Source organism: Atractosteus spatula, chromosome 7, assembly GCF_055471065.1.
Source record: "Atractosteus spatula isolate fAtrSpa1 chromosome 7, fAtrSpa1.hap1, whole genome shotgun sequence".
Classification (NCBI taxonomy): domain Eukaryota; kingdom Metazoa; phylum Chordata; class Actinopteri; order Semionotiformes; family Lepisosteidae; genus Atractosteus; species Atractosteus spatula.
The window spans coordinates 39,090,963-39,208,630 of record NC_142712.1 but is presented as its reverse complement, the minus strand read 5'-3'; the positions used below and the strand labels follow the sequence as shown (position 1 = coordinate 39,208,630).

General features: G+C 43.7%; 6 protein-coding genes across 11 annotated transcripts; 3 read left to right on the top strand and 3 right to left on the bottom strand.

Moving 5' to 3' along the window:
* Positions 1-3,767: 3,767 nt before the first annotated feature.
* cry3b (cryptochrome circadian regulator 3b) lies at positions 3,768-49,050 on the bottom strand. 4 transcript variants are annotated; one of them, XM_088921102.1, is made up of 16 exons: positions 48,566-48,615; positions 45,212-45,268; positions 43,989-44,152; positions 23,835-23,943; positions 23,151-23,293; positions 22,620-22,804; positions 22,131-22,219; positions 21,499-21,639; positions 20,318-20,629; positions 18,661-18,812; positions 12,077-12,279; positions 11,618-11,719; positions 11,074-11,175; positions 10,681-10,776; positions 9,890-10,023; positions 3,768-8,792 (listed from the first exon to the last, which is right to left on the bottom strand). In XM_088921102.1, the coding sequence occupies exons 2-16, from the start codon at positions 45,212-45,214 to the stop codon at positions 8,751-8,753; spliced, it is 1,977 nt and encodes a 658-aa protein (XP_088777228.1). In that variant the 5' UTR covers positions 45,215-45,268; positions 48,566-48,615; the 3' UTR covers positions 3,768-8,750. The 4 variants fall into 4 exon arrangements, with proteins under 4 accessions (XP_088777228.1, XP_088777230.1, XP_088777229.1 ...); XM_088921104.1 differs by having other exon boundaries at positions 9,911-10,023; XM_088921103.1 differs by lacking the exon at positions 45,212-45,268 and having other exon boundaries at positions 48,566-49,050.
* Positions 49,051-51,059: 2,009 nt separating this feature from the next.
* LOC148830932 (ras-related protein Rab-29-like) lies at positions 51,060-59,262 on the bottom strand. The gene is made up of 5 exons (XM_088921624.1): positions 57,963-59,262; positions 57,183-57,254; positions 55,762-55,943; positions 54,784-54,905; positions 51,060-52,524 (listed from the first exon to the last, which is right to left on the bottom strand). The coding sequence occupies exons 1-5, from the start codon at positions 58,123-58,125 to the stop codon at positions 52,416-52,418; spliced, it is 648 nt and encodes a 215-aa protein (XP_088777750.1). The 5' UTR covers positions 58,126-59,262; the 3' UTR covers positions 51,060-52,415.
* A 216-nt stretch (positions 59,263-59,478) lies between these two features.
* On the top strand, positions 59,479-72,708 carry rbbp5 (retinoblastoma binding protein 5). 3 transcript variants are annotated; one of them, XM_088921101.1, is made up of 14 exons: positions 59,479-59,635; positions 60,119-60,144; positions 60,678-60,850; positions 61,509-61,649; positions 62,318-62,480; positions 62,999-63,108; positions 63,443-63,562; positions 63,915-64,068; positions 64,737-64,808; positions 65,224-65,341; positions 65,807-65,876; positions 66,192-66,436; positions 69,009-69,086; positions 71,920-72,708. In XM_088921101.1, exons 1-14 carry the CDS (start codon positions 59,617-59,619, stop codon positions 71,970-71,972), a joined length of 1,542 nt encoding a protein of 513 aa, XP_088777227.1. In that variant the 5' UTR covers positions 59,479-59,616; the 3' UTR covers positions 71,973-72,708. The 3 variants fall into 3 exon arrangements, with proteins under 3 accessions (XP_088777227.1, XP_088777225.1, XP_088777226.1); XM_088921099.1 differs by having other exon boundaries at positions 69,009-69,200; XM_088921100.1 differs by having other exon boundaries at positions 69,009-69,200; positions 72,125-72,286.
* Positions 72,709-74,675: 1,967 nt separating this feature from the next.
* On the top strand, positions 74,676-75,512 carry tmem81 (transmembrane protein 81). Its single transcript, XM_088919996.1, has one exon. The coding sequence runs from the start codon at positions 74,676-74,678 to the stop codon at positions 75,510-75,512; it is 837 nt and encodes a 278-aa protein (XP_088776122.1).
* A 1,803-nt stretch (positions 75,513-77,315) lies between these two features.
* On the bottom strand, positions 77,316-85,791 carry LOC148830929 (uncharacterized). The gene is made up of 5 exons (XM_088921677.1): positions 85,731-85,791; positions 82,707-82,927; positions 82,106-82,211; positions 80,559-80,654; positions 77,316-80,086 (listed from the first exon to the last, which is right to left on the bottom strand). The coding sequence occupies exons 1-5, from the start codon at positions 85,773-85,775 to the stop codon at positions 78,581-78,583; spliced, it is 1,974 nt and encodes a 657-aa protein (XP_088777803.1). The 5' UTR covers positions 85,776-85,791; the 3' UTR covers positions 77,316-78,580.
* A 19,229-nt stretch (positions 85,792-105,020) lies between these two features.
* On the top strand, positions 105,021-107,979 carry btg2 (BTG anti-proliferation factor 2). The gene is made up of 2 exons (XM_088921448.1): positions 105,021-105,537; positions 106,055-107,979. The coding sequence occupies exons 1-2, from the start codon at positions 105,390-105,392 to the stop codon at positions 106,432-106,434; spliced, it is 528 nt and encodes a 175-aa protein (XP_088777574.1). The 5' UTR covers positions 105,021-105,389; the 3' UTR covers positions 106,435-107,979.
* The last annotated feature ends 9,689 nt before the right edge of the window (positions 107,980-117,668 follow it).

Here is a 117,668-nt window from a genome sequence, read left to right as displayed (position 1 = left end):
TGGACCCTGCAGGTCTAAGCAACTGTTATCTAATCTGGGGCTGTGAGATCTTGGTCCCAGAGAACTGATGTGTCTGCAGGTCATTTTAATTAGTTTAATTGAGCTAATAATGAAAAGATGTTGGCATTAAGGATATTTATTGGAAAAGAATAAATGCATTGGAATGAATAGCTACAGCCACAATGACCACCCAGTAATGCTAATATAATTCTAACCTGCCCCCCAAGAGTACATTAAAACTGAGAATTTCATTTAAGCATTGTTGGGCAAACAATATTTTTGTAGTGCTCCAGTGAAAAAGGTTAAACACCCTTATCTTAACAGCTGTCACATCTCAATTCAGAACCCTTAAATGAAGAGAGGATTAGAAAATTCAGACATCAATAATTGGAAACAGAATATGGACACTAGACATCACAACAAACCATGAAAAAATTCACAGGAATAAACTGACTTGATACATTTATCAACATCTTTATAAGACATGCTTGATTGTGACTCTAGAGTCACAATTTACTTTCCCTGCTTTTAGTGTTGCCCATTAACATAGTGGAAGGACAAGCCATGCAGTCTAATAAGGGCTGGTTAAGAATCTTCAGCTGCAGCAGTGCACCTCAGAATGCGCTGTTGTAAGCTGGCACAGTGTCTCGCACCAGGTCTGGCACGCGGCGGTGGAAAGACTGTGATTAATCCCCAGAGCAGGAGTGATGACAGAGCAAGACAACTGGCCACAAAAGAGCGAGCGTTTGTACGGGAGGGTGTCCTGCAGTCTCATTCCAGCTGCCTGATAAAAGTATAACGTCGTGCTTCTGCAGGGGTTGGCATTGCTGGCGCAGACAAGGAGAAATAATTTCCAACCATGTGGAAAAAGAATCTAAATCATGAGCTCAGTCTAGGATTCTAGTGCAGTGCCCTTAACACAGGCTTCACTGCAGGCTCCCTTTAAAGCTTTAATGGTAAGTGAGAAAAATACAACTGTATCTAAGGCACAGAAACTAGGAGATGACCCTGCTGTAACTCGATCTATGCAATTCACTTTAAAATAAGTCAGACTATATTTCAAAAACGATCCATGCTTATTACACAGTGCAATTTCCCCTTCTACAGGCATTTTAACTAGGACTGTTTTCCCCTCTGACTTAACTATGAAGTGCACAGCCTCAGGAACATATACTGTACACACACTGCTGTGTTTTATGTTGGTATTTGAAATGCGTGCAGATTCATCCCTGTGAGCAGCCATCCTTCTTTCTCAGCCTCGCTGACACAGCACTTTTGTAGAGCCAGAGGAATCATTTCATTTTAAAAGAAATCAATAGCTTTCTAAGCAAAAAGCTACCTTTGAGCTACTGTTGCCTCACACAGCTGTAAATATTGCTTTAAGAAGAGAGCACTTAAAAAAACCCAGAAGGATACATACCTAGATGCTCACTCTGCAGCTCCTCATCCCAAGGCTCTTTCTTTTTTGGGGGGGTGAATACCTGTTTGGCGTGGAGTTATAAATGCTGTTTTGTGCAGAGAAGCACTCTGGGAGTTGTAGTTCTGAAGAGGGTTTCTCTAAATGAACATCCTGCATCCAGTGGCTGAAAAAGACTACATTGCCCACAATTCTGTTCAGCAACACAAACTGGGGACTGAACTAAAAACTAAACTTGGTGGGTTCTCAGAATTTGGTACCCTGCTGCATGCAACAGTGCCTCCAACAGGAATGTGGAAGGATTGCAAGTGTAGTAAACATTTTTAAAGACTTTTTGTAGATTTCACACTGCATAAGAGTGACAAGTGCTTGCCATCATTTTTATCTGTTCTTAATCTGTACGTGAATAGCAACTGGTATCAGTTCTGTGCCAATTCCAATAATTCTGAACTCCTCCTTAAACAAGACATAGCTGAAATATATAGGAATTACACAAAACACTAATTGTGGGAGTGTTTAATGCATGTCATTCACAGCTTTCTTTCTGACAAGCTGGTCGATCACCTACTAAGAGCCTTTAAGTTTAAAAGAAAGGAGATTTTTTTTAGCTGATGTTTTCGGCAGTAATGTACTTTATAGTGAGGGTATTTTTGAAAAAAAAAGTCTGAATAAACAACCATATAATTTACAGGCATACATTAGCACTGGTGATTAAGGACCCATTTTAAATGAAAATCAGCTGACATAAGGCTCCCTTAGGATCAGGACTGAGATTCACTGCTGTAGAAGGTGTCACTTTGAACCTCAGATGAGACTTTGTACTGAGTCTCATTCAGTCACAACTTCTGGGCGTGTACAATCTAATCTCCCTAAAGGTCCCCCATAATTCATTTTGTGAAGCAATTTCTCATTTCTCTACCTGCTGGGTAATGGGGCAGGTGGTTCACTAATCTGTCGCAGGTCACCGAGGTAGGTGCTATGCTTTAGTCACAAAGTCGTGAAGTGGGCCCCCTCCTATAAGTACTTTAAAATGAAAAGTGAAAAGATGAAAAGTGCTATAGAAATACAATAAATTATAATAATAATCTTCAGTCTGTGCTTTGTGTGCTTTTTAAGAGTAGCCATTCAGTAACCCCATCACTGACAATATGTTATGCTCAAAGGTGTCACAAGGGGGCACTGTTGTGCACCAAGACACAGGTCTACTCAAACTAGCCCAACTCGTGGCTGTGGTCGCAGTCGGCTAATTAGACAGGATAGATTAAGAGTTATCTCTGGATTACTTGGTCTAAAAGCCATTTCAACCATGCAGCCAGGAACCCAAGTTTTTGAGAAACGATAAAGGTTATAATTTTTACACTGTAACTTTGTTTTTGCACACGAAAAGTGCAGAGAAAAAACAGCTCCATAAACAAAACAATTTATACGACCTTGTAACCACCTCTCAGCATCTGAGCAATGTTGGACCTAGCCAGTACTGACATGGAAGACGCCTGAAATCAAATCCACAGATTACGATGTGTGTGCGTTTTGCTAACATAGCGTTTCTATGCATCTGCTAACCTACAGTGGTTACGCCAGGACTATTCAGTTCTGCTGCCTATTGCACAAATAACAAGATACCAAATATCTTTACGGTTTCGTTCACTTTTATCATTAATAGAGCAATGATTCTATCAAAATCTAGTACAAAAACCCAAATACACAGACAACAAATTACTGGTTTTAATTAAATTATTCTACTATTATTGTATTAGTTCACGTGGGTAGTAATACTATTGTATTACTATCAGTTTATTAAATACAATACCCTCGCTGTGCACTGACTGCAGATGAAATGATATTGCAGATCTTGCTTTCTGTAATGTCTTTTTATGAAGAGCCCTAGCCGTCACAGTAATGTTTTTAAGTTGTTTATCTTTGATTCTCGAACTTGACCTTTCAGCCAACACATCCTGACAGGTGATGTGACAAACCTCATTAGTTGTTTGGCCGATAACGTCTTTAATTGGTCATCCAATTCACACAGGCTAATGACGGTGCAGGGAAGCTAGAGACAGTTGAGTAGTCTCGCACCCTGACAAGCATCGTATAATTTATCTGAAGGGTGGAGTAGTATAATGAGAAAATATCCACACTGAATTAAAAATGCATTTTTACTCTTTACCAGGTTGCAGCCAGAAAAGGTGTCGATTGACCAGTAATTCTTTAACAGAAATTACTGATGCCCCCATATTATTTTAAGTGATGAAAGTTTGGACTTCACAGAATATATGAACAGGTCTTGTTATAATCTACAAGTAAAATTGGGCACCTAATGAATTAAAAAATAAAGGAATAAGACAAATCAGCTGTTACAACAATTTTATTTTGGTGTCATCAACCTGATTAAGCAATAGTATGACAAGAGTACAATCTAGGGCAGAGAATCATGTCTTATTTACACAGTAGAATAATTTCTTGTTTTTATTGTGCTTCTTCTGGAAATGGAAGAAGTGGAAATAAAATCAAGAAAAAAAGCTAAGATTTTTGTTTTCTGGAAACGAGAAAGAAACATCTACATTAATGAGGTACAGTCTCAATAACACAAGCAGACGTATATACAGTATCTCTACGAAGTACGACACAGAAACATTCTACCGTGACTGTCTACCCTGCATGTCTCACTTGTTACACACCATCCTGTCCTAAATCTCCCCACGTACATACAGTTGAAGATGAAGAATAGCACACTCTTCCCTCCTCACAATGCAGAATTTGCCTTGCGGTAAATTTTGAACTCCGTTATCAGTGCTTGTATTTCCACCAACATGACCACCCCTTAGGACACGAAAGTATGCCTGCCCAAAGCAAGAAATGTCTTCTCAAGCTCAGTCCTTTCCAGCCGTCTGAAGAAATACTGTTTAAATTAAATCTTAAAAACAAAACACAAAACAGAATCATTATGCCACCTTTGACCTGATGACAACTATTGTTATCTTTACTAAGGGCTATACTCTGAAAACAAAATTTCATCAGAAAATCAGAATATCTTTTCTCAGAAGCTGTGATTTAAACTTTTGAAATAATAAACATTATTTCAAACACTGATCAGATGTTCATGCATACTTGATCTGTACATGTTCATATCGTCCAAGAGGTGGCTTTGGAGAAGATCAAAGCAAAAGGAGAAGTATGCAGATTTCACGTTCACACCTGTATGTCTGGCTGGCTTATACAGTGTCTTGTATGAACTATATACTCTTAAAACTAAAAATTAAAGATAACTTCATGCAAATTTCATTTTTCTCACTAATGTTCTAGATGAATAATTAATTAAAGGAGAAATTAAGGAACCTTACTTTTTCACTGCATGGAATAAAGCTGATATGCTAATTTTTATTTTAAAAACTTTTCAGAGCTGGACCACATCTGCGAACTTGGACCATAGTGCAAGCCAGACTTTATACTCAAATTTATGTTGCATCATGGAACAAAAAGTAAATACTTGTATAAGAATGCAGTGTTTTAGAAGCCCGGGGAATTTTTTTTAGAAATAAACCCTCATAAGTCCAACTCATCCAGGAAGTTCAGGTAGGCTAAAAAAGACTGGATCTTCATTATCAACACCATGCTAGGTCACCAATATTATACCACCACAGTAACAACTGGCAATAAAAAAAAATAAAATAAGGTATGATGACATACATCAACACCGGGCGGAGCGGTGGCACTGTGGCTAAGGATCTGCACCTGTGGCTGGAAGGTTGCCGGTCGGTTCGAATCTCGCGGCCGGCAGAGGAATCCTACTCCGTTGGGCCCCTGAGCAAGGCCCTTAACCCCACTGCTCCAGGGGCACTGTATAAATGGCTGACCCCAGGCTCCTCTCTCCCTGTCTGTGTGCCTGTGTCTCTCATGGAGAGCAAGCTGGGGTATGCGAAGAGACAAATTTCTAATAATTGTATATGGCTAATAAAGTGATCTCTCTTATATAATGTACAGACTGTATAAAAGACTGAATGTTGCTCAATAATACCACTTGTGAGCAAAAAAAATGGGGAGCATTTCAAATTAGAGAAATTTTTGTTGTCAAGGGCAACAAAAACAGAGCACCATGCTTGTGCTATGAAAGCGACTTATTTTTTTAAAATAAGTCAGATTGGACAGTTTTTGTTGTTTTTACATAGTTTTTTTCTTAGTTGCTGAAAACATTTTTGGTACTTTTATTTTTATTATAAAATAATTCACTTTAATTTCCTAGTTTTTAAATAATGTGTTACAGTGACACTGGTGCAAGTTAACTTTCATTTCAATTTCTTGTTGTTCTTCTTGTTGCTTATAAAAAGCTGTTTTTATCTCTCTGGAAACAAAAGGTGAAAAGTGACTACCTTCACAACATGAAATGTTTTTCTTAAAATAGAACACACAGACTAATTTGTTAAATCATACTGTAATCTACTGTCCAGACAGTAAGACAATTTAAGACATACAACATAATGACATTTCTATACAGAGCTTTTACCAACTTGAATATGGTTCTCACATTTACCAATTTCCCATTTTCTCTGCATCAGTGTCCTTCTGGCTGTGTTTTTTCATGGCTTTGCTGTGCTAACAGAATTTTTACTTTTGCCATGATCCCTTGATCATACAGCTTTGTATCAATTTGTTTTTTTTCTTTATTACATAGCTCTTTTAAGGTCATTTATAGTCTAAATCTCTTGGTATTTTCTTTGTCGTCAATTTTTCATCCTACAACAGTGAAGAAAGATATTCTTCAAAAGTTCTCTACGATAAAAAAGCTGCAGAAAAGAACAAGGGCCCAGCAACACCTTCAACACAGGGAAAACAAAAAATGTTCAAATTACACTACTCCATGTGGGAAGACGTCTTAAAAGAACCCTGAAATTACTTCTTTATCCACTGCAAAAGGGCAGAAGATAAAGCAGTTAGTTATGTAAATAGTTGCACTGGGTGTCGTGGAAAAATCGGGGAGCTTATAAATCAGTAATGTTCCTGTGAGACAAATGTTTGATCAGAGCCTCACATCTTTCTTTCAGTCTCTGGCAGAGCTCCTGTGGGGACATCTGTACTCCGTAGAGAGGCATCTTCAGAGTAAACTAATCCTACAAAAAGCCTATACTTGATAACCTAAAAAAATAAAGATTACTGCATATGTATTTACACAACTGTGTATTCATGACCTTTTGACAAAATTTAAAAATAGAAAATGACCCCTTAGGGGCAGTCACATTCTCCATCTTATTTTAAAAAATGTCAGAAGACATACAGTACAATATTCCAAGAATCTCTTAAATTCTTAATCTGCTTCAAGTCCATAGCTCAGTTTGCAATGCAAACTACTTCTGTTTTCATACAAATGGGGGGACATCAGCAATAAACCTCCCCAGTTCAGTTTCTGGTTAATACAGCTATCCCACTAGCTGACTGCAGAAAACAAAATGCATCTCTGCATTTTCTTGTGCCCTTTCCTCCCTCCTCCCCAATACCCTATAGAAATGAACTGCCTCCTGGAACAGCAATTGTGGGACCAATTTAGGTTATTGCCTAAATTTTAGTTTGTTTGTACAGCATGTTTTGTGAAGAAAATCATGTCAGGCTATTCCCATTGAACAAGCTCCTACAGGTTTCTACCTTTAATTGACTCAGCTTTCCTGCTCTCTATACATATGGGTGCAGCAATATAGAATTTTCTTTCAATACCTCAAACTAGCTTGTTCAGACCCCCTGCAATAAGCAGGCCACATAGACAAGTTTTGCTGGTGCTTGAAGATTTGCCTTTCAGCTGCTCTGTTCTGCTTTGACGATTAAGAACACTGATGAAGAAGCCTTGACAATAACACCGGAAAGCCACTTCATCCTTCATCTGGCATGTACCCCTGCAAACGTGCTGCTGAATTTTGAATTTTGGTGCAAGCACTTGCCTCCTGATTCCGAGTCCCAGCATGTAAATCACAGCTATGGTAATAGTAACAGCAGGTCCTGGGTGGGTTTTTGGTGGCTGAACACAACTCAAGCAACCCAAATCCCATTGTACGAACAAAAAATAAATTAAAAAACAAACAACAAACCTTACATTAACTAACTTGCTCATACAGTACAGAAGAGCCTTAATCAAGTAGTAAGACAGTAACAAACCAAGCTCCTGCAAGATAGTCACATGCACCAGGCCTCAGCCAAACAAAATCACAGCTGGATGGCAGCACCAGCATAGCAAACCAACTGCCTTTCAACTTCTGCATGACCACTCTACCTGTAGATTTTTCTACTTTGACTGTTACCACCATCCTACAGTTTTAATGCCAGCAATGAAAGCATATTCTTCTTACACAACCTTTTTATTCATTTGATTGTTATTGTATGGAGCTTCAATGGTTAGGAACGCAACAGTTTTCTAAAGGAAAGACGCCAATACGGCTGTTCAGAAGCGCAATGTCTCGTACGAACAGGGGCTTACTGTAATCATGTGATATACGATGGCTTGTATACAGTTTCTGGCGAGGAAAAACTGCCTGCGGTTATAATTTGATCAATCTCCCCTTTCAAGATCCCCTAAAACTTCACTGAATTGAAGGACCATCTCACAAAAGTATCCATCACATTAAAGTCCATTTCCTGGTCAAAAAAATATTTAACGCCGAGGTGGTCATTTCAGGCCTCTAGCTGCTGGCCTGTTGGCTTTAGCACCTCCTCTGGTTTCAGCCTGAGGGTCTTCTCACTATTTCGAACCCCGTCCTACTCATTATCGCAATGCACACTCCCCTCTGACGCCCAAACTATAAACTTTAAATCTCAGCTGGTCAATTATGAAATCATGCTCATACCACTGTGTAAGAACTGTCTTAAAAAATGCAATTCAAAATAGACGCAAGTGAAAGAAGGGCGCACGCATGTTCTGCATGTTTGTCATTGGATTCCCTTGAAAACTCTTGATTCCTGCTTCACCCCCGCTAAAAAAATAACACACAGGACTTCACAGTTCTACTCTGTCTAGGGCCAGTCTACTGAGGTCTCATTAACTGCTGGCACCACTTCACAAGAAACTTATTCTATTTTGTAAAAAAAAAATAGAATCAATGAAGAGCTAAGTCACAGCTTTTCACCTTTGAATCCATGGGTTTCCAAAACAACCAAAACAAAAGTGTTTCCTGACCTGAGAGGTCTCTGACAGCAAGATTTTTACAGAGAAATAAAACGATTTGTTTTGTTACAAAAGTGTACTGAATATTAAATACTATCTGCGACATTCTTTTTTTTCTTGAAAAATAAGACAAATGTACAAAAGTTTTTTTTTTCTATTTTTTTCCAGGTTTAGCTGATCAGGGGATGAAACTCAGTAAGATGCCATGTTCACATCCTGCAGATCTTCACTCTTCTGAAAGACAAAAAACAGACTTGTAAGAAAACCGATAACCACCACCAGCGTTTCTGTTATTTTAGGTTTGTACTTCATATGTCTCCCCAATTCACAACCCACACCTCAATCTAATTGTACACAGAATGCAATGTAATCTACAAAGCACTTGATGATAAAATCTTCAGCATGTAAAAGGTGCTCTTGACATGTCTATTCACAGTTTTTCCAGCAAAGACAGATTAACAGGAAACTTGCCACTTCCTGGCAAGAAATGGATACTTGGTGCATGTTTTTCTGACAAGTATTTTTTTTGTGTACAGATTTCCTAAGTGGTGCCAGTGTGATTTTGCCCTTTTTGGGGTTTTTCCCCCCCACTATCAACAACATGACACCAAGAAACTTGAGATATTTTTGAACGGTTTAAATGTAACGCAAAGAAAAGCCCACTAATTTTGAACAACTTTTTTTCTTCTGAGCATTTGCCTTTACAATGAAGAAATTAATAGCCTCAAAGAAGCATTTTGTACCTTGTACCTTAATATGGTCTCCATACTCAAGACAAACTTTCAGCTTCTTTCAATTCATTCATGATTGTTAACGGCGTTTGACACAAGGACTCTGCCTTCCAAGAACATAAAGATTACAAGATGGGAGGAGACCATTCCACCCACGTGACCCGTTTGGTAAACAAGAGCTGTCAGCAGGTCAGTAGGGTAGCCTTCTTCTTAAGCAATTACACTCACCACACCGTGCTTTAGCTTTTTGCCCTACTGCCTCATTTCTTTAACATTACACAGCTGGGACTTCTACCTGCTGCCTTCCTCCCTTCAGTTTTGAAATTCTGAGGCGAAAGTGAAATTTTACACATCATTGCCACGCTCTTCCTTGGAAACAGGAGGCTACAGTATCTGGATGCCAACAAAGGAGGCAGCTGAAGCGAAGGCTGTTTTTTTTGGAGGCCTGTACAGGTGAGGCACCCTGAGGGGGCAGCAATGCAAAGCAGGGAGCTCCCTCCTCCCCCAGCCCCCCCACCTCGCCAACCCCGCGCCCCGCGCTCTGCCCGGTACGGAGCGGGCGGCTCCTGTCCCGCGGTGGGGGGGGGCGGGCGGACTGACCTTGTTACACTGGCGCTGTACCTTGAGCGCGGAGGAGCGGGTCTCCTCGTCACCCGCCGCGTCGCGCTCCGTCTCTCGCTCCCGCTTGCCCGGTGCACTGCTCCCACCGCCGGCGCCGCCGTGTGCCCAGCGACCTGCTCGCCAAACCATGCAAGTGTCAGAGAGGGGACGGCCCTTGCCTTATGCCAACAAACTGGCGCCGAAGCACCCAGCCGCTAGAAGGCCACGCTCAGGGAATAAACCCCGGCCACAGAGGTTGTTCCCCCAAATTTATTTCAGGTTTGTATGCTTTTCCCCCTGTATGCAGTTGCCACACTCTTAACTATTGAACACCTCAATTCTAGATGTCCCCCACACCCACTTACAACACAATATCCAAAATACAATAACCCAAAAATAAAGCAAAATGAAAGGCGTCTTAGCAGGAGCTCCTGTTGCCAGAGAAGCAAAGGAACGTCTGCTTGATATCAGAGATGTGCACGTCTACAATGCTATATTCAAGGCACAAGTTTCAAACCCTTGTGCTCCAGAGTCAGCTTTGCTCCCCTTTTCCCACAAGCTAGTGCAGTCTATGTATGCCATCCTTACTCTTTTCCAAATGAGCCACTCCCTTCCTCAAACCCTGGGATCTCTTCCAGGGATCAAACCCTGGAAGGGACAAGCACCCTGTCCATAGAGCCAGTGGGGCATCTACCTCAGTTATCAGTAATCAACCCAAGGAGCCTGGAGCTGGGGGGAAGCCAACCTGAAACAGAATTTGAAGTTTCCTTCGGGCAAGCAGAAGGTCATACCTGGGTGCTGGGGCACAGCAAACTCATGGGACCCGCTGGACTGGTACAAGCGGTGACTGGTACTGCCCTGGCCAGGCTCAGAAACTGTGTGGTAGCCTATATAAAAAAAAAGCCAAACTGTGAGTCCCACTGGAAAGAGCTGCATAGCTCTGCTGCCCTCAGCTTCAGCACCTGATCCTGGGTTTACACTTCCAGTCAACAGCTGCAGCATAAACTCTGTACTGCAGTATGTCCACTCTGTATCGTAAGTAACTTCCTTCACTACCGCCTGTTTCAATAAACCCAATAGAGGCAGCATGAGAAATTCCATTTAACAAACTTCATTCGTTTGACGTTAATTCAAACAGAAAAGCAGCGCGCTCGCGAGGGTATGACTGTATGCTGCGCCCTCACCATGATGCACTCCACTTGGTCCGGGCTGCTCTTCGCCGTCGAAGTTCAAGAGAATACTGCTGCTCCCATTCCCATTTGCTACAGAACTGCCTGGTGCCACCCCTGTGGAGAGAGCAAGGTGGGGCAGAGCTCGTCAGGGCAACCTGGGCACCACCAAAGCCTGGAGCAATTCTCCATCTGTGTACTTATGCATTTAATGCAAATATGTTTTTTTTTCTGAGCTTTTAAAGACTAGCGTTGCTTGTGCCTTCTACACAGTACCCTGCATAATTCATCTGCACCCTTGCTTTTTCTTACAAGGACCTACCATAAAAGGACACAGTGTGAAGGGAAATTAATGTAAAACGCAAGAGTAAAATAACACTGCGGTGAACCACAAGCTTGCACAAACATGCAATCCTGCACATGCCATGCCTTTTCTTACAAGCCAGAACAGGGCTGACATTTTCATCGACGGGCATCTTCAGCCTCTATTGAGCGGACAGCTCCTCAGAGCTCCTCTCCCTGCAACGGGGGGGGGGGGAGGGGGGAGAGGGACACTCACCGTACGCGGTGCCGTGGGCAGGCTGCTGCTCCCCGGGAGAGTATGCCATCATCCCCCCGTTCCCATTGCCATTGTGGTTGGAAGGCACTGAGGCGAGCAGGCCTGCCGAGGGAGGGAGAGACAAAGTCAACAGGTGCCCAGCGTCAGATCAGTGTGGCCAGCATCGTGTCCCACAAGCCTCCGGCACGAGGTGCTAGCCTTGGATTTCACACAAGCTACCGAGTACCTCGAAACAGACGCGGTGCCATTTAAACCACATGAACAAAGTGCTTTAATATAAAAGGGTGAAAAAAGTGCAAACCCGTCAAAAATGACTTGAGCTCTAGAGAGAAAGTCGTTGGAAATCAGCAAACAACTGAGGTTCTCCTTGCACTTGCGGAGACGAGAGCGTCTCAATGAGGAGAAGCCACTCAAGAGGAGGGGGTGAGGCAAGGGCAGGCATGTGGCGGAGGTTCTCACCAAGCCCGCGGTACCGAGACAGCTGCTGGTAGATCTGCTTCATCCTCTCGATGTTCAGGCGGCTGGCTTCTGCGTGGTTCACCATGGGCTTCGGGTAATGGACGCCGATGACGCACTTGGCTGCGTTCTGCACCGAGTCCGGGGCGTTCCAGGGGTCGTAGATGTACTTGGCAGGGAAACCTCGGAGAACAGGTAAATATCGTCTGCAAGCATAGGGAGAGATTAAACCGCAGAGTCTCATCATAAATACCACAGATGCTCAGAACTCTGGGGGAGGGCGTTTATCGGGCCGTGTCCAGTCCGGCTGGGCTACTCCGCTTCGTGTGTGGGCTGAACAGAAAGACACCCAGGGCTGGGTCATGGTGCTGCAGGGACGAATAAAAGATACTGGGCACTGGGCAAAGAAATCTTACAGGAAAGGGTCTCCCAGACTTATTCCTGGTGCAGCAGAAGTGCTTCCAACAGGAAGCTCATGATGAGGTGGACCAGTATGGCTACCAACCGCTCCTTAGCTGCAGTTCCAGGAAGGATGTGACGTAGCTAGGGGCCTCACAGCTCAAAACCCAAGGTCTAAATCATGATGTACGCCAATATGAATACAGAAAAATTCCCTCAGCACTGGTATGAAACTCCTGTAACTCATACACAGCTTAATGGGGAAGGGGGCAGAGACTGCCTGAGTTGAGCTCTGGCCTCCTGAGTCTGGCAATACTAGGATCTGAAGTTTGCAACTAGTAAACCTGTACCACACTCCAACAACTCTGTGCAAAAAAAGTAACTTCTGCCCTCAGTTTTAAATGCTCTTCTCCAAAGCCAAAGGGACAGGCAGCACAGCAGACCAGTTGTAGCTGTTGCTGGATTGGTAGCAGATTACACAAGGACATGGAAACCTCCTGTCCACTGTAAAGGCAATCCTTAGTTGGGCTGGGGGGTGATGGGGGACACTTTATCCCTCTCTGCTACACCACCCACACCCCTATCCAAGTACCTTGCCACCAGCGTGCAGCCTAATATTCCAGCAAGTCAGAGACCATTATTGATGTAAACAAAAACAGGAAAAATGTACCAAAAAAACAAATTTCTACAAGAGAAAAAGACAGATAAGTGAATGGTCTTCAAGTAAGTTGTTCATCAGGAAAGCCCAGAACCATACTAAATATCAATGCAGAGAGAATCACTGTGGTCAGACATTATTAAAGCAATACAAGAGGACTGCAATCATTTAAGCATGACACCTAATATTCTCTCCACTGTGGGGAAGGCATTCAACAGAAAGAAGCCATTTCATTAAGAACAAAGTTAAGGAAAAAAATCCACAAAGTTCCCACAAATTCTTCCTCCTACACAAGATAAGAATAAAGTTGGCACAGACGCAACAAACATTTCACGTCATCATAACCAACGCTGCAAACCTGCAACAAGGCTTTTAAGCCTTCAGACGTCTGCTTTCTAATTAAGCCACCAACTCTCTCCTCAGCCTCCGTCTGATTAATGGAAATATTGTAACAGTGACTGAGAACCCAGCGTAGGCAGACCCATCTGCTCTGTGATCTGGGGAGGCTACGTGTTCCACTTTTGTGTCGAAGCAGAGCCCTTGGATCATCAGGCAAATCAGCTGCACTCAGACACAATAATAATCACACTCGTCCCCATAACCGCCTCTCAGGGCTAAGGTCAACAGGCTCGTCATTTCACACAGGATGTTATTTTGCCTGTGGGGGGATTTTAAGTAGTGTTTTCATGTCTCCTGTAATTGCTGCAGAGCTGATTGGTCTACAATGAAGAACTTCAGGCCATTTAAAAAAAAAGTTTTTTCTCCCAAGTTTGCGGCTCAAGTCAGGTCAGGACATCGGCACCTTGTTTACCAGGTTTTGGAGCTTAGCAACCGACAACCCATTTAAATGAAGAATGGCGAGAGACATGAAATTTCGAATTTTCAGGACAAGAGCCTTGAAAACTGTTACAAGAATAGAGGAAAATGATATAGACCTTCAGCTCATTAATTTATCAGAGCGCGAGGAACCATTGGCAAACCGACAGCCATCCTACTGCTGTCATTACAGAGGACTGACAGCAGTACCGCAACCAAAATCGCTATTCAAGACTATGATCCTCAGTCTGGGCATTGTCAATAGACCTAGACCTTGCCGAACAGATGGGCATAATTCATATTTTTCTATCCTAACATTCATGCATCTGAAAGCTACTTGTTCCTACCAAGGGTCAGGGCAATTCTTACCTACATATCTGAACCTACAGATAAGTCCCTTTTCACTAAGTATTTTAGCATGCCTGTTCTGGAAGTATGAGGGGACACAATCTAACCAAACCTAATGGGCAATTAAGGAAAATGAAGATCCTTCCCACAACTGGGACCAACAGGCAAATCAATGCCTGTGAAGCTTTCCGTCATTGCCTTCTCCAGGGGTAAACTGCTCCACCTGGGACTATCTGATTGGATTTGGATAGGCACAAGAGGAGAGATGTACAGCACGCTGTGAGGATTAGTGGACAGGTTTGAAAAGGAAGTCTGGACAAGCACAACTTCACAGCAATTGGGGGAGCAGGAGAACACTACCACAAATCCAGAGACCAGAGGCACACACACATTTGTGTGAATCCGGGCCCATGTGCTGAAAAAGTCATTGTCCGCTTTGAGATTTTTTTTTTTAAAGTGCAATGTAAGGGTGAAATCAGCATTACATAACATTTGAAATTCAGCAAACCATGGAGGAAGCTATTCTGGACAGCCCAGTTCAGCAGTACTACTGCATTAGTGAAGGCCCTCGCACACCGGATCCATTCAGTCGCTGCTCTCTTGATCGCAGTCAACGTTGCCTGCAAGATACTCTTTCTGTGCTCAAAAGTTTCAAGTTGCTGTATTTTTAGTCCTGCATCTATGCAAGGAAGAGATTCCATTATTTTACAGCAGGTATTTGCAAAATTGACTTGAGGTTTTGCTCCAGTTTTTTCCATCCAACTAGTGTGCAGTATACATACTGTGAATGCAGAACATTACATCACAGCCTTACTGCCATCTGACTGACTGGTTTGACACACTATGGCAAGAACTCTCCAGTTTGGACCTATGGAAGTGAAATGGTCAGAAGGATCCTGTGTGTGACAGCTTTTAGGAGCAGGGCACTCAGCTTTGGGCGTGAGGTCACATCAAGGTCGGTTTTGGAATTCTGAACAGGGAAAGTCACCTACCTACTTGTCCACCTACCAGAACCCCAACTGTGGCTGTGTGGTGACGCGGAGCGGCGAAAGGCGAGGTTTAAACTCGAAGTCCTGTCTGCTTTGAGGGCTACGGAGATCCTACTAACAACGTGTTACAAGGCAGAGAGGAAGTGAACCCCCCCAGCCCGTCCCCCCACCCCCACCCCAACCCAATCCAAACTCAGGGCTGAGTAAGAGGTTCAGGTTTGCTCCAAGCCCTTAAAACTGTCATTGATCACTTCTGAGACGACGGCGATCCACAAACGCAAGCACAGAAACCTGCTAACCGCGAAACCAGTCGAGCGCTTTTGCCGTGTAATGCAATCGTCTGCTTTTGCGGCTGGATAGCCTCTTGTTTGATCGAAAGGGACCGGAACCCTTTTGCTGGGAATATTCCAAACCCGCCAACTCGAACTCGGCTAAGAGGCAACATTATTCGTAAATCACCATATATCCCTAAAATAGTAAAGCCACAATTCAGCAAAATGATATACACACGGCTAGTTTTACATAAACCTTTATGATCGTTTAAAAAGGCAGTCCAGACACACAAAAAGAAGCAGTGCAGTGTTGTTCGTGCCAGGCTCATTTGTCCCACCTCAGCCCCCTGTGTTCTCTCTCGAGAAGGCAGGTTTTTCACTTCCTCACCAAGCAGTTAAAATCCCTTTCGATAAATCAAGAAACCACTATACCTCAAGAACAGACCACCGCATTGTGCAGTGAAAACGCTTAAACCTGCTTCACGGCTGACAGGCTTCCATAAGCTTCAGTCCTGAATAGCTCTCGTCCTAAAAGCAACCAATTACAATTTAACAGGAGACGGGAAAAGCCGAACGTTTCACTCATTCCCAGAACCCCACATTATGAACAGCAGAAATGAGCTGTCAGTACAGTGGTGTAGTAGATTACCTTTATCAAGTCCCTCAGGGACCCAAATTCTAAAGCTACTTGCTGCAACTAATATGGTTTCTCAGGTGACCATCACAGGGAAAACCAAATAGATTACAGAGTTTTGATACAATGAAATCAACTCTTAAATGATGATAATTCTAAAATAAAGCTTTTAGATTTAACCCTAACAGCTCTTATAAATACATACTTCTGTTAATTTTTATTTGGAATAATCAGTTTTATTTCTACACTACCCCAAATTTGAATCTGCAATCGTTTGAAGACATGGCTCTCTGGTATCGACTCCCGCTGTCTGCACAAGAGAGAACAAGACACTCCTCCGACATGCCCACCTGCAGATCTATTCACTGCATGATGAACCGCGAAGCTCGCCAGCGCCCAACTGGAGGGACACCCTTCCCCAGGCTGCAGGTGACTTGCAGGTCGCAGGAGGTCTCGCGCAGAGATCTGTGAGAAGTCTGCCTGACCGATATCCATCTTTGCTAAATGGCCCTCAGCCCAACTGCTTTGGGAATCCTGGTCAGTCAGCTAGTGATGTGACCCAGGATCCAACCTGTGGCATCTGAACCCCAAGAACTCAACCTGCATTTCCAGGTGAGCACCTTTACTGGCTGGGCTACAGAAGCCATCCAAAATGGAAATACAAATCGGTCCTTATATGCCAATTATCCAAACTGTTCTTTGAAAATGAGTAAGTGTTGTCAATTAGCTTGGGCAGTTAACCTTTAAGCCTTCGTGGGCAAGAGGTCTATTGGGAAAGTTCTCCCAATAGAAAAAGTATGATTTCTGAAATCCTACAATTTACACAATAACAAGAATTCAGGCCATAAAGGGTTAAGGCTCCAAGTCAGCTCCTTAGATGCTTGAGATCCGATAATTCAGAAGCCTTGCCTACAGTCCTATTTTAAGTAATGTTTGCTACCTGAATAAAATCAAGGTTTAACAAGAAAAAAAAGTGTAAAGAGAAAAAGATGGTGATTTGACTAAGCCTGGCACCAGAGATTTCAGCTTGATTTGTGCTTCTTCACTCACTGAACAGTGGACTTGAGCTTTTTCTGTGGGTTCCTTTACGCAACACCACCGACTCTGTGTTTTGGTGTGTAGTTTCCGTGTGGTTGCACAGACTTCACACACACTTGTAAGACACACTGAGCTGCACTTACCTTGGTGCGACCTCCACTTACACTGTCCTCTCAGGCTCACAGGGGTTTGCGACATTCCCAGTGGCTCTGGCATGTTGCTCTTCCATGCCGAAGGAACAAGCCGCCGTTTCTCCGCTCTCAAAGCCAGAGTCTCGGGAAATGTCCTCCTAAAACCTGCTTAGAAATGCCCCTACTCCCTCACTGGAGCCGAAGGTCCTACTGCACCACAGCCACGACAGACTGCACTCGTATCATAAGTGACTCTGTAACGTGATCCAATGACGAAAACGATTCGTATGTTAGGAAACCTGGTGATCCCATACTGTTAACAAGAGTTCCCCAAACGAGTTTAAAGCCCGTGTCCGATTTGTAATGTAAACGAAATGACCCCCAACTTTTCTTAGTATGCAAGTGTTTCATATACAGAACTGACATTTAAGAGCATTAATCCTCACATTCCTCTGCTCAGAATAACCCCCTTCCTTAGAACTTTCTCCTCCAATACAAGCAACTTTCAGTGCACCGAACAACCTCTGTAGCTGCCACACGTTCACAAATATTTACAGCTACACGATTCGAAAATCTGTAGTCGTAACGCTCAGCTGCGTCCCGTACGATTAAATTCAGGTGGAACGCTACAAGACTTGCACCAGAAAAATGTGACAAATGAGTTTGTGTTACTAGTCTTTCCTGTTTTTCCCTCACAGCAGCTTGGACAAACACCTCTAGCCTAAATACACGGACAATGTGCTTCCACAAAAGCATGTCTTGGAAGATAAAGCAAATAGCGGACTAGCCCATTTTATTCAAACTGCAAACTGTTGCAAGCCGAGGAACTGGAAATGCTTGGAGCGTTCTAAAAAAATAAATTTCAAAAGACCCACACTGTGTCACCTATTACATCAAACAGGAAAAAATCTTGCAACTGAAACTGCCAGGAAGAGCACCTGTCCTTCACAGCCCTGAGGTAAAACGATCCCTTTTCTGAACCGGACACACACAGGACAGCTTAGCTGTTCAGCATGTCAGCACGTCGTTTACGGTAATTAAAACGGCTCGGTTCTCAGATGCAGGTAAGCGGAGTAGATTTTGTGTTTCTAGCGCAGGCTTGCGTGGTGCTTGTCGAGCTGCAGGAGCGTGTACAGTTGCCAACGTGTGGGTGGTCGGGTGGTGGTTTTTGGCGGTGGCGGTGGGGGGCTGGAGGTGCTGTTTGGATGCCCGAAGCCGAGTCCCGCGGCGGGTGGCGAGCAGCAGCAGTGCAGGTACAAGCAGGCGGGTGGACTCTGTATGTCTGAAGGGAAAGCAACCCACCTGATGTAGTCGCCGTTGGGGTCTGTCCTGCGCCCGAAGCCCACGGGACAGTAGCAGTGGAAAAACTGCTGGAAAAAGGAGCTGCACGACAGCCACATCCAGCTCCCAGCATTCACGCTCCAGTCTGCGTCCAGCAGCAACTCTTCGAACACCTGGGGGGGGGGGGGCAACATGGAGGAAACAGGGCTCACACAGAGGTCCCCAATACTGGAGCTACTGCCACAGCATGGGAGATGGGGTACCCTCGCCCTTCCATCACTCTCCTTCGCAAAGATCATCCATCTCTGGGCAGCATGGCCAGTAAAACACATTTCTCTCAAGGAGCTGCAGTCATGAAAGGGACACAGGTGACTTACTACAGTACTGGTATAAAGACTGTTGTTTTCCCAAACTAGGTGCATAAAACATGTGGCCCCAGCCTAATCCTGGGGTCTGCTATTCAAGGTCTAAATCACTCCTAAAAAGCTTCAGATGGATTGGAAAACCCTACATGCGCCTATCCACCTGCCCATCTTCTAACTGTTTCTTTCAATACAGGGTTGTGCCAGAGTTGGGGTCTATCCCAGCAAGCAATGGGCACAAGGCGGGGTACAACCTGGATGGGATGCCAGTCCATCACAGGTTAAACATGCAGGCACAGACACACAAACACAATCACATTAGGACCAATTTTCCCAGCAGCTAATTAGCCTACCAGTATGTTCTGGACTGAGGGAGTAAACCAGAGCACCCGGACGTCTCTCAACAGGGAGAATATACAAACTCCACACAGATAGCACCCTAGGTCTGGAATTGAACCTAGGGCCCAAGTGCCAAGAGGCAACAATTCTAACCACTGCACCACTGTGCCACCCCTACATGTGTCCAATTCAGGGTAAATTGGACTGAAAGTCCTTCTCCAGAGTTCTTGAGCTGGTAATTATTTTATAGAAATCATTCACTGTTTGCTGCCTAAAAAGGACTTTTACTTGTTGCACAGAAATATTCTAAGCGATGTATAACTTACTTCATCACCTGTACCTCAGGCTAAGGCAGTAGTGGACACAGACACAGCATAAGCTTTTTAATGTGAAAATGAAAGGTTTCCTCTCGATTTGAGCCTCGATTGAGGTTTCTATGAGACTTCTGAATGCTTAAGGTTTATGCAGGTCCTGACTGTATACCTTCTACGTATGAAACTAAGGAAACTTCACTGAGTGGAAATGAAGTTATTCGATTTTCATTATATACCCACTATATACTTATACCCACTTGGTTTAGAAACAGACGATTCTCGTACATTTCACTTGACAGCAGCGATTAATATGCAGTATGAGATAGACTTCACCCAGCCCACACATTGCACTCTGCAAAACCCAAAGTGCCTTACAGGTGTGTTCTTAAAAATGTGAGGAGCGGCACATACCTCCCTGACATCACCGCAAGCCTGCAGGTGCCTCAGTTGCAGGAGATGCCAAGATCGAAGGCCAAATGATGCCAATCAGAGCCCTAGCAGCGCACAGACACGTGTGCTGCCACGTGATGAAGTGGTCATGGTTGCCTTACTGGTCAAACTTTAAAAGAGACCTACAAAGCCTTGTGCCCCCCCCAAAGATCAGGACTAAGGTACCATACTGGTACCCCTATTTCCCATAACCCTCTGCAGTCCAGCCAGTACCTTCATGCCCTCCTCCCAGCTGATCCACAGGTCCCCCCGGGTCAGGAAGCAGGCCACCGCGTGCCGGGCCAGGTGGTGGATCCAGCCCTCCTGCCTGAGCTGGGTCATGATGGCGTCAATCCAGGGGAAACCGGTCTTGGCCTCGGCCCACTTGGCTAAAGCTTCGGGGTTGCGGTCCCAGGGGATGCGCACGCAGATGGGGTTGCCCTCCATCTTGTCGAAGCGCGGGTTGGTGGTAGCTGCCGTATAGAAGAACTCCCGCCACAGGAGCTGCCCGTACAGAGAGAGGGGTGGAGAGCTGTTCTTTTTCACCTGAGGGAGACAAGGGGAAAATGCGTAACCCATCCTTCTCTTCATTTTTAAAAATTAGGACAGTTCTTTTTAACTCTCAGGTCACCGTACCGACTCCTGCATCCCTGCAGGAAGAGCAAGGTAGGGCAGAGAAGCTCCTTTGACCTGCTCAGCCATCAAATCAGCTTATCAGCTTGCAACTTATAAGAAGGGCAGCACGGCATTCGCCAAGGTTGCCAGCAGGGGTCACTGTTTCAGTGGTAATACCGGTCAGCTAATTCCATGCCAACCTGTGTCTGCTCTTGAGCAACTCCGAATACAATCGCCCCAAAACCGACCACCCAGTAACGTGGCCTGCCAAACTAGTGATGCCCTGGTTACAGGTGTCTGACAGCAATTGGGGTGAGCATCTCTATTAGATGTCCAACACAGGGTGACCTCTCCCTTTCGATTTCTAATGTGGGTTGGGATTAACTAACCCAACCCACAAAACCTCAACGCCAAGTTCAGGCTGAATTGATCCAATGTGTTCACACTAAGATCAGCACAGCGTAAGCTTGAGCTGCTCTTCTTCTTGTTAAATTCTCTTGGCATCAATTACCTCTTTTGTTTAGAAAACGCACAGACGCCTAGAACCTATTTAAAAAGAGCAGTCCTACTACACAGCTTCTCTGTAGTTTGGCTTCTAGAAGATGCAAGTAGGCACAAGTATCTGAGAGTGTCAGAATCACGATCGCCTCCACGTAGCCACTCACTCAGGCCCTTCACATGCAGAAATGTTTCCATTTTACAGGACCAGGTGCATTAACAGACCAAACGCTCATCCCTTATTGACCACATCGCTCAAGAACAAGTCCTCCCTCACAATGACCACCTGGCCTCCCCCTTACCTTTCTATAGAGGTCTGTGAGTTTGAAGTAAAAGAGGCGGCAGGAGAGGCAGCCGAAACGCAGGTAAGGGCTGAGGCCGGTAGGGCTGGCCAGCAGGGAGTTGGCATTCATTCTCGGTCTTTCGAAGTTGGCAACCCAGGCCTGAAAGAGACAGCGGGAAGAGAGAAATGAATGTTATCACCGTGGGACACTTCCAGTGCAGATGTGAGACTCACGCTGAAAGAGCCAGAATGATAAAAAGAGAGCAAAAACATTGGGACTTGGCTAGATAAATGCCAATTCTTATAAAAAGGGTAGCATTGAGGTGTGGCTAGAGCTCTGGACACTGCTGCTGTAACCCTGAGCAAGGGACTTCACCCAGTACGATACCCAGCTCTACATATGGGTGCAAAATGAGTGGATGAAAGCATCACATTTTTCTGAAGATCCAGGGGAATCTTCTTCACTACCTAAACTGGCGCTCACATAGGAAATGGAGCTGAATGAACACTACGTCATTTTCCAGTTGTCTGCTAAATGTGTTTTGTGTCACAGTACTGATGTTTAACCACCAATCTCAGAAGTGCGCCTCCTGACAGTTCCCAAAAGAATGGACACTGTTTCGACAGGTCTCGGATTTGACCGACACTTACTTTCCTCTCCAGGTGTCTCTCTATCCGGGTCAAGGCCTCGGTCTCTCCTCCAGGCCACACGGCTGATGGCAGGCCTTCTGTGTCGAACCCTGAAGCACAAGACAATCAGAGAACCCCCCTGAAGCACCATACTCGCATAACCGAAAACTGTTCTCTATCCTTGTTAAGGAGAACAATCACACAGAAGGAAAAGAGTTCCCAAAGAAATCTAGCAAGCCAGATTTTCCACCTTGAAACAGATATTACACAGTACATGGACGTGCATGTTTTTCTACTGACTGTACCCAAGCCCATGAATGAGACCACTCTCTTACTGTAAGACAGGTTACATTCAATGATTTAAAAACTGTGTAATTATACATATAATTTACACGTTCACCCTCTTTAAAAGCAAACCTAAATAGTTCTAAGATCTAGCCAATATTTCAATAAATCAGTCCTTAAATGTTCAAGAGGGCTGTGTGAGTACCTTATTGGTTGACCCCTCACCTAGCTCCTCTAGCGAAGGCACCCCATATTTGTCTCCATGGTCGTCTGAGACTGGGGTGACGCACTTCCCCATGAAGACCTCTGAAAGGGGATCCACAGGCAGTTCGGGGGGGTCCATGCGGCTGATCAGGGTCTGGAAACGCTTGTACGTCAGTGGGGGCTGCCCCCCATTCAGCTCGATGATTCTGGAATGCAGAGTTAGATGGGCTGAATGCACAAGTATAGCACAACACAGCACAGAGGCCAAGCCAGACACAGCAGGCGTACAGCACGGTGCATCGGCCAAGCCAAGTTTACAGTCCCAAAAGTCAAGAAATAAATTAATAATAAATGAGTAATTAAGAACTATTGCTTGGGCAGGATCACCAGCTCAGCACTGACTTGACAACCTTCTCAACATTACAACTCTACCTCATTGTATGTTAACACTAACTGAAGCCTGGAACAGCACACTATCAGGAAAAAAGGATCCCAGCTATGGGGTTTGTGAACCCATCATCAACATAGACCTAGTCTGTGGGAGCATCTCACCTGTCCAGGTCGTACAGCGTGTGGGAGATCTTCACGATCACCTCCACCCCCGCCTCTGTCGCCAGCTTCTTAATGGCAGCATCACGCTCCTTGCCGAAGGGCTCAGAGTCGTACTCAAAGGTCAAGCGGGAGATTTTCCATTCCTGTCCATGAGGGAGAGGGCAGACAGGGATGTCAAGTCAGTCAATCCCAAAGTTGCCTTCAAACATTTGAGTCCGAACGATGGCTCCTAAGTAGCATCCCACTCATGAGCAAAACAAGTCTGGCAGCCTAGCAAATGAAGGGACTGCAGTAACAACCAACCTCCCACTAGAGGCCACCAAAATGCTTTTGACCATTGTAAATAGGCACACTGGGTGTTAATTTGTGAATTACTGGTAAAGTGTTTATTGGACATTCTCATTGGTTTAATTCATGATGTGCTGAGTATATAAAGGGCAATAGGATTTGATATTCCTCATTTCTCAGTTATAATTCTGTAAAAAAAAAGGGCTCAAACCATACCTTGAAATATTTTTAAAAAACTCAAAAGAATGAGGTTTTCTTTACTATCTTAGGGATGCTTGTAAAGCTCATGTCTGTGAAGCTTGCTGGCCCGTAACTGGAAGCAGAAAGCCTCCCTTTAACCAGACGCTCTTGGGCTGCTCCTTGCCCTGACATTGCTCGAGGGGCTGGGGACCTTGCCTTGAAGAGCCGGGGGAACACGTTGGCAGGCTGTCCCCGAATGACGAAGAGGCGCGAGTTGAGTTTTCGAAGGTTGGCATCAAGGTCTTCCAGGCACTGTAAGAGGAACCTGAAACGATAGCAGAAAAATGGCTTTAAATTACTTCACTTCCCCTTTGCTCTGTCCATTTCTGTGTCAAACACTTCCACCGGCTCACCACTGTGTTCACAGGATGCGACAGCTTTTACAAACGACACAGAAAGGCAATCTGGACGAGTTCACATGTAGAATAATAAATAAAGTTTACCAAATGCAGCCATCTGTACTAGGCACTGGCTTATTAACGAACCTGCCCTTCGTATAACATGAGATGGACTGAAGGGCCACGCAATGGGAGTCTTTGGTAAAAGCAGCAGCAGATAATTGGTCGAGGGTCCTCAGTATTGAGACAAGGGAACTCCTGAGTTTGCTTCCCGAGACAACAGCACAGACATCACTTGCTGAAGTGAGGAAAGTGAGTGCAAGGCTGATGTGAGAAAAGCAGCCTTTCTGGAAATACAATTTGGTCAGTTCTGTGGAACAGGAGCAGTATTAAAGAAACTAGGGAAAAAAAAATCTAATGAATTGTCAAATTCTCAGGTGGTGCAACAGTTGATGATACTCAAAAGAGTATTTTTCCTCCCCCCCCCCCCCAATTTAAAACTTTTGACAAAAGGCTTTCAGAATGAAAGCCTAAGAAGAGTCTCTCCCACACTGTGCTTCCTCCCACTGCCTGCTGCCGAGACGCAAAACAGGAACAACAATCCGAGCCGGAGGACGAGAGAGGGAAAACAACTCCCCCCCCCCGGCACGTGGGCGGCTGAAGTGCGTCGTGGGTGCGAGCGCAGGCGTTCTGCAAGGCTGAACTGGAGCTGTCATGTCTCCCGCCTCTCTGCACAGCTGGGTCTCTTTCAACTGGCTCCCAGTGAGATAGATGTGCGTCACTGGAACATTAATATTCACAGAGCCGAACGCACTCCTTCCATTCCTGCAGAGCTACCTTACAATCCTGCCATTTTTAGCCTGCATCTTTATTAAAAACAGGCAGCCAGTGACCGTCCAAATGCGATCTCTAATTGGTTCTCCGCGTCATACAGGGACCACAGGAAATTGCTTCCCTTCCGTTATTTACCACATTAATTCCTAAGACATAATGCTCTGAAACAGCACAGGCGCTCAAGTTTAAAACTTAAATGGCCAAGATATGAGGGATCTTTGCCCTTTCCCATTCAGAAATATACATATATGCATAAACACCCACTTGCTTGTGTTCAGATTCAGTACCATAAAAAATAGGGGACTGAATTTAAACTAAAAAAGCAGTCTGAAGATTTTCCCCAGAGTTCTATCAGGATTTCGTGCAGAACTTTTTTCAGGTGCTTCAAATAAACATGCTGCACTACCACCAGCAACCAGCAGAGGGAAGCCACACTACAGTACTACCAGCACCTGCATAAAAACATAACGTCTCACAACGGAGCCCTGCTTTTTTCCCCGAAGCATCCCATACGATCAAGCGCCAAACGTTTCATATTTAAAGCAATAATCTGTTGTTTACTCTCCCATCTATTTAATCTTCAGGTGTTTTTGTTCCTTTAAACAAACCCTGACCTTTCAGTAATAGATCCAAGACGAGGAAAGCGTTCTGACAATTAATTGAACAAAGCGTGGTGATGCAATCGGGCTGTTTGTCTCAGATTTAGGAATAAAAAGGCAGAGCAGCACAAGCACTGAAGAACCTTGGAAACCTTCCACTAAGTTAGTGTGTACAGCAGGTCTGAAATCAGCTCCTCTGCAGCATTTCATTCTCTACTTGCTCAAGGTGCCACATTCCCTGCCTTCGACCAGTGGATCCCTAGTGTCCAGTAACAAAGAGAAGCATAGTGAAGCACTTCGGTACCGCACTGGCTTGTGAACAATGATTTGCCTTTGAGCTGCCACATTGTGGCCACATCTGAAGCCATTTTGAGCTGGGTTACTCAACCGTCGGAGCAGGGGTGGGCGTGGAGGTTAGTGCTGCTGTCTTGCAGCTATAGGGTCTTGGGTTTGAGTCTGGACTGGGCCACCTCTGTGGAGTTCACATGTTATGCCCCACGTTTCTTCAGGTGCTTTGGTCTCCCCCAAAGCACTTTCAAAAGACCCTATTTCAAAGGTTAACTGGCATCTCAGACTTGTGCGTGTGTGCCCAGTAATGGACTGGCAGACCAGGTTGCAGCAACACGTAGCAGGAATAAGCCACTTTCTAGTAATGGATGGATGGGTAACCAATTCAACCGGCTCTTGGCCAGAGGGTGATATTGTAAACTGTCCTTCTAGAGCTTAGGAATCGCTGTATTACTGTAAGAATGCGGTAGCTTTGTGCATTATTGTGAACATGTTAGTCCCCTCCATTCCATCCTTTTGCACTTCTCCCTTTTTCACAGCTCACTTCTTTTACATATAAGTCGCATTGGATAACATATTTTTCAAAATATTAACAGCTGAAGTAATAATGTGATGCCATTACAAGCTTTTTGGAAAAAAATCTCAGGAGTGCTGTGAAGAATTGATGGCTAGCTAAAGCGCCCCCTACCGACACTGGGAAGCAATGACATGAAGGCCACATCTGGCTCAGATCTCAAAACGACAGCCACTGCTGCTGCACTCCAGACCTCAAGGTCTGTGGGAGTGGGTGAAGAGAGAGCAGCTTGGATGAATGGCCAGTGACGCCTCTTTCATGCCACGTCCCCCTAGTCTAGACAGCTACCTCCCAATCTCACTCCATTAACTGGAAATCCAGGACAACCGACTCATGAACACCATGGCAGTACAGACTACATGCAAGCAGTACGCTCTCAATGGATGGTGAAACTCCCATCCAGCTGTAATTGACTACAGAATACACTGCTTTGAGGCCAGAACGTGTCCGCAGGGACCTTCAATTGTGTTTTATCCATTTATTTTTGGAGCGGTGTTCAATCTTCCTTCACTAGCTCTGTCCAGTGCTCCAATAAAACCAGAGCACACAAGCTGTGCTCCTGGAACAGGAGGAGATCGCAATGCATCATCCAAAGGGATCGATTGAATTAAAGTCAATCCGATCTTAGCCACAGGAAAAAAAAAAAACAATGTGCCTGCAGTAGGCTCGTGTTGCAGGGTCTGCTCTGAAAGAACCTGCTCGAGTCTGGAAGGTGAACATTAACAGGATGGCCATCTGTATGTTCTGCCTCATCCTCACTTTGGAGAAAGATATTACAAGGTATGAAGTCAAGACTCTCACTACATTGCAGTTTGAGTCATTTAAGACTTGACATGTAGCAAGCTCTTATCCATGTTGACACTAGACACCGAACATCAAGCCCATCTGCTACTTAAACATAGATGTGTAGTGCTTTAACAATTCAGGTTGAACGAAATCCTGTAGTTTATAAAACCTGAAATGGATCATACTGGCATGGCAGCGGGAGCCTTATTTAATATCTCCAAAGCCTGTTTTATTTAGCTACAGGCCTACATCATAATCTACAGGTCAGCTGCCATCCTGAAAGCAGATCTCTAGATCTAAGCAAAGGTCGGCATTGACAATACCCTTAAAAGACACCTCCAAGGAAAAATCAGGTTGCTGCTGGGCCTGTATGTGACACTCTAACCTCTGTGGCACGCTGAAGTGCTGCACAAAAATACTGCTCTTAGTTTGAAGCCCTAAAAAAGGGTCTTGACTGTGGTAATTAAATTAGCAATGGCACTAGCTACAATAGTATAAATGCAGGCTGTATCAATCTGGTCTACCTTGACTGCTAGCAGTCTGTTGCTTCTCCACCTGATGTGCTGTGTTATGGGGCTCGCTAGGTATCCCCCACAGTGGGGTTGTACTTGAGTGTAATGTGCTTTGGGACTCCTCTAGGTAAAAAAACAATAAGGCTTCACTATACGGGCAAACTCTATTGTTAGCCTCAGAACTGCAGTGTTAGTTCCCCAGGGACTTGGAGTCGGAATTTTTAAATCACAGTTTAAAATATACTAGCTTATCTCAGAGGCTCATTGATCTCAAATGAGAGCAGCAGTCCCTTCAGCTGTACAGGATCCAGATTTTTTAAGCCAATCAAGTCTCTCGGAAAGCTCAACGTGTTGGGTTTAGCTCCCATTCACAAAATTGCAGACCATTCACAGGCCCATCTGCCTGGGGATGTATGCTAGCTATTTCTGTGCGGGTTAAACCCCCCACCTTCTGTTCACGGCAGAAGGCGGCTCACACAGTCCTGCAGAAAGATCAAAAACCAGAAAGCTGCCAGGCATCTCCTGGGGCTGAGACCGGTCATTCCCAGACACAGTCCCTACAAGCACTGTGTCACAGGGCACGTGTCCACTGGAGGCTGCTGAAGTGGGAGGGATGGCAAATGTCCAAGACCTGCAGGTGGAAATGGAACAACCGACGTGCCACAATCAGAACTGCAAACGCGCTTGTCCTTCTCCAGGAGGAGCAGGAAAATCCTTCGGGATACACCTGACCCCAGAAGAGCCTGCCTTACCCCCACTTTCTGACTTTGTATGCTCTTATGCCTCTACTTCCTGTCAAGCATCACTGAAACTACTTAGCACTGTGCGTCATCCCAGCACTTCATTAACGCTGCACCTCCCATTTACTGCCGTTTTCCTGCCCTCTTTCCAACATTATCAGAAGCAACTCAAAATCACATCCAGTCAAAACATCTGCCAGATGAATGAATGTAAATGTGTGAGCAAATGAAGACAACACTGTTACAGCACAGCCATCAGCAGCACAAGAACACTGTACTGGGAGAACAAAAATATGTACAAACAGCACAAATTCTCCAAATCAAACACAAGAGGATGGATTGTGAAGCACACATTCCAGAATCCTAACTCTTTTACTCTCAGAAAAGGAGTTTGTATTTTGTGGAGAACACAAGTTAGGATACTGGACACTTTTTTGAGTGTCTGCTTGCCGAGGGTGTATTTTGGAAAGAAAGTACACCAAGCAGAAATGCCACTACAAGCAGCCTTGAGTAAAGCATGTGTAAGAAATCTCACTTTTTCACAAGCACATCAGTCCTGTAAAAAAAAAAAAATAGAAAAAGAACATGCCCATATTCTGCTGGTGCAAGTTATACTCCTTGGCATTTCACACATGAGCAAAAGAATCATCCCAGAATATTATCTGGACATTTCCAGAATGCAAGTTAACACGTCACCACAGCCTTATGCTCTTCATACTGTATGTTTTGCAAAATCAGAAAAGTTTATTAGATGCCTCAGATTCTACAATGCTTGGTCTCAAACACAGGAGAAAGATACTGAAGGCACAATGGGGGTGGCTGGGTTTAAAAAAAAAGTTAAAAACATGCACTCCTAGTAGTGCATTTCATCTTGAAGAAAAACACTTCAACACTGGTAACGCAAAATGTCTGAAACAGTGGAGCTTGATTCATACCTCCCACCAGTACTCAACAGCTGTCAATACTCAGTACCTGTCAACAGACACCCACAAGACCAAAAAATGGAACTGGGCCCCCCTTACCAATTCCCAACGTCACTGCTGTACCAGGAAAGAGCTGTGAAGTCCTAAAAAATTCTCCATCAGCCTTTTTTTTGGATAACCTGTTTTTTTTTGTTTTTAACCATGAAGGGACCAAAGTTACTAAAGAAACTGGGGATAGCACGGTGTATACAGCGATTCTAACTGCTAGTCGTGGTCTCAGGTGGTCATTTGAATAGCGGTGTCATTTTAACCTGCTGTCTTCTCTAGTGACCCTGTCTTCCATTTTCAATGAATTTAGAAATGACCTGCTGCTCCTCTCACAGACAGAGCCACTGAGCTGGCAGAGCACAGAGTTCTGGTCATGACAGCATGCACAATGGAAAACTTATTTTAAGCTCATCCTGGGTGTGTATGTATATACACACACACACACAACCACACATTTTATATATAGGAAAAAAATAAGACACCAAGTGCGAAGCATGTATTAAGAATCAGTCCAAACGTCTATGATGCAGATGTTCAAATCCCAGATTTGTACAATACATCTAATTAACGTAGGTGGAAACAGGTGGCAAGGAAAATGAACTGCAAACAGAAATGCGGTTGTTCCAAAGAGAAACGGCACAGAAAACGAGCAAGTTTAAATGCCGTCAGGAACCCAGGAAACAGAAAGAAAACTGTGCTTTAGAAATAGTCGTATAATGTCAAATAATGCGTCGTCCTGCACTTCTTAATCTACTGAAGGAACCAAACTGTTTTCTGTGTCTCACTGCAGGGCCACAGTACTGGAGCCCAAGAACTGGGAAAGAAAACTCACACCTTAGTGATCAGTTAGTGATTTGATGTGGAGCTCAGGTGGAACACAAAGCTGAAGACGCTGCCCTTGAAGGACTGGACTGTCCATGCTGATCAGGGAGATCTGAAGGTCAATCAATGAAAGGGGGGGTATCAGACAGCAGTGGGCCTGAGCTGCATGCTGCTGACCCACAGTCTAGACTGCAATGCAAAGCCCCAGCAGGACACTATGAGCTTACAGGGTGATCAACCCCCTTCTCCCCGACCGCTGAGGGAAAGTGACAGACAGCCCTACTTTCTGATCGCGTGCTAGACCGTGACTCTCTGCCGCCACAAGCCCCGATTAATGAAAGATTTACAAAGCTGCCCGTGTTCCCAATCCTGGGACAAAGTCACCATGCATGCACACACACAAATGTTTTATTTCTGTGCTCATGTGGATCTCCCATTGACTCTTTTTTGATTTACTGCTCTATTCTACCAAATACCAAATGCTCAGGTACACTGAAATTTTAAAGGCACAGGTTAGTTTTAGATTTAGCAATTGGTCTTGTGCAGATTGTCTCACAGTGCCTCTTTCTCACTATCGGAATATCTACCCAAGACCTAGTAAGGAGTTGTAACTCACTATTTCATACTTCAAGACCAAAGTACAAAATTGAAACAAGATGTGTCGATTTGTAAAGATGATGTATAAAAAAGTCATTAACAGAGTAGGGATGCCCCTTTTTGTCAGTCTGGAGTTACTGTCTCCATGGGGACACTTTCTTAGACGATACCTGCACATGTGTGCACAATCATGTCTCTCGCTGACCTGCTAGAGACCCCTCCAGTTGTCACATGGAGCACAAGCACCCTCTTATCTAGGAATGAGCCCAACTTTAGAAACACCAGGCCGGTAAAGGTTAAAGGACACTCACAGCAGCCCTGAAAGTCTCTGGAGTTATAAGATTCATTTCCTCAGCATTCCTGCTAAGAAAACACATTTCAAAACATAATATTTTTAGCTTTTGCCACATCTTTTCAACTCACTGATATACTGCTATGATGCACAAGAGTTGCTGCTGTGCTCCAGTGTAAACATCCCGTGAATGAGAAGTCAGGCAAGCAAAAGATGATTGTTCCTACTCCCCCAGAACTCTTGACACACCCCTGGGAAAACAAGGTTGGTCCTGTTTTGCCTACCTGAGTGCAATTCAATTTTTCCTTGAGTGTTCACAAAAGAAAGAATGCAAAGTGCAGCCAGCAAGAGCACATCGCAAGGCTACATTACTTCACTTGTCAAGGAGTTTGTTAAGAACATGACTCTGCCTGAGTCTTTCTTGAGGGGAGGCTCTCTGAACATTTAATGGCATCTAAATACAGAAGGGACTTCAGAAGAAAAATGTACTATTTTGCCATGATGGCTGCTGGAAGCAGTGGGTGATAGCTGTTTAGAGACTCTGGACCTCCCACTGGAAGGTCGTGGGTTCGAATTCTGGGCAGTATGTTGCTGGTGTGCACTCACTCCGATGTCTCCAGAAAAACACCAACCTGTACAATCGGGGAACAATGTTAAGCTGTTTTGGGTAAAATAAGTAAAAAAACCAGACCATTTTTGCAAGAGTATCTTCATTAATTACTGCTAATTGCAACTGTTTTGCATGGAAGCCTCTTTCAGTATGTATGCTAATTTTCTGAAAATTAATTTGCCCTGCATGTCTGTAAAAAACAGACTTTGAAACATTGGTCCCAGGAAAAAAGCATACACTGGAAAGAAAATTAATATTTTAATATAAAATTAATATTAATTTTTTGCCCAAACTGCAGGAGTGGCGTTTTGCTTGGGATTACTTAATTTGAAGGTGCTGTCCAGGTGTACATGATTTAAACTGCAGCTGTGCAGTCACACTGCTGCAGATACAACAGCGTTCTGGGATAAACTGTCAGAAGCAATTTCACCCACAATTCAGTAAAAGGGACAGACAGCTGGGGATGGTCATTAGTCCTGGGGAAAGGGTGTGGTAGGTAACCAGCGATGTACTTGGGGAAAAAAAATAATCAAGGGAACAGCAGGCCCTCTGGGGGAAAACAACAACAATGTAGAATAAAAAAAGTGTTTATCCTACAGGTGTTAGGACAACCTCTAGCTGCAAGCTTTTAACTGGGAATCAGGATAGGCCAGGATATTCAAAGGCTAAACAAAAGATATCTTAAGAAGCAGACAACAGAGGGGCTAATTAAGGCCAAAGGATGTAGCCTGTCCTGTTTGCCTCTCGCCGAAGTGTTAGGAATATACTGTATGCTCCTGTGAACCAGACTGTTCAGGACATTCCTTCAAAGGCAATCCTAAGAACATTAGTCACGTTTCTGGGACTAGAGCCAACAATAGCTCACCCCTTATATAACAGGCCTGTCCTAGATAGCACTGCGCAGGTGCAGCCTCAGACTGGAGCAAAATTAGCCCAGTAACCTCATTTCAGCCTCTCAATGGGGAGCCTGCAACCCAGTAAGAAAATAGAGAAAATAGCAGTGTCCCAAAACAACAAAGGAAATTACACACACTCCCGGCAAAACAGCCTTGTCTGAACCGTGTGAGAGACTGGAAAAAAGGGCAAAGATTTAAGCACAGAACTGGAAACAGACACAAAGAAAAAAAATCAGACATTCCAACCACATTACACCATACTGGAGTTTGGCAGTGGTTGAGGTGACTCCCCACCCCCAAACACTGTGTGATCACATTTCACCTCAGACATCAAGCTTTCAAATCGCAAAGAAAATAGGTGGTCCATTAAAATCTCATAGAAATACAACATTGCACAGTGATGTTTTTGGCATCATCTTCATTAACAGATAAGTCAGTCATTAATAATACAGGGTCATTGACTTTGTTGCATAAGCACTAAATGACCTCATTAGTAAGAGTTCATCTGTGGCCAGTTAGGAGGTGTTTTAACCTGTTCAATTTCTTTCCCCAGACTTGACAAATGCAGACGGGAACTGATGTGTCCCATTTCTCAAAAGAGTGCCTGTGTGCCATCAGTATGCTGGAGGTTGACACCTCAGGTGGACAAAACTCATCTCTTTAGTGCTGAATCAAGGTTATGTGTAGACCACCCTGACTGTGCGACTTGCACATACTTAATGGTGCACTAATTGGCTTTTGAAAACAACATTTGACCTCATCAATCCCATTTACTGCTTCCTCCTAGACTATTTGCTTCCCTGAATAGTCCAGTCCGTCTCTCGTTTCCCATCATGAAAGGACTAAATAATTCAGGAAAGGGAGTGGTGCTGTTAGAGTAGACCATTTCTTTACCCACATCCAAACAGCAGGTTGCCTGGCAACCTTTGAGGAAAACACTGGGAGTTGGCTACTGCCAGCAAAATGGGAAAAGAATGGGTATTAAATGTCAGACTTAAAAAAAAAACTAATGCTGCATATTTCTCAACTGTGCAAAGCACTGAACTTGACAATTTAATCTCAGTTATCAACCAACTGCATCCAACCATTTCCTTCAGTGAAACACAAAAAAACAGTTTGCAGACCCTTCCAAAATTGGATTCTTTGAGGTTTTAAACTTTCAACTTTTTTTTTTTACTCTACAAAATTTGCTTGAAGTATTTCTAATTCTTTTTAACTAATTGTTACTGAACTTTCACAATACATACGGGGCAGTCCGTCAGGTTTTGACCCGTTTATGCATGTGATTCTTATATGGCTGATCCAATATAGACGTAAAAACCCTTAAATTAAAGCTAACATTCTGCACTTTAACCTCATAGCCATTGTTTCATTTCAAACCCAAAGTGCTGGAGTACAGAGACAAAACAACAAAAATTGTGTCACCATCCAAATACTTATGGACTGCTCTGTATATTCCATAAATACAAAGCAAGTCATAAACAAGGGGGTAGGGGCGGGGCCTGAGTGGAGTCCAAAAAGAATAAAACTGGAAAACCCAGGGCACAAGTATGTTACCCTTAGATTGTACTCATGATGCCTACCGTCATTGTGGAAAATACCAAAGGAGGGCGTGAACATTTCTTATATCCCAAGACAAACAGGTCCAAAGCGCACAGGTGAGTAAGCAATATTCACACATTCAGTTTGTCAATTTTTTGGAGGCGTACAGGACTATTGAGAAAGCATTAACTTTCCTTCCAGTGTCCAGGAAGTCAAAAACAATTGGGCCCACCTGAAGAGAAGACAGTCCTGGTTACAGGCACAGAAAAGAAACAGTCTCATTCACTTCACTAACCCTCACTCAAAATAATCAAGCACTCCTAATGAAGTTCAGCCAGGCTAACAGTGTCCTGAGGGGCCAGCCCTTCCAACAGCCACATCCCATGGGCTGCTGCTGCTGCAGGGCCGCCTGGAGCTCATTGGAACCAGCGCTGTTAAACCAGTTCATAGTAGGGCTGGGCGATATGGCCTGAAACTGATATCATAGTATAATTTTAATTTTGGACGGTAACGATATACATCATGATATAGAATTTTTTCTCATAATTTCAAAATAACATGCTTTAAAAGGAGTACAAGACTTCAATAGTAAGTTTTTTATTGCCTGGAGTTAACTATTAGGTTATTATTAACTGTTGGTTAGCTACTGTGTGTAAACTTGAACATGAATTAAATAAGTAAATATGTAATACTTCAAATACAAAATCTGTAATACTTCTTAAAACAAATTAAAATTACAAAAATAAGTTTAAAAAATACTCAAGCATTAAAGTAATAACTCCTCAAGTATTGAAACAGTGTAAAAATTGGAAAAAGAGTTGTACGTCAGGTTACAGATTACGTGCCAGAAAGACCAGCTTGTCAACAGTGTCTGGCTTGAGTGCAGATCTGTGACGGGTCACAATGTTGCCACCAGTGCTGAATGCCCTCTCAGAAGGTGCACTGGGGGCAGGTATGCAGAGGTATTTCTTGGCCAATTTGGACACTCTTGGAAAATTGGCTTCATGCAGCCTCCACCACTCCAGTGGATCTGTCTCGCAGACCACCTCGGGTGTCTGCAGGTAGCTCCTCAGCTCCATTTCAACTGTATCTCTGTCAGAAGAGGCAGATGGCCCTGACCCTGGGACATTTCGTTTTGAGAAGTAGCTGCTCAGACTCTTCTTTCCTTTCTTTGCCAGTACTACCTCTGGTTCAGCTGTAGCAGCTTCTCCCACAGCAGCTGGTGGGGTAGACACTTCCCATCTTGCCAATGCTGCCTTTCTCCATTTCTCCACTTACTGGCGTTTTGCAGACGGGCACAATGAACACGTGAGTTTGTTTTCACAGAAAAGGGAAGAGGACGCCCGCGTGTTTTTATTGGCCGCAATGACCTCAGATAATAAACCGGACATCGGAACCACTGAAGATCAATAATTCTGAACCTATCAGATTTCCAAATATCAGCAAGATGAACATTTTCAGAATGATATAATCGGGGTAAAATACGGCAGAATTTTAAACTATGACGGGTCAATAGTAAACATTTCCAAACCCTGTTTTGCGACAATGCTGGCAGTGCAATCTATAACATCAAAATCCATTCTCTACCGGTATAAATGGTAAAGCCACATCCATATTGTGGCACATCTTTACCAGTTATACCACTCACCCCTAGTTCATAGTTGATTAATAGAATGAGATTGGCTTTAACTGGGAGATGGTGGGGGCTGAAATGATCTGACAGTCGTGAGTCTCCTTTGAATGTTTTTGTCAGTGTGGGAGATTGTGTTTAACGATTTCAAGGAAAGAAGGAAGACTCGCTCCTTTAATGCAGGGGAACAGGGGTATGAACTTACTGGCTGGGTCATTTGGAAGCCGGTCTGGGGCTCCTATGAGAGTCAGAAAGATTAAGGATTTACAGGGGGATCTGCAAAACATGTTTGATCAGAGTAGAATGTGCTCTCAATTTGCTGTAAAGTAAAGTACTAACATTTAGAATACATCCATTCAATCAAGGCCAAGAAGATACAGGCTTGGAAAACAAAAAAGCATTCAATTTAGTGTTGATGGGAATGCACCTGGAGAATTAAAAAACGGACGCGTTTTGTACCAAGCGCATTGCTTTGACAACTGTTGTGTGAACTCTGAGAATTAACCTTGATCAGATCACATTATAAAACCTGTTCCAAGAAAGAATGTGCGTCAGCTCTGGCAAAATAATAATGCTGATAAAAGAAAGCACGCTTGCCTTTTCCTGGACACCAGTGCAGAACGTCATGGCTGACACAGAGTACAAGGCTGGTGGCATCAAAGGTTAATCTGTGTTTAATACTTGCAAGGAGTGAAGAATATTCTTCAGGCAACAGCACACTATAAATTACCTTATTACAGCGACACAGGACAATAAAAACAAAAACAAAAAGAATGAGCAAATGCGCCAACAAGCTGTAAGGGGAAGAAACAGACTGCATTTTTTTCTGAATGACAATTATCACTTGGAACTTCAGTTGTTGAAATGACAGTTTGCTTTCCATTTCCAAAAACACTGAAAAATGAGTGTTGGCCTTCACTAAGGGCTTAAGAGCAAAATTACCTATAGCCCTTTAAAGGAAAGCTCTCTTAACATTTCAGTTAAGTTTGATACCAACACGGGTTCATTCTGGGATTTGTTTGTTTATGTTTCATTGACCACACAGTTATCAAGACTAATGTTCTTTTGACCTTTAGTTTTTTTTTTAAGTTGTATCCTCACATTGACATCAATTACCACCTGTGTCAGGCAATACTATGCTGTGGAGGTTCGAACTGCAGCCTTGTAGCTCCAGGGCCCAATTCTGGCTGGAGGGGTCCCTTCTGTGGGGAGTCTCCATGCTCTCTCCAGGTTCAGAGAACATACTGGTTCTGAGGCCCTTCTGCTTTTATGCTCTGCTTGCAGTACGTCTTATACAATATGGGACTCCACAGCATGTTTCTCACTGAAGCGAACAGGAAAGTCAGAAGTGGTGCCCCAATACAATAGTAACTGAAAAATAAGATCTCTGACGGAGCTCAAAGAGCCACGTGCATAAAGAGAGAACTCTTTTTGAGTACTTCGCAACTGCACGTGCGGCAAGCCTGGTTTTTGAGGCGAGTGTGGTTTAGCACGCAAGCTCTTGGCTTGGAAACTGCTCGGAAAAGTGGCAGAGGGAGTGGCGCTGGAGTGCCCCTCAGCACACTGCACTCACAGGGCGCGCTCAAGGCCTGGCCTTCCTGCAGCAGCAGCACCTGCGACCCTAGTTCCAGGCGTGGCGTTAAGCAAACACTCTTTGCATGCCTGCTTTGCATACTAGCACGCCAGGGACTCTGGGCTTTATCCACCCTGTGCCCAAGCAAGGCCCACTTCCCTGGTATGATTCATGCCAAGAAACGAGCCCAATATGGTGGCCGTTGCAGAGAACTGGATGTTGTGAAAGAGTTTCTCCGCATGCTTTTGTTTCTAAATGCCCTTCTCTCACCAGGGAGACAAACGACAGACCTGAGCCAAGAAATCATTAAGAAGCCCCACAACACAGAAGGGCACGAGCAGCGGACATACACTTAAGACGAGTGTACTTCTTTTTTCTGGATTGAACTACACAGGAAAGAAAAAAAATAATGGCTAACATATTTTAATTCGGAATTGGAAAGCTAGTTATAGTGCTGGTTGTTTTAGTGTAGCAATACAGGCCTAGAAAACAGTGTAGGTTTAAGAAATGGAAAAAAAAGAAGAAAAAAACCTCAACATTACCACAAAAGCAAAAATGAAAACCACGCCTTCAGACACTTGGCTACTGAAACACTAGTACTTCTTGATGCGAATCCCAGTGTCACTACTAGGGAGAGAGAGAAAAGGAGGAATTTGAAATAAATACATTGAAATAGGAGAGAGAGGAAGAAGTTGGATGTTTTGATTTTTTCCCCCTCTCCCAAAAAGCAAACTTTTCTGTTTTTAGTAAGTAACTGGGACTTGATTCACAGCTCGGGTTCAAGGTCCAGTCTCTCCACAGCTCCCGAGTGTAACTGGATTGCTGGGGCGGTGTCTTCCTTGTGTAACAGGCCTCTGGGAGCAGCCTGTGGAAAGTGGGTCATCACCATAACAACTAGTGACTCACGGAAACCTGATGCTCTGGCACACTAACCTACATCCCCTACATGGTAGGGTTTTTGCGTTTGTTTGATTTTTTTTTAAACGCCTAAAAGGTACGTAATACAAACGTAAATGCACACCAAAAAAAACCACTTAAAGAGGAATCATTATAAAAAAAATCTTACAGACACAGTTTATAACACAAAGGTTATTACACAGTTCCAGGTGGGCCTGCTCTTCAAAAAGTAAACTTTTAATTTTATTTGCTCATGATTCATAAACTAATAAAATTAAACTATACAATCAACGATATGTCTTACCCATTACTATACACAAGCACTGACCAAACAAAACTACTGACGATATACTGCTACGTTTTACCAATAATACACAGCAATAACAGACCTCAAAACACACTGAAAGTGGTGCAATAATTCCTACCAATCTGGAAATTGAGGATGCCAAGATACCACATCCAACTTATAGTCCACCACTACAGAAGTTTTATTATAAGCAGGTTATAGTAAACCACAACCACCTAGCCTGAAAAGAGAAGGCCAACACTCATCTGCTTTCTTCTCCTCCACTAAAGTAAGACCTGTCAACCTGTAGTCACGTGACATTTTTAAATCACACTGGAAAAACTAGATCGGTGTCCAGGTGAAAGTCTCCCTGCACCAGTATTCTAGATGCTTGTGCATCCCACAGGAGTCATCCAGGAATATCAGGTGATTAAACCTCCAAATTTAAAAACTCTCATGATCATTTTTCAAAATGAAGGACATCAGATATAGGAAACTTAGTTTCCTTGATGCTTAACTTCACAAGATCGCGAGCCACTAGCCTTTTGTTAGCTTTGCACAGCTCATCAGAACAACATTATTCATCTTAAAGAAATAATCGGAAGTTGTTATGTACATTCTTAGGGACTGTGTAGGAGATACAAATTTATCAGGCTCCCATGTGTAATTTCAAACTGCCAAAAACCTGAACAAATATTTTCATCAACATCAACATGTAACAACAGCGGCTGAATCACTGAAAAATGTAGCTGATCCGTTTCCAGCACTAGGCAATCACCAGCAAGATAAACAAAGACATTACAGCTTTTTTTACGTCATTACTGCATTACTATAGAGATTTCCAGGGTGTCTGCAGTAGCATTATTCTCCCTGACATTACCCGTCATCGACCCGTCCGCCTTTGGGGTTTATACATTTTTAAAAATGATATCAGATCAGAGCAAAACCATAATGTCCTGTACAACACCCTATCCAGGCACACCCACAAAGACAAACCAGCAACTTTAAAAAAAATAAAAATTAAAAGTACGCATTATTGCTAATAGTATTATATGGACTTTATATCTCTTCAGATTTAAATTGGAAATCCCAGCATGGGCAATCAAGACAACATTACATACACTGATCCACACCCAAAGAAGGCTTCACAGCCAAAATGTTGTTTCTTTTCTATTGTTTTCAGCATGGAATAAGCCCTTACTTGTTCATTTGCAGCCTATGTGTGCTGATACAGCTACCTACTTGATTACATACATGGCTGTTAGACTGTCCAGGACTTTACTAGGTGGTCAGATATACAGTAGTATGCAAGGATGTGTGGAAGCAACTTGTGACCCACTTATTAATTTGGATTCTTCCAAAAAGCACAGCACTTCCCACCTGTCACTAGGTGTGTGTGAGGGGGGGCTCGTGGGACTCATGAATGCCAGAGTTATGGCTTTGCCCACAGGACAGCTGCAAGCTAGTGGCAACATCAGCAAGAGGCAGGCCTGCCAAAAGACTAGGACTGGCACAAAGAATAGCAAGTGTCCGCTATTACCCTGTAGGAGCAGATAAGCTGTTACTGTAAAGTCTCAAAAAATGACCGGGATGGGATTGAAACTTTAGCCTTTAACCCAACTGAGGGCCAGATGCGAGGCAGAATAAGCACTATACAGAGCACAGAATAAAAATAGCTTGGATGCACCGAGGGAACATGGGCTTAAATCTTTGTACCAGTCCTCAGATACCCATTAAGCAATGAGCAGGATCAATATAAAACAAAAACACGGACAGGAGCCTTGTTAAGGAGATCAGAGGGATGGATGCTGGAGTTCACCTGAGCCCTGGATCAGACCAGGCTAAATCTTCGATTTAAGCACTCAACTCCTAATGACCACCCTGCTGCTCTTTTACATGCCAGCCGAATCCGTGAGCACCACTGCTGGCTGGCATGTCAGACGGTGATATCTGTGCAGGGGATATGGTCAATTTGCCAAAAATCGCACAGCTCTACCACTTGTAGAAATGTTGACCTACTTTTCCATTTGTAGGAACCCTTTCTGGAAGAGCAGATTGCTCAGGGCTGTCCAGAACCTTTGATGCATGTGTTCCTGCATTGCACATTGCATTCATTTACACATCCCAGCAGACGGTGTGATGGAGTGAATCAGCACCCATCCTCCTGCTGGACAGCACTACCACACACCGTCTTCCCTCTCTCTCCACACACACACAGCATTTAAAACACAAAAGCTTAGCTCAACAAATTCCAAAAGCTTTCGGTTTTGCAATTAAAATCCAGCAACACACAACATGAATGTCAAAAAATGATTTTTTTTAAACCCATCCCCCCCCCCCCCCACCACTCAATCAGAGCTTTGGAATTTTAGCAGACAGATGCGCAGCACAAAAACTTGGAAGCAGCTCTGCCAGACATCACAATCACAGCCTGAGCCCGACATGCTCTGTGAATGGGAAAAATCAGGAACATTCCAGGGAGGAATGACATTCCGAGAGAAACATAATTTGGAAAAAGCTGAGCATCAGTGTTATTTTACTTAAAGGCATGGTAATAGGAAAAGCTGACAAACTGTCCAGAAGGGAAGTTACAGATACAATGAATACTAAAGAAGCGATTAACCTCCAAGCAGCAGTAGCAGCATTCCACCTGGCGTCTTCACACAAAAGGATGGATGAGTGGTTTGCAATCTGCTAGATACTGCTAACCCATAGGTGTGAACTGTTTCCAAGACCTCTTGATGACCGAATTGAACAAGAAAAAATTACAGCAAAGGGCTTCAGCAACGATCCGTTTTCACCCATGATCCTGACATTCAGGACTCGGCGGGAGACCTAATCCTCCAGGTCTCGGTACCTCCAAGCTACTAATCTGCTGCTCCTCTGACCAGGAAGCACACGTGAGCTGTAAAAATACCGCGTCTGACCGTCAGGTCTCCACGATGGGATTTATTTTGAAACCGGCCATCTGACAAAGTTTATTTACAGGCTTTTCGAGCAGTTTAAAGAGCAGATTTCCCAGGATAACAGCCTGTCAGTTTTCCATTCCAGGTGTCCGAGACAGAAGGGAAGACAGCTGCCTCTTCCAAATTACTCCCTACATCCCATTAAAGAATCACCAGCTTGCTTTCTGGAAAAGACACCTATCTCGCACAACTTGGGCCAAAACAAAGACATGCTTAAGAAGCAACACAAAAATAAACAGCTGACAAATTTCTCTTGGTTTCCATGTCCTTCAAGAAATGTCAAGTCAAGATTATCCAGTTGGCAGACATTTGTATCTCAGGCTTGTTGCTCATCACCTGAAAGCTTCTGAAAGCATTTAGCAAATGCACTTTTTAAAAAAAAAAAACATTATCAGCTCTTTATTCCTTACTGATGACTGCAAAATAAAAACATGGCGTTGTCCCCTCACAGAATCTTTACAGTTCTGTACCTGGGATCCTAACTGAACTGATGGAAAGACGATTGTTTAACTTACTTATGAGGAAGCAGGCAGTTTGTCACAGTGGATAAATAAGAGCCCTGCTTTAAGCAATCTATGTTTGCCTTCCTGATGTCAGATAAGGTAAAAAGAACTGTGCATTTAAGAGTAACAGCTCTCACTGGTATATAGTGCGCAAGCTTTGAGAATGTGCACTTCTCATAACTGCTTAAACACAGAAACCTGCTCACTAGCCCTGCTGGAAAATCAGACCACTCCAGCATGCCTTAAAAACGTTGTTCAGGTAAAAGCCTGGACACACCAAGAGAGCCGTCTCACTTCAAAGAGAAATCACTGCATCTTACTGGGCTCTACCATAAATGTGAAAAGCCTATCATCAGCACCAGGTGTTCTGCTGAGGTACAAGTGTCACCGGGAGAAGACAACACTTTGGTCCGAGACTATCATTGACAGAGCAGGGGTGTGAGGCCCTTTAGCAAACCTGCAGGCTTGCTGCACAGCCTGATCTCCAGAGCACACAGGCAGCACAACTTAGTGTACAGCTCCATGTTGCTTAGGACAACTACTACTACACTGGGGGCTAAAAAGTAGCATAAAGATGACTTTTTTTTTTGAGAATTCTGATGGACGATTTAAAAAAAAAATCACACATTGCTGGGAGAGAGATTACTCAAAGTACTTGCCTCCAAAGTGGAAGAACACCACAAAAACAACCCCTAAACAGGTACATCTCTGGGCTTTAAACGATTTAAATTATGCTAGTCTTGAAAACCCAAAGCTACAATAGCGCCCACATTCAAAAATACTAATTCCTTGAAGGCAGACTGACGTGTTGGAAGACCAACTGCAGAACACAAGGGCAAGGAGCAAGGAAGAAGTACATGTCAATATGACCCCAAGGCACAAAGAGGTGTGGGAGTCTGCAACAAGCTACCCAGATACAATGTCCAAGCTGACACCCCAGCTTCCTTCAAGATACAGCTGGACAAAACCCACAGAGCAAATATGCTACAAACCAAATGGGCTGAACTGCTTCCACATTTATAAACTCATTGAGATCCTTAACTCAAGTAATCCATAAATAATTTTTTTACAGTAAAAAATGAAAAGGGAGATGCAATGATTCTCTTAATACGCTCCTAGGAAACAAAACACTGGGACTCTAAAGGAAGAATCACAAGACAAAAAACACTGTTTGCCTCTGACTCCATGCTCCATTAATTCTGACCTGTATAAGTGGCTCTTATCATTTTAAAAGCATCATTTACCTCAACTGCAGTACTTCTAAGATATTACATCAAGATCTTTCAGTTTTTCAGCATTAACATGAAAAAGAGTTAACTGATTGAGAATTATGATGCAAGAACATCATTAATTTGCCCATTACAATAATTGCTATGATGCAGCTTATGACATCCATAAACCTATGCAAAATTTATTTAAACTGACGAACTGAGGGGGAAAAAAATGAATTTTAGCTGCTATGCGAATGCAAAACAACTATATTTAGCAGGGGTTGTGCACCAAGTAATCCATCATTCAGATAAAACGGAGAACAACGTCACAGCAGGTAGACAATTATACATAATGCAATGCCATTAGAGCGCTCTTCTGCACACTGCACTGTAGGACTTCCTGCAAAAAAACAAAGCACTTGTATTCTGAGAAAGCGTTTCATGTAGCCCCAGAAAGATGCGTTGATTGTTTTAAAGCTAAACATTTCATCTGGGACTGGGATTCCACAGCTCAAGGCTGCTGGGTCACATGGCAGAAACGCATGAACTGCGCTCTGTTATAGAAGGAGAGCTCGAACCTAGGAAGGAACAGTGTCTTGGCACTCTCACTGCACTGCCACTAGAATGACAGATACTTCATGTTGGATGAAGCAGGCTCCCCTCCTGTAACTACAAAGCCTTCTGGATGAATTAACCTGAAGGTTGGAGTTTTCTCCTCCAGTCTGAAGCTCAGTCAGTCACTGGAAACATGCAAGCAACTCATTTCATTCACAGCCACATCCACATCCAACAGCCTTCGGCACGCTAAGGTCTCACTGCCCTGCCACCCCCAGCACCACTCACCTCCATCTGTTGACTCCGAGGTTGGAGGAGCCGGCAAACCAGGGATCCAGGAAGTAGACGCAGCGCACTGTGGAGGCCCCCCGGATGGCCTCCCTCAGGGCTGGGTTGTCATGGAGACGCAGGCCCTTCCGGAACCAGTGGATGGAATTCGGACCCATCATCAACTAGAGGGAGGGAAAAAGAAAAGAGGCAGATGCTCAATGTTTTCATCTTCATTTTGAGGAAATAAAGTCAAGGCTGCCAGTCCTGGTCCTGCAGGGCTTGTTCCAGGCTTTGTAACCCCCAAGTCCAGAAAAGGCTCATAAATACACAGTTCCATACAGAAGGCATTTAAGGCCAGAACGGAACCAAGGAAAACCCAGATGTTACTATACAGCTGTCCAGGGCTGGGCTTTATTCAATAAGACACAGTAGTTAGATATAAGTTAACATTTTACTTAGCGGTCTGAACACCTTCAGCATCTTGTTCCCAAATAGATTATCAACATGAAGATTAGATGCTTTGAAAAGTCACATTTTAGAATAAAATTCTCAAACCACGTCTTGAAAAGACTGGTATTGAAAGCAATGCTCTAATCACCTTTTAAATGCGAAAGATGACAAAGGTGACACAGAAGGCTGTGCAGTTAGAGCTGCCTGTGAAATGCCCTTCTACATCAAATGAGACTGTGGTGCTAATAAAAAAGCAAAACAAAAGCCTTGATTGTCAACAAGTTACTTAATGAGGGTCTCTGTGCCACTTTCATGTAAAATGAGTCTCCAATGACTCAGACGTCTCGAACCTTGTCAGATGCAAGTGCTGAATCATGAGCAGCAAGACGCCGAGATCTGTTTGTCTGCTGCATGTTGAAATGAAATGTGTCGCGTTATGGGCTTTCTATGTGTGTGTGTGTGTGTGTGTGTGGGGGGGGGGGAACCAGTCTAATGTGTGTATCGGTGAGGATAACTCACTTTGATACCCTTGCTCATGTACAATACTGCCTCCTCTGTTAAAGTGTTTATTTGCTGTTATAATCCCTTTTAGAATTATATAAATACTGTAAATCTTCAAGTAGAAGTATCATAATTCAAAGTATCTAGGAAATGAATTGACACTGAAGCAGGAGCTCTAAATTCAATTAGTCTAAATCTGAACAGAAACATGCCTGCCAATTTGTGCATTTAAAGGGGATATATAAATACACCGATTACATGCAGTGGTTCTCAAACGGTGGTACGCGTACCATCAGGATCGCCCCCAGGGTGGTACGCCAGATGCCTCTGGAAATTTGTTCTGTGCACTGAAAAATTGGGAATTAAAAATTGAATAATTAAAATGTATGTAACCTTTTCATCTGTGATTTACTTAATTGATTCCAGAAAGCTTGAGATGGGTTTCATATATTTTTTTAATCAAATGAATTTATGTGTCAAATACGCAGCCTACGTACTTAAGTACGCAGATACAGCATGCGCTAATACTCATATAGCATGTTCATACTCCTCTCAGGCTTTCAGAGACACAGCTTAGTGCCACATTCACTAACAGAACAAGTGATCAATAACGAATACCCCGCAAAAAATCAAGTATAACTGTATGTCATGGCTTAAAGGAATAGAGGCCAAGAGTACTGATGCCAGCTCTGATAGGTCACACACACCTGTTGAGAAAGAGGATTATACATCGGCCACTACTTTTTTACCATATTTGAACATCAAAAAAAGAGGACACCCTGAGGAACTTTCTTATTGCCTTGTCTGGGAAGGGGGTCGGGAATGAGAGGGTTTTCAAAATATCCCACGTTTTCTGTTCATTGGTAAAGTAACTGTGATGATGTTTTACTCTGTGAAATGCATAAATCCCCTCTTCTGCAATAACAGTATCCTCTGTTTTGCTGGCAGATTTTACAAAATAATCTGTTAATTTGGTTGACAAACTCTCTCCTCGGAATTCGAGTAAAGACACGGATATTGACGCCTGATTTCGCTCTCTCATGACAATCATACACGTACAGGGCGGAAACTGAGCGACAACGTAGGTCGCGAAGCGAACTACAGAAGTTAATACATTCACCCGCTCTCTTTTTAAACTCCTTATCTACTATCTTTAAAACTTTTGTTAATTATTCTTCATGGTGAAAATAAAGTGGTCGAAATCCGGACATTTTGGGATATTTAAAAATTCCCCCCGGGCGGAGATATAAGGACCAAAATAGAGGACATGTCCGGGAAGTAGAACCCTAGGACGACCACCGAAACTAGCTCTGCTGCTGAACCTGAAACAGACAGCACTGCTAGTGTTAGCAAGCGTCGGAATACGGCTACAAGGCGGTACGATCCAAATTAACCAAGTTCTCAGGGCTATTTCTATTAGATGTGTGTGCGCTCATGTTGGTCATTGAGATTTTCTGTGGTTCCTATGATAAGATGACTTGTAGGTGGTACAGCATTTGAGAAGTGCCCACGAGGGGGCGCCACAGAACTGTACTGGTGTCAATAAAGCCCAATCTGCAACGCCGTACAAGGATTCAGCGCATTTTAACAGTATTGCGGGAATAAGCCTTCAGACATGAGAAGTCGTCGTTAGACTAAAGGTTTTGATTCAAGCACACCGTTCTTAAAGCTAGGCAAAGTTAAACAAGCAGCTACTCAACAAGCAATCGGCATAAATCGTGGTTACATTTACTTGTCATGCTCGCTGGTCTGACAAAATTGAGACGTGCCTAGAATTTTCAAGAGTGAATGTAAAGAGCACATATTTAAGTACGCGTTTCAAAACGTCTGATGGAGGTAATATATAGTATTAAAATTATTTCCTGCTAATTTTAGCTATACGGACTAAGTACAGCATTGCTTACGAGACTAGCACTTTTATATTTAGTACGTAGCAATTCCTCATTCCTCAGTACTGTACTAAGCGATATACCCATATTCGGAGGGCGAACTACCCGCCCCCGTCCCAAGCGCTACGCCTGTTTTCAGCCCGCCTCCAGCCTGGAGCTTACCTTAACTGACAGGGTTTAAGTTTACACTCACAAAGGCGGAAAAAAAATCCCTTTTTGACGAAAACGTGTATTTTCATCCCTCTAGGTAAGGCAGACACAATGAACGAAGAAACTACGGACAGAGCACACAACACTTTGCGTAAAAGGGGCTGCTGTTTAATTACGCTGGCTGCGAAAATGAACCTGTTAAGAAAAAAAGTTATAGGTCACAAGTGTTCAACAAGTTCACAGGCTACGGCATTTTGTGGCAGCTCAAGAAGCAACAATTAAAGAAAGATATCGGATGCTTTCACTTGAGAAACCCCTTATTAGCGCCCTTTTCTCTCGGATTGAACCGCAATTACGAAAGCCAGGTCACCCTCATAATCTGCACTCGGGCTAAAGAAAAGACGCAAAAGTAATTCATACCCTTGGGGTATTTCAATATACTCGATACGTTTTCTGTTTTGACCACCTGCTATATTTTAGGAGGGATCATCAACTTTGGAAATAGTGTGTGCTTCGAATATTTACAAAACGTTATTTTATCCTGTTACTGCCACGTTTAACATTTTTTTTGCGAACTTCTTCACTCCTTGTCACTTTCAATCGCAAGGAAAGAGCGCGTCACTTTTTGGCTCAAATAAATGAACCCTGGACACTACCGCTCCAGCTCCTCCATGCAGACTTCAGCAAGTTACTGATTTAACCCTAAAATGTTTAACTCAGGTGCACATTATTTCCACAAGTAAGGAGCGGCTGGAGCAAAGACCTGCGTAGGAATAAAGTGGACAGTAGAGGTTTCACGCTCGCACACCGTGTAAATATACATCTATAATATTTGTATTTATCTCAAGATCAATCTGAGTACGATTCACTCCGAACCCGCAATAAAAAGGCCCATCAGTTAAAGTATAATAACACTATTCATTCTTAAATATGTACAAATCTTTGGGGATATACTAAATGTGTCTGTCTACCAGCGGTCCCGGTAACCGGTCCGATCCAATACAAGTCAGGATCGGTGTTATTTCATGACTATTGTCTGCCCTTCCAAGGTTCCGAGCTCTCACCTATAATAATACACATCTTTCCTTAAAAACGACACGGCTGCTGATCCTTCCGAGGGGATTCAATAGTAAACCAAAAAGATTTCTACCTCTAGTTTACTCAACGCGCGTGTCCGCTAAAATTGAGACCAAAATGAACTAAAATGAGAGGTGTTCGTGTTAATATTACGCATCATAGACATACAAATATTTACTAAAGTCTTAGTTACCGTACAAGTTATCACGTTTTCCTAAAACGGATGCCAAATGAAAACTGGGTCACGCCAAGCTCATGAAGTAAAAAGATCATTTAGACATAAACTTTCTGAGCCTGGCCACAGAAAGACGCACTTAACGAGAAAAGTCCCTCTTGGCCCCGACTGCTACCTAACCGGAAAATATATCCGTATTTTTCATAAAAAATAGAAACCAAACAGGGCCACAACAAAAAAGAGGTCACCAGAGCACAGTTATGTAACGCGAAAACTATAATGATTGTTTTTCTACCTCTAGCTTCCCTGCTGTAATCAGGCACTCTGAAATGCTGTAAATCGTGCTAGTTTACCTCTTGGCCTCGGAATGTGATCCCCCTGGGTGATGCCTAAGTCTTCCCCGGTAGATGCACCATTTCTTCTCCCCTATATTTTATTGCGGCTGATGGTGAATCGCGCTGCACCGGTATTATCCTGTAGCTTTCCTTCCTCGCAGACGGTTTCATAAGACTTGAGCGGAGTGCGCCTGCTCAGTCCTCCTATCAGCCGGCCGGGGCTCTACTGCGTGAAAGGCACCGTGCTCACAGACTGCGCTCTCTCATAGGCGCGTCTCTGCCCACATGGTGCGCACTGAGTCACGTTTATACAGCATGGACCCAGCGCACCGACCGAGACTCTCCGCCGCGTTAGGGACACCTGGTAATGCTAACTCAACTTGCGGGACTCGTTTCAGATATGCTTTTAAGACCTAAAGGGCGCATAAAACGCACAATTTAAAGGTCTTTGCAGACCCATTCAACATGGCAAGGGCCCACCCAGTCGCTGTATTGCGAAGGGGATTGGGCCGCTGTTCAAAGTCCCGGATGAGCACGGGTGCTCACGTAGTATGTTTTTAAAGAGCAAGTGCAACCGGCGCTGCGGCTCTTGGACTTGCGTAGGATTTCGGCACCTCAGCGATAGTTTAAGCTTTTGCTTGGAGCTTTCTAATAATCATCGGAAGAAATGGTGCTGGTCGTTTTGAGAGCTTTTCCTTAGTCACAGAAACATAAAAAAAATCACATGTCGTTATACCTTGCACGTTAGAACAAGTTAGTACGCACTTCCAAACCCTGTCTCAAGTCACCTTTTATTTATGGTTTTAAATTCAGTGTTATTCGGTGGTTTCATTGTACGATGCACTGGGTTGTTTCATAAACCCTATAACATTTATTTTATGAAACGTTTATTCATAAATGAATATATTAGTGTCGGTTCATAATAACAAAGGTACTATAAATTGATCATTTTCTTCATACGAGACTGGATTATTCTGGGGTACCATGAGTTTAAATAAGTGAAAATAGCCTATAATTTTTTCATAAAAGAGAAACACAAGAAAACGAAGACCACATTACGTTCGGAATATAGCACAACGCAATTTACTGCCAATAACCAGTAGTTACGAAGAACAAAAGGGGATATTATTATCATACCAAATCAGACACAGAACTGTAAATAATGCAACCCGAGCTGAAAATATGCAGAAGTAAAAAATGACAAGTCCCGAGGCCCAAGTTTTCCACAGCGGACTGTGGCGGTTTGCGGACACTGACACTTCAAAGTATATTATTATTTATATTATATTAATATTGCATATATTGTATATTATATTATAAGCGCTTTGAGTGGAGTTTCAAGAAAAGCGCTGTATAAGTGTAAGCAATTATTATTATTGTTGTTGTTGTTATTATTACTGTTTATTTATAGTTTTCACTCCACGTTCACGTAATAAGCAAATAATATAAATTGTATTTAAAATAAGAAGAAAAGACTGGCGCCCGGTTATTTTCACATGCATTCTATTCTTGTCCACGCCATATTGGTGATTTAGACCGGACTATGGTTTTTATCACGCCGCTGCGCAGATCAATTCTGAAAGAAACCGTATGATTTTTTTTCCTCAACCTGTTGCGCACCAGCAGAACAGCAGGCTGCGTGACGTTTCCCAGTCCCACCCACAGCGCTGCTGAGCTTCAACACGCGGTTAAGAGTCGACCGCCGGGTGCCCTCCTGCCCGCCTGCTGCTGCTGCGCGCCCACGCCTCGTGATAAAACTCCTCTCCGAGCGTCAGGGAGCCTGATTTATCAGCTCGATATATTGCTTCTCTTTTTTTAGCAGCTAGCAGTTGGCGTTATACATACCAGAAGCCGAAAATAAAACTACAAAGTGCCAGTATTCACCGTTATAAATTTACTAGAGGAAGCTATATTCATGCAACTGACCTAAATCCAGAGTTAAATTACTAGCAGAAGCTTTATGTGGGTGGGAGTAATCACTCTCCCCTAACTTTTTTTAAGAATCCACTGTTCCAGCTTTCCGGAACAAAAAGCTATTTAAAGATTTGAAGTGACTTCGTCGTTTCAGTTTTAGGGGGAAAAAATCGATGGATTTAACAGACTTCAATGCTAATTCCGAGCACGTGCAGGATGTTTGGGAGAATAGAAACACGGTGCACGTACGCGGAGCTTTTTAATGCATCTTGAGATAAATTACTCTTAATCTCACTGCTTCTATGTTTTAACATTCAGTAGAAATACATTATTAAATTAACTCGTCAATTAAATTGTTTAAAACGAAGTTGGCTGCCTGTGCTTTAGCCTTCACTAGTAGGTAAAGGAAAAGGTAGTGGAAGTTCTCTATTAATGGAAGAAAAACGACTGGAAAAGCATTTACACATATGGAAAGACAATGATATTTACCCACACTTAGAATGTGTGAATTTGATTTTAAAAGCGAAGCAGAAAAACAGTTAACAGACAAGCAAAGCTGTAAAACACCCTCCCCCTGGCACCAGTCAAAAATCAGGCCTTGAAAGTTAACCTTTATCTTTATTGGGAAAAGTCACCTTTAACAAATTCTCCTTGTGTGTGTGTGTGTAGGGGACATTCAAATCTGTTGGACAAGGACGCTACAAATCACAAGTGTGAATCAAGACTCGTGCCAAACTTGTTCATCCAGTTCAACCTTTGTTAGAAATAAGATGTAACATGAGACTTAAAAACATCATATAGTACACACCACTATCCTTTCACTAGTTTAACATACAAATATATACACAGGTATAGTGGGCACATCCATAGCATTTAAATATGTCTGTTCAGGGTCACTGCTCTATGAGGGATAGAAAAATAAATGTAAAATACATCTGTTGCCTTTTACAAGCTCTTACAAACATTATTGTGGATGTAACATGTTTTCAATAGTGCATTGCAATGAGACAGCTGAAGTCTGAGGGCTAAACCCCAAATTGGCTCAGGTTCGAATATGATGTGGGAATGCCTGCTTCTGCTCTGACACAGGTTAAAAGGATCTTGCATGGCTAATGAACTCTGCTCAGAGCAAGGACCTGACCCTGTTTTATAAACAACGCTCTTTATCAATACTAATAGTCTCACCCATATACTGTAAATCTTGTACAAAGCAATCATGATTAAAAAGGTTCAAATTCTTTAAAAAAAAAAAGTTAATTCCAGACTATAAAGGCAGAGGACCTAGTTTTGAAAGAGCAGTTTTACAAACATGAAATTATACTCCTGTGTTCCAAACCATGAAAGTTCACTGTCTTCCACTACATGTTATTTCGGTGCAGGCCCTAGAATTAAAATTCAGAAGCACACCCATCATTGTGGGCTGCAAGATATAGTTAAGAGTTTACAAGTTGCCCTGTCAGGAGCGATTTCCTTCCATGATTTTGGCATCTTATCGGCTGCAGATCATCATAGCCGACCTGCCCTCTGGACGCAAGTACGTTGTTCCAGTTCTGTGTCCAGAAGGATGCCCACGCCAACCTACTCATTCACTAATCCTTATGGAACGTTTTGACCAACACCCATTTAGTACAAGTTGACCAAGGCAGTGCAACATGACATTCAAGTGTCTCCAACTGATTTCATCGGCAGTTTCACTGTACCAGCTTAGATTGTTCCAAGGCAGCAGAAGCCTTTTGCATCACAGTCCGTGTCTCAGCCTCTTACGAAGCCAGGAATCTCATCCACTTGGAAGTCCGCTGACTCACGCGTGCCAGCTCTCGTACCCACGACTTACAAAAGTATGCCGTCAGCAGTCTGTGCCGAAAGGATGCGTCTTTATTTACATTTGAGTGATATTTTTTTTTACAAAGGCAGCGGTCCGGAAGCTCAGGGATCTGTCCCCGTCTCTCAGGAATCAGCAGCAACCATTTTCGTAGGATCCCTTCGGCACATCCAGCTGGATGCGTCCTCCTTGTGCCTCCCTCCTCACGCCAGGCTGGGTCATCATCTTATTCACCAGGACACTGCAGCGACACACACAGGGATGTCATGAGACAAAGGAAAAAGGCTGTCTAGTCATGTTACGGCCTTGGCTAAATCTAAATTCACCACTGTTTTACTTATTTGATTGTCCACGTATTTTTCTTGAGCACTTCATAAAGTCAAAATTGCAGGGAATTCTATATTGATTAAACAGTCTCAGCAAATGTTTTTATAACCTGTAACAAAAATGCAAATGACCAAATGATTATGGCATCAAGACACTTCAGACACTTAATCTTACAGGTAGAGATGTTAAATGTTTCAACTAAAGGTATAAGGCTTTGTCCCAACATGTAATGTGATAACATCCATGTGTCCTACAATCCCTCTGGGCTAGTTTTCCTTCACCTTTCCAAAACAACTTTAGCAGTTTGCCTTTAGTTTTGTGCAACTCAGCCTTGTTTGCACATCGAGAGATGATTCTCACCTCCTTTAAGTTTTAATTGATCAAGTGGGATAAACATACAGGGCAAATAGCAAGTACGTTTGCCACCTCATATCTTTTCAACATCTTGTAAATTTCTCCTGTAAAGTTTTTATACAGGGACAGCTTCTACAGTACTGGCTGCGACAGCACACATTCCATGTGCACAGACTGCATATCATTATGTCAACACAGACCTGCATCACTTGTCATGTATTTTCCCAGGAACTTTTTTCCCCAATCTCCAAGTGTATGCACTTCTCCTGCTGCAGGTATAAGGCAATCAGGGTTCCTCCTTGTCCGAGCAAACTTCACAGATTTAATACGGCTAGGCTGAGTGACAGTGAACACACAGAAAGCCTCTGTCTATTAAAAGAAAGTCTTCAAGTGCGGGGTGAGCAAACAGCAGATGGGCAGAAGCCTTGCATACTTTTCCTGAGAACATGTCATTCGGAATATACAGACTGTAGCAGAAAACGTCAGTCTGTGTTTGTGCCAGGTTCTATCAATCTACACATTATTCCATTAGTGAGAAGGAGAGGATTGTTAGCCTGAAGCCCACCGGTACAGAGCCCACTCTGTTCTCCTCCCCAACGATAACTGTGTGTGGTGAGAGCACTGGCGCACTATGGCTGCCGTCACATCATCCAGGTGGTGCTGCACATTGGTGGTAGTGGAGGGTAGTGCCCATTATCTGTACAGCGCTTTGAGTGGAGTGTCAAAAGCACAAAGCACTATTATTATTATTAAGAGCTATATTGCAGCCAATGCAACATTCAGATACTCCTCAAACTTCCTTCTTCGCACTTATTTTTGGAAAACCTTGAGCTGGCAACAGGCAGGGAGCTGGCCACACCAGAGGGCCCAGACCAAGTGATAACTGTAAGAGCAGCCCAGATGCCACAGACCGTAATTAACTCCATCCAGAAAGATCGAGTCTGAGCAGGAGAGGAAGTGCAAGGGTTTCACAGTTTCAGAATTTCTGCTTTTTCGATGCTTAGCTGGATTATGCTTTGACACACGAGGAAGAATGGAAATAACTTTTTAAAGCTTTCCTTAATACAGTATATCATATTTCCCCCCCCTATTATCTGTCTTTGGGAGAATGTGGCAAGCATGGGTCATTATTTGTACTGCCTTGTGATCTAAATTACTGCAGCAAAATCATCTCCTCAGCACAAGATAGCACTCCCCTGTCAAAAGCAGAAGTATATCAAAACAGTAAAATTACAGAAGACTTTCAAGAACTGGAGCACTTATGAAACTAATGAAACTTAATTTAAACTTTAAAAACAATAATCACTTTGGGGAAAAAAAAGATCAGATCCAGGTGTGAAAAAGACACATATCCACCTTCACCTCTGCAGAAGGAACATCACTGATTTTTGGGAATCTTATACATTGACATTCCCATCTATGTCTGTTCTTCAAGAGCTGGTCATTTATTAAGAACCGTTGAGACAGAGATAAGGGACAAACTCTTGTAGAAACAGCATAACGTTTTGTATGTGGAACAGTGCACCTGAAGCAGGATATTGCAAGGATATAGCAAGAGTTGAGTGCAGAAATGGGTAAATGGTCAAAACAAGCAAGTGGGTCAACTGAAGGCATCTGTCAGCACCAGTGATTAGAAGCTCGCCAGCACACACGGGGATTTTCTAGATTTTTTTAATTTTCAAGACCAGGGTTAGAGACCCCAGGATTGAGTGAACTGGGGCTCCTCAGGACCAGGGTTGAAGACCCTAGGATTGACTGGACTGGGGGGCTCCCCAGGACTAGGGATGGAGACCCCCTGGGCTAGGGGACAGTCTCGTACCTCATGGCTTCATTGATGTTCTTGTTATCTTTGGCCGAAGTCTCCACCCAGCCGATGAATCCGTGCCCCTTGCTGAACTGCTCTATGCTGTCATTAGTCACTTCCCAGGACGACAGATCACACTGCCCCACGAAGACAGAAGAAAATAAAAAGAGGAAATGAACAGGACTCTGCACACTCATCATGGTTTGTGATCTTTCCTGTGTGTCACGCCAACCAACTTCCCCAGCTTTCTCTGTGGTGGAGACCAAGAGCTTTTGAGATTCAGCTTAGCATTGAGGTGAAGAAGCTTGGCGTTATCTTCAGCCCTAATCTTTTGAATATTACCTTTTAAATGTGCCTAATCTGCCCCTTTCCTCACTTGTGTAACATCGATCACATCTTTTTCTTTTCACAAGCTGAATAGCATACCATAGTGCTTCACATGGAATGATAACAATGCTAGCATTGTTTTAAGAAGTCCATAACAAGCAGAAATATGTTAACAATTCAGCTGCCTAAACAAAACCTTATGAAAATCACAAGCTAATTTTAGCACATTTGAATTATTCCAGAGTCTTGAACTGTCCACTCTCATCATCTCCTGCGCAGTGACATGCCCCGAGACGGCGGCCTTCTCTCTACACCTGTAAGCAGGTGGAGTTTCAGTGAGCAGGCCACAGAAAAACCTCTCCAAAGGAGACAAGACATAGTGGTAGTGCTGGCACTTTTAAATCCAAATTGAAAATACACTTCTAAACCTTGGCCTTCATGCTACGACCCGTTGTCTTCCCATTTGGCAAGATATTGTTTTTGGTCTTTTTATTGTGCACTAATTTCCATTCCCATTAGGCGGTTTGGGAGCATTTTAACACAACACAAAATGTTATTGCTGTTGTTAATCTCTTACAAATGCCATGTACTTTGTTTCAACTCCCGTCCAAATGCCTTATGCACCCTAGAACAGAGCCACTTTATAATGGTGATCTGTGCTCTTACTTTGTTGGCCAGCAGAATGCAAGGCACTGGGCTTCCATCCGTGAGCATGACCTTGCTGTCCACGTCCCGTTTCCAGTTTAGACAGTTATGAAAAGTGGTCGGGTTTGTAACGTCAAACATGATGATGCAGCCAGCAGCTTCCCTGTAGTATATTCGGGTCATAGAGGTGAACCTCTCCTGACCTGCCAGGGACAACACACACCAGAGAAGAGCTGAGGCATCACCATCAGAACACTCACACCACCGTAGGACAACAAACAAAATGAAGATCTTTACTGATCTGCTCATTAGCCCTAATTGAGGACTTGCATCCTTCATCAATATCAAAAGCTGTTTCTATCAGTACTTCTTCCTGATGCCCACAAAGGCAACGGTTATAAAGAACTGCTCTCTCTAAAAAATCTACAGTGCTTGCAAGGAGTAATATTTCAAGCTATCGGTATTTATTTACAAACCCAACAAGCACAACTCATCAGGTATGCTGTCATGGTGCTGTAAGCACTACAGCTGGATCTGCTCAACTACAAAAAAAAACCTTTCAAATACTTCATGAGGTGATACAAACGAAGGTTTAAAGTAAAACTCTTCCTTTCATTTAAAAATTATTATAAAAGCTGCAATAAAAGTATAAAATCTTCACTTATGAACCAATTTAACCTGTACGGTAGATAAAGCTGGGAGTAAGAAAAGAGATATTAGACATGTAGTATCAGCTTGTCAGCTCTGGGCTCACAAAGGCAAAATATTATCATACCCTTCTGTCTTCATCCAGTATTTAGAGACCAAGAGACTTGTGGCAGTAATGCTTTGTGTGTTGAGTAAAGGATGACACACAAAAAAATACCAGGCAGACAGATCAAAAGTACTGTATTTCATACCACCCACATAGCCCAGATTCTGATACTTAGGAATGTAGCAGAGCAGAAAACTCCACTGATTACACACAGCGCCATCTGAGTGACCCTGAATTCCTCTGGCAGACCACTATCATCACACAAAATGGCTGTTTCTTTATGACAGTAAATGCAAAGTGAACAAACATGTCCAACTGAAAGGCTTTTCAATCACACTGTCCTGCTTGATCAATTCATGGCAGAAGGTCTCTCTAAAACCACTGTGCTGTATCTAAATTTCTAAAAGCCAAAGGAAAGAGTTCTCCTTTATACTGCTGTGGAGGAAGGAGTCAGGATCACCTCTCCTTACCTGTTACCACAGCCATGCTGAATGTCTATTAATGACCTACCTACCTGCTGTTATTGTAATAAAGCCATCCTCTTCTTATTACTTCACCAATCCCCATGTTAAATTGTAGCTTCCTCCTCTCTTTACAGCCAACCAGAATGGAGCCCAAATTACACATCATGAATTATCATACATGTCTTTATCATAAGTTATTACCGCCACACTTGAGGAGTGCTCACCTGCTATGTCCCAGAGCTGTAGCCTGACTGTCTCAGTGTCGGACCACTGCAGAACTTTCACTGCAAAATCCACTGAAGGGAGAGGCAACACCGAAAGGCAAGAGAGCAAAAAGTGAGAAGTCTGACTGAAGAGATTGAATTGATCATGTGCACACAAGTCTTAAGACATCTTAGACACATTCTGGAGTTTCAATATGTCATGAGCATCAGAGCCTCCCCTTGTTTTTTCTACTGTCATATCAGCTTTGACTGTTATTAATACAGAATTTAGCCACCTTCATATCACAGACCAGAATCTTCAAAAACTTTCTACAGTTAACAATACAGTAACAGCCAGTATGGAGTGTTGTACATCTTATCAGGGTGATAAACTATCCACAGGAGACAAAAAGTACATTTGTATTCTGATTAAGTTGAAAAACTAGACGGATTTGATATTTCTTGACTAAGTGTTATGTTACCACCTGGTAATATAGATATCAATTTAGGAACGTTTTCGCAGGTTACACTTTGCTGCTTAAAGATCTATACAAATCATCCATTCTTGATGGGTCTCGGCATTACAGAGAAAGGCGCCAGCCCTACTTGTCGTTCGCAGATTCAGTGCAATAAAACCTCGATTATGAAATACATATGTGGTGTTCGTTAAGCTAAAACAAAATCTTATCCCTCCACCCTCACCTCAATAAAAATGATACCGTGTGCTGTAGGCAAATAGCCAGAAGAGGCCCGAGACGTAAAGCAGGCAAGACGTTTTCTCGATTCGTTATTGATCCTTACCGCCTACTGTCGATTTGTAGTGTTTGCTGAATCGGTCGTTGACGTATCGCTGCACCAGAGATGTCTTTCCAACCTGACCGTCGCCGATGACCAGGATTTTAAATAGGTAGTCACGTCTTTCCATGATATTATCAGAAATAGGGCGACAATCGTCGGTCAACATTTAACAAATACACATCGCTATACAGTAGTTAACTGTACTTGAGTATAATTTGTTTAGTAATATTAGGATTTGGATCTTCAGTATAAAACTTCTCAGTTTCACACACCATTAAAACGGGCTTGGCTGACAAAGTATGCTCATATTAAAAATACTATTTCACTTTCGCTATAAAGATATACTATGCAAGTTTTACTCTCGGTTAAAATAAAACGTTTTTGCTTTTCTTACTAATTAATTGGTCCTGCACTCGGGAATGTCAGTTTCAGACTACGTAGCTTAACTGGCAGAAATGTTCATCTTCATTGCCTCCCGTCCTCGACTGATGCAGAAGTTATAAACTCTGCTTGAGCACTTGCCAAACACTTCGTTTGCTCCAGTCAAGCACGATCATGTGATTTCATGGCCTGTAAGTTCCGAAAGGCATTATGGGTCTGGTAGTTCATTAATGGGTGATAATGAATCTAAAATTCATTAATCAGGAAATATCTGAAATGAAATAGATCATATCCCCAACACACCTGTGTACGATTTTTTTAATTAAAAGGTCTCTCCCAAATGTGTACCCATTATATCAATCTTGTAATTCAATAGTTAAGTGTCCCAGAACCTATAACGAAATATAATACCAGAAAATATATGTAAACGCCCGTTCTCTTTAAAATATGTGTATTTTGCATTTGTTCTTAACTGCCACAATAAAGTGACGCTGACCTACTACAACGTAAATGCTTATGAAATTTTAATCAACTATATAAAACCGACTATTTAGTCACGTTTGAAAACATTGAGCTACAAAATACAGTACATAGCGGAGTCACGTAGCATGTATACAAAAGTTCCAGTCACCCTTTTTTACCTATAGCTACATTAAAATGACCACATAAACGAAATCAAATACGTATACTGTATTAAAATAATCCTACAAACTAATGTCAAATTGCAGAACATCCTTTTCCAGGGTGACATCGTTTATTGTGCAATTACGAAACTGTTACCATGCCACATCTGATGCTACCAGTATGTGTTTAAAAATTGCAAAGGATAAACGACAGTACAGCAAATACTATTTTTTATGCTCGACAATCATGATAGTCGGCTATTAATAACTTCCATGCTGAAAGCGCGGAGTGCAACAGCGTACGAGAACGGTAGGCTGTCTTCGAGAAAGCCTGCTGGACAGACAGAAATATCTTGTTATTAAGATAAATATTTTAGCTTTATATTCTAAAACAAACAATTTTTAACCACAACTGTCAGTTCTACATGTAGATAACTCGACTGTGTCATTTACTTTTAATACCCTTTTTTAGCATTCCGGCAACGTTAACACTACCCACGAACTAGGGGTCCTTTGTCACAACTAGGCGCCAGTCGCTCTGGTTTGTTTTGATGGCTGAAGGATAACTGAAGACTGAACGGTGCGGTCTTTATTGTTTGTATTTGTTAATTTTTGGAGCTGTCGTATTTGGGATTGGAATCGAGGACTTCACGATGAATCTAGAACTGCTTGGTATGTCTATATATATTTAATTTTCTGTTTTTTATTCTCTCGGTTGCGATGTTGTAGTAGAGTACTGGAAAAGTCCACGGCAGAAACGGTGTCTTTACATCTGTGTGAGGAATTAACCTCTGCTTTTTCACATGTAATACACGCCCCTTCTCACTGTAGCTTCTGGAAAAAACAATGCCAGGATCGAAAAAAGAGTAACGTCAAATGGTAAAGAGGTGTTTTTTTAAACGTTGGAAATAGTTGTTGTTGAGAACTAAACTTGGTCTCACAGTGGAACTAGTATCTGATTTGAACGGGTTTGATAGAAACTGATATATGTATATATTTAGAATATACTAGTCTTTAACACAACATTCTATTAAGCAATTATATTTGCTTATTTTTTAGTTTCATTGTCTTGTATATGTCGTGCACAAGTATGAGAAGTGATGCTTGATATGATGTCAGATTCAGAGCTATTAACATCTTCTTTGTCTTTTTCAGAGTCCTTTGGGCAGAATTATCCTGAGGTAAGTCAACGGATTTCCTTAGCATTCTAGCGTAGTGTTTTTAAAATATTCTCTCCTGCTAAATAACATGGTAAAGCATGAAGTTCAGAAGCATGTTGAACCAAGTCCTAGTAGTTATTTCGTTGTAGAACTGTATTTGTTTATCATGCCGATTTCTAACTATTGTTTATTCAAGCCTCCATACTATACTTTTATAATATTGTAGCATAAATTTGCTTTGTACAATTCTTTGGCTTTGTGAAATACCTATAGGAGAATGTCCTGACTTGGATGAAAGTTGATCAATCAACTTTCTGTGATTTCTGTGATTCAGTCTGGCACATCATTACCTTTGTCACAGCCTGAAGGCTGAAGGCAATCCTCTTAGGAGGATAGAATGGGACTGGATTGTAAACGTATCCAGACCTTGTGAAATACATGTCACTCCTGTTTAAGGTGCTTGAAGATGCTCAACAGCAGGTAAGAGGAAGCATTGGTTTAACTATTTGCCCAGTGCTGCATATGTGATCATTTCTGTGCTGATTCCCCATTAGGAGGCAGATGGCACTCTGGACTGTATCAGCATGGCGCTCACCTGCACTTTCAACCGCTGGGGCACCCTGCTGGCCGTAGGCTGCAACGATGGCCGAATCGTAATCTGGGACTTCCTCACCAGGGGCATCGCCAAAATTATCAGCGCACATATCCATCCTGTCTGTTCACTGTGGTGAGTCTCCTGAACCACCTGGCAGTTTTGTGTCTGCTAAACTGAACTGCTGCACTGGGAAAACACAAACTTTAATTTAATTAGAAACTGAATGAAACCTGTTTCTTTGTGATTCCTTGTAAATGACCTTAGAAGACAGATATCGAAACATGCTGTTTTAGGTAAGGCAGTCTCTTGTAGTGTTTTGCAGCTTGTTTTTGGGTTTGGGTGATGCATTGTTTGGGGGTAGAAGGTATGCTTGTCATTCACACTGCATGCTCACGTGCTTCAGACAGCATCTTGCACTTACTATAAATATATTTTTATGAAGGAGCAAAAATCAGACAAATATGACTTAGATAGAAAATATGCCTTCTGTTATGAAATTTAGGGGTTTTTGTCAGAAATGTGTGCCAAAATGAATATTACCAGCTATTTTTCCATGATCTGTCCTGAAATGTTTATTAAATGTTTAAAATCAGATGGTAGGTAGAAACAATTAAGGAAATGCTGAGCATAAAAGAAATTGAGGATGGATATTTTTGTAACCTATGTCATTTCATTTTAAAGCAATAGATCCTGGATAGATTTTTTATTCATTCATTGTCCAGATAATTAAAAGTTTGAAACTTAACATAGAGTTGTAATATTTGTTTTTTGCTCCCCTTTTTTTCCTCAGCTGGAGCCGAGACGGACACAAGCTAGTCAGCGCCTCCACAGACAACATTGTATCCCTGTGGGATGTCCTGACTGGGGATTGCGATCAGAGGTTCCGCTTCCCCTCCCCCATCCTCAAAGTGCAGTTTCATCCCCGCGACCAGTGAGTACAGTCCTTCCTCCTGAAACCTAGCACCTAGCACCGAGCACCGGGGTGACAGCCTTTGTTATTGATCGATGTCACATGTCTTAATAAAGGAGGAGATTCCACTGATACCACTGCAATAAATTACATAGAAGAAGGCCACTGCTTACATTTAACTCTTGATTAGAGTAGAAATAAGAAATTTAACATATGCATCCATCCATCCATCCTTCCATTTTTTAAACTTGGGTCACGGGGGATGCTGAGCCTATTATCCTGGAAGGAACAGGCAAAGGCCAGGATACCCCCTGAACGGAATGTCAGTCCATCACAGGGCAGACGCAGACACGCACACACTCACACCAGGGCCAGTTTTTCCAGAAGGCAGTTAACCTGCCAGTGTGTGTTGGGACTGTGGGAGGAAACTGGAGGATCTGGAGGAGACCCATGCAAACACGGAGAGAGCATACAAGCTCCACACAGAAAGCACCCCTGAAACTGAACCATGGGAAACAGCGCTGTGAGGCAGCAATGAGAACCACTGTGCTACTGAGCCACCCAGCTGTAAAATCAATATTTTTACATCCAAATTAGAGTGTCATTGGATGTGAATGTAATTTGGAGATATATAAATATTGGTACCACACTTGGCATGTGTATGAGTCTGCCCTATTGATTCACTTTAGGAACAGAGTTTTGGTGTGCCCAATGAAGTCGGCGCCAGTACTTCTTACGCTGTCTGACTCCAAGCATGTGGTGCTTCCGGTGGACGATGACTCAGACCTCAATGTTGTGGCAGCATTCGACCGTCGTGGGGAGTACATCTACACGGGCAATGCCAAGGGAAAGGTCAGAGGGCGCCAGAGGGCTGTGTGCAGGGTGGTTAAATGCCTTTTAAAAAAGTGGTAATTAAACACCCTTCCTTCCTTATGTGAATACATACCGAGATTAAACTGTAGTTGCATGTCTGCATGAAACTACTTTCAGATATGTTTTACTTTGTAAGTTTTCTGTTACTTGGGGTTGGATTTTATGGATGACATTTCAGTTTTGAAGAATGCATAGAATTCTGGACTTAGAATTGGAAAGTTTCTGGGTTTGTATCACAGGTGGGTCACTGCCAGGAGTTGTTGCACTCTGGAACAAGACGCTTAAAAAGCCAAGCTGTATAGACAGGTACTTTGCATATAACTTGCAGGTGCATATAACTTTGGATTAAATACATTTTATTTTATTTACTTTTACTAAAAATACCTAATTTAACTACAAATTTTTAATAGTTGGGGGTTTTTAAGTTTTTTAGTTTAAACTAAGGCCCCATTGACCACAAGTGATTGTACATTCTGAGTTGTTTTATGTTCTCTCAGATTCTGGTGTTGAAGACAGACACCCAGGATCTGGTGGCTTCTTTTCGAGTGACAACAGGAACCAGCAACACCACAGCAATCAAATCTATCGAGTTTGCACGTAAGGGCAGGTAAGAGCTAGCAGCGTGCTCTGCTTGATGCACGAAGTCACATGGCCAGTTAATAAAAATACAGTATTTTACTTCAAAAACCATTGAGCCTATCCATGTGTTGGGTTTCTTGCTCAACAGCATCAGTAATTTAAACAAATACAAATTCTGCAGTGTCTCCTGTCGGCAATGTTTTTTTTTAAACAAATTTCAGTTTGACAGTACCGTGACTTTCTGTGGAGATGCCCCTTCCATTCGAGGGCATTTAAAAAAAGGATGAGTTTTTAAGCGCTGATCAGAGTTGTTGGTTCTAACAACGCTTGTGTTGCTAACCCCCCTCCCCTCCCAATCCCAGCTGTTTCCTCATTAACACAGCGGACCGGATAATCCGGGTGTACGATGGGAGGGAGATCCTGACGTGTGGCCGTGACGGAGAGCCGGAGCCCATGCAGAAGCTCCAGGACTTGGTCAACAGGTGTGTAGCTTGTCCTTACTGCAAGCAGGGTATCCCCTTGTGTCCCAACACTGTTTCATCAGTGCACAGTGGTGCACAATACTGATCTGTGAGAGCTGCAGTCCCCTGAGTTGTATTAGCCTTTTAGACTGCAGTGGGTTTTAACAAGAGCCTTTGCCCTTTTAACCATTGTGTTGCTGAATAATCATGGCGTTGATCTGCCACTGTCTTTAACTCAGTACTTTGCTCAAGTGGTTGAAGGCATTTGCTGTATGGTATATGACAGCAGTTCGGCTGTTCAAGACTCAGTAAAGTCTAGTGTGTTTGCAGAACATCTCTGCATTGGTCTCCCCCTCCTCTCCGTCTCTGGCAGGACGCCCTGGAAGAAGTGCTGCTTCTCGGGAGACGGGGAGTACATTGTGGCTGGCTCGGCCCGGCAGCACGCCCTCTACATCTGGGAGAAGAGCATCGGCAATCTGGTCAAGATCCTTCATGGCACCCGCGGAGAGCTGTTGCTGGATGTAGCGGTAAGCGTGAAAGGCTTCCCGAGTTTTTTTTCTTCTTTCTCCATCCATCCATTTTCTAAGTACCTCTTCCGGTTAAGGGTTGTGGGGTTACCAGAGCCTATCCCAGCAAGCAACAGGCACAAGGCGGGAGACAACCTGGACAGGATGCCAGTCCAACACAGGGCAGATAGACACAAACCAGGGCCAATTTACACAGACGCCAATTAACCTACATTATTTTTTTAATTTCCATTACGTGCTGTTTAGTTGTGAATTTACATTTTCTAAAGACACAATACAAAATTAGATCAATACCTGCAGTTCCATGAGAAAAATTGGAGAGGTTTATTTTATTCTTCCTGAAATAAAATGAAAGTGTTATTAAAGGCAATTACTTTAGTAATTCCATATGTAATACTACAAAATAATTTATTTTGTAAAGAACTACTGCTTACAATGGATGGCTTGTTTTTTTTCACTATGTTATCCACAGGTATAGCTTGGCTATAGAAATGTGCATCAATTCATGATGTATTAAATATTTTCCAGAAAGATACAATCTGCTTCTTATTTGCCAAATCTTTTCTGGAGAGAAGCAGTGTTTAAGACACATGATTAGTACTGCAGTGTCTATGTCAATTATATTCTTTAGACATTGGAAATCATACAAATCACTCCTTTTTTTTCAGTGGCACCCGGTGCGGCCCATAATTGCTTCTATCTCCAGCGGAGTGGTGTCTATCTGGGCCCAGAACCAGGTGGTAAGTGTACGGTGTCAGTCCTGCTAGTCTGGGCTGAAGAGTAATGACCTGGAGTGCTTAAAGTTTTAGCCTAGAGGTGTGTGCAGTGTGCAAGAATTCAGAGCATATGTGAGGGAGGTATTTTAACGTACAAATTAGCTGTGGAAAACTAAAGTAAAACTGCCTTTGTGTAACACTTGGAACAAAATGACAGCTGTTCAGAAGTTTTGGAAGAGACCATAGAGCTTGACGGTGAGTTTAAGTGCTGGTTCGTTTCCGCTGCTCATCAATTCCAGCTTGGAAAACAGTGTACTGGTGGATTCCAGTGGGCTGCAGTTAGCCAGGCCACAAAGAACATTTTTAACACCTGTTTTGCTCCTTCTTTTGGCCACTTTAGATTACAGTATGCATGTGCCGTGTTTTTCCTGGTCTCTAGGAAAACTGGAGTGCCTTCGCACCTGACTTCAAAGAGCTGGATGAAAATGTGGAGTATGAGGAGAGAGAGTCCGAGTTTGATATTGAGGATGAAGACAAAAGTGAACCTGAACAGACAGGTACTGTACAGACAGAGGGTGGCAGCGCGCAGCTGCTTCGTCATCCCACAGAGAAAAATGTAAAGTTTCTGCTTAACCGTGAAACAAAAGCTTCAGGTGATGCACAGCAGTGTTCTTGCAGATGCATATCGTATATAAATATGAAGTCACAGATATGACTCTTCAGGATCTGCTGGTCTTGGGTTCAGAAATTACAAACGATAATGCAGGTTGTTATGGTTGAACAAATAGCCGAGTTTAGAATAGTTAGTCACACTTTCAGCCAGGTTAATGGGTGTGCTTGTTTTCAATCTTGAGCCAGTGTTTGCATCTAAAGGCTTAATAAATGCACGTGCCTTGATATACTTTGTTGCAGTTGTGTGGGAAGAAAGTTATAAAAAGGGCACATCTTATGAACAGTATGTTCAGTAAAGCTTCATGCAAAGTGCTAAAGTGCTGGGTTTTTTTTATTTCCACGTCACTCAGGTGCTGATGCAGCGGAGGACGAGGAGGTAGACGTGACTTCTGTGGACCCAATCGTCGCTTTTTGCAGCAGGTGGGGCTCAAATTTCCCGCCTCCAGGTTTCTTTACTCCTGCCCATCAGCAGCGCCATAGAAAGAAACAAGGCGCGCTATATATAGTGTTCCCACGCACTGGGAATTACATTTCATTTTGTTCTTCAGGCGCACCTGTGCAAGATGTTCTCATGCTGAGCCTATTAAACACAGATGGTGTTTTAAAATAGCATTGTCCATATGGATTGAAAAACAGTATCTCCTTCACGTATCGTTGATTAACGCTTTTTGGGGTACCCACCACAGAAGGGGCTCTGTCAGTTCTAGCTTGTCATCCTTTTCCCATCTCCACCAGTGATGAGGAGCTGGAGGACTATAAGGCCCTGCTGTACCTCCCCATCGCCCCGGAGGTGGAGGACCCGGAGGAGAACCCTTTCGGCCCGCCTCCCGATGCAGCTGGCCAGACCAATGCCTCTGACGAGCCCTCTGCTGGCACAGGCGGGGGTGACAAGAAGCAGCGGCAGCCTTCCACTGAAGGGGCTCCCCCGAAGAAGAAGGCCCGGACCACCACCATCGAGCTACAGGGTGTCCCCAGCGATGGTACGCTTCTTGTTCACATCTTTGCCATATTAGTCCAAGGACCCTGAGGCCCGGTGACGTAGTGTGATTTTCTCACACAGCATCCCACTCCCTTTTTCTAATCCCTGTGCCTTCTGCATGATCATTTGCATGAGGCTATGCTCATGCACAGGACCATACCCACTGAAAATATGTGTGTTCCAGCTCCCTTATGTATCTGTCATGTCTGATAATCTTTATTTGGCAGAACTGTGTACAAAAACATATGAACATAATTCGCATATGTACGCCCTTTTTCTACTATCCCACCTTGAGGTGCACCCATTTACACCCAAGGTGAGGTACACTCGCAGGGTCATGTGAAATACCCAGCGAGCCCCAGCTGGTCCCAGCAGAAGCATCCTCATACAGAGTATAGGGCATATAGTACAGGCCTACTTCTTTTGAACTGCCTTTGCAATTGCAGTGTTACTAAAATGAGATATGAAATGCCTTCCAAGATATTTATAAGGTGCATGATTTAAAAGAGAAGTGAAAGAACTAGGAACTTATGCCATGGAACTTGGGAAATAGTGGATAAGCATAAATAACATAAAAGAGCAGCAGTCTTTCATAACTTTTATTACCTGCGCTCTTCAGGGAACTATTAGCTAATTTTTCATTTATCCAGAATGATCTGTCAGAAGTCTTACCTGAATATCAGATCATTTGGCCAGCTTTATTCAGTCAGGGACAATCATTTCCACATCGTCCTACAATTTAGAGATTATAGACAATCCTTCAGCATTCAATTATAGATATCTGTTGCAACATACACAAAGATATGCAAATTAAGCACACCTGGAATATAGTCAGCTTGCACCAGTCATGTTTCTTAACAATTTGTTTTGTTGTGTGAGTTTGAGAGAGAACCTGTTCTAGTTTATATATACTGAATTCCATTCCAATTGAATGAAAACAGTACATTTTAATCTTTTTTTATATTCAATATTGCAACCAAACCATGTGACCAATTGACCGAACAAATCTATATCTTGGATATGGCATTGTGCACCAAGTTTCAAAATCTGTACTTTTATTGGTTTTAAAGAAACTGTGAGAAACTTGTCTCTTTCTATATAGGGCAGTGATCACATGGTCACCATGTGACCAAATTATGAGACTCAACAGCTTCATTTTCATATTCATTGTAGATCCCTGAGAGCTCTAAGACAAAGATGAAGTTTCATGAATACCACTCTGCACTATTCGGATATAGTGCAGTATATGTAAATTACCCATTGATACAGTTTTTGTGCACCCTGCTTTATGAAAACCAGGTTTAACTTCATTCTGCCAAATATGTTTGGTATAGAATCCAGTCAAGTGTCTTTTGCCAAATCCATGTTGGTAGCCAATAACCATCTGACTACTCAACTTTCCATGAACACAGCCATGTAGATGTGGCTTAACATGAACAACAAAGTGAAAAGTCTAACCAATGCAACCTACCTGAGTAATGTTTACTTGTCAAACTACCTTACAGCCCTAGAAAATGTTCTTTTCTTTCATCTGGGAGGTTGGATGTCATAGAATTTTAAAAATGGTGGAAAAGTAATCTGAACAGTAACAATGGGGTTTGCCAAACTTCATAGCTGGGCCATCTAACTTTAATATTCCTGGTAACCTAAATGCTATTGTGATTGTATTACGCTCTTGTTAGAATGCAGTTTGGCCTTTCGTGTACCACAAGTATTTCTTAGGTCACCTAGGAAATTGTAGTGGCAACTCAGGTAGCCAGATGGTCCAGTATCACTACATGTAAAATTGGTTGATAGAAATGATGCATTAGTTATTTGTACATGCAAATGGACTTGCAGGTATGCATGTGTTTCCTGTTAATCAGTGCACATCACTTTCTGTGTGCTCCTCAGTATGCACACTCTATGCACATCACAGCATATGTTCACTTAGCCTACATGCATAGTATATGCATGTTTAACCCCCCTGTGTATGCATGTGCAAAGGAGTATCATTTTCTTCCCAGCACACATATTTAGAGAGCAACAGAGAGTTATGTTGCAGCCATATGCGCTCTCATTTTTATTTTCAGTGAATTCAAGATGGGATTGTGGAGAATTTAAAGATCATCCACACAAGTCACTTGGGTTTCAGTAGCTTTGCATTTCAGTGGAAACATTTGTAACTGAAATGAATTATTTATACCGTGGGTGATCATCGTGGGAAAATGACCCAAATCCTAAGTGATTCATGCATTTGATTTTTAAAGATAAGATTAGATAGGAATCTGAAAAAAACATTTTACAGGGATGCTTACAGGAAGTATCTTCACAGATAAACTTAAAATGTGAATGATTTGTTTTAGTTTCCTGATTAATTGATTATTACCCATGGCTCCTCCTTGGTGGGTTTTGCTAGTGGTTTTTAAAACAGCCAGGCCATATTTAACAACAACGTGCAGCTTCAAAGCCAAATCCGGGTGAGAGTGATGCAGAATGAGACATGTAGAAAGATACTGATGAAGGCGCTTGGCTGTGGAACCCTAAGTAGGAACCTGAGGTCTGTATTAGTGTCTCTTTCTTGAACCCCACAGAAGTGCACCCGTTGCTGGGCGTAAAGGGGGACGGCAAGTCCAAGAAGAAGACAGCCGGTCGGCCAAAGGGATCAAAAGGTAAAGAGAAAGATTCTCCCTTTAAAGCCAAAATCTACAAGGGCGACAGAGGTTTGCCTTTGGAAGGAGGAGTGAAGGGCAAAGCGCAGGCAGATATGGGACAGCCCACAACAGGTAAGGACCCCTGAGAAACTCTTACCTAGCCGCTTGCCTCTTAGCTGCACTGTAGACAGCTGCCACGCCTTTTCACTGGGAACTGGTCCTGCCTCCTAGCTCCTGCGCCCTCTTACCAGTGCGGTGTTGACGCAGCACATGGAAGAAGCACAGATTGTGTGTAGAATGCTGAAAGCAACTCTTCTGTCTCCTTCTCTTCAGAACGTTGATCTCGGCAGAGGTCCATTCCGTCGCAAATGTATTTGCAGATATTTGTTGCCGGACAGAGTCTTTCAGTATTTTGCATTAACCTGCGCTCCTCAGCTCTTGAGGTGTCAGTAAGAGAGCTGTGCACTGCCTTGCCATTGATCTGGACTCGCTGTGTTCCAAGTGTAATAAATGTCGTTGTCTGAACAGTCACAGTTTCTTAATTCTCAGTTCCTATTTGGAGAAATATATTGCATTTGGGACACTCAGAAGCTGAGTGATTCTTCTCTCCGTTTGGAAGCATTGTAAAATTATGACACAGTCGAAAGCTACTAAATTGAATTTGCTCTTCTTCCGAAAGAAATGAGCCATGCATTTTGACTTAGTTCACCATCAGGACACTGTAAGGTGATAGAATATTTCTTCTTCAATACTCCACCCCAGATTTACATGTAATGCATACAGCCCTGTCCTGCTAAACAAGGTGGTAATTTGTGATTTAGACTCACCAAAAAAACCCAGCTGCAGTTATTTTCTTTAAGGAAGCTGTAAGCTGTTTTCATTTTAAAACAGGGCAGTAAACAGAGTATGACAGATAGCTGAAGAAATTTGCAGTTCTGCTTAGAAATAAATCCTGTTCATTTTCTGTTGACACAAGGTAGCCTAATTATCAGACCTACTGGGATCAGTTGTACTGTCCCCCGGTAGCATATCAATATTCATGCCCAAGCTCTGAGATGTGTTGTAATTTGACATTTTCCAGACCGAGGACCGCAAAGCTGTTGCATTTGCCCCTAATTTTGTTTTTAAATGCACCCTTATAGACACCCTCAGACTGCAGTTGGTCAAACCTTTTTTTAATGATCCCCAGTGTTTTTGCAGCTTAGGTTTAGACTCCAGTGGTAGTTGATACCTCCCTCTCCGTGTCACTTCCTGTGGCTGGTCCTGCCTACTTCCTGCTTGCTCCTTGCCCTTCCTGCTCTGTTCCTGCCATGCTTTACCCAGCTGTTTGCACCGTCGAAGGTTTGGAGTCTGGATTTCAGTGTCTTGTGTATCTGTCCAACTGGGGTACTTTGCCAGGTCTATGTATTCATTACAAGCTACGTTAATCATACATTAATTTGTCTACCATATGAAATGCATAGCTGCCCATGTTAAAATACAGTATCTGGCAGCCAGCAGGGTTGTATTTTTTCTGAAGTTTAAATGTAGGCAAAGAAATGCAGGTGGTTCACAAGAGAATAATTGTAAATGTTATGTATATACAGACCTTAAAAAGTAGATCTGTGAGACATTTTTCACCACATTGTATTGGTCTGGATCTTAAAACGTCGGAATGGACAGAGGCATGCCTAGTCCACCAGATGGCGACATAGTGCAACACCAAACTCGTTGAAAAAAGAAACTACAGGCTAAATTCTAGATCCCTGCAAAATTCCTGATCCCTGCCACATTAAAATGAGAACATAAAATGGAAAACTGTATGTAACATAAACAAAAAATTTTTCCATATACACTAGCGTAGTCTATCTCTGGTTCTGTGGGGGTGTTGTATGTGTAGGTTTTCATTCAATCTGAGCTCTTATGTGACCTAAATTAGCTTGATATCGTTTTAAGTTGATCCATCTACCACAGTCTGCCGTTACCATGTACTACTGAAGAGACCGGCAATAACACCAGCCCTCCAGTTCTGCAGTGTTGTGTGCAACTTATCTATTTTGCCTCAAAACAAGTGGGCTTCTACTAGTTGTAAAATATAAGGAGTGTGTTTTTAATATTTAATATTAATTAATTAAAATCATTATTTCTCTACGAAAAATAATTCAGGGAATCACTGTGCCAATATAACCAGTTACTAAAGGGAATATCCCGTGTCAACTCCTAGTGTGACCTGTTAGTTCACAATGTACACTAATACGGATAGATAATATCATAAAACTATAAAGTCATTTGTCAGATGACACTGGCAAACGTGTCATCTTAATTTTCTTTCATTTTAAAAATGAATACATTCTATACCACTCACTGGGATCAAGAATAAAAAAGGGAATGGACAAAATTTGAAAAAAAAATATTTTACAAGATGAAAATGTTCTGACATTTAACTTTATGCTTCTTATAAAAACACATTTTGGTGAATTTTGAGTGCACTGAAAAATTAAACTCAGATTTAAACTGATCTTTTCAACATATTAAACTTAACGGGGTCGTCTTTCTTGAGAAATTCACACGGTCCCCTTGTGTAGTCCATGTGAGCTACACGTGTCCAGGCTCTTCCCACCTCCCTGAGATGCACGGGGTGGTGCACAAACACTAAGGGAATTCATCATGGGATACCGACAAAAGTTCCTTCGTTCTTTAAAGAACAGCTTCATTTTTGTATTCTAGCAGTATTCCAAGTGCTTTTTCACTTTTGGGCCTTATTTTAGAATGTGCCGACCATCTTACTGCAGACACTGTTCGTATAGCCTTTTACTGTGTGTTGCTTTCTGCCCCTGCCAGTCTCTGTGATTATGTTGCAATCATGTTGCAGGGAATTTGGTGCAGCCCCAGTACAAGCAGCACGAAGTGCAGGGATTGGACTGAATTGCCACCTGCCGAGAAACAAGCTCAAGGAGGAATTGATCGGGGTTCTCCGGTCTCTGATTATGCGGACCTACAATACAAAGACATCTCTCTTGCTCTGGCATGGATGACATTCCTGGCTCCGGCGTCTCTCATTTTATTCCCCCTACTAGATTCAAATTGGTGATCAGATGGATGCTTGGGAGGAACTGCAAAAACAGAACCCAGGGTCAAACCGCCATGTTTTAGTTCAGCGACAGAATCCATTGTGGCTGAGGATAAGCTTTCCCAGCCCATCGATGGAGGGACTTTTGCACACACATGCAGTGTGACCTGATCAGCTGACGGCCAAAGGCAGGGGTTTCCAAGTCTGCAGATCATGATGGCAGTTTTTTTTCTTTTCCCCCAAACTCCTCCATTAACAAAAAGGTTTAAATTTTTCCGTTTTGAAAACGGAAACCTTCTCATTGTGGATATTTGAACTCCTTCAAAGAACTTTGTACCATGAAGCCAGAACAGTTTTTATTTTTCTTTTTAAGGTCATGGGAATGTTTAATTATTTTTAGCAAGTCCATTTTTGTGTTTTTTGATATAGATAAAGGTAATGTGTACTGTGTATTTTTCTGTATGTAAATATTTGTTTTTCAGAGTAAATCTTTCACGTGCTGCTTGGATGTTTTTGGATCTATCATGAACCTATGTCTGGAGCAGATGTTAAAGGTTTCAAGTGCAAATTAAAAAAAAAATTATAAAAAAATTGGACCTGTTTGTGAAAATTGAGATTTCAAATGAATAAGACAAATTGAAAGCTCATGATTCAACTCCTCATTGTTCATCAAGGTTTTGCTTTGCATATTACTGCCACTAGATGGCAAAATAACATCAAGATTCATTTCCTTAAACATATGCAGAGTCTGAGATTCTAGAAAGCAATCTGGACATATTATAAATACAGTGAGAGTAAGATTTGTGGTGCTTTTTTACAAACCTTATTCCATTATTTTCTCACATTATAATGTTCAACTCTAGTATAACAATCATTGCAAAAGAAGAAAAAGATCTTTGCAACATTAAAAAGGTGACAAACGAGGAGGGTATTCAGCAATACTAATTGATCTGAGGATCTTGCACATGGTTGTACAGTATCGAAGCCTTCTATATTATGATCACACCTCTATTATCTAATGGTTCTCTGACTTCTGTTTTCCTCGCACTGTCATGATTGTTGGAAAGACTAGATCAGCACAGGCGTTCCTTGTGTAGGTGCTCTGACGGACTGAGAAGGCGGTCATTAGCCATGTCTGATGTTTTCTCTCAACTTCTGGTCACACGCTGGCTAGGCTAATTGCATGTGTGCCCTGCAGTAGACTAGTGTCCATATGAGGTCATGTGATTTTGGGGTAGGCTCTAGGTTTCTGCAGCCCTTACTAGAGGATTGAGAAGATTTCTGAAGCTGGATGGGTGGCTCACTTATAGGATAGTGGGTAGTAAAAGCTGGCAATTGTGGGAAGGTTTATAGTAAACAGCTCAAGTAGATGAGTTGTCAAACTGGAGTGAAGGTATATGATATAAATGGCAATTAAGTTTTAACCAAATCTGTACCACCAAGATTTGGAAATGTGAATGCATGTCCCGGTCAGTGTGGTTGTGTAGCCACAGGCCCAAGGGTGAGCGCCAAGGTCTGCCCATGTATGAGGCATGCCAGAAGACTTTGGAGTTGATTTACAAACCCTGCTGACTTGCCAAATTAAACACAAACACATTGCATTCCAGTTTTAAAAATAACGTGACCTTCAGGAAAACTATATACGACAATTCAATTACTGTTATCTATTCTCAGATATCAGTTAGTAAAAAATTCAGAAACTTAGAGAATAATAAACTCTTATTACATATCCGTTCAGCTTAGTCTGCTTTTCAACTTTTAGCCTTGTATCCAATTAAGATGGACTCCTCTGTCTTTACTCTTAACAGGATAGTCTTATGAATACTGTGTACAATGTCTGTCTCAGAGCTTTTCAGCTATTGTTTGCTGGCAAAGAATGATCTTGCTGGCTGCCATGGAATCAGGCGTCCATTGTTACAGAGCTATTGCATTCTAGAATGTCGGACAACAGAAATCACGTTTTCTGTCTTCTGCTCAGTGAGCCTTTTTATGCAGAAGGAGATCAAGGACTTGGCTTGAAGTAGGTAGGGTGCATAACAGGATTTAATATTCAGCATCTCTGGGGGGAAAAAAAGAGCTAAAATATACTGAAGCATTTCCTTTGTTGAGGGGCTTTACAGTATCAAATAGAATCTTAAAGATGCTGTCCCCTGAAAAATAAACAGCTGAGAGGCCTAGATGAATGTATGAATGTGCTGAAACATTTTAAAACTGGCAGGTTTTGAGGGTATTTCCTTGTAGCAAAGCCAAACATATCAAAATCATAGCCTTCCCAAACTGTTCTTTTTTCAATTCTGTCCGGATCTGTCCCGCAGAATTTTTTTTGTGGTCTCTTTTTCTATGCTGGGGGAGGATTTTGTTTTATTGTCTTCTCAAAATATCTGTCCATTTTACTTATTTTGTTTTTCAATTCCAGAAGGGCATCGTATATTTTTTTTTTCACAGTGCCTGAAGCACCCAGTCATAAACTCTGCCAGAGATTGGCAATAAAATATTCGAGACCTCGCCTGTCTCTTTCACCTCTGCTGTCTTTGAACCTGTGGGCTCCAGTTAAACAAATGCCTTGCCGTCCGCTGTGTGCTATGCCAGGGGTCGGGACGAAACGCTGTGGGCCTTCTCTGAGGTGGCCCTGGCTGACGGTGGCCACCTGGTGCCTCCTGTGCCGCCCTGGCCTGGGTGCCGTCACCCTGCCCCCTGTGCTCGAGCAGGAGCTGCAGGCAGTGACGGCGCAGGTGGTGGTGCGCAGCTCTCCCTGCAGCGCTATGTGCGGCCTGGGGCTGCGAACGGAGGAGCTGTGCCTGCTGGGAGGTGGTGGAGTGCGCGAGGGCTGTGAGGAGAGGAAGGCGGAGTGCCTGGTGACTTGGGACTGTGGCCTGAGCACCTTCACAGTGACCGCGGGGGACACCCAGGAGCTGGACTGCCTCGGCGAGGTGATGGAGACCATGGGCAGGTTCAGGTTCGTCTTCTCCTGGAGGTATGCCCGGGGCGTCGTCACCACGGACGACTCGTTCTTCAGGCGCTATGCGGTGCCGCCCTTGGACAGGCTGGTCCTGGATCCGGTGAGGGAGGCCGACGCGGGGACCTACCGCTGTGACGTGAAAGACAGCCGCTACAGGATGCTCAAGAGGGTCTTCTTCGGGGTCAAGGTGCTGCCTGCGAAGGTCGTGCACCTGCAGTACACCGGTGCTCTTTCTCAATGGGATGCCCTGAAAGACAACCAAACTGGGGACGGGTTCAACAGCACCTCCATCGCCACCTCTGAAAGCCTTGCCTTCTCTCAAGTCAAGAAGATTATCCTGTACAGCCTGTGTATCTCATCAGGATTGGCAGCAACCATGTTTCTGTTACTTTGCTGCGTCTTCCAAGAGAAGAGAGACAATTGTGCAGATCCATAAGGTCGTAAAACCAGAAGCCAAACCTGGTGGAGGTAGTGGGTTGGTACTGGTCATGCTCGGCTGATATTTTCCACACCAAAACAATTTTTCTTTCTCATTAGCCTCCCTTTTGCACAATAAATTGACTGGTTCTAATTTCAGATTTAAAAACAGTGGTTGATTTCTGATCGATTGGCAAAATCTGTTTATGAGTGGTGCAGAGTGCTTTTCCTGCTCATTTGTGTCTGTTTATGAGGGTTTGCCACTCAAGGCAATTTCAAATACAGTCTTGAAAGAGAGACAAGTGTGTTTTAATGAACACCGAGAATACCCGAGAAGTTAAACAAGGGAGAGACTGCTATACAGTATATAATGCATGGGGGCTTTTATAGTGGCCACTTGAGATAGTGTGAATATTCACAAGCAGGCTTTCCTACACACTAATGATGAACATAATGATTGCTTTCATAAGAAGCTGAACAACCTGAGGAGATAAGGAGCACTCTGTGAAACAGAACTGGCACAGCCCATGGTTCTCCACAAAGCCAGGGTAATTAATAATAGCATCCTTTCTCCACATAAGTTTCTTCTTAAGAACACAAGAAAGCTTGCAGATGAGAAGCCATTCAACTTTTCTTCCTTGTTTGGTTTCTAGGACTAATAGGCTTAATGTTATAATACCTCTTTTTGTTTGTCTAAGGATTACATGAAGGCAGTTTTAAACCACGTAGCTCTGGAGCTGGTTTCAGACTCCCACAAACCACTGTGTAAAGACATGTCACCTTTCTTCTGCCTCACATGGCCCTACGCTGAATTTCTACTTGTGTCCCCAGGCCCTTGTGTTCTGCTGATCTTGAAGAAATCCTCCAAGGTGGCTTGGTCAATGCCTTCAGGATCTTCAAACATTGCAAGGACCTGTGATGATGAAACTTCTTTGTGGAGGATTTAGTGTTGTCCCCCCCTACAAGACAACTTACAAGGCTGTTTTGTAAGCGTTTGTGGAACTGAATTACAGGGTGATGAGCAGTACAAATCCCTTGGTCTGCCTTTCATTAGATGATAAAAAACCTTTTGGCCTCATACGTCTCGAGCTCTGAGGTGATGTTTGGCTAAGGCTGGCTTTGGCAGGGCTTATCTTAACTCAGGTATGATACCAGGAGGTAAAACGAGGATTTTCAATCTTGGGTTTCCCAGGGACTGTCCATATTTTAACTGGGCGTCCTTGTTGATTAGATGCTTTCTTTGAAAGGGGAGTCCCCCAGTCAAGGGCTTTAAAAGATTGAAAATCCCTGCTTTAAAACAGCACTCTTCACATCACTCTCTCTTACGTTAAAAGGAGTGCCTACAGCTGTTTGCGGCTCTGCATGCTTAGAACTATGATGGAGGATCTGGCCAGCTGGGTTTCTGTCTTCAAGGGCATAATGCAAGCCTTAGTACAGATATCTGAAGTTTCAAAACCAAATAGTCCCCACATCCTTGTTTTGATATTGAAATTTGTATCAAGTGGAGTCTCCCTAGAGATAAAGTGAGGATATGATATATCACACTGCAGATTAAGTTCTTGGTAAAAGCGTCTACTGCTCTGGGTCCTGATTGATTTGAAGGGAAACTGTTTTCACTGTTGGTTCAGCTGAGATATTAATGATCAACACTATTTTTTAAGTCCCATACATGTTCTGTGGTGCACTTTTATGTAAACCTTTTTAAAGGCATTAAAAAGGACATGACAATAGTCAAACTGAATACCACTACCCTGTTGCATCAAAATAGGTTTTTGTAGGACTGTAGAGTGTTCTAGCAAAATAAGTAGAGGGACAATGAAATGGACGGTCCCCAAGTTTATTTTATCATTTAAAATCTCATTTTATTACAACTACTTGTACAATATATACAAAGATGTCTTCAAAAGCATATACCATTAACAGACCATTAGTAAGAGGTGATTTATGTACAACATCAGCATGAGAAAAGCTAGACCAGTATTATAGTACATTTCTGGCTTTTACGTTAAATACCGCCCTGTAGGATTATAAGTACTTTTCAAGAGTGGGCTATTCTCGAAATGGACTGAGAACAGCTCACTTATTTTATAATCATCCAAGGATTTCAGTGTATCCTTGCTGTTTATGCTGCTTAGATACTGGTAGAATACATGTGCAATTTAGCTTAAAAATGATGGCATTAGGATGTGTGGATATTTATTAGAGCCACTGTGCAGAGTAGCTATATTACAAACTCAGAAAACATTGCATAATTGTCATTAGTTGTGATGTGATAATTGATATCTTTTGTGGGGCATACAATGTGATGGATGTACAGTAGGCTATGCAAACTGTGTCTCCAGTTATAAATGCATGTCTGGTTTAGAAATCATTACATGACTATGTATGTATGTTTATAACAGTAAACATGACAGTAGTGGAATTCTGCACTGTTACATGCTAACCCAGGTGCAGATGTGTTTCAGTTGTCATTTTGTAAGATCTGTACAGTATAGATTGCCTGTGCAGATACACAAACAAGACACACTACTCTAGCGCATTAAAGCTTTCCTGAGATTCTAATCAAATCTTATCAGTGGCTTATTGTGAATTCATATCCTTGCTATTCTGTGAGTCACATTTGATCCTGTTTTAACATCACATGCCTGCTGAAAGCCATTGACTCTTCTGACACAGCATGTTAAATAGTATTTGCAGCATTTCATGTAAAAATAGCAGTATGGGTTTTTAAAAACAGGCTATCTGAGATATGCTTCAAGAATCATAAATCATTGTATATAAAACAGCACTGTTAGAATCGGTCTGTGAATCTCAAATGCTAGTGTACTGTTATAAATGTGCATGAAATCTGTTGGCACTCTTTGATCTTACCCTTTAAGAGCCTCTTTATGCTAAATAGTGGTTTTAACATTGTCCAATCTTTTTATGCACAATGAAAGTGTACTGAAACCATAGTAAAAGTAGGTTAAATTAGAGGAAAAGTAGGGACAATCCCTAGTAAGGTTGTGTGAAGTTACCATGTTTTGTTATGGCATGGCTTCATAAGGGCTGTGTGCAACTTGAATTGATCCCCTCCATGTCCCTGAGTTACACGGTGGTGACAGAGAGCAGAGGGCTGGGACACATGATCTCACTGGTGCCCACAGCTGTCTTGGTGCCATGGGTCAGCAGCTCCTCAATTGTGGTCCAGCTGTCCAGTAACTTCCTGTTGCGGAGCTGAGTCCGCTTCCTGTTGCTGAGCTCCAGCACCACGCTGGACGCCTCCTTCCTCCTGGCCCCCTCCCCGCCCGACCCCCTCGCCAGCCGCCTCTGCCTCTGCTCCCTGGCCGTCAGGAGATGCCTCCTGCGCTCTGTTTTGCTCCAGTAGCGCCCCATCTTCACCTCGCTGCGCATCTCCTCGTCTGTGGTCACCCCGCCTCGCTCATCTGCCAGCCGCGAGGCCCGAGCCTTCAGCAGCTGGTTCCTCAGGACCCGAGGGTTGGGAAGCCCCTTTTTCGACTTGGGTAAGTCCCCCTCCTGGGTGCTGCGAAGGCCAGCTTTCTGGCTGCAGCCTCTTGCGGCCTTGGGCCAGGATCCGGCAGCGCAGTCTTGTTGGGTTTGATAGGATGTTTGGCATCGCCCTTCCCCACGAGCTGAAGCCCCCTTGCTTGGGAGCTTATCCGTTTTCTTGCTGCATTCCAGTGGGCCCAGCCTGTCGCTCAAACCACGTCTACAAATGTCTCCTGGAAGTATTCCCCTGTTGTCTTCAGCTGTGCCTCTTGGCCAGGAGCCACTGTGACAGCCCACCTTGCTGTGTTTGATTTTATCATCCTGGCTTGGTTTGTGGGTGCTGTCCTGTGCAGGTTTCCTGTGATGGGACTGCTCGGGGGGAGTCTTGTACTCCTGCGCAGCAGAGTGGCTTGCTTGCCGTCGTTCTGAGCTCAGGGGCTCCCCCTGCTGGCTGCCTCTCCCTCGCACGTCTGCTAGTGAGTCCTTTTCCTGCATAGCTCTGTTCTGGCTGCAGGGGGAGCCACAGGGGGAGGCCCCTGTTTTAGGGGAAAGCCTGGGGCTGGTGCTAGAGCCGTACCTGCTCAGGCGAGGGCTCTCTGCTTTCATGTACTGCACAGAGGACACCCCCATCATGCACCTTCGAGCCACAGTGGTGGGGCTTGCGTCTTGTGGCCACCCACCCCTTGGCTGGCACGTCAGAGCCTCAGGGATGGACTCCAAGTCGTAGCGTGTCCTGAAGCCATCCCTCAGAGCTGCCTGATCCCTCTTGGCCCCATCGCTGGCGCTCCTGGACGTCATCTTGGCACGGTACAATCGAATCTTCTTCTCCAGCAGCCGCTGGAAGCGGCGGAACTCCCCGGTGCTGACGCTGTAGAAGCCGGAGTCGCTGAGTTCAGAGGAGATGAGGGACTCGGAGGAGGGTGACCCCCGGCTGGTCCGCTCCACCGGGGAAGAACCTGGCTCCTCAGCCCCCTCTTCCGTCTCCAGCCCCGACAGCTCCCCCTGGTGGAAGCTGCCATCAGTGCAGCCCAGCCCACTGTCCAGCTCGTGCAGGGGAGGGGGGAACCCCAGTCGTTTCTCTCGCACTGCCTCCTCCTCTTCAGTCTGCAACACAGATTGGAGGGAAAAGGTCAAAATTGTGAAATGTTCCATCTGTGATGTGTAATGTTCTCCTAAAATCTTATATCAGGCCAAATACTTATTGTTTTTATTTTATACAGACATAAAACAGTATATTACAGTCTGTGTTTGTCTTAGCTAAAAGCATAAATGTTTTAAAAAAAACATATCTATAGCATATGTTAATGAAATTCACAGATCTGTGCCCCTCAGCGTTTAGGGCCTGGTGATGAAGCTCAGAAAAACAGTGATTCATCTAATAGGTCAGTTGTGTCCCAAAGGCAGGTTAACTGTTTAGCCTTAGCTTGTTGGAACAGACTTGTGGGAAACTGCATTGTTGTGTAAAGTGATTAATTAGGGCATTCATTAACTACCATCAAGGCTAACGCACTACGTGGGTGGGCTGTAAGACCAACACCAGGACACAGATCTACTTATGCCAAGGAGATCTTTTTACCTGGTTCAGTAAGCTGTTTGGATCCTCCATGTTAGTGTTGCAACAGCCAATCAGATAGCCCCTTCCTTTAGGTGCGTACCTGTACAACTCAGGGTCCTGAGAGAGAAAGCAGAAGAAACCACTTGTAGCCAGCTTGGCTAAAGTTTAGAAGAAGAAAACGTGGGTGATTACCCAGTAAATCAATCAATCACTGAAAAACCAATCAATGTGAAGAAGAAGCCTGTGGAGCATACAGAATACAGGTCTATACAGAACGTTCTCTCTCTGGACCGAGCTGAGCCTCGCTGTGCTTATGTAGGTAGAACCAACTCGAGATCTAGCTTATCTAAACTGGAAAACAGCAAGGTACAGGGTTAAACTACCAGTACAAGAGTGATGAGATTTGGTGCATGAAAACTGCATTGTTGTAGCTATTGCAGAGGTAGACTTAATCATGTACAGTATAATAGGAGAATAATTCAGCCAGCTCGAGGAGGCTAGTGTTTCTCCAACTGGCTTTGAACAAATAGAGCCCTACCAGGTAAGAGACCTCCCCATCTTTTTTAAACCAGGTAGCGAGAGAGCGGAAGCTGTCGGTTGAATGTTTACGTTTTTAAATATTTTTAATAATACAGTATTTACCTCTACTGAAAATGAAGCGCAAATTTAAATCTATTTTTTTGCTTCACACTGCTAAAAAAAGGCTTAGTGCTGGGTTAATCTATTTTTAGTAATATGTATTCCTATGACAGCCTACTGTGATACGTCAGGAGAGTGCATGTTGTGTTGAGGGTGCAGCTCTTTGATACCTGGAAGTAAAGTGTACAAGACTTTAAGTTCCATCAGCTAGTGAAGGGTAGATTGTTTTCGCTGCGGAAGGCAGTGAAAGTGTTTTTCTTCTGTGCAGCGGTTTCCCGTGTTCTCAAAAGGGATTTCATTAAAATCTGCCTTGCAGCCGCCCACTGCACATGTGAGCACAGCTCTCAGTTGAAAAAAATTCGATTCGCTAGGCTCGGCACACTGTGCAACATGCCAGGCAGCCTGCACGCTGTGTGTGGCTGTGGCAGCAGTCGAAAACTACCACCTGTGTATCAGTTTTGGAAGATTTTCTTAAACAGGAATCAAAGGGGTATAGCAGGGGGCATGAGAAAGGGAGGCCATTTTAGATGATCCTGCCTGCTTGGTTAATCTAAGAGTCTGTGTACCCATTTCTTAAGCAATAACAGTCGGCTTCAACTCAGGATAGTTTGCTCCTGACATTTACTACTCATTGTGCAAAGAAGTGCCCTCTGTTTTCAGTCCCAAATGCATCTCAATCTAATTTCCAAAATGTAAGCTAAGAGCAGAGTAGGGGGGAGTGATTCTTTATGGTCTTCTGTCATCTGGAGGGCTAGGGCAAGACCCTGACACACAATCATTCCTGAAAGGTAGTCACTTGTACTTAGGCCAAGATGAATATCAAAGGTGATAGAAACCAACAAAGGCTTTTTTTTTCTTTGCATGTTAATGCAGAAATGATCTGGAAGGCACAAATGAGTCGAATGAATAAGTAGACACCAGAAGCTTACCTTGTATCCCAGGCGGTCCATAGTTTCTACATCATGGGGAATGCTGGGCAGGTACTCATGGGCGTTGTAGTGGTCACGTGGCAGGGTCATGTGATTGCAGCAGGGCCTGCACAAGAGAGGATATTCCCTGAGTCCAGAATTGAACCCAACACTGTAACAGAAGGCATACTTTATCCTTAGATTGTAGAGCCAGTCTCAATGTATCATATTTTGGCCCCTAGGATGTGTAATGCTTTTTTTTTTGCATCAGGTCATCAGGTTGTGTTCCAGCTACAGTAATCAAACTCTGGTATGACACGCAGGAGATGCAGTAAGAAGTATTTTGCACAGGGAGGTGCTGTTGTTAATGTACTATGGAAATTAATACCCCAGCCAATTGGCTTTGATGTTGAGTTAATACATGTACAGCACAGTGCCAGGCATGAAACCATCAGTATCTGTAACCTTGTCCTTGTCTATCACACAGGGACTGACGGAGATGCTTGTTCAGAAAGCTGCTATTTACACCACAGCTGTCACAGAGCAATGGGAACTGGTAAAATGCCCTTTTTGTCTGAAAGGGGCTTTTAATTCTACTTTGGCAAAACACCTGTTGTCTTACCTGTCAATATAAGTGCTCAGCCTGGGTGATGACCCTACGGTGACCCCAAGGCCTCTCAGGGTGTCCCAGGGTCTCTCTGTTTGGGTGCTGCAGTCTGATGTCTGCCTCCTCTGAGGGTGGGTCTTCCAGCCATCTATCTGTAGAGTGATCGGCTCATGGCGGCAGCCAAAGATCTTCAGCGCCTCCTGCTGGTTGGCCTGAGAAAAATCCTGCCCGTTTATCTGAAACATGTCACCGAAATGGGAAAAATTCAAAGTCCTGGCACTTATTCTTAGTTTTACATTATAGTACATTATATAAAATCAGATGGTTTGATTTTTTCATTTGTAATTGCCATCTCTTTTGCTTTGTCTAACCCTTAGTAAAGCCAAGCTGATTAATTAAACTGATGTGGCCTTCATACCACTGGGGCGTTAGAGCATGTTTGTTCTGAAATGTACACTGGCACATATTTTCACACTGGGAGCCCTACAGTGCTTACATCAGGGTTACATCAGGAAGAGTCGTGCTTTGACTGACGTGCCACGGGCGGCGCTGGTGAGCACTGGGCCGAGTAATCTGTGAACGGCCCGGACGTGGAGGCAGATGGCCAATCAAGAGCTGCCGTTTGAGCAAGTCATGGTAACAGTTGGCCAATGACATGGGTCAGGCTCAATCAACCACTCAGCCTGCATGCAAATGTCTTTATAATAAATAGTAAACTTTTGTTTTTTTAAATAGCACCTTTAAAAGTCACTTTTCAAAGCACTTTACAGGTAAAAAAAGATACACAGTTAGAGGAGACTGCAGAGTTACAGTTAGGGTTTGAAAAACAGTAGGAATGCAAAGGGCCAGACACAGAACCAGTTAAAACAAATCACACTTTCAGTCTAGATTTGAAAGAGCTCAGGGAGGGTGACTCTGAGTTATTCATAGGGATAGAGTTCCAGGGCTCTGGGACACAGCAGCAGAACGCCCTTTCACCCATAGAGTGTAGACCGGCTTGAGGGATAGACAGGGAACCATAATGAGACACACAAAGATTGCAAGGTGGGGAGTAGGAAGAGAGTAACTCAGACACGTACTGAGGTACTAAGCCATGTAGAGCCTTATAAGTGAGCATGAGGATTTTGAAGTTAAAACCAGATAGGAAGCCAGTGCAAGGACTCCAGGACAGGAGTAATGTCTTTACCAGTTAAGTCACTGGCCCGTTTGTCTGCATTGGGATGGGCGCATATATGGACTCATTATGTGATTTAATATATAAATACCAGCACTTCTGTTCACGCTAATAGCCAGTTTCTGCCAGCTGTTTAAACTCTGTGTTCTCCCAGTTACAGCTGTTTGATGTGTGTGGCATGTATCCAAATGAACATCAACACAACAAAAATCGAATTGGGTTTCTACAGCACCGGTTAGTGATGATTTTATCTTTAAATGGCCCTTAGTTAAGTTCAGAACAAGATGCAAAGAATCTCTCCCAGAGAAAATTAAACCCTACGAGTCAGCACTAAGTAGGCCAAGCACATCAGTAACCTAAACCTAATCTTTCTCATCCACTGGTTTCATTATTTATGTAAGTCATTGTTTGCAAAACTCATTCATCTTACACCAAAAAAAATCTGCAGTCTTAGGAACAAAAAGAGTCAAACTCATTTAGTCTAAGTTAGTCTAAATTGCCTTTGCTGTTCTGGGATAGTCATGCAGTAAGACCTTGCTGATATGACTGTTTAAATACCTCCTCAGCACAAAAGCACAGCTTCAACGACCCATTGAATAATAAGGCAGTGCACAAGAGGAGTCAAAATATTGACAGGGTTTGCCAGTGTCCCCTGATTCAATACGTATAACATCACTGGGACATTTAAAAGGTGTGGGACAAGAGGAAACTGGTAGTATCAGGGGCATTTACTTCTTAGAGGACCACAGGAGGAAAACTGAGGCAGAGCTAACCTGATTAACACACACAACAGCTGTGGATGTAAGTAAGCAAGGATGTGCAGGACCTTTGACCACTCTACTAATTCAATTTCACCCCATCTCTAAAGCATTAGATAGAACGTGTGTGCATGGAGAGGGGATCTGTTCAAACAGGGGAAACAAAACAGATTAACAAATGGTTTAATAAGAAGCAGTAAACAAGCTGCCAATAACCCAAACTTCATTTTGGACTTTTTTGAAACAGTAGTGTTCATACTGCCAGGCAAGGTCTCATCAAATACAACCAGAGATTGTTAGGAACCAGCTTGATAAGATGGCATGTCCCTGCTCAAGGCTCAAGTGAAGATTTTTTTAAGGTGCAAGTAAAGAGAAAAAAGAGAGAAGATGCAATTATCACTTTTGAGCAATAAAAAGGATGCAGCTTTTATCAGTAACATCTTCAGGCAACCCCAGCCACACAAGGACCAGGAACTAAATCCCAAAAATGAAGAATGGAAGATATGTTAGAACTGCTGCCATCAGTCCAAATAGTCTGCAGGCTGTTTCAGTTTCATGAACATAGTCACACACTGATTTCCACATGGACCAGATACTCACATACAGTGCAAGTACATATGACAATCAGATACTGCAAACCCCATGTGGGAACTGCCTACTCTTGTGATGTGTTATTTTCAAATTGGTGTATTGATTGATCAATCTAGCTGAATGGTGTAAAGAAAATTGTTTTACACACCCAGGGTGGAAATGAAGTCTTAACTGCACTTGTGAGCGTTCGGTTCCTTTAAGCATGTTTGCTTTCGTGTGCAAATACAGTCACGACTGTAAGTACCCAAGACACCACACTGCGTGTGTTTCTTCTGCTGTTGGAGTCCTCAGAAGAAAAGTCCTGCACAATACATGTCTTTGCCCAGACCCACGCAAACACTGCAGTTCACACACAACTCAGCCACACAATGAGCCACACAGAACCCCAACAGCATGCACCCCCCTTCAAGTCTCTCCTCCACAGACACATTCCCTGCACACATTGATTTCAGATTATCACCCCGAAAGCCTCCATTCCCCCCAAGCCAGCCCCATTCACCCCAGTCCAGTACTCACCTCCAAGCCATCACCTAGCCAGAGCCCAGAGAGCCGACAACCCATTGCCCTGCCGAACCCGTGCCAGCCTTTGGCGCCAACTTAGGTGTCCAGTCCAGTGTGGAATATATATCAATACAACGAGAGAGAGACAGTCCGGACCCCCCCCGCAAAAAAGGGAGACTGATCTGGGCACTGTGGTGGCACAGGCACTACATGGGCACACTGCAGCAGCACAGTGCCAGTCAGAGCCAGTGCGAAGCTGCTGATCAGTGTGTGGATGTGACAGCTTAGCGCCGCAGCTCAGCCTCAGCTGCCTACTGTGAGTGTACAGCCCGACTCAGGCTCCTCCTCGCCCAGCCTCTCTGCTCATGCATAGTAACCTTGCTCCTGTGCTTTCTCTGCTCCCATTGGTGGAGGGGCTACTACTACTCTCCCAATCCTGTGGCCTGCAGAGAGAGAGGGCACTGCCACTCCACAGCTTAGCTCCAGCCTAGTCCTAATAAAAGAATTACGTACTGTACATGACAGGTTTCGGAAGATGTTTTTTCTCTTTTCTCCCTTTCTCCCCAGCACAGAATGTTTGTATTTCTGCAATGGAGGACAGCTTGGTGAAAAAAAAAGTATAGGAGTTAGAGAAGCCTGGTCCTTGTGCACAGTCACTGGGAAACAGTGGCTTTGGGGTATTATTAGTGCACTGCACAGCACTGCTTTTCAAAGCTGAGGCTGCTGCTGTGTGCACTTCAAGAAGGGTGAGAGAGATGTGTTCATCTCTGCAACTGTTTGACTCATTCTGTGTGTGTGTGTGTTTTTATCGTCTTTTGTTCAGTGTGTTTGTTTTTTTTTAATCCCTGGCTCCTATCACTGAGTCACAGAGAGCGTGAAGCATTAGTCTTATTCTAAGCATGTTGGCATTGGTCTTTTCACAGCGTTGTTTTTTGTTGTCTTTATTTTTATTCAGTTTGTCCCTGGGTTTTGAGAAGGGTTTGGAGGAGGGGGGGGAGTGACAAATGAGGTTAGGGAATTTGGGAATTAGCCTAGTGGTGCTAGAAGATTTTCTGTATTTGCGGCATCTTATTTCACCTCTTTATTTGGTTGTGTGTATCTCTCTGTCCTTCTGTCTGTCCAGATATGAAGAACACTCCTCGATGAAACAGTATTTCTTATAGATAATTCTCCTGCATTAGTTCCAGTGGGTGTTAGAGCATGAGTGCTGCGAGAGCTGTGTGAGTCACTGTCTCTTCAGAACTGTCTTTCAGAAGGTCAGGAGCAGCATGGTCCAGTCCAGCTGAGGTACTAGGCCCTTCAGCCACAGAGGGGAGAAAGGAGGGGTAGGACCAGGTCTCACTGACCACAGAGGGTGAGAAATGAGGGGCAGGAACAAGTCTCACTGACCACAGAGGGTGAGAAATGAGGGGCAGGAACAAGTCTCACTGACCACAGAGGGTGAGAAATGAGGGGCAGGAGCAGGTCTCACTGACCACAGAGGGTAGGAATGAGGGGCAGGAGCAGGTCTCACTGACCACAGAGGGTAGGAATGAGGGGCAGGAGCAGGTCTCACTGACCACAGAGGGTGAGAAATGAGGGGCAGGAGCAGAACACACTGACCATAGAGGGTGAGAAAAAAGGAGCAAGAGCATAACACACTGACCATTGAGGTCGAGTTCGGGATCATTCAGCAGGCTGGATCAGTGGCCTTCACCGAATCCGCACTGAGGGACTGAATTTTCTAAATCCTGCTCTTGCAAAGAAAGGTTTGTCATTCCACCAGGGCTTCAGTTTCTGCTAGCATTTCGAATGACCCAGTTTCTTTTTGCTTCTTTTCTGCAAGCATTGCTGAACCTTCCCTCAAGCAGCCCCTTTTGTAGTCAAGTAACTTAATAAGGCCTTTTTAAAACTGAGTTTAAAGAACCTTTAGCTGTATGTGTTTCTGGAATGGGAAATCTACATTTTTCAGACTTTCGCTGGTACCGGGTTCTAGACTGGCACTCTCTGGAGCTACAAGTGACCCATCGGTAAGATGGCCCATATGGTCATCTTATCCATGACAGGTGACCCAGATACCTGCATGTAAGAACCTATGGCAGCGGGTCCTGCTCCAAGGCTTGCTCCATTCCTCTGCGCTGTGGTGCTGAGTGCCGGGAGTTACCAGGAGCTGAGCTGGAGAGCTGAGCGCCTGTCACCCTCGATCACGTTCTCTTCCTCCGCTCGGCAAATACCCCTGACAGCTGACTTAGCAAAGAGGCTGTATCTCTTTTTTCTGGATTGTTTGTTTTTGCTGTTCTTTTGCATTTTCTTTTCTCTCTCTCACACACACTTTCTTTTCCTGCAGGCTGGATGCCCTTAATTGTCTGACAGGATGGAGAAAAGGAGAGGCAGTGACTTAGGTTATTTTAAGGCTACATCAGCTGACAGGTTCTGTCCTACAAATGATGTTAGCCTGCCACTCTCGACACTGGGTCACCACTGACGTGCCTGCACTATGGACAGTGATCCGCTTGTATTTTGAAATATTTCTACAGTATAAACTACGCCCCGGGTCAGGTTCTGGAGCACACTAGTGAGTTTCCCATCCCTCCCAGAAGCATTGCAAGTCCCACAGTGAAGGGCCAGAGTTGGACCTCCAATGAATGTGTGTGAAAATATGGAAGTTGTTGTCCATGTGTGACTGGACAGAATGCAAATATATAGAACCCTTGCATAAGGGGGCGAGATGCCCACTCAGATCAGAACACTTCAGACTTAGCTTGGTCCCCTCAAGTGATCTGTTGGCTATCCCCTCTGGTAAAATCTAGCTCTGGCTCTGCTGACCCCTAACTTTGACTGTAGTTCTGTCTGTAACGTTACTGATCGCTGTACTGTACTGCCAGCCTCCAATAACGAGCAGGTGGGCGAATAATGAATGACAACTAAAGAGCACGTGAGAGGTCAGGTGACAAATTCATGGGGACACAAGAGGCACGACGGAGTTTAACTGCCATCTGCTATCCAAGGATTGTTCTGATGACTTGCTATGAGGAAACAGCCTAGAAAACCTGTTCACATATGGCCTCCAGAGCAGCTTTGCCATTATTGCTGAACCCTGTCATCCACGTATTGCCAGATCAGGTCTGAATCATGTTTTTGACCCACTAGGAAGGGGATTCCCCAAGCACACACTTGGCTGAGATTTGCCAGCGATGGCTTTATTTGGCTTCCCAAGTAGCAGTATCCCCTGCGGCTTGCCTGACGCTGTGATGTGATGATGTCTCTGTCTCTCCAGTGGGGCTCACAGCCTTGTTGATGAAAGAGGCCTTTGGAGGCAAAGCCGGCATGATTTCCCTCACCCCATTGTAGCAATAAGAAGGATGATGGTCAAGCCAAGTTGATCAAAAACTGATCATTCCAAATTAGGAGAGAAAAGGCTGAAAAATGTTAATTCCATTAGTTTTGAAAATGCAACCCAGCAGTCCTTCTATTGTTAAAGGCTTTTCTCTGAATACAGCTTCCAAATGAGTCAATAAATATTTCAGTAGAAGAGAACAGTTGAGGGAAAAAACCTGATTCCAGGCAGTATTGCTTAGAGAGGTCAGGATACATCTCCTGTACAGAGAACAAGGATTTCTACTTTTCCAGAACTCACAGATCCTCTCTCTTCTTTTGAACATCTCTGACTGCATTGAAATTGACCTGTTTTTTTTTCCTTTTATTTTTAAACAGTAGAGGCCTCCTCCTCATGTTACAAGGGCAAAATGAAACAAGGCATGAATAAAACATAGGAGATTAAAATAGAGAAGGTACAGCAATTTAACCCTTTCCCTCTCTTTGTGCAGTAAATGCACTGGACTTTGTGTCCAAAGCAGTATCCTTGTTTGCCCTGACCAGTGATTCATCCCTTGAAAGGATCATATTAAACTCTCTTTTAAATTTGGCTGTAAAAGCCCAGGGCATTTTCTTTTTTATGAGCATGGCTTATCTATGAATACTGAATGCGTGGAGGGGTGGCACTGTCAGGGACAGTAAGAGCACAGAATTTCTTATTCGGGGATGGTAATGCACAATCAGGCATTATCAAAGATGGGAAAACACCGTAAAGACATTGCTAGACAGAGCTCAGCACTGCAAGGGATATGGTTCGAAAGCTTGAGAGAGGGCATATTGCATGTAGGGAAAGCACAGAGAAATCCCAAGGTGAACAGGATAAGGCATCTGAGTGGCTGAACACAGCTCATGCTGTGGGCTGCCTGGAGGGATCTTATGGAGGGCCCATCGAGCGAGACGGGTCTGGTGCAGGCAGGAGAGAGGGCAAGTGAGGACGAAGCCTGCTCACGGAGTGCTGCCCCGAGGAACTGCTGCAGGAGAAGGAGAGAGATCAGGGCGCACTCTCTCTCCCGCACACACCGTCACTTAGCCTCTCGTAACACACAAACAGCACATTTCTCAATGGCCAGCTATGGTTACTTTAACTTTTCTGCTTCGTGTTTTGTATACCACATCCTGGAGAACACTGTGCTGGATTTTAAGCCATCAGAGAAGTGGCAGTCGCTAGGGTAAGGTGGAGGAGTTACTCCAGACACTTCCTTATATGTGAGCCAATTAATGAAATGTTGCCAGATGATCACATTTAGAAAAAAAGTACTTTATGATCCAATGTTAGCTTTTAAAAAAGAAAATAGATGAGGTATTTCACATGACAAGTGGAAATTCTGGGTTGCAAGAAGTTAAAGTTTTCAATAATGGAAAAGACTAGTCCTACATTCTCAAGGTCGAGGCTGCTCAATCAAGAGTCCCTGACCCAGGCTCGGACCCTGACCACCCAAATCCCACCTGCCAGCCTGCCTCACAGCCCTTTGCAAACTTCAGCAGCCTCCCCCAAATGTGGCATCTGTGGGAGATTCTCACAAGTGGAGATAGCAAATTATACTTCTATAATGACAGCTAGTCGTTTCTTTGTCTCTTTTGTCCAAATTGATTTCACCGAGAACGTGTCACCTCACAAAACAAAGTCTTTAATGAAGTTTCTTGGAATGACCCACAGTCAAGTGTCAGAGCTGGGGCTGATAATACACCATCGTGTGGTACCACCTGCAACACAAGGACAGATATTTCAAAAATCAAAGCGTCATTAGCGGCTCACCTTGACAGTAACCCATGGGGGGATGAAGAGGATCATGACGGCTCCAGTTGTTTTCTTCTGTTGTCCCTGAGGTGCGCAGCGTGGGTGAACGGGCCTGAGAAGGACACCAATGAGCAGTGAAGAGCAGCAGCACCAGAGTCTCACACACACAACCAAAGCTAGCGGGCTCTGCTCATCCTTCAGGCTTATATAGACGAGAGGCAGTCCTGCATTTGTTCAAGTGTGTGTGGATGCAGGGAGGGAGGGAGCTTTCTCACCCCGTGAAGAGATCAGGTTATGTTTAAACTTGTCTTCCCAAAACACCCTTACAATGTGCCCCCCCCCCCCCCCTCTCCAAACAGACAAACAGGACCCCCCACTGCTCAAGGCAGATTGAACAATGTCCCATGCTCTGGCCCATGCCAGGAGTCCTACGGAGCCCATTAGGAAGAGATTAAGGAAATCTCCTTCTTATGTGGTCCGTCACTCAAGCAACTCTGCATTGTTCAGCCTCCGTTAAAGGATAAAAAGTTTAAAAGAAAGGGAGGGACAGGAAATCTTACAGCAGGGCAGGACCCCCACCCCACTGTCACCATCACCCCAAGTTCCATCAGCCCCTCCTCCCTCCAGCTGGCTGTGTTTCTAGGAGAAGGGGGGCGAGCACCTTTCACAATTCTGCACAATGCTTTTTGACCAGAACTTTAAACCACCAAGAAAAAAAAGAATTACAATTCTCTGCCAAAGTCATAAGACTGATACTGAAGGGAGAAGAATTCGTGCATATCAAGTCATCCTCCCTGTTCTTTTAAAACCTCTGTCCAGGTCTTTAAAAAAAAAGCAGCGCACATTTAGATCTTAGTGTCATTTGCAGCCAGGCGATGGAAAAGTAAAACACGTAAGACAGGTCTGGGCTGGTGCTTTTTGCTTTAAAGGCAAGATAGTTTACAAATCTATAAGAATCTAAAAAAATAAGATAAATATAAGAAAAGTGACAAATACAACTTCAGCCTATCCAGGCCATTGGGTTTGCAGTGGCTTATTGATCCAACAATCCCATCCAGCCATTTCTTGAAAGATATCAGAATTCACAACATGGCTGAGCTTTTAAATTGTTACCCTTTTACCCTCAGCACACACACATTCAAATTACCAGCTGTTCATCAACCTGACTTTACCATGCCTCTCATACCATCACATGGTACCTACAGGTACATTTACTTCAACTGGAGGGGCGATGCAGCTCTACTGACAGAACTGCAGGCCTGCAGGTACTCTACCTAGCAAACCATTAGGATTACTATTGCAAAGCAAATTTGGGGGCCTCAGTGTTCTGTCTCCTGGACTAGCCAAGACAATAGCTGAGGAATTCAAATCACAGTTGATCATAGACCAGAATTAAGCAGGTGATCTGAGGCTGTATGAGGGAGGTTATACAGTATATGATATCCCAGGAAGTGTACTGCTGTTTTAAACTTCAGCAAGGTGCTTCATTCAGGTTGCTTCAGCAAAATTCCCAACTGTATGAATGGATACCAATGTAAGCTGGTTAAAAGCATCAGCTTAATTAATTGATTCCGGTTGCACCTGTTCTCTGAACAAGCACTTCTATTGTTTGAGCCTTTGGGAAGCTGACCGAAGGTAATATTTTTAACCATTTTTCCTAGTATTTCTAACTGTTTTTCTTGATCATAACATTATTTTCCGAAAATGAAAGAGATCTGCTACTCTTTTTTAATTAGCATCACAAGCGACGCTGAACAGGGCTGTACTTTAGCCACAGAAACTTTAGGTCCTGCAGGAGGTTCAGTTGACTGATCAGTGTCAGAGGAATAAGAAAAAGTGGCTGCAAGATGAGGCAAAAGCATTGTGGATGTGGACAAAGATAAGTAGATGACTCAGAGGGCAGGCTTGCTTTTCAGCATTAGTCCTCCAGCAGTGTGTTAGAGGAACTGGACCACAACAAATAAAGGATTAGGGAGTTTTTTTCAGATTAATTAGCCCATTAACTATTCACACCATACCATGCATTCTGTTTTTATAACAATTGCATAATATGAGCTGAACACAGTGTATGTCCACCAGCTGTTCAGTATGCGTTCCTCAGCTTTGAATGTGGAGGGTATGACTGTACACGTGAAATGCCCAGGATTTCAACAGTGTTTCAGTTAAACGGGCAGACACACATGGAGATAGAATGAGACATGAGAGCTGCACATTTCATCAGCTTGCGCGTGTCCCCAGATTATTAACGCCCTTCCACATTTAGCCTTTCCAGGCCCTTGACGGAGTCACATGCTCAGCAGAGTAACTGGGCAGAGGACGTGAAGTGGCCTACTGTACACGTTGCTATTTAAAAGCACCTGTGATGCGTGTTTTTGCACGTGTTTGCAGGGCACGAACGTTCCCTAATTTCATTTGACCCCCCACCCCCACCCCATGAGTCAATGCAAAGCGAGAGCCGCGAGTCTGAGGACGGAATGTTCCAGATCGAACATCTGCTCTTTCACCTGGAGTTGCTGCAGCTGCACAGTCACGACCGCTTTCCCGAGAAATAAAAACATGCGTATTTATTTAGAATAAAAGGGTTTGTTAAAATGGCATTTGGATTGGCTGCAGTATGACTTTAACATTTTACAATTATGGTTCTCAGGAGCAAACGACAGGCATTCCAAGAGTCAACATGACACATCACACCTCACACGCTGATGGTGCCTCTGTTTGTACAACTGTGGTCCCTAGGGAGCCCGATAAAAACAGAATCACAGCTGAAGTTTTCAAACTCTCCATTAAATTAAATTACTTTTAATGGTTTTATTTCATGTTAGGACATGTATTAATATTTGAGAGCCATCATTTTCAATCCTGCTAAATTTGAGTTTTTCACCTTTGTTTAAAGAGATTTGCAGGAAGCAGAAGGCAGCACACATTTTAATCACTTTACTCATCCCTTTCTCTGTAACCAAATTACACGTGTGAGGCAGTAGTTAATTAAACTGCATTATCTGACAAGATATAGCATCAATATATGCAGTGAGCTGAAGCTCAGGTTGGTACAACAGAGTAAAATCATGGTAAAGATGGTAAAAAGCAGATAGGTCTGACAAAGTATAGCAAGGACTGAAAAACAATGGCAAAATAGATGCATAGTGTAAGCTCAGACTCATGAGCTTTAAATGTTTCATAGAGTGTTGCTGTATATTGTGTCTTTCCTGGTACATCATCTCACGGCAATGAAAGAAATCAAGCAATAGAGACAGGTATACGCAAATTAAAACAGTAAATGAAACAGACTTAAAGGCTAGGGTATAAAAATGAGTTTTAAGACAAAATTTGAAGATATTGACTGGCATGCAGAATCTCACATGAACTGGTCGTTGCAAAGTCTTGCAGCACCAGGTCTGAAAGCACAGACACCACAGGGTCAGAGTGTTGGATTGGGAACTGAGAGAAGGCCAGAGTCCGAGGAGCTCAACGGATGTGCAGGCGTGTAGGGAGTCAGCCTGTGCAAGCCCTTTATGGGAGAGCAGCTGGATTTCAAATCATCTTCTGAAATCCAGTGACAGAGACAGTGCATCTTCCAGCAATTTAATTTGTCTTAAAACCCTAACGTCCAAGTTCTGAACAGGCTTCAATTTGTTAAGGACAACAAGAAGCAATGTACTACAATAATGTAGTTTGGAAAGGATTCCGCATAGGCAATGGAGATGTGTATGAATATGCACTATCAAGGATTAAAAAAGACACTGCAAACACAAGATTAAAAAGGAAGGCTAGTGTCAAATACGACCCCAAGATTCCTCACCTGAGTACTTCTATTCTAGGATAATACATTCAAGGATAAAGCTCATGAATGTATGTCTTTTGTACAGTGCCGGATTATTTCTTTGTTTAAATTCTCACAGCATCTTGTTTTCCCCAAATCCCTCTCCTACTGTACAGCATGTCTGCATAATCAGTTCAGCAGCCTAGTATCTCCACCAGCCTTGTGTCAGCCACAGGGCAGATACACAGACGTTGCCCCTCAGTGAGGCTCAGAGGCATTGACAAGCTGTAAAACTGACAGCTGCACACTTTTGGTGAGTGACTAGCTGTTAACAAATCCTGTGACTTCTATCTGCAACAGCAAGGAAGAAAGATCACAATGTGCTCGTTAGCTAGCTAGTTTCTTTCTGTATGCCTGCTCAGACAGCACGCCCTCTTTGTCTGAAGATGTGAATGACAGACAGAGTGCACCTCTTGCTAAGGCAGTGATAATAGTGCAGACTGTAACTGTCTTATCTCTTGCTGAAGGATGCATAGACTATCTCTGCCAATGCAAGAGACCTTGAGATTTAGTGACTGGCAGTGGCCTGTGTATGTCTTTTTAAGAGCAATTATATGGTCTCTCTGGGGGAGAGCAGATACACAAACACACAGGCAGCAGGAGACCCCCGAAAAGGCCACAGAGCACACCAGCTGAGGTCTGTAAATCTCAATATATTGTTCCCAGTGGCCAGGCTGTTTCTGTAAGACTACCAAGGTTGGGAGGTGGGAGTGAGAATGCTCAGAATGACTAGAGAGAAAATATACCAGGATTCTCCTGGGATTCCACAGACCACAGGGCACACAGCACCTGCTCGTTATACTGCACAGTGAGGAGCCCACTTGCCCCCAGCACACTGCACACCCTGCCACTACAGGATTGACCTGGATCACTGGGACCTGCTCTTGGTTGTGCTCTCATGTAAAAATTCACTTCATTGCTTTTTCGATGTGCCACAACAAACCTTCTTTGTAAGGCTGAAAGACAAAATCTATGCAGCTGCAGCTTTGCCATGCAAGCCGATCTACTGCAGTACACTCAATCTGAATAGGTAAGTCATCGCCGCGTCCAGGATTCAACAACATCATGAAAAACTTGCAATTGAACCTGAGCCTGCGACGGTCCTACCACTAACCAGCACATGGGAAAATTACACTCCTTAGCGCAGTATTGCGCAAAGAGACTTTATTCCAACAAAACATCTTAATATACTGTACATAAAACAAAGACTTACTCTAAACACCCAACACCACCACCATGAGTACCTTTATATACTAAACTAGTCTGAACTAACACCATGTGAAAATATGTATCTGAACCCCTTCGCCAATTATCTCATTGAGTAACCTGAACCGCAGGTGAACCTATATACAAACAATAGAGGTCCTGATGATCTCTAGTGGCAGGTGAGCTGAAAATACCAACCTCATTACCACTGGCCTGCAACACTGTGCCGTTGGAGATTGAGGTCAGGCTACAGTCATCAAGGCCGATCCCATCAGATCTCAGGAGCTCAGCATGGATATCCCTGGTCAGTACTGGGATAAGACACAGGAGCTCAGCATAGATATCCCTGGTCAGTACTGGGATAAGAGACAGGAGCTCAGCATGGATATCCCTGGTCAGTACTGGGATATTAGACAGGAGCTCAGCATGGATATCCCTGGTCAGTACTGGGATAAGTGACAGGAGCTCATCATGAATATCCCTGGTCTGTACTGGGACAGAAGACCTCCAGGGAAAACCACGTTGCTGCTGCTGGGTTTGCAGAACTCCCAAACCGATGCCCAAGGGTGGTGACTGGGGACAGTGTGCTGTATTTCAGAGGTAATGTTAAATAGCTGGTCAGTTGAAGATGCCATGGCACTGTCTGTAAAAACAGAGCTGTTAACTCTGGTGCCCTGGCTATCTTGCACTGCAGGTTTGAACAATCAGGCTTCCACAAAGTTTCCTATTAATTAATACAATGCAGCTTTTCTGTTCTTCGCCTGATCTACAGTGATGTGGGCTGCTGGTGCAGAGTGGGAAACTGGTTGCTGCACTTCCAGTAAGTAAAGTGCTTTGGAATGCCAAGAGCTATAGAAACACAAGGAAGTTTTTGATACAGTTATGTACAAGCTTAGTATTTTTTATTTTAATCGTGTGTACATACACGTGTTTTATTTCTGAGAATTTGAGAACTGAAATGAGTACACCGAAATTCAAATACGTTGTGTATTAATATCATTAATACACGAAACGGTAACACGAACTGGTAGCTGCTGTTGCTGGTTGTTCCAGTTGTCCGTGAGCGCCATCTGCTGACCTGACCGTGCTGTGAATTGAACCTGTAAGCAGCTGTTTGTATTAAAGTACTGTGACGGGGCATATACAGTATATCTGTTATTTAGGAACAAGTATTAGGTTTATTCCCACCTGAACTATCTGTTATTTATACATGTATTAGTTTATGCATATATGTATATTGTGTGTACATATATACACGTTATGTGAACATGGTTATTTATGATTGGAATGATCACCGATTTAAAAAAAGGAATTGCGAGTACGGTTTTGTAGAAATTAGTTAATCATTCTTTAACTAACCCTTCAAAACAATGAGCAGCCAGGCAACCTGTGAAGAGTTAGGTTGCTAAATGACCGCCAATTGGCGGCTCTCAGAATTTAAATGACCTATAACTGCATTGACGCTCAATCCCCAGATGATGTCGCTGTTTCACAAATAACCCGGAAGGAACAGACACCATTTGCTCTGGAAAACCTAGTCTGAAAATTGAGATCCCTTCCTGTGATTAAATGCTTCAGCGCTATTCCTTGCAGATGGTCTCAATCTCATCTCTATGGTATGATATTGCTCAGACTGCTTGTGAGTTCTGTGGACACAAAGGCTGAAACAGACATGTCTTGCGCTCGTCCTGCGCATATGCTGTCTGTTGAGGAGACTGCCCTGCCTGATAAACCGGGGCTCTCATCTGCTTCAGCCAGGAGCTAGCCTTGGCCTGGAGGGGCTCTCCATCTGCCTAGGGTGATGCCTCCCCTGGTCCCCGAGCTCTCTTCTTGTGCGCTGTGAGTGGAGCTTGCACCCCGCTGCCTCAAAGACAAACCAGAACATGATCTGTATCAGGCAGTTGCTAATTCACTTTGTGCTACATTTCCCAATAAATGCATTATCCTTCCTTTCATGTTCTAACCGCCTTAACCAATACAGAGGTGTGGGGGAGCCAGAGCCTATCCCAGCAAGTACCGGGCACGAGGCAGGATACATCCTGGACAGGACATTAGTCCATCATAGGGAAGACAGACACATACACACTCACACTAAGGCCAGTTTTCCCAGAAGCCAGCTAACCTACAGCGGTGCCACTGGGAAACTGTTTCTGTATGTTGCTCCCCCGTATCTCTGTATTGGATAAAGCTGTTAGAAAATGAATAACCCAATCTCGCCTGGCTATCTAAATCCTGGGGTATCTAGACATTGAACAAAACTACAGTATGTCCCGAATTCAGCAGCCAGAATCCTGACCAGGTGATCACATTACTCCTATCCTGGAGTCTTTGCACTGGCTTCCCATCAGTTTTTGTGTCGACTTCAAAATCCTCATGCTCACCTATAAGGTTCTTCGTGGTTTGGCACCTCAGTAGCCATCTGATTTACTATTGTTCAACTCCCCACCTCGCAACCTTCATTCATGTAATTCTGCTCTCCTGTCTGTCCCCTAAGCCTGTCTACGCTCTATGGGTGACAGGGCCTTCTCCTGCTTTGCCCCAAAGCTCTGGAACTCTATCCCTACGGATATCACAGAGTCACCGTCTGTGAGCTCTTTTAGACTCACAACCTTCTTTTTTAGAAGCAGTTTTATATATCTGGTTCTGTGTCTGCCCTTTGCTTTTCTTCTGTGTTCCAAACCCTAACTGTACCTGTATAATTATACTGTCTCCTCTCATGATATATATTTTTTTCTATAAACTGCTTTGAGAAGCCACTATATCAAATGCTATAGAAAATAAAGTATATGATTATTATAGTTTCCCAGAAGCCTACAGCCTTCAATCTTTGAACACTGTCAGAAAACCAGAGCACCCAGAGGAAGCCCACATGAACATGAGGAAACTTACAAGCTCCACGCAGATAGCTCCCCAAGTCCAAAATTGAACCCAGGAACCCAGTGCTGTGAGGCAGCAAAGCACTGCACTGCCCTGCACTGTGCCACCGTAAATGCAGTAATTCAGTACCTATTTCACAGCAAGTAGATCCCACATTGCCAGCAGCCATATCGGCCTGCAACTCACAGCTCCCTACTGAAGTTCAGCAGGTGTGAGCCTGGTCAGTACCTGGATGAGAGACCTGCTGGGAAAAACAAAGGCTCCTGCTGGAAGAGGTGTTAGAGAGGCCACTAGTGGGGGCTCACCGTGCGGTGTGTGTGGATCCACTAACTTGTAGAAAGGAAGGTGCCATCTTTTGGTTGAGAAGTAAAATCGAGGTCCTGACTCTCTGTGGTCATTAAAAATCCCAGGGTTTTTCTCAAAAAGAGTACAGGTGTTACTATGGTGTCCTGGCCAAATTACCCCCTGGCCTTTACCAATCCTGTCCTCCTAATATTCCCCTTCAATGAATTATAGGGCTTCATCACTCTGTTCTCCTCCCTACTAATAGCTGATGTGTGGTGAGAGTATGGCTGCCATTGCATTATCCAGGTGTGGCTACACATTGGTGGAGACGGGAGTCCCCATTGCCTGTGAAAGCACTTTGAGTGGAGTGTCCAGAAAAGTGCTATATAACTGTAAGGAATTTTAAATATTACATAGACATCAATGCTGAAGTCTATGAAGGGTGCCAGAGAGTGGCACCGTCAGCACACAGCAATCAGCAGCTGACTCGTACACAACAGGGCACTGAAACCTGCGCAGCACTGAAATATGTCCTCCACCTCATTGCCTCACCTCACCCACACATACAGGGAAACAGAACCCTCAGCACGGCACACAGAAAGAAAGAAGCTGATTCACAGAGGCAGGCCGATGTCAGAGGATGACTGAGAGGCTTGATAATGGAGGTGGGGGAGCAAAGTACATCATCTGCCTGTCATAACAAGTATGCTTTCAGAATATCCGAGAGGCAAGGTGAGGAGCCCAGCCTTTTCTCTGTTTCCTACTTTCAGACACCTTCGGGGGTAGTTATTAAGTCTGTGGCCGCACCACAAGCCCCACTCCCGAGCCCCCAGAACAGAACTTTCCAGCCGAGCTCTTCCCAGGGCTCCGCACCTCCTCGGCCTGCCTGGTGACAGAACCGCGCTCGCCTGCACCCTCTCGGTTTCCGAAGCACCGCTGCCGCCACGGCCCACCTCGCTGTTCTGCCTGACGGGGCCCGGAGCCCCGCCAGGCCCACGCGCGCAGCTACCAGCCAGCGGTTTCGACGGAGCAGGAAAATAACAACAAGAAGGGAGAGCGGGGAACAATGTGCTCTCCCACACGGCTGTTTAGTCTACCGTTTATCTTGTATTGTGACTAAAAGTCCCACACAGCGATACCACAGCTCCCCTGAGTGCGAGAGGCTCTTGGCGGCCTACAGGTTTTTCTGCAGGGCCCACGGCGGACAGGAGCATTGGAGTGGGTGGCAGTTTGTCATCCGGCTGCCGCTGGGCCTCTCCTGTGCTGTTTGTGTGATTTTCTGTGGCTTGTGCTCCGTCTCGCTGCCCGTCATCCACACGAGCTCCGGCAGCCTGAGTGTGGAGACGTGGGGAAACGGCTGCTTCTGACGAGGCCTCGAGCCTGGCAGGAAGTGGAGTCGCCCTCTCTGCCAAGGCCTCGCGCTGAGAGAAGCCTGCACACGGGGGAAGACTGACCCCAGCCCACTTTCAGCCTCAAGGATTTTCTTTTAAAAGGGTAAGAGAGGTGGCAAATGAGAGCAGACAGTTCAGCGCATGTTGGTTGCTAGTAATTGAATACTCCTAGACCTCCATCATGGCTTGGGAGCTGCAACCAAACCTTCACAAACCCCATGTGAGGAGGTGTTTCCTGGGGTTTGGTGTGGATTCTTTAAGGAACCTCTGTTCCTTATCTTTCCGTTACCATTTCAATTACCATTTACCTTTTCAACCATGAAATAAGCAAAAGTGGCCATCCCAGCCATAGTAATACAGTGAACCTAATGTTGGTATAAAAACAAACACAAAAAAGTCAAGAATTTTCCCTATAGTTTCTGTGCTTACACCAAGCGTTTTTCACACCCCTTCTCGCTATAAGCTTAATTTAATTTCGCTTGACTACTACTTTACTGTCGCTCTAATTTGGGGTACCACAGTAAGCCTGTAGTTTATACCGTAGAGCGCCGCTGGAGGAAACTGCTTACATTTCGCTTACGTTCCTGGGCGTTTCAAAGAGACGCCGTATCAGGTGACGAGCAAGCCCGAGCGTGTTCTCTGCAGCCACTTCTACAGACTGTGCCCTTCTGTGAGCACAAACCCCCGGCCTTGCCCCACCGACAAACACTGCTGGCACTTCACGTTAAAGGCTGCCGCAGGCATATCAGCGTTTGCCCGCCGAGTATACACAGGCGCCGCAAACTCCGGCTGTGTGGTCACTCCGTGTGCCTCTGGTCCCTGCGGCCGTCACGTACGGAGGCAGCATGTTCTGGCATGAAGGCTTAAGATTAGATAAAACGCGAGGTTTTCTTTAGCCTACAAAGTCAGATCGGCAATTTGAGGCATCAGTCTAACATTAGTTCAATAAATTCAGCAGGCTGAAGTAAATGCATTTTGTCAGTACATTCTCAGTGTATTTCTCAATTCACAACATCTCGATCATCGTTTACAGCATAGGAATGTTTGCAAACAACATGAGGCCATTCTGCCTACCTAAGCTCATTTGTTTTCTGAAAGATGGTATCGGTTTGGACAGCATGAACGTGTAGCTTTGTTCAATACTGTCACAACCTTGGTGTTTCGTTAGTTTCCCGACAATCAAAGAAAACAAGGGAATCAAACTAACGATCTATTGGTGCAATAACCCCATTTCTTTTGGCATTTGGATTTAAATTTCTTGAAAGGATACTCCGTGAGAATTCGCGTATCTAAAAATATTTAAATGTAGCAGCGAAACAATAAGACAAAGCACTCTCCCCCCCTCATTTGCCATTCTGTACTCCGGACGAGGGAAGGGTGGGATACAGAGGTTAATTCTGTGTACAGTAATTGACGAGTGGAACTGGTTTCTCAGGTGTGAACATTTGGCGCCTCTCTTTCATTTCCTCCCGCCGTGAAGATGAAAGCCCTGCTCCCCAAGACATTGTTAGACGAGACTCGACCCGAGCCCACTCTGCTCCATGTGTAGTATAACTGTAAACTCTTCTAAGAAGACAGTCTGCCATTCGCACTTTGGCACTCATGTTTGTACAAACGTCTTTCGACCCCCCCGGTCTATCATTTAAGAAGATAGTCGTACCTCTGCCTCCAGACAGTATAATTTATTACAGCTAATCAAAAAAGACATTTTGAAAGAAGACTGTTATCTCGTAATTTTCCAACGCCTTCAAGCTGAACTAAGGAAGAAGGCTTCACAGCCGAAACGTTGTGTTTTCTCTCTTCTCTTTTCAGCATGGATTAAACCTATTACTTCCCAGCTGAACTAAGTAAAGAAGTGACGTGGACAGTTTTTAAAAAGAAACCCACGTTGGTCTAGTATATTTTAAATATTTAAAATACTGTAACGCGTTACAATATGAACAAGTACGGTTCACTTCAAAGTACAAAAATACACTGCTATCCCCTTTTTTTGCGGTTACAAGCCCAGAGGTACGGGATAAAAACCCAAATCCACACAGGAAAGAAATCACAGAGGAAGAGAAACCAGTGACCCGTACAGACGACTTTCGACACAGCCAGCCGCTCTCGTTGGAACTCAAACCAGCGACTTTCTTTTGCGTCATCCAGCCGAAAATTGCAGAGTCTGACCGCAGTTGGCTTCTATTTTAGATTTTTTTATATTAAGTGTGTTATTAAGCGCTCATCCCTATGGTTTGGGTGTGCCTTAGCCTGGAGTGGTCACTGATGACCGTTTCCCCGCTGTCTCTAATGGAAGGGCGAGCTGACTGCTCCGCTGTACAATGCTTTTGGGGCTTCAAATAAACTACGGTGGGGTAGAAAGCACATCTCAGCTTTGGAGAGACTATTTTCAAAATTGCTCTCTCCCCACTACCTTATATCTAAACTTCCTCTGGCTTGCATGCTTAGCTGCAAATTTAGATTTGACAAGCTCCCAAAGCATCTAACACGTCGGTAGCGTACAGCGATATAGATAATCTACACGGTTTGTGCTGGAAAGTGAGCCTCAGGGGGGCGTCTGTTTACTTGCGTTCACCCCCTAAGAGCCTTTTGTCGTCAGCGCGAAATTTAGGCCTTGGCGCTGGCTCTCGGAACAAGCCCTCGGCTCCCCCCAGCACACACTCAACCCCAGGGGCTGCGGGCCGGCTTCCTGCTGCTCACGCCGGCCAAGGCAGCGCGCGGAACAGCGCGTACCCCGAGCGGAATGCGCCATGCGCGCCGCGCTCGTTCCGCACGTCACCTTCGCTCCCCGCGGCCTGGTGTTTTTCCACAGGAAGAGGTGAAAAGGGGGAGAGCGCAGTGGATGCGAAACATATCATAGTTATTGGAAGCCATAGCAACTTGGCGCCGGGTCAAACTATTAACTCTGCTGGTGAAAACAAGGGGAATGCACTAATCTGGGCTTGACTGTGGGATCTGTTTATTAACCACGCTTACAAAAACAGCTCGTTGAAGCACTGCTGACTTCAGAAACTCGAATCCAGGAAGTAAACTGAGTGTTTAGTAATTTGTTAAAACCTCACGGAATGTGGTATTTTTAAAAACCGTATTCTGGTACTCCAAAGGTATTAACTATTAACTATTTCCTGATTGCAGTAAATAAAATTATCTTGTTGATGAAAAGTTTGACACGTAGTTTGAATGAAACGTTATAACCTTGTTAGCACTACCCACTCTCTCCTTTTGACTACAGTGAAATATATTTTTTTCAACCTTGTCAAAACCTGAGTGAGTTGTCGGAAAGTGTTCTATCTTGTATAAGTGTATATATAAAACCCAAGCAATTTTCCGTTTTCAGTCGAAGGTTATGTGTGTATAACGGATATCCGCCCTAATCCTTCCTGAAAATGTAGTTGCTTTGCTTCAGTAAACAGAGCTTTTGTAACACAAATATCAAAATGCGATATGAAAATACTTCAAAAAGTGTAGTTTTACCAATTAGGCTGATGTTGTACAGAGAAAAGACTGATTTTCTATATTTAAGTGTTAATGTCCTATCTAACCGCGAAAAGTATTTTGAAGACATACGTGTAAATAAAATATTTTTAATGTTTAATTTAAACGTGAAATAGAAGACAAGTAACGCGCCAAGGACTGGTAATCGGACCTGCTTCGTGAGCAGATCACCAACATTAACTAGTCATCTCTCCCGAGAGACTGCGTGGTCACGACTTCAGCTGGAAAAATATTCCTTTGTGATCAGTAGAAAACGAGCTCGACAAAAGACGGGGGCTGTTGTACAGATTAAATCTTTGGCCATCATTCAAAAGACCAGACGCTATTGTAAATGAATCAGATACGCTGCGTTAACTTCAAGCCCCAACCTCACGTTATTATTTTTTTAAACTGACCACAGAAAAACAACAGCAGCCCCAAGGAATGATACTATTATTTTGCCAGGATAATTTAAAGAGCCCTTAGTATCAGTAGTATACTGTAAATATACTGAATATGCTTGTTTTCACTCGCGAGCAGGTTTTCAGGTTGTTTAAACAAAGTTATTTTGTTTTTAATACGCTTCATTATAATGTAGTGTAGCGTTGACGCCGAATTCATTCACGCTGGCTGTGCGACGTACTGATAACTCGATCTTGAAGGATGCTGTATTGTACAACAGGATTATTTCTTAGGTGAAATTTGGGACACTTAATAGAAAAAAATGAACTATTTTAACACGACTCCTCAAAATTAGATTTTACTGTGCTCAAATTGTAGACAACTATAGTTGAACGCAGGCTTTAGGGGGTGTTTCGGTTTAACGCCTCCCTATAAGGTTACGTTTCACGCAAAAAAGTAAACTTGCTTTGAAATCTAACACGAGAGAAAAAAAACCAAAACTTCCCAGTAGTGTCGTCACCAATCACGTTGATACGTTGACGTCAGTTTCTCCACTTGGCCAGCGGAAGCGTATTTGCATAATCCCGCCCCGCGACGCTTCAGGGCATTTTCCGTAGTTCCCACGCCCCCTCCAACTCTACGGGCCAATCAGATGTTCGACATTGGTAGGTGGGTCAAGTTCCGAGATTTTAATTGGTCGGCTACACACGCCTGTCACTGCACCCCTTAGTTTATGTCATTTCTTTGTGTTCCCCTTTCATAAATAGGCGAGGTAGCTGCGAAGAAATTAGTCTTTCAGGCTGTTGTCGTCGTTGCACTTACTATTACCCTGTTTTTATATGTACAGTCTTTCTTTTAGCTCATTAATTTCTTACGTCGGGGAGAAGAATGCACATTTGAACCAGCCAAAGAGAATACTGTTCTTTTTTAAAACTTCAAAACACGGCGGGAGGAAAAATCAGACACGGGTTCGCGTCAAAGGAAAGGCCCTTTTCGGAGGAAAAAAAATTCGTTTTCACGCACCATCGACACGGCAGCGTGGAGGAGTTAACGAGAAGAGAAGCGTCCTAGCCCCAGCAAGTTTCGAAAGCTCTTAACCCGTTTCCAAACGTGGGGCAGAATAACCCATGGATCACCGCTACAGCACCAAAGGCGACATGATCCCCGAGCTGTCTGCCGCCGCGGAGTTCGTCACGAGCCTGCTGAGGACCCGGGGCTTCCTTCACGAGCCGCGGCTGCAGGTCTTCAGCGCGTGCCTGCAGGAGGCGTTGGCAGGTGAGCGGTCCTGGTTTCAAAGGATTTGGGCAAGATCTCGTCATCGCCAAACGAGCGGGCGTCTGAACGGAGTTTTTGTGAGAGAGTGTCTTTGTTATCCCCAAGGGGCACCCTTGTGTGGGGCCATTTAGTGGCAGCGGTTTGTAAAAATAATGGTTCTGCTGAGTATTTCGGTTAAAAAGAAGACAATTTAAGATGCTTGGGTTGATTTAGACGTGCGTTCTGAGAGGCATTCAATTCGGGACCAGTTAGCCTTGCTTAAATGACTCCAGTTTTTCTCGAATTGGTCCTCGTTGTAGACGATGACGTTGTTTGGTCTACTGCTAGGTTACAAAGTTCCCCTATTTACAGTGCCTTTCTCAGATGTAAATATTTGCTTTCTTTCCTTGTGTGAGAAGTTTCATTTCTGCTCGCTCTTCGTGGGTAATCGGCGTCCATCTTCAGATCTGAATGCGAACTGTAGCCTCTGTCTGCGAGGCCGGTCCTGACGTGCGCGGCTCTGTTGTTCTTTCCCCAGAGCACTACAAACAGCACTGGTTCCCCGACCGGCCGCAGAAGGGCTCCGGCTACCGCTGCATCCGGATTAACCACGAGATGGATCCGATCATCAGCAAGGCAGCGGGCCGAATCGGACTGAGCAGCCAGCAGCTGTACCAGCTCCTGCCCCGGGAGCTCACCCTCTGGGTGGACCCGTACGAGGTGTCGTACCGCATCGGCGAGGACGGGTCCATCTGCGTGCTCTACGAGGCGCAGCCGCCGGCCTCCAGCCACTCTCCCGGCGGCGGCAGCGCCGGCGGCGGCGTCGGCCCTTACAACCCCCTGTTCACGTGCAAGAACCAGTACCTCATAGGGCGCACCAGCCCTCCCAAAAATTACCTGATGACCGTTTCCAGTTAATGTGCATTAGAGCGTCGTGCAGGAAAAAGACGGGCAATGCGTTTTTTCATAGGGAGGATTCAACCAGCGTTCACCCTGTAAGGAAGTGACTTTTTATTTTTCGTACGACTGGATATGTAAATCTTTGCCCCCAAATAGGCCTATTTCCAGTTACTGGGGCTCCGTTACCCCCCTCCCTGTAGGGGTTTAGCTTGAGCACCCGTTAAAAACAGCCCAGTGAAGAATAAATCAGGGGATTTTTTTGCATTAAGATGTAGCTTCTTAACAAAAAAATTAGTTGCCTTGGACGGGCCAGTCCATGAGCACTTTTTGCACTGCCAAGGCATTTCGTATTTGTATATTTGTGTCCTTTTTAAAATTAACTGCGCGAATCTTTTTCATGCTGAAGAAGCATTGTATTTTTTTATTTATCTACGTGATCTTGACACTGCGTAATATATCTGGGGGAGGGGGGGAGTAACATGTCTGTGCCCTCTTGAGGAGTCAAAAAAAGGTGCAATAAAGGATAAAAAAAAACTCCCACAACACAGCTGTTTGCGAACGTGGTTAACTCCAGCAGGTGTGTGTTTTTTACAGTTTTGTAGTGATCACTGTAACCACGTGGGCCTCGACGCCCCTTGACAGAAACCCTGACAGCGTGGCCTGTTTCTTTTTTTTTTGGAGAACCGGGATGTGATTGTAAAACAAAGAACCTTCAGTAATGCACTACTGGTTTCACATTTGGAACTGAACTTTTTGTTTTTGTAAATTGCACCCCCTTGTTTTACAGTCGTCGCGCCCACCTTTTTCGTTGTAATTTTCGAGTCGCATGTGGAGGGGTTACTGCCCTCGCTGTAGGTGCCCCCTGTTCGTTCCACGCAGCCTTAGAGCAAGCCAGTGTTGTGGGAGTTTGTGCTCCTCAAGAGAGGTTAAGAGAAAAGCTTTTCCTGCTGTTTTCTTCCGTGCAATAGGACCCCAGTTACACAAAGAGCCGCTCTCCGCGCTTGAGGGCGATCGGCACTGAACAGCTTTATTTGTTCTCTTATTTTTGTCCTGGGTGAAAACCGTCAAGGGTTCCTTCCTAACAGTTCTTGTGCTGTGAACCTGAAACCTGTTGGGAAGGACGGTGGTTTGTCTGGAAAGAGCCCGGTTTTAGACTGGGGTGGGGGGGAGGGTGGGGTGGGCTGCTGGGGGGGTCACGTCTATGGATATTGTGTCCAGTGGCCACTGAACTTCCTTTCGGAATCTCCATTGCCTGTTGGAATAAGCTGTGAGACAGGAGGCCGTTGTAAATTTGTTAGCGCCAAACTGACACGTTGTATCCTAATGCTGGAGTGTAATTACGTTCTTAATTGTTTTTCTTTTTGATGGGGCTGTTGACCAGCTGATGTTTACCAGTTTCTATTTTTTGGGGGGATTGGGGTTGAGGGGCTGTAGACTTTCTAAGCTGCAAGAGGAGATGTATTCCATGTACATTTTTTTATAGATTGTGTACATAGATAAATGTACAGTTTTGTACTCTACACAAAGTCATTTTAAGGAAATAAATTTTTACAAATTTGAAAATTACCCAGAGTCTTTGGAATTATTATTCCGTGCCATTTCTAAACGTCTGACCAAGTGATTGTTGAAACTGATATACAGATGCAAAAAACCCCAAACGCATCCTGTTATGTTAATTTCCCTCAAAAGCCAACCTGGAACTATATCGATCTGTTAAAAGGAAGACCAGTGAAGGAAATACCTCTAGGAAATGGAGCTGTTTTGCTTGGATGACGGATTGCTTTGGGGAAGCACAGTTTGAGAAGAATCAGTTCTGTCCTGTAGTTATCAAATGCTACTTTAATTTTTTTTCCCCCTCAAAGATTGAATTGGAATAGGCCCCAGTTGGATTTGTTTTGGACAACACTGACACTGCAGCGTTTTTTTGAGGATGGCAGTTGTTTCCCTTAATGATATTGAGGGCATGCTGTACTGGATTCTCTCTGTGGATCCTTAAGTGCACCTGAAAACAATAACCCCGATCGTCCACATCCTTGTGCGTCTTAGTCTTCCACCCGGTCGTATCTTACCTTGTAATCTAATAAGCCTGTTTTCTTCCCCCTCTTAAGGAATTTTGTTTCTGCACTCTTATGGGAAATAATATTAAGCCCCTTGTTTTAAAACGTACTGGGATCCTTCATTATTGCACTGGAAAACGTTTGAGAGTGGAAATGGGGTTCATGTTTTCTCTGGTGGACCACCAAGATCTTCCTAAACTCTTGCCTTGGTGCTCTCTGGCACAGACCTGACCTACTTTGGCCCAAACTGAAAATAAAGGCTGTAGGTTACCCAGATCTGGGTGCAGCATCACACAAGCTGTCCAGGGTAAGGTAAGCAAGAAAAAAAAGCCCCAAGTTCAGTCACTCATCCTAGCAGAAGAGAGGCTATTTTTTTTTTAGGCCAGACTGACACTTCGCAGCCACGAAGCAGAAAGACAGTTTTTTTTCTTTTACTCCTCAGTTTGAAAAAGCCACAGTGTGTGCTCACAAAAGGACTTGATTGTTTTGTCTTTTGTGGTTAAACCTTTTGTATTGGAAAGTCCCATCGTAATCTTTGGCAAGCTAGTGCAGCTGGTATGCTTCTTGCTACCTCAGTTTTCCGACAAGGCCGCTTGGCTTTAAAGGCAGGTAGGGTGTCTTTAACTTTTAGTAGTACGCTTATCAGTCCTTACCACAGCTTAACGCCGCTTTTCTTTGTGATAAACCAGCTGAAACCTTTGTACGCCATAGACCACACCCGGTGTGCAAAAACAGGACTTTCAATGTAGTGTTGTGACAAAGGGAGAAGTTTAGGGCCTTTATGTTTTAATTGGATGGCTGTAGGTTTGAGTTCCTGAGCAGCTGCTACTGTTTCTCACGAGCAAGGTGCCATATCCCCAGTTGCTCCAGTCAACTGTAGGATTGGGTGCCAGTATTGCTGGGGGGTAACCCTGTAATGGACAACTGTCCCATGTAGGGGTCACCCTCTCAGTCTAATAGCACAGAAGCCAGGATAAGCTTCAGTCTGAAGAGCCTGCAGGCTGGAGTACAGCCAGACTACCATGAGAGAGAGTTGCCCCTAAGACCCAAGAGTAACTCATGTCACACATTCTGCAGTGTCGGACATTGTTTATGCCATTGTCTTCGCTTCAAGGCCCCAGCCCTGTGTGTGTGTGACATTGTGTTTTGTTTTCAGTAATGCTTTCTCCAGTTCACCACCCAGAGCCTTCAGAGAGCCTTAAAATAAAACCGGAGAACAGGCAATGCCAAGGGCTGGGTTTCCTTTCCCGTCTCCTACAGAAACCCTGTCGGAGGAAGCAGATGGAGCCCTCGTTCTGATTGCTGACAGATATTCGGGTCTCTATCCACCCACCACGGACAGTGCAGCTCTGATTATTACAATAGCAGAGACACGCTAGTACCAGGATTCTGAAACAAGTTTAATTCACTGGCATGTAATACAGTGGGTAGTTGTTAAGGTGTACTTGCTTCTTAGTGGACTGATTTCCCAGGACTAGGGTGTCCAAAGGTCTTTAAGATGTACTCAGTTGTCAGTGAAAATGTTTATGTCCACAAGCTTACAGCTGTCTTAATGAGTCAGTCGTGCCATGCCATATCTTTAATTATAACATCTTACAGCTTAATCACTTGAAAGGTTTAATGAGCATTCAAAACTAATCTTGATTCCTGGGAAATTAAGTGTTATTTGGAAAGGGTAATAGACTTGATAACAGGCCTTGGAAGTTCAGGGACTTGCCATTATAGCAAAGGGTGTCACTGAATGTTCCACTCTGGATGGGCTAGTTTGTGAAAAGGCGTTCTTTTGTTCATCGTATCACTTCAAAGGCGTTCGGTTTTAACATAGTTTTCTTAAACTAGTAGAAAATCAAGCTGTGGTCTGCCCCCATGCAGTCCCAGTTTTCTGAAATGCTCTTATTACTCTTCATCTGAAATGCAAATGCTTTTACATGAGCTTTTTTTAAAAAAACAAAACAAAACTTTCCTCTCCTGCAACATCTCTCATATCACCTCTGTCCATGTCGAGTGGAACACATAGCTTAGAGCGGTATTCATGCCACAGCTAAAGTGTTTCTTCAAAGTGTGGTGAAAGGGCTTTTCTGGCTTCTTGTAAACATTAAGTCTGAATCTGGCAGATTAATGCAGAGGGTTGGACTGTGGCTTTTTTGGTGGCACACAGGTGTTCCTGGCAATGAGTGTTCTTCTGCATCTCTTGTGATGTGATGCTTTACAAAAGCTCAAGCTGCGACAGGTGCTGGAGCCTGTGCTGTCGTCCCACATCTTCTGCAGGCTTTGTGGCAGGATATTGACACATGGGGCTTAACCCGTGCACTTCACAGCCCTGTGCACAGCCCCTGTGTGGGCCCAGGTGGGCCTGGCACAGCCAGCCTTCGCTCTCTGTCACTCGAGTCACACAGATGGTTTCTCACCCTGCGTGTTTGCACACATGTTAAAACGAGCGAGGTGATGTCAAGGCGGATTTCAGACGGAGAATGCTTCCTGTGTGTAATATGTCTCATTAGAGAGCACTTGCTGTGCAGCAACAGCTCTTTTCTCAACTTCCCACCCCCTGAGAACTGGGCAGGTGTGGTCGGACCGCTCCTGTCATAATCTCACAATGACCATGTTGCAGTCAAGAAAAACTGCAAGCCAGTGCCGTCAGACCAGACAGGGTCTGCCTCCAAGCACCTGGAGGTAATATTTAAGTCCAATAATTATCACCCCTTGCCACTCTGTAAATATGGCTGGGTTACCTGTCATCTGTAGATAGCATTTGACAGCAGCAGACTCTTAACCGCACAACAGGTGACAAATCGTACCTGTGGATCGACTGAGACTTCACTCTGTTATTACGTTAGAGCAAAAAGTGGAGCTGATGAAACCATTCGGGACTGGTCTGAGAAGAGACCATTCTGTCACAGTTTCACAGGATGGTCCCTGGCTGGGACTAGCAGCCCCTGCAGACCCTTTCTGAAACCCAGCTGGACACTGCAGTGCAGAGCATCCTGTACAGCACAGGCCATAGGCAGTTTAACAATGGAGAGCAACAGGAATCACGAGGTAGACCTTGGAACGTGCGATTTTGTTCGCTAATAGACTCTCGAAAGGAAAAACACTGGACAGCATGTTGTGATTAGCACTATTGTTGTTACTGTTTGGACTGGGTTTGGGAGTTTGGGGCCATCTTTTGTCTCTTTCTGTAAAATAAACATGTTGTTATGGGAAAGTTCCACCCTTTCAAAAGCTGGCTGTGGCGTAAACAGATGGAGGAGCTGCAGAGGCACAAGGAAATGATGGCAGAGTCAGGGGGAGGTGTTTAGAGGTGCGGGAACGCATGGAAAAAATAAATGCAGTGAAAATGTGAGAAAACCTTGACGTCAATATAGTACAAAAGTATCAGTAACCAAAGAAGATGGAATAAAAATAGTAAGTAGGCATTTTTGTATCAGACCAAAGTGACCACTGTCTTACTTTGACACCAGGTCAGGCCCAGTACATGGGTGGGGCAGCTGAAGACATGACACCTTGCAAGTGGTGCTTTACAGGCAGTAGCATGATGCGGCTTCTCCTTGGCGCCTGAGGAGGAGGCCTCAGCAGACCTGAATCCAGTAGGTCACTCAGGAGACGATCAAGTCCAGTTCCCAGCTCTTGGACCTTACCCTAGCGCATCCAGCTCAGCGCAATCTGAACAGCAGGAGAGCATTCCAGGGATGAAGTTCTTTTTTCCATCCTCGTTGTGAGTGCTACTTCCCTTGGAATCACGTCCCATCCCTAGCACATAACTGTAGCTGAAGCTCATCACAGCCATTTTTAGGCTATTCCTGTTCCTCCCTGAGTTTGTGTAATTTGTGGGTTTGGCTGTGCAACTGTGTGCTGATAGCCGTGTTTTTCCAGTTGTTAGTGGTCTGGAATGTGCTTGGTGACCTGAAGTTTGTCAAGACGTGAAGCAGGGCCCCTCATTAGCAGTCTGTTTTCTTAAAGCCACACCTTAAACAGTCCCTTCTATTGGGGGAAAGTGAATCTCAGGCTGGCCAGGGGACTGTTTTCACAGGCTCCCAGATAATGTCCTTGCACTCACCACAGTACAAGATGAGTTCTTTGCACATTTCAATTTGAAGGCTTGCGATGTTTTCCAGTGAGCTGTGGCAGTGCCTGCACTTCTGTTAATTTATCTAGTGCAAAACTCTTATGTCCTGACAAGTCAATGTTATAAGACAAGACCTAACAGCCAACCAAATTTGCTATTGTCATTTTCTTGTGATGCTGGCAGAAACTTGTTCTGCGCAATAGAATTTGCTTTTCTTGTTTTGGAGAGTTAGGCAGTTTGCTGGTTTTCATGCCAGCAGAGATCTTTCGAAAATTCATGTTATCTATCTTGTGGGTTAATAATTCAACACGAATGCAATATTTCTGCTATTGTTTGTGTGTGCTTATGACGGTTCTGAACTTTGATATCACAGGATTGTGGTCATTACTGCAATGGTACTGGAATGGTTTATATTATTTATTTACTATCACATAAGAGTGAGAGACATTGTTTATAAGCATATTTTTTACATGTGCACACATATACAGTAAATATTTATTTTTGAAACCTTAGATCTGGTTATTATTGCTATTATTTTGTTATATAGTTATATATATATAGTAATGGTAGATTTAGTTCTATCTTCTATACAGTAGAATTTCAATTGGGCAAGATAATATTCATACTAATTAATTAATATTCCTACACTTAATCAGTTGTGATTTCATGCCTATATAGAAATTCTTAAAAAAGAAAATGGAAAAAGATGTGATAAGATATAGCAATAAATCATCCTTAATTTTGTATTAATGCATTGTAGTGTATCCTTGTCTTCCAGAAACCGTTAATGCTCTCACTAAAATAACTGCGATTACATTTGATTTTAAATTCTCTCTTTAAAAACGTAAACCTTAAATCCAGATCTGTTTTAAGTGGCACTCATACTGTATATGATATGACATGCATCAGCAGTAATGCCATTTTTTTTTGTCTGCGTCCTCGAGCAGATTATTACTAAACACCCGACTGAACGTCTAATTCTTGAGCATTTGTCTTGATTTTTGTGTCTGTCCTTGCTTTGGTGTGGCCATAAAGAGGGGAAAATTGCAGGGCTTTATCCCATGAGCGTATTGGAGCCAGATAGCAGCTGCATTTATCTTCTGAGCAGCCTATAACCATTTCGCAATGGGAGCAAATATCAGCCTGACTCACAAGTGACTGCAGGGTGTGTCCAGACCCACAGGGTTGTAAATTGCCAACTTGTCCTTTGTTATGTCCTATCAGAGCACCCAGCCTGTTATTAGAGTTGCCAGAGTTTAGTAGGATCAGCAGAACAGACCACAAGGGCTCCTTGCCAAATAGTAACTGACAGATGTATTTGTGCAGCAGACTAGGTATGAGATTCAGAGATAAAAACTCAAAAGTGCACCAAGTTTTGCAGATCCTGTGAAACTTCACACTGATCTTCATGGAATCTGAGGTGGCTGACCATAATCATCGGAACTGGCACTCCCTGCAGGCTGAACAATAACATTGTCTTGCTCCGATTTCCAAAGTATAGGTGTGACAAGGAGGGCGTGGACATTGCAAATCTTAAAAAGTGTTCATTCTTTCAGTAAGGCCCCCTCGTCAGTGTTCTCTATACTAAACCATGAGAAGAGATGAAAACACAGTGAAATCGCAATGAATATGTGGTGAAGCTTGGAGAGAAATAGAAAGGCTTGATGTGAACCATGTGAAACTGAAAGCATAGCAAAAACCTGCAAGGTATAGGCATACGTAAACCACAGGGGAAAATGCAAAACACCATGGAAATTTTATGTGGTAGTAATGCTCTTCCTATGTTGACCTTTTTCTCCAGAAAGTTAAACTGTGAACTCCCCCTTCTTCTCCATTTGGATCAATGCTGCTCGTTATACTGATGATCTTGTTTTTTTTAAACCTTGTTTTTATTAAGATGTTTCTCTCACACAGCTTCCCGAGAAATGATGGGCTGCTTATCTGGAACTACTTGATCTATCTCCAAAAGTGACGTCTGGCACCGGTTTGGTGAGGTGTCTTCACGCAAATGTAAGAATGTGGAATTTAGTTCACCATGCATTGCCTTACGTGCTGAACTCCAGCGTGGACTTAGCTTAGGAATAAAATCCAAAATGCATAACTACTGTATGTCCCTAAAGCTTGTGGAACCCATAACATAATATACAAATAAAGTCTCTTTACATGGTTCTGCCTTCATGCCATAATTCATATCTATCTAAAACAAGAGTTAGCTCATATCCATTCCTTTAATTTATATCTGTCTTCTTTGGACATGTCTGTTTCACAGCGTAATAAGCACAAAACCATGAGATCTTCTTCGCATTAAGACAAGCCGCCACTGACAGCTGTTTTGTCCTTACTGCTCATCATTGTGGTATGGTTGTTTCTCCTTTCTAGCATTCTGAAACAGTCATGGGGACTAATTAACTTTCATATCTTCCATAGTTGCTGCCTGTCTACAAAATGCCCTAGGATGCTTTTGCTTTTTAGCTAAGACAATGCAGCCTAACACTTGCATTAAGCGCCTCCTTTTCTTCGCCTATTTCGTGCCCCCGAAACTCTGCTCATAAAAATTAAAGAAGCAGACCGAAACATTTCTCCCTCCTCCCTGCTGATCAGGCAACAGGCTGTGTGTGTGGAAAGAAAGGAGCTGCCTGGATCAACACGTGACCAAAACAATTGGCGCTGGCTCCATGGGTTTTATGTGAGTGGGCATCTGGTGTTTTCAAGGAAGAAGACAATAAAATCCCCCCTCCTCCTCTTCCCCTCTCTCTCAGCCCCACTGCCATCTGTGCTACCACACTCAATACCCCCCCCCCCCCCCATCACCACCAACCAGCAAAAGAAGGAAGATGAAAGACTGTTTCAATAAGAGGGAGAGCTCTTTCCCCCAGCCCCTGTCGAAACGAGTGAAAAACCTCGGGTTCTGTCATTAAAATCTTCACAACTTGCCACCGAGCAGCGTGTGCAAAAGACGCGCAGCGCTCTCCAAACTGTGTCGAGACAAAGGGAGAAAGGAGATTAGTTCGAAATAAGGATTCGGCGAATCACTGGGTGGGGGGGTGAAACCCAGTCCATTCTGAAAGCAGTCGCTTGAGGTGGGTGGAGGGGGGCATCTGGAAATCAGGCAAGACCCAATGCAGAGGTATTCAGTTTCCTGGTGTGTTTGTCTTCATTTAAACCAGACAAGGGTTGAACAGGAGTAAAGGAAAACTGCAGCACCAAGCACTGGCGGGGCTGTAAACGTACATGCCAGGGATGCATTGGAATTCTAAGTGAATTGAATCATTTCAGAACCTTTGTTGGATTAGAGGTTAGACTAGTCAACAATAAGAGCTACTGGACACACCTGGGAAGAGGAACACAGATGCTGGCCATGCAGGCCCTAGCTGTCATGGGAGTGGACCAGCATGTAGACAAACAGCAGGTTTTGTTTGGTTTATCAGACCTGTTAAACCCCTTACAGTTTACAGCACAATAAACGGCAGTCTGAGTGTGAAAAATTTTCCCAGCTTCATTTGAAAGGCAGTTGGTCTTTGGACTATGAGGCAACCTTCATCACACAAACAACAAGGCCTACACCCATAGGTTTTTACTTATTTAACCAGATAAGCACTCAGAACAATTTCTCATTTACCAACATTACTGTGCTGTGAAATAGTTCCCTCAAGGATACAACAGCCACATCCTCAGCCAAGCTTCAAACCCACAGCCTTCCAGTCTGGAGTCCAGGAACCTGACCACTACTCCCCATGTTGGTGTTGTCTAAAATAAAGTAGCAAAAACATATTACAGCACCAAAGCTAAATAACATATAGCAATATTTTTCTAGCTTACAATTAAAGGTGGCTGGTTACTCAGGAAGGTGGTGGGGGAGCGCCGTTGTGTATTGAAGGCCAGAACAGGCCGAAAGGGAATTCTGGGAAGCAGTGAGTACCTGCAGACAAGGTGAAGGGGGAGCTGAGTGAGACTGAGATCAGGCAACAGCTGAGTGAAACTGAGACTTAAAATTATTTTTGCCATACAGCAATCATTGGAATTTGGTTTTGGTACAGCAAGAGAACACAGATGAAGCAGCCATACAACACATGCAATATTAGTATTAAAAAATGAATACAAACTGAAATGAAGAGAGAAGCAAAACACAACCACAAATCACGTCCATACATAAACATTAACCTTACATTTGGCAAACAGATTTGTAGAAGAGAAGCTGATGGGAGGCTAAATATCTGAAGGGGGGGGGGGTTCAAAGCTCATAATGTAGTGGGAATCACGAGCTAAGGTGAGCATGGCACAACTGGGATATGTGACAGACAGAAAGCACAGGCTGGGGGAAAACACACATATTTGCTTCAGCTCTGCTCCATTAATCTGGATGGGGGCAGGGGTATTGTTAAAGTCATTATTGTCTGTGTCTACCTCCTCCCCCACCCTATTAATTACCATGAGTCCTCTACCTTGCCCTCCCCCAGTGCCAGGCTCAGCACAGATACCCCTGTTATTGTGCTACAAGTGGTTGAGTTGTCATTATTGAGGAGCTGATAAGATTGTTTGCCAGGTGTCTGTAAATCTTTTTTTAGAGTTTACTCACTGTTTATTCGCAGTGAATTTGGCTGGGTTACCCTTGGGCACAGAAGGAGCCAGACAGAGGGTCTGTATTTGTTCTCTGTGCACTTATTACAGTTCTCCATTTTAAACTAGAATCTGTCATCCCAAAAAAGGCCCTTTTTATGGACCACTCTTGGGGTTGTTTAACTGTCCAAAAATGCCTGGGGCCACTAGAAAATGTATGACTGGGAAATAAGTAATAATTATTAACCCTATTATTATAATTATTGTGGAGGGCCGATATGTGATTTTCTACACTACAAAGTTTTCTCTTTTTATTTTTAGTTATGGGGATGTTGTGTATCCATGCTAGCTAAGTGAATCTAAGGATTTATTAGAACAACACACCCATTAAGGGGGTTGGATTGAAAATCTTTCAACCCTGTCTACATCATTTAACTGTTAATTTTTTGCTGGTTATGAGCCAAGGTATAAAACACAGTGACGCTCTGTCCTCAGTTTCTGACAGCGTCTTACACGTTGGTCTAAAACACAGTTTCAGTGTTCAAAGACAGAACTAAAAATAACTGGATGGA

Excerpts from the sequence above, each read along its gene's own strand:
- LOC148830929 (XM_088921677.1), bottom strand. The coding sequence starts at position 85,775 with ATGGGTTGTCGGCTCTCTGGGCTCTGGCTAGGTGATGGCTTGGAG. Across the intron at positions 82,928-85,730 it reads GGCTAGGTGATGGCTTGGAG|ATAAACGGGCAGGATTTTTC; the intron begins GTGAGTACTGGA and ends GACATGTTTCAG. Across the intron at positions 82,212-82,706 it reads CTGAGCACTTATATTGACAG|GCCCTGCTGCAATCACATGA; the intron begins GTAAGACAACAG and ends TCTCTTGTGCAG.
- tmem81 (XM_088919996.1), top strand. The coding sequence starts at position 74,676 with ATGCCTTGCCGTCCGCTGTGTGCTATGCCAGGGGTCGGGACGAAACGC.
- LOC148830932 (XM_088921624.1), bottom strand. The coding sequence starts at position 58,125 with ATGTTGACCGACGATTGTCGCCCTATTTCTGATAATATCATGGAAAGA. Across the intron at positions 55,944-57,182 it reads ACAGCTCTGGGACATAGCAG|GTCAGGAGAGGTTCACCTCT; the intron begins GTGAGCACTCCT and ends TGTCCCTGGCAG. Across the intron at positions 54,906-55,761 it reads GCATTCTGCTGGCCAACAAA|TGTGATCTGTCGTCCTGGGA; the intron begins GTAAGAGCACAG and ends TTCGTGGGGCAG.
- cry3b (XM_088921102.1), bottom strand. Across the intron at positions 12,280-18,660 it reads CCCAACGGCGACTACATCAG|ACGATATTTACCTGTTCTCC; the intron begins GTGGGTTGCTTT and ends CTATGCTTGCAG. Across the intron at positions 10,777-11,073 it reads ACCAAGTGGAGTGCATCATG|GCTACCACACAGTTTCTGAG; the intron begins GTGAGGGCGCAG and ends TTTTTTATATAG.
- btg2 (XM_088921448.1), top strand. The coding sequence starts at position 105,390 with ATGGATCACCGCTACAGCACCAAAGGCGACATGATCCCCGAGCTGTCT. Across the intron at positions 105,538-106,054 it reads CCTGCAGGAGGCGTTGGCAG|AGCACTACAAACAGCACTGG; the intron begins GTGAGCGGTCCT and ends TTCTTTCCCCAG.
- rbbp5 (XM_088921099.1), top strand. Across the intron at positions 65,342-65,806 it reads AAGTGAACCTGAACAGACAG|GTGCTGATGCAGCGGAGGAC; the intron begins GTACTGTACAGA and ends CACGTCACTCAG. Across the intron at positions 69,201-71,919 it reads TATGGGACAGCCCACAACAG|GGAATTTGGTGCAGCCCCAG; the intron begins GTAAGGACCCCT and ends ATCATGTTGCAG.